Source organism: Typha latifolia, chromosome 11 (assembly GCF_019914945.1).
Source record: "Typha latifolia isolate L0001 chromosome 11, TyphaL0001v2, whole genome shotgun sequence".
Taxonomy (NCBI): domain Eukaryota; kingdom Viridiplantae; phylum Streptophyta; class Magnoliopsida; order Poales; family Typhaceae; genus Typha; species Typha latifolia.
Window position 1 is genome coordinate 6,116,899 of NC_133096.1, and position 144,179 is coordinate 6,261,077.

The window sequence follows — 144,179 nt, forward strand, 5'->3', positions numbered from 1 at the left end:
AGAACAATGCATGGTGGGGCTAATTTGAAGTCAATGACTTCTTATTTTTCTTAGGCCCTACGTCAAATTTTAGGGTTTAGGCCTCAGACATAACCGTATGAAGTGGAAGATGGCGTTCATGCACTGAGAACTAAGAAGGCATACAAACAGGTCACTAGTATTTGATAGTCATCATAGTCGCGTCCTCTGACAAATATTCAAATGAATGATCAACTCATTTCTTTCATTAGGTTTCATAGTAATGTCACTTGATATTAGAGATTGTTCGTTCTAATCTAAAAATTTTAATTTTGTATATGTTTGTTAATGACATATGGGAAGATAGGGACAGTATAGTGCCTAGGTACTAGGTGGACATCTAGAAGTCATGGTGGCTTCAAAATTAGTGCCACAAGAAGTATAATGATCAATTTGAGAGTTTAACTTAATGTACTAAACCTTTAAACCTCTAGTAATGAGCAAGGGTCTCAATCTAGCTCGTCCGCTTGCGAGCTGCTCAAGCTTGGCTCAACTAAAGCTCAACTCAAGCTCTAAATGAGCAAAGCTCGAGCACAAAATTTGAGTTCATTTATTAAACAAGTCGAGCTCTGATACGATCCGATTATGTAGATTAAGTCAGTCAAATCAAATCGAGTCAAGTTATTTAGTTAGATTTGCATATTGTTTTGAATTTCAAATAAAGCGAATAACCCATACGTAGATCCGATCCGCTGTGACTTTACTCCTATAAATAAAAGTGATCACGCGTTGATTACTATCATGGAATGATCATTGAGTTAAGTTATTTTTATTATCTTATCTTTATCGTTTACTGCAGCCATTAGATTATCCTTATCTTTCTAGGAGTAGATCGTAATCGTAGAACCATTCTAAACTTTTAAACCCTAGCCACCATTTTCCTCCACAATCCACCCTACTTTACGATCGTCAGCCACCACCCTTGGCTGTCAGCCACCACCCAACGACCGCTGCAACATCGGATATTTATTGATCTGCCATATTCTGACCTTCCTCCACTATTTTATTTTTAACTTTTATCTCAACTTCCGATTTGTGTGAAATCAAATCCATTAGATTCGTAACTCTTGAGGCTACCACTACAAATATTCTCATAATTTTTTACGTTTCAGATCTAGTTCGTAACAAGCTTGAGCCGGCCTAGTTCCAACATGACTCGAGCTCGATCCAAGCCGAGCCGAGGATGAGCTTAGGTTATTTGTATTTTGGGCCTGAGCCAAAGCTAGCTTGTTCGAGCTCATAGACTATTTACATTCCTATTTCTGAGCTGATCTAAAGCTGTTAAGCTTTCTAGAATGCCCACTAGTTGGTCCATCTTAAGCCCTTTTTCTATTCATGAACTTGTCCATTAGTTACCTAACCATCAAAACATTTCCAAGATTTATAGTGCACTTTTCCAACGAGAACCAACTCACAATGCTTGGTATTCCACTAAAGAAAGCTCATTCATATGGAGATAACAAGATAATGTAAAAGAGTCTTAAACTTCAAGAAAGAGAATATATCTTCACCCCAGCTATTCTAGATTCTAGAATATTATTTGAAGGGCAATGTAACACCCCAAATATATAAAATAAAAAATAAAAATAAAAAATTCCCGACGCACGCGCCGAGCGCGTGCGTCACGGAAGCCTGCGCACCCCGTCCTCCCTTCTCCTTCTTCTTCCCTTTCCCTTGCCGTGCACGCCACCTTCCCCATCTCCCTTATCTCTTCCCCCTCACCGCAGCCATCCATGCACCCCCTTCATTCTCTTCTCCACCTCACTACCCCTCTTCCTCTTCTCTCTCTCGGGTTGCCGACGCCGGTGCCGACGGAGCCCGGACCGAGAGCCTTCAAGCTTGCCCCACCCCATCCGGTAAGCCCTCCTCCCCTCCTTCCTTTCTCCCCTTTTTCTTCCCTTCCTCGGCCTCGCACTGCGCCGCCGGCCTCGTGTCGTGCCGCCGCAGCCCCGCAACCTCGTGGACCTCTCTCTCCGCCTCGACCTCCTTCCATCGGGAGGAGATGGGGTGGAGGGGTGGGGGTTAAAACCCCCACCCATTTCCTCCTTAGTGGGCTGCAGCCCACTAATCTGGTATTGGGGTGGGCTGCAGGCCGCAACCCACCTAGACTCGGGTGGGTTGCAGACCGCAGCCCACCAGCTCGGTCTGGGTGGGCTGCAGGCCGCAACCCACCTAGACTCGAGTGGGCTGCAGGCTACAGCCCATTAGCCCATTGTTGGGTGGGCTGCAGTCTGCAGCCCACTATCCCAAGTGCCCAGCCCACCAAGGCCCTATTGCTTTTGGGTTGGGTTTGAGCCTACCCATTGCCTCTAGCCTAGCCCATTTGGGGCCATTTGGACCCTATAACCATGTTTATCTTTTTCACCTTATTTAATTAGCCTGATCCCTCGTAATGATAATTGAGACCCTTGACTCATGTAATTGCCAACCATAAATACGCTAATAAGATAATTAATTCTATTAGTTCGCTAATCTTACATATGGCTTACTTGCGTGAATTAATAGGATTGACACCGCGTGAGGAGAATTTTGGGCTTCCGGAAGAGCCGGCTAACTGACGAGTTTTACCATACTGTGGAGACCCCCCAGGCGAGTAGAGTTATACAAATCTAGAATAACATAATTATAGTCATTATACCTGTCATGACACTGTAGGAAATGTCAGTATTAATGCATGCAGTTAGTACACCATGTTATATCTTTTGCATATGTAGTTATTGATAACCTGCTCCTCATTATATTATGAGAAGGTTGAATGTAGCATAAACATTAGTGTGATAATGCTTTACATGTGTCCTGTATAGTATACCATTGCATAGATGTATGATTACTGTGAATATAGAATATAATGATCACGATGACTATAACATGCTTTATACACTCATAAACACTGCACCACTTCCACCTATCATTAGTAGTCGAATTCTGATTAGGCAGTACCCTTACTCACTCAGCCCAGGGTTAATGGTAGAGTGTATCTTATATGACTATACTATTAGCGGCCTACGCCTGAGGTCGGGAAGCCTATGTGGCATTCAGGTAGTTATACTGCATAATTAGGACTAGATTATGATGATAGAAGAACATGATTGCGAGGCGGGGATATAACTCTAACGGTACCCGACGACGCAGTGTTAGGGCGTCTATTGATGAGCTGAGGGCTCCCGATTCTCCCGCCGAGGGCGGTGATGATTTAGAGAGAGTGAGATATGGGCTTACGACCGGGGTCCTGAGTCTGATGGTCACAGACAACCGATCACATGTAGTGTCGCCATACACGTGTAGGTGACATTATCGCTAGATGTGTATATATCCCCCCTCGAAGAATGATTATATGATGGATGATTGTTTCTTGAGAGTATTTACCCTGTGTGGTGAATAGCTTGATGAGTGATGATAAGTATGATTAATGCTTTGGTAGGCCTGAGATGACTAAACTGCTATTTTATTGCTATGCATAACATGTAAAACCTATGATTGAGATGTGTACGAATAAGAAATTGTATCAAGCTATATATCTGTGTGAACTTATCATGATACGTTTAGGAACTAGCATATTCCAGGATAGTGGCTGGTAATCTTTATCGATTACATTGATTCAATAAATTGTGGTAAGTCTTTTCAGTAAGCATGTCGTTATCGTTAGCAAATATAGGCATAAATTGGATATACACGTGTTTTCAGTATATTTTTTTGATTGTATGGATTCTACTCGCTGGGCTGTAAGCTCACCACCTCGTGGTGGTATTATTTTCAGAGCTAGGGGACGCAGGTACGGGTAGCGAGGAGTAGCTGTTTTTCCTTTTCAGTAGGTTTGTTGGTTGTGTTAAGCCCTTGCGAGAGCGTGATGACGATGTTGTATTTTGGACTTTAGCATTGTATTTTGGATGTATATTTGGAATGCTTGTTGTGACCACCCACGCGGTGTACACGTGTATTTGGAGGTTTGGGTGTTTCAGGCAAGGTATAAGAGTTTCTTCTACTCTTATTAACCCAGTGATGCCCTTTATAAATATTCTCAAACAAATCAACAAAATTCCTTCTTGACACTTTAATTTTGTATTTAACCTATTCAATGACAGGAATGTTAAAACACTAAAGGGCAACAACGTCTGGTGGAGGACAAGGAAGAGGATGTTGTAGTTCTCTATTACTGCTAGAGGACGATGACGAAGCAATGCGGCTTGACCCATATCAAAATTTGATCCCAAAGAAAGGGGCTTAGAAGGCAATCACCATGAACTCTAGAATTTTGGTGTTCCTTTTACCAGCATCTGTAATTTATATCGGTGATCTATATGATTGAGTATTTTTGTGAATTGTGGATTACTGTAGCCGCCATCTCTTGTTAAGGGACGATGAGACCTCTTGTTGCCTCATCCACTCCATTGATAATGTCTTTATCCTTCTCCCTCATACATCTGCTATCTACTTCCTACCTCTCCTCTTTCCCGATTACTGATTTTGCCAAACATCTAAAATTAAGTGGTTAGTTTAAAAATAAGTTCCTAAAGTAATCACTTGAATGATAATCTAAAATGTGTAATTTTTTAAATGATCTGGATGTAAATCCAGAGCATCAAAACAGGCCCTAAGATAGCTGATTTATCTAAAGTATCTTGAAATGTATGCTACAGGAATATGCACCTTAAAACCAGCATCTTTTGCTAAACAAAAGCAATCAGCAACAGCAGCTACTGTGTGACCTCTATTTGTATCACGGGCAACATCTTCATATATGCTTTGAACTCCTATCTCCAGTCGGGTACAACCATAAGATAACATTTGTCGCAAATGAGGCCCAAGACAGTAATCAGGTCTCCTGAAGTTTACAACAAAAAAAAAAGTAGCTCAGTCTAGTTCTTGAGAACTTATGGGAGAATAAATAAATAAATAGTTCAAGGTTTTCCATGAAGTTTGTTAAAACTGACAATATTTGGATATTACTACATCCAATCTTTAACTTTCTTTAAAATATTAGACCTGGAATCAATTAGATACTTACGTCTCAATTGTCATGCCAATACATTTGACGGCACTATGCTCTGAATAACAAACAGCTTCCTCAACATTTGCAGATGTATGTCCTGATAGAGCATCATGAAGATTTCTAATAAAATAATCACGGTAATCAGCAGGCAACGACATGAAAGTTCCCCCCATCAAGATAAACTCAACCTGTGAAAAAAATTCTGGTAACAATTAGACACTATATCAAGTATATAAATGGTTTCATGCTCAAAACATGATAAACAAGTGCTTTGGTTGAAAGACAAACCTTATCCACACTATGACCTAGTCTTTTCAACTGATCAATTCTGCTTCTGGCTTGGACATATGGATTGTACCTATTACCATAACAAACAAATACGAGTTCCTCACAATAGCTCAACGAGATCTTGAGAGAAATCGCAAAAAGTGGGCATAAGTATATAATAGAGAGGTCAATGAGATATTGCGGACCAACTATCACAAATCTAGGTCTTCTGATAGGGATTTTTTCCTCTTTCCTTCCAAAGATGCACTGACTACCTTTATAGGAAGCCAAAAATCAAGCCACAATCCTAATACCCTTGCTAACATCTTTATTCCCTGTTTCCCTATGCCCAACTATTGACAAAAGACAATTTTTCCTCCATCCTTTTACAGATTTCCCAGAACGCCACAGTCTATGAAATCAATTACAAACAGAATGACAACAAAATTAACCAAAATCAAAAGAATCTAATTATCCAACTATCGTCAAGATATAGTTTTCATATGCCCAACGACTGTCAAGATGCAAGTTTCCTCCGTGGACAGAGAGTCATTCAGCAACTGCACCACCGAATCGGGGAAAAAAAAAGAAAAAAAAATGAAGAAGGCAAGAGAACAAAAAAACTCACCTGGCTCGGATAGCTCTCATACTAGTAGGCTCATACCCCGTATAAGACTGCGTACTGTACTCGAAATCCGAATCCGGTCCGCCAGGGCAATACACACATATATTGCCTGTCGTCGCAATATGTGGGCACCTATGCGGCTTTGACATAACGGCGACGACGGCGATACCCGACGCGGTGCGGACCGGCTTCGCCCGTAGCTTCGGGAGCAGCGCCTCGCGGTCGGCGTCGGGCACGGCGGCAATCATCTCAACGAGCTTGGGGGCGCGGGCGAGGCCGTACTTGCGGCACGCGGCGGACTTGAGGGCGTTGAGATCGACGTCCTCGCCGCGGCGAGAGAGATCGGCCATGGCGGAGACGATCTCGGCGATGGCGCGTACGCGGGCCTCCTCATCGGAGAGGTTGGGAGGGAGGGCGACTCCGCCGCGACCAGGGTTCGGTTTCTTGCGCGGCTGGGCCGCCATGGGAGTTGTAATTGGGAGGCTTTTGCTCGAGAGAGAGACGGAGGTTTTGGGAGGTTTTGGTGACCTAATAAGGTCTTGCCGTCTTGGGGTTTGGAGGAGAAGAGATGGGTGGGTTTACGGGTTGGGTCTGAGAAAGCCTCATTAGTCCGAACTTTTGGGACCCGATTCAGCTTGGGCTCGAGTCAGACTTGGCTGAAATTAGATTGGGCTTTGATTGAGTTAGACCTCCTCCGACCAAGTCTCATCTCTTTCCCTTCCACCCCAACAATTGGAGCTTTTGGGCAGTTGAATCCTCTCCCCAAAAATAATCAATCACCCAGCAAAATTAGCAAAGCCAACCAATCTCCGAGTTAAGAGATGGCGGAAGGTCATTCTCCACTGGCCCCTGCTAGGGGAGAGGATGTACTGCTTAAGAGGGCAGGGGGTTGTCCAAGTCAGTGGAATAGTCAAATAAAGAGCAAGGAAAGCGTGAGACACCACTACCTCACCAGAAGGCTAGGCTATCGTGGGCCTCGGTGATCTCAGGCAAACAGCAGGAATAAATGGTGGATGGAAAAATTCATGAGGAGATCCTTAATAGGCTCAAGGACCAACTGGAAGACTGCGTGGTGGTGGATCCAGCTGTGTTGGCAAGGTGCCGGGCGAAATGGAAGCTATCCCTATTTGGTCGGATCCTAAGCAAGGCAATCCCCCTACCAACACTAAAAATGATACGATCTCCCCTTAGGCTAAGGTTCGATCTCTTCTTATTCTCAGATCTAGACTAGATCTGGCACGGAACTTTGTAATAAGATCTCGAAATATGCCGCCATTAGATTGATGTGAAATTTTATATGTGGTAGCCCCAGAAAAGAGCTTTCCAAATAGGCGAATCGGATATGGGAATATCAAGATATCGTCCGATTAGTGGACAAACATTAGGGTGGTCTAATCAGGATCCGTGGATGGAGGCACGAGATCCTAGATGGTGGTGATTGGTGGAGGACTAGCATTAATGGGGTGGCATCGGTGAAAAGTGGTGGTGGAAGGGTTATGATTGATGGAAGGGTTATGGCAAGTGTTGGATAGATTGGAAGAAGGGGGAGGAGATGGCCGCCCCTAAGGCTCTAGGGTGATTGGCCGGTCGAGGGAGGTTAGAAGCGGCATTCACCGGGGATTGAGAGAACGAGAGCGAAAAAGACGAAGGAGGCAAGGCAAAACTCAATTCTTCAATAATGACTCCCTGGTTGCCATCCACATCCTTTAGAGGCTAACCAAACAATTCAAAATTAACCATAAACAATACATGTTCGCCGACCACGTTCGAACGCGCCCGATCACGTTCGAAGGCACCGAGTTTGCTCTTCTCTAGATTTGCGAACGCAATGCAGGCGTTCGAACGCACGATCGAACGCGCCTATTTTCCACTTCCCTGGATTTGCGAACACGATGCAAGCATTCACAACGCGTTCAAACGCACAATGCACACTCTCACAACCACGTTAACAACCACGTTCACAACCGCGTTCACAACCGCATTCAAACTCACTCCACCCGCGTTCGAATGCGACTTACAAAAAACTTATTTTCTTAGAAATTAAACATTAAAATAAGAAACAAAGACACTCCTAAAATATATCCATGCTTGAGACGACATCGGTGAAGTCCGAATCGTATCAGAAAATGATGCTGACGAGACTATGGAACGAAATTGACGGCTTCTCAGTATCGGACATGGTAGAAGGATTCTATGTTTTTCAGTTTGAGAAAGAGGAGGATATGCTTCACATTCTCACCAATGGCCCGTGGACATTAGGGGGGAAAGTGCTCAATCTTATCAAATGAAGAGATGACTTCCAGCCATCACCGGAGGCCTTCACGGTAGCTCCGGTGTGGATCCAACTACCGAACTTGCCTAAAGAGTATTAGGAGATAGAATCATTGGTCCTGATTGTGGCATTCTCTAGGAAGCCTCTATGAGTTGACGAGACTACTCTTGACCATACCTGCAGCAGATTTGCTAGGGTGTGTGTTGAGATTGATCTCAATAAGCCTCAAGCAGACGGTATGGCTGGGTTTAATAGCCAACAATCTGGAGCAAAGGGTAGTTTATGAAGATATGCCGGCATTTTGCTTCAAGTGTAGCAGGTTGGGGCACGTCATCTCACTATGCCTCGAATAGCAGGCAAAAACGTACGAAGGTCATGATGGAGGATCTTGCAAAGGGAAGGCTAAAGAGAATAAACAACCGGAGCCGCCGCAGGAGGAAAGGCAGAGCATAAAGGGCCTATCCACCTATGGCCCATGGATGAAAGTACAAACAGAGGAATATGATGGGGAATAGCTGGCAGCGTAGATAGAATCCTAATCTGTACTGTGTGCATGAAGCTCAGGCAAAACCCCCTAACATGGTAAAGATAGGAAGGTCATGGAAAGCCAAGAATGGAAGCAGACAGACTAGGCAATATCGTCACACAAAGAGCAAACCAAGAGTAGCAACTGGGGCCAAGGGTCCGAGTGGAGACAATACGAGAAGGCAGAAACTTGCCATGAGCAAGGAGGGAAGCCAGAGGGCTGCCAACCATAGCATCAAGTAAGCCTCAGCTGTAGCAAAAAAAAAGGGAAGGAAGTGGTGCAGTTGGCTGGGGGAGAAGTCAATACCAAGGAGAAAGGAGAGGTGATGAAGGACCCTTATACCAAAATGGAGAAGAAGAGGTCAGACTCAAACCCCGAGATGAAGAGAAAGGACTTTATCCAATTAACTCAGGAGGAACATGAAGTGACAGCAATCCAAAAGGAAGGAAGTGATGGCATGTTTATATGTGAGAGGGAGACTCGTATGGGGCCTGTCGACATCACGAGTTGCTAAGCGTCTGGTGTTAAAGTGAACACGACAACGCGAACGATTGCGTCTAGCAACCAACTTACTGTTGTGGTGGAAGGCTTGGTTATTCACCTTGGAGTTGGGCGGGCTAAACAAAGCAGAACTGCTTTTGTTAAAACAATGAAACCACCTAAACCAAGTGAGAGTGGGACACAGATTAAGTGATTATTTTATTTCTAAAAAAGGATAATCAATCTTTTAACAAGAAGTTTCTCTCTGGAAGGAGCCTACCCAAAGGAGATTGTGCAGAATTACATTGCCTCGACAAGTACAAGCTCATTGCATGAGGGGAAGAAGAACCCATCGGGAGCTCACATGGAGGTTGTTAATCAGCTCAAGCAAAACATATGTCGTGGACGAGACAAGGAGGACATGGAAGAAATGGACCAAGACAACCACGATGAGCAGGCGCTTGTCATGTATGGAGATGTGGCGCAAGAAAATATGGTGGTGGAAAAGCCCTGGGAGGAGGGCCTATTAGTGACGAAAAGAGGACGAACTGAATGATGCAATGGTCACCACCTATCCTATATAATTTAATGATAAGTGCACTTATGTGGAACTGTAGGGGGCGCTCAAAAAAGACATCCTTGACAGGTGTAAGGACCTAAATAGAGAACATAAGCTTGATTTCATCATGTTGCTGGAATCACATTTAAGCTGGACTAAAGACATGTAGGTGGCGAGAGCAATGGACAGGGCTTGGAACTTCTTTAGTGTTTCGATAGTGGGGGCCTCAAGAGGTATGGTCATCCTGTGGAAGAACTAAGTGGGCTGGATTGATGTTATGTCGGTATCTAGACAGGCGGCGCACCTTGTGGTCTCGCCAGGAGAAGGAACAACGTGAATACTCTCGATAGTTTATGCGAGTAATCATCTCCATGAGCAAAGAAGATTTGGAGTGAGCTGCAAGACTTTTGCCTGCATGACATGCTTTGGATGGTGGCGGGGGATTTCAACACTTCTCTCTCGGTGGATGACAAGAAGATTGCTCTACTAGTGTCCTTGGATGTTAAGGCCAAATCCTTTAAAGCCATTGTAGAACAACTGGGGCTATGCGACTTGGGATTTCAAGGTCTATCATTCACTTGGTGCAACAACCGGCCTGAACCGGATAGGATATGGGTGAGGCTAAACAGGACGCTTGCGAACCCGACCTGGCTCAGCCTCTTCTATAACTACTCAGTGGTGCACCTAGATCGTACGGCATCGAATCATGCCCCACTACTCATAAAAGGGATGGATGAAAGGCTCCATGGGGTGAAACCATTCAGGTTCGAATGACTCTGGATGGAGTAGATGGAGTACAAAGATTGTGGATGTAATAACCAAAATAATAATAATAATAATAATAATAACTAATATAATAAATAATAATAATGTATAAATAAAAAAGAGACAAAAAGAAAGAAATAAAAAAATAAAAAAATATATTAGTGTTGCATGGCACGAGCTCGTGCCATGTAACGTGGGCGCGTGTTGGGGGCGCCACGTGCGCCCACAACCGCCGGCCCGCCGCAGCAGCCGCCCTTCCCCCTCCTCCACCGCCTTCCCTCTCTCTCTCTTTATATATATATATATCTCACATATTCTCTCTCTCTCTCTCTCTCTTTTCTCACATATTTTCTTGCCAACGCCGGTTTACCGCCGCCATCACTGCCGTCGCCGCCGCAGCACCACCCTCACTGCCTCTCTGTTTCTCCCTCTAAATCTCTCTCTCTCTCTCTCTTTCGATCTCTCTCTCTCTCTCGAGCTCTCTCTTTCTCTCCTTCCCTTGCCGACGCCGGCCTACCGCCGCCGCACCTTCTCTTTCTCTAACTCCCTCATTCTCTCTTTTACCCTCCTCTCTTTCTCTCTCTCTATCACCTCTCCCTTTCTCACCACCTTCTCTCTCTCTAACTCACTCATTTTCTCTCTACCCTCCTCACTTTCTCTTTCTCTTTCTCTAGCACTGCTCTCTTTCTCTCCTCACCGACGGCTTCTCATTGTCGCCATCGTCGCCGCCGCACCACCTTCTCTTTCTCTCTTACCCTCCTCTCTCTCTCTCTCTTGAGCTCTCTCCCTTCTCTTATCAACGCCAGCCGCCGCTGTCGCGGTCGCCGCCGCCACCGCCGCTGCCTAGGTGAGCCTATCTTCCTTCTCCTTCTCTTCTTCTTCTTCTTCTTCTTCTTTCTTCTTTCTTTCTTTCTCTTCTTCTTCCTCTCTTCTTCTTCTCCATTCTTGGCCCTCCTCCTCCTCTTGTTGTGTAGCAGACAGTGTTGGAAGAGGACTATTATTATTATTTTTATATAATTACTTCCTAATGATAAGTAACATAGTCTATTTAGGTAATTAATTATTTTGATAATTTATAACTAATATAATTTTACTAAACATTTTAGTATAATAATTTATTAATTACAATTATAAATATTGCCTATAAATTTATTTAGAGTTTTAGTTATTATTTATTAGTGAATATATGTAGTCTTATATTTATATTTAACTTATATTATATATGTCTATTTTTAGTATATTACTATTGTCTAATAGTTTGTATAAAATAGAATACTAGAATTGCATATTATTTTTGTATAATAGGATAATGATTATTTTATGCATAATCTAGGAATAGTTAAATAAGAGTAAGTATTACAAAATAACTAGTAATAATATTATTCTATAATTATATTTTTATTAAATCATATATATAGTCGTCTTGGTTATTTATAAAAAGGAGATAAATTACTATATACTTATTTTCTATAATTATCAAATTAGGATTTTATTAAATAAATATAAATAGCATATTAATATTGCCACAATTAAATTTATCCTATAAATCTAATCAATATTAAACCTAATAAAATATTATATTTTACTCGAACGAATTATAATCAGATAAATAACTAACTTTATGTTACTTAAATACTTTCAGACTCTGAACCCCCTTATTTGAGACACCGAGGATCCCACCAGCATCGAGTGGCGGTTGATTGATGGACCCGAGGGATATGTGTGTTGAGTCTTCTGATAAGATGTGAGTAATCTTATCACCTAAACGTCTTTCTCAAATTAGGTTATATTATATATTATGTACATGCATATTCTGGCCTCCAGCATGATTATATGACTTTATCTAGAGATGATTACAATCGAGCATATTTTTATCATGCATAAAATTAGGCTGATCTTGGATATGAGTATGACGATGATAAATATAGATGATTAGAGATGATTATACTGTTATGACTTTCTGTCGTAGTGATTTTTAGTATGAGTGTGCATGTGATAGACTGGCAGGAGTATGCATGAGTTAGATACATGGTTAGAGTCTATATTGCATCATTTTTCTCTTGATTCCTATTCCACCTAAATTCTTACTATGCATTGACTCGTTATCGTACTGGATATATGCATGTGATCTGATATTTAGATGGAAAGCATGACATATGATTGATAGGATAGTTGATAGAAAGCGTGAGGATACCCGAGTAGGCGCTAGGGTTAGGAGTGCCTGGAGTGATGATTATGATCGCTGATATGCAATATCTCGTGGCCCATGTCTGAGATCAGTTGAATCTGTGCGCACAGACAATCGGACACATGCTGTTCGCTAGGACATATGTGGCAAGTTATCCTCACGAGATTTCTATCAACTATGTGGGTGCCCGGTTTGGATGGATATTGATACCCTAGCAGGTGGCGGGGTATGATTATATTTGAGATACTCTTGTTGGTGGCGGAGTATGCTCTGAGCCTTCGAACATGATGTTGAGACCGGGTACTGGGTGTTGATTGTGCACAGTGGTCTAGTATGATGATATTATACCGAGATGTCGGTGATGATTATGATGTTGAAAAATGCATATAATTTTATTATTATTTGGTTAACTGATTATCGAGTAATCAATATGCATCATATATGATTATATTTGATATCATAGCATGGTCATGGTCGACATGCATCATTTGTAATATTTGAGAGAGAGTTATGAGGATAATGTGACATAGAGATTTATTTATACATTGTCGAGAATTATATATTTTATCAGTTATGACATGACATATTATCTATTTTTTATTTATGTATTATTGAGGAACATTCATATACTCATTCATGACATGATGCTTTTTTTGATTCATATTATCCAGTACATGATTTACTCTATGTTTGACATCACTGATTCGGGGTAAGGTCTATTCACTGAGCCTTTTGCTCATGACTCTCTTTATTTTTTTCTAATCCCCCTCAGATACGTGGTATGTGATAACGACTTGAGATATCTTGAGAAGATATTTCAGAGCGATGATCAGATGAGCTATAGATGCGAGGCGGTATAGATAATAGTTTATATAGAAAATTGAGTTGTATCAGTAGTTGATATTTGTACTCTGTTGTATAATACAGGTCGAATCATAGTATACTCTTATATTAGTCGTTTTAGTTGTATCTTAATGGTTTGTTGTGGCATATGTAGGTCCTGCCAGATTATGTAGTGGTTTAATGTATATTATTGTGGACTAGGATATTCATATGTTAACAGGTTTATTTGGTTAATAATATGATTTAATTGGTGATGGGTTATGTGATCATGGATATGTTAGCAGGTAGTATTTGATGATGTCATGATTATATATGTACATGAGAGTATATGTGCGTGACGGGCCCCGCCCGTCCTCTCGCGTGTGCCACGCGTGCCGTGTGGGCACGTGGGCGTGCACGTGTCCGTGCCGGGCGGGGGCGTTACAGTGGAGCTGTCTTGGAGAAGATTTGGATAAAGCCAAATCAAGAAGGACCCATGCATGCATTCTCTCATAAAGTGATAGCTTCTCAGCGCAACTTGACTAGCTGGAGCAGGAGTTGCATTGGAGATATCGAGAGCAAGCTATGTGCAACTAAGGAGAAGGTGGAGGAGCTTGACAGAATAGACATTAAGTGGGGTCTCACTCTGGAGGAGGCGGGGAGCCTAAGAGGCCTCTACAACCTGAAAATTACACTAAGTAGACAAATTAACCTCAAATTACTACAGCGGTCGCGGGTGCAATGGATACGTGACAGCGATAGTAATACAAGATTCTTTCACCTGACTGCATCTATAGGAAGAAAGCAAAACAAAATCTCAGGAATCACCAATGCGAATGGTGTGTGGGTACAAGAGCTGAGGGCGGTGGCAAACTGCTTCCTGAAATCCTACAGCCAACTCTAGGGTCTGGATTATCTTGTGGAGTCCTTGAGGGTTGATTAAGACTCCATTCCACCACTCCCTACCCTGTGTGAGCATGAGGCGTCAACCTTGGTAGCACCGATTACAACGGACGAAATTAAAGCTGCGTTATGGAGCATGTCGAATGGTAAGGCTCCAGGGCCTGACGGGTTACAAAAGGAGGTGTTTGTGAACTATTGGAGCTCTATGGGCTGAAGCTTATGCGGAGAAGTGGAACACTTCTTCAAAAATAGAGCGATGCCAACCAGATGGGGACACACCTATGTAACTCTCATACAAAGAAGGATAATCTGACGATGGTCAAGGATTTTTGACCAATTGCACTTTGTAATGTGGTGTATAAGATTATTGCAAAAGTGTTGGTGCAATGGTTGAAGCCGGTCCTGCCAAACCTGGTGAGTGAAGAGCAAGCAGCGTTCGTAGCTGACTGGAGCATCCGAGACAATATCCTCGCGGTCCAAGAGCTCGTGCACTCAATGAATAAAGGTCGACAATCTATCATGCTGGCGAAAGTTGATATGGAGAAAGCTTATGACCGGGTGGCATGGAAGGCAGTGATGGAGACACTAACTCGAATGAAGTTCTCGGAGAAATGGTGCAAGATGGATCGAGCGTGTATCCAATCACCTAGCTTTGGTCTACTGATAAATAACACCCCGACAAAATGGATCTCGCCGAGAAGAGGACTAAGGCAAGGGGACCTGCTGTCCCCTTACCTTTTCATTATGGTTTCGCAAGTCCTATCTACAATGTTGAACGAGGAGGTGTCGAGCAAGAGGTTGACTGGCTACCATGTTAGTGGAGACTAAGTCTCGCATCTCCTCTATGCGGACGATCTCTTTCTAGTGGTCAAAGCTGGGAAGAGAAATGTTAATGCTTGGATGAGAGTGTTGAATGGATATGTAAACCTCACCAACTAGCAAATTAACCAAGAGAAGCCTGAAATGTTCCTTCCTACCAAGATGCAGATGGAAACCAAAGAAGAGTTGCGAAGCCAACTGGGCCTCTGGCTAGCCTCACTACCTCTAGTTTACCTGGGCATCAAGATTGCCAGGCAACGCATACCAGTGCTAGGACATTTGGGATCTGATTGAGCATGTCTAAGGTAAACTCGCAGGATAGAAGAGGAGCTCGTTATCCCTCGCAAGCCACCTCACCTTGGTTAAATCCACCCTTACAACGATTCCTTACTACTGGATGGGTGCATTGTGGATCCCAGACTCAGTCTTGGATTCGATCACCAAGATTGTTTGCAGCTTTGTATGGGAGAAGGCGAAGGATAGGAGCAATCTACACCTAGTCAGCTAGGAAACTATCATGCGTCCGAAGGGGGAAGGAGGAAGGAGGCCTTGACATGTGCAACCTCAAAGTGGCAAAGTGGGCGCTGCTGGGTAAACACGTCGCCAGCCTTCTCAATGGCAGGAAGGTTCCTTAGGTGAAGATCATGAAGGACAAATACAGCGACCTTCAGCCATGGGCAGCCAAGGCCCCTAGGAAGTGTTTGTGGCTCTAGATGGCGCTATGCAACTCGGCAGAGGCATTGAAGGTGGGCTTTCATAAGACAGTTGGCAATGGGAGCCATACTTGGGTTTTGGACGATACATGAGTCAACAAGGTGCCATTAGGGAGGCTGCCATGCTTCTACAATGTCAACTTGGTGCACCAAAATAGCAAAGTGGCAGACCTCATTGACAACGGGGCGTGGAATGTGTCGGGTCTGGTGCAACGGTTCGGGTCGGACCTGGCGTTCGTGATCACGTTGCTCTCGGCGCGGGCCAAGATGTTAAGGACGCTTAGACATGGGCACCTGACATGTACAGATTGGCTCAAACAAGGTCCATCTATAGCTTCCTTATAGTGAGGAATAACGAAGGATGGAAAGGCTGGCGCAAGATGTGGAAGATCCCAATAGCACCCAGAATTAGAACCTTTTCTTTAGAAGGTCCTATAGAATAGAATGCAAACTAGAGCCTTACTCCATGGGCTAGGACTTGGACCAGAAGACAATTGCACCCTATGTGGGGTATTTCGAGAGATGGTTGGGCATCTATTCTATGGCTGTAGGTTTGCTTGGGAGACATGAGAGACAGTTACAAAGTTAGCTAGGATAAACGTCGAACTTGGTCTTATGGAAGATCACCACTGGATTACTAAGGACTGGGGAAACTCTACATAGGATAATATCAACATTAAAGCCCTTATAGCATGTACTTTATGGTGCTTGTGGAAGGAACGAAATGCTCAGATTTTTCGGAACGAAATCGGCGCACCGAGAGAGATTGCCTACCGAGCGAGGCGGCTAGCTTCCGAATACAAGTTAGAGGAGGGGTTAGGACCAGCGGAGAGGAGGGCTCTAAGCTGACCACACTCAAGATTAGATGGGAGCCTCCCATGGCGGGCTGGATGAAGGTAAATACATACGGGTCCTTCTCGGAAGGCGCCTACCAAGGTGGGGCAAGCTTCATTATCAAAAACAATGAAGGGAAGGTCTTATAAGCTGAGTGCTATCGAGTGCTAAGGATGTCCACTATCTACTTGGAGGCGTTAGCGGCTCGTTGAGGAATGCAAGAAACTAAAGGCTTGCAAGATCAAATCATCCTAGAGTTAGACTCGGAGGAACTTGTCAAAATCGTTAGGGGACAAGCGGCTTGTCCATGGCCCGGCCGATAGGCAAAAGAGAATCAAAAAGTGAATCAGAGCCATAGTAAGGGAGAGCCTTGCAATCATGGATACCTTTGAAGGGTTAGAGAGAAGGCAACCTTGTAGCTAATTGGGCTGCCAAGTGGGGTAGGCAAGTGAGTAAAGAGATGGTTCGGTGAGGCCTCAACTCACTGCCAATGGAGCTTCAATCCTTTGTAAATCAGGATAGTAGGGGTTCCTTTGTAAACCGACGTGTAAGTCTACTTGATTAATTAGATCCTTTCAATAAAAAAAATAAAAAAGTCACCCAGCTGCCGAATTGACCAACCCGATGGGCCAACTAGGCGTAGCGGGTCCCACGTCTACCATCACCGTTTTGCAAAAATGCCCTTCCCCGCCGCTTTTTCTCTCTATAAATCCCCCTCTCTTGGCCTCACTCTCTTTCTCTATATTACTCTCTCCCTTTCTTTCCCTCTCGCGGAGTTGCAGCCATTATCCTTGGAACCCACCACGGCCACTTCCACTCGGCGCTAATGAGCCTCCTCCTCCTCCTCCTATCCTCTCTCTCTCTCTCTCGGTTGGCCAAAACTGAGCTGCCAATGAGAGGTTAGCCGCTAGCTAGCCAACAGCGGTCGAGCCCCTCCATGCCGGCCCAGCCCCTCCTCTCTTCACTTCTCTTCTCTTTTTTTTCTTATCCTTTTAATAGTATAATCATCTCTAATCATCTCTATATATTACCAGCATACTCATATCTATGACTAGTCTAATCAAATGAATAATAAAATATGCTTGACTGAAATTATCTATAGATAAGACCATAAAATTATGCTGGAGGCCAAACATAATTATATAATATATCTTAATTTGAGAAAGGTGTATAGGGGATAAGACTACTCATCTCTAATAACCACATATGCCTCACATCTATTAACCAAATGTCAACTCATCGCTAACAAGTCCACGATGTCTGAAATAAGGGGTTTGAAATTTAAAAATATTTAAGTAGTATGAAATTAGTCATTTCGATCATAATCTATTCGAGTAAAATATGTTTGTTAGGTTTAAAATTAATTAGATTCATTGGATAGATTTAATTGTGATAATATTAATATGCTATTACCATAATTTATATTTATTTAATAGGAATCCTGGTTTGCTAATTATATAGTAAGTAATAAGTATATAGTAATTTATCTCTTTTTGTCTATAACTAGCAATGGCCATATGTCAAATTTATAAAATATAATTATAAATATAATCTTATTAAAAAATAATTTATGATACTTACTCTTATTTAATTAATCATAAATTATTTGTAAAATAGTCATTATCCTATTATACAAAAATAATATGCAAGCTTAGTATTCCATTTTATACAAAGTATTAAACAATAATAATATGCTAAAAATAAATATATAAGATTATTATCAATAAGACTAAATGTATTAATCTAATAAACAATGGCAAAACCATAGATAAATTTATATGAAAATATTTATAATTATAATTAATATATTATTATACTAAAAATACTTAGCTAATAATTATACTAGTGAGTGTTAATTATCAAAATAATTAACTATCCAAATAATTAATTTACCTTAGCATTAGAGAATAAATTATATAATTAATAGAAAATAAGAAAAAGAAATAAAAAGACAATCTCCTTTTTGCTGCCAAACTGAGCTCAACCTAGCACTGTTGCAGAAAGAGGAGGAGGAATCAAGGAAGAATAATACAGAGAAAAGAAGAAGAAGAAGAAGAAGAAGAAGAAGAAGAAGAAGAAGAGGAGAAGACCGGGCCGACGTGGAGGGGCTCGGTCGCTTCTGGCCAGCCAACAGCCAGCTTCTCGCCTATATCTCGGGTTCAACTAAGCCAAGAGAAAGAGGAAGAAAAAAGAGAAAAAGAAGAGAGAAGAAAGAAGAGAGAAGGAGAGAGCTCACCTTAGCAATCGTGGCAGTGGCGACAAGAGAGAGAGAGAGACTGAGAGACAGAGAAGGTGGTTGGGAGGGCGGTTTTGCAACGGTGATGGCTGCTATGGGAGTCGCCAGGCCTAGCTGGATTGGGAGAGTTGGCCAGCCTAGCGGTTGGGTGCACGTGGTGCACCCAAGGCCTTGCCACAGTAGGTTAGAAAGTTTTATCACTTATTGGACTTGGCTTGGGAACGAGGTCAGCCACAATGTGGCCGATTACGTCGTGCCCAACTTTTATTATTTATTTATTATTATTATTTTAAGGCTAGGTTGTATAATAATTATTTGATTTATAGATATACATTACTAGTCACAATATATACATTTAGAGTAATTTAACAATTTATTATATACTATTTTCTGGAGAATAATATATTAGTCTTAATTTATTAATTAAGATAGAGTAAGAATTACGAATGAGTTATAATTAAATTGTTGTCTATACTTATATTTATATTTATATATATATTGAGCATTTTATCTTTTATAAAGAAGAGAATAATTGTCTTTATTCTTATTTGTAACTAGCATTTTAAGATCATATTATATCTATAGTATCAGAATTATATCTATAATATAGGTCTAAGTCATTTAATAAACAATCATATTTTAAGAATAAAATCTATAATAAATGACTAACTCATAAAATCTATTTGAGACCTCGTGGATTTTGCTAGCGATGAGTTGACACTTGGTTGACAGATGCATGATGTATGTGGTTTGTATTTTTTGATGAGATGTAAGTAGTCTTATCTTCTAGATGCATTCTTAAATTAAAATATATTATATACTTATGTATATGCATGTTTTGGTGTCTAGCATGATTATATGATCTTATCAACATATGATTTTAGTCGAGCATATTTTATCATTCATTTGATTAGATTGATTTTGGATATGAATATGTTGTTAATATATAGAGATGATTGGAGATGACTATACTATTATGACTTTATGTTGAGATAATCTTTAACACGAGTATGCATGTGATAGACTAACATGAGTAGGCACGTGATAGATGTATGATTGGAGATTGCATCATATTATGTGTATTTTACATTATTATATTGCAAACTTTTACTTTAGAAGTATCAATAATTAAATATATTTTATTTACTTAATTATTTATTTTGTTGTTTCCTATGCTGTGTAGTAGTCATATTTTTTTTTTAAAATTTGCCATGTCGTCGTGTCCGTGTCGGTTGTTCTACAGTAGAAATTTATGAGTATAAAAATTTGTCAAATTCAAGTCAAAATCTTTCATAGTTTTTGAGTGAGTTTTTTCTTTAGTTTTTTGTCTTCATAAATAACTAATTTTTATTTATTATTTTTATATTATTTTTTCTAAATTGTTAGAAAATTTTCTATATTTTTAAATAATATTTATGTAATAAAAATAGTTTTATCTGATACGGGCCGTGGACAATTGATACATCCGATCCTGATATCTAGTTTTAAAACTTTAATTTTAGACATAACTATAAGGAGCAATTTGTAATTTATCTAGATTTAAATTAAGACAAATTTATTAAAAACACATTAACTTGTTTTTATTATCATTTACACCTATGGAGCATGGGTAGTTCATTTAGGCCTCCTTACCGATGTCGGATATCAATACGGCCTGATACGACCTTGATACACATCCGATACGGCTAAAAAATTAATTTTATTTATCCGATACTGCGGGGATACGGTGAGATAAAATTTTGAATTATTTAAGTTTAACGGGTCAGGTCTGCAGATAAAACTTATTTAGAACCGTTAACCTACTAATCGACTCATTAGTATTTAAGTTATAACTCCAAATCCTAAACCCAATATCGTTCAGCTCTCTCGTTCGTGTCTCTCTTGTGCGACCTTGCACCCTTCTGTGTCTCACGCGTCGGCGGCGACGAAAACCTTTGTGACACCCACACTCTAAACACGTGCATAGCACGAGCCCACACGGCACGTGCATAGCACCTGACCAATTGGTTTGTTACAGACAATCAAATAAACCTATAGCAACATCATAATTTTATCCACAATATCTAAATTAAAAATAACTCAAGTCTAACTGTCAACAGCATACAAATAACCATACATGGCCGTACAGAGGCCACAACACATCATCAAGAGCTTTTCACAACTACATATACACAATAGAGGTATATACATAATTATACAAGTACAAAGTCACATGCTAAAATATAAGACAAGAATACAGATATACTTTGGAGGATGTCAACTATTACATCAGATAAGATAACTCATCTGGCATACAACACTAACTATACTCTACTCCTCACTCACTAGCAAGACCTATAAGGGAATATCCTGCTCCTCTCGTTCACCTGGGTTTTTGGAAAGGAGAAAATAAGAGAGTAATGAGCTAAAGGCTCAGTGAATAGACCTTACCCCGAATCAGTAATACCAAACAGAGAGTAAATCAAGTACTAGATAATATGAATCAGAAAGAGTATCATGTCATGAATAAGTAAATGAATGTGTCCTCAATACTACATAAATGAAATATAGATAACATGTCATAACTGATAAGAATACATAATCCTCGACAATGAATAAAGAGGTCACCACGTCGTATGATCATCATAACTCTCCCTCAATTATGATATATGACGCATGCCGACCATAACAATATTATGATATCCAATGCAATCATATGTGATGTATATTGACAACTTAATAATCAGGTATGCCAGATAATAATGAAATCATATGCGTTTCTCAACATCACGATCATCACCGACATTTCGGTATAATATCATCATACTAGACCACTGTGCATAGTCAATAGCCGGTACCCGGTCTCAACATCATGTCCAAAGGCTCAGAGCATACTCCGCCACCCGCAAGAGTATCTCTAATATAACCATACCCCGCCACCCGCTAGGGTATCAACATCCATCCGGACTGGGCACCCACATAGTTGATAGAAACCTCGTGAGGATAACTCGCCACATATGCCCTGGCGAACTGTATGTGTCCGAATGTCTGCTGCGCACACAGACTAACGACCTCAGACGTAAGGCTAACAGGATCGCGACTATGTCGAGCGATCAATCATCTCCAAGCACGCCCTAACCCTCGCGCCCACTCGGGTATCCTCACGCTTTCTATCAACTATCCTATCAGTCACATTTCACGCTTTCCTTCTAAATGACAGATCATATGCATATATCTAGTATGATAACAAGTCAATGCATAATAGGAATTTAGGTGGAATATGAATCAAGAGAAAATGATGCAATGTAGTCTCCAACTGTATCGTCAACACATGTATACTTATGCTAATCTATTACATGCATACTCGTGCAAATCTATTACATGCATACTCATGCTACAGATCAACTCGGTAAACAATCATAACAGTAGAATCATCTCTGATCATCTCTATATATATCACCAATGTACTCGTATTCTAAATCAGCATAATCGAATGCATGATAAAATGTGCTCGACTATAATCATCTCTAGATAAAATTATATAATCAGCAAAGGTCAAAACATTCATATACACAAATATATAATATAACCTAATTTGAGAAATGCGTCTAAGGGATAAGACTACTCACCCCACTGCAAATACCAAACCACCACTCGTTCACGCTACTACGATAACGATCACGCCTCGATAGCTAAGTCCACGGAATCTTGAACAGGGGGGTCGGGATCTGAAATTATTTATAACAAATATGTCAGTCTTTCTATTAATTAAAATTAACCAGACAAAAGAATAGTTTCTTATTGTAATTATGTACTCTTCATTTCTATATTTGTTTTTGTTATTTATTAATCATAATTATATCATTTATTTGTGTATTTAGAATATATTTTATCTGTCTATTATTATCTTTGATAATTAAGAAAATAAAAATTAAGTTATTGCAATTAATTACGTAAGAATATACGTACATAACCCTAAAAATTTCTTAGGATTAAAATAGTAATTATATTGCAGTCATTTTGCTAAACATGGTATAATTAGAACTATATACTAACTATGATATAATTATATTTAATTTGTATAACTTAATCACATTAAATTAACTAAGCTAAACTAATTGTGCATATATATATATATATAGAAAGAGAAGAGAGAGAAAAAAACAAAAATATAGAATGCATATAGTCTTTGGGCTCATTGACACCACCATGCAACAAGGCGCTGGGCCGAGCCCAGCACCACTTGCAGGATGCAGATAGAGGAGAGAAGGGAAGAAGGAGGAGGAGGAGAGGAAAAAGAAAGAGAAGAAGAAGAAGAAGAAGAAGAAGAAGAAAGAAAAAGGAAAAAGAGGGTTAGGCCATGGGGGAGGGGTGCGGCCGCTGGTGGCCACTCAGCGGCCAGCCTCTCGCCGACGGCTCAATCCTCCGGCGGTTCCGAGAGGAAACCGACAAGGAGAAAAAGAGAAATAGAGAGAGAGGTAGAGAGAGAGAGAGGGAGGGAGAGAGAGAGAGAGAGGGAGGCTCACCGGAGCTAGAGGAGGTGGCGGCGGCAGCGGGTAAAGAGAGAGAGAGAGAGAGAGGAAGAAAAGGGAGAGAGAGGCGGTGGGGAGGGAGGCTGCAGCGGCGGCGGCTGCGGCGGGGGCCCACCATGCCAGGTGGCTCGGCCAGGTTGGCCAGGCCAGCGCTTGGGGCGCGTGGCGCCCATCTCTGCTGCCACTGCATGGCACGAGCTGTCGTGCCATGCAGTGCAGGAATAATTAATTAATATATATATATTTTTTAACCTTGGGTTATTACAACCTCCCTGCTTCCCTCACGCGCTGACGACGAAGGCCTCCCTCCCTCCTCCCTCACACATCAGCAACGAAAGCTTCCTACCCTCCCCTCCAGCGCGGCAACTCCCTCGACACGACTCCCTCGGCAGCGACTCCCTCTCGCGATGGCGACTTCCTCTAGTGACTGAGGTATCCTATCCTACTTCATTTCCCTCCCTCATGCGCCTTCCTACCTCCCTCTTTCTGTATCTGTGATATTAGAGTGAGCTAATTGATGCTATTAGAGTAATTTAGGATGCTAAATGATCACAGTGAGCTGATTGATGTTTGTGCTCACTCCCTCACTGGCATGTTTTAAAAAGTTAATTACTGCCTCACTGCCATGTTTTAGAAATTAATTACTGCCTCACTGCCTTGCCTCACTGTTATGTTTTAAAAATTAATTACTGTCTCACTGCCATGTTTTAGAAATTAGTTACTGCCTCATTGCCATGTTTTATAAATTAATTGATATTTTTTCTGACTAAAGCATGTTGTATTAATTATCACACGATAAATTAGAATGATATGCATTAAACCATATGTTATATTGGTTTACAATATATTAAAAAAATATTTTTCTTTATTTTTTATTGCGGTATCCATGCCGTATCTGTATCCTAGTTTTTAAAATTTATTGTATCCCCTTGTCCCCATATCCCGTATCAGTATCCATGCTTCATAGATTGAATACAATGATATCTATTATTCTCATTTTGGTACATTATTTGTTGAATGTTAATGTATTCTTTGTCTAATTGTCTTTAATATTTATTACTTTAATTTTGGCTAGTAAATGCTTGTGTAGATAATAGATATATTAAAATATTGAAAGCAATGTTATGTATACGTTGTCATTAGAATATAAATTTCTTCTTGCACATACACATGTATAAGTTGTCATTAGAATATAATAATTTTATATAATATTTTAATTGTCGTATCCTAGATGTATCTTATCTTGTGTTTTGAGAATTTTACCGTATTCATATCGTATCATATCGTATTCGAATCCCATATCCATCCTTCATAGATTTACACCATACCATATGGATATTTATCATTTGATCCTTGCATTGTGTTTTAATGTTTGAAAAATACTTTGGGTTAATTTTACCTTAACAACAGTTAATGAATGGAAAATATTCTGTTACTTTTGAAAATGGAAAATTAAAATACTTAAAATATCCTCCATTTGACTTTAAAATATAGTTCTTTAAATATTTTTACCTTAACCTAAAAAAAATTATTCAGTGGAAGCTTCTATCCTTTTCTCTCCAGTTCGGCGACACCAAGCTCCGGTCATGGAGAAGGAAGAAAGAAGTGTCAGTGCAACTACAAGTGTAATGGAGCTCGAAACCCTAGCCCTTCAAAAGGTAGCTGAAGTCTCCTTTGCCATCGATGCCGCGAAGCACGTAGACGAAGTCATCTACGCTCTCCATTCCCTTGCCGTCCTCCTCTTCCCCGTCGATTCCTCTCTTGTTTCCAGTAAGATTCCAGAAAAAGAATGATATTTTATTTTGTATGTGCTAATTTTCATAGATTGACTCTGCTTCTTTAATTGGTTTATAGGTGTTGTTGATGAGCCTTATAGAAGCCAGGTAACATTTTGATTTCTTTTACTCTCTGTCGATATAGAGTTGTCTTGAGTTTCTTGAATAAAAAATGTCATTTTATGCTTCTTTAGAAATGTCAAAATTTTTTTTGGAGCTATTACAGATCAATAATAGTGAAATGGTTATGGAGTTTATCTCTTTATTTCATAGATGCAAATTGTCTGGTTGCTTTTATTTGTAATCCCCTATTTTTTTTTAAATTTAAGTTTTGATCATCTCTTGCTCATTCTAGATATATACCCTGAGACCTCTATCAAATGAGTAGCTTGATATTTCATTGGAGATCTGATTTTATTTGGATTAAATATATTTTACCCCCTATAGTTATGACCAAAATTACTTTATCCTTCTGCACTTTAAAAAAATCTCAAACTATGTTACGAACTAGATCCAAAAAGATCTGTTCGTAGGATGATCCTGAGATTTTGAGGTTAGTAATCTCGAAAGTCTCGGATTTAATGGCTTTAGATTGAAGTCAATTGGAGATCCGGATAGAAAGTTATGGTTAAAATAGTGGAGCAATGTCAGATAGGGACAGAATGGTAAATAATCGACGTTGCGGCGGTCGTCGGAGGGTGGCGGACGGCCAAGGGTGGTGGTTGACGGCCGTGGGTGGTGGTGATGGCCGTATGGTAGGGTGACTGCTGGAGAAAGGTGGTGGTTAGGGTTTGGATGCTTGAAAGGGTTTTATGGTTATGATATACTCCTATAAAGATAAAAACGATCTAATGGTTATGGTAAAAGATAAAGATAATGAAAAATATTTTGCTATATTCAGATTCATTCAACGCATAAACAATTAGGGCTGCACTCTACATATTTATAGAGGCTAGTCCTAAATTGACTCAAATTAGGATTTCCCTTAAGGGCTTACATTAAAGATAAATATGACCTAGAGATAAACATAACTTAGCTAAATCAACCTTTCTTATCTTTCTCGAAATGTTTCTTCGTTCTGTCATAGATAGAGTCCTAATCCGGAGAAGCCTTGGATATGAAAGTTGTAGATCAGGATGTCTTCGATTTTCCCCAAGTGGTTTCGTAATATTCGGTCGACTAATAAATATCTGCAGAATAAGTTTTTGGAACTGCGCGAAGTTAATTGAACCTGAACTTAGGTGATTAAATAAACTTTAATCTACTTAGACTCTAACTAAACTACATAGGCAGAATAAATAAGATAACTAGACTTGATCCATTGAGCCCAATGTTGTTATGATGTGATTCGATCTGACCCGGATTGCATCAAACTAGTTACTGTACTTATAACTAAAGTGAGATTGTAGTTTTTCTGTCCAAATTAACGGAGCGAGCCCATAAAATTTCAAGAATTAAAAACGACATTGTATTCTCTTCATTTTTGAATTTTTTGTGGACATTCCTCTCTTATATAACCATTTATTTCTCATGAAAGACTACTCACATGTTTTCTTTCCTTATTTTCTAGATTGTGCCAATTATATACAATTGTATAATCAGTTTTATTAAATTTAGGTTTAAAGTTTAATAATTAAATCACATCGAGAATAAGACAAATATGGTTTAAAAAAATTAGATAAAAAACCCATTTATTTTGCCTAATAAACACGACGGGGGTATTTTGGTCATTTGGGCGCACTCCATCATTAACTTTTGAAAGAACAATTGACGGTTTCACTTTAGTCGTAAATATAGAAACTAGTTTGAGATTTTTTTAAGTATAAGGGGTAAAGTGATTTTGGGCATAAGTATGGAGGGGGAAGGGGTTGTTAAATATATTTAACCCTTTTTATTTTCTTGTAAGATATTCTATACAGATGAAAAATTTACATTTAATGCTTGAACCTTAAGAGGAGCTTTAGTATGAAGAAACATAATTAGTTTTATGTGTCTCATAGAGGGCTTATTTTGTAGTGAGTATAGCTCCCAATTCTTTAAGCATATTTGAGAGGTTCTTGATGATTTGCTTCTTTAGCTTTCTTGTTATAGAGGTGAGCCTAGATGAAACCCTTGAGACTTTTTTGTTCACAAATTGCATGGTGCCTTCCATCAATTGTGGTAAGGTTTTCCATGTGTCTGAACTAGACATTCAAAGGTTTAGCTTGAACTAAAAGTATTCCTTGTAGATGTAGCATATGTCTAATCATTGTCGATAGGAGAATAGACTTTTTTTCTTAAAGTTATAACTCATGAGCAAAGTCGGTTAGAATTCTGATAATAACTTAGTGTATCCTATATTTATCTCACGATGTATTTGTTTGTCGTCATACTTCTATCATAATTCATCTGTTGCCTTTAAACTTGCATATGTTGATGAACATAGTTGGTTTGGTATAACTCATTAATAATGATCAGGGATCACTTAATATCTTAGTTGTTTTAATCAGCTGCAGTCCACCTTGATTGGCTAGTTTCTTCTTTAGTCTTGTAGCTTATGAGAGCTTGCATCAGGTCCATTTTGTAGTCTTATATATTTCTGAACATAACCTTTTCTCTTGTTTTGTAATTATCTAACTCAGTGCAATGTTTCATTCGGTTCAAAGTTATCTTTATCTAATAACTGAATTATGAAGGCTTTTGCATCCATGTTGTCTCTGGATCTAAGATGTATAATCTTTCCAGAGTCTTCAGATTTTTGTCAATTGTGGATGCATTAGTTTCTCCTATTTGTGTAGTTTAAAACCTTTATCCTTTTATTCTTTACCAGCAATAGACAAAACCATCGCTGTAATTCGGTTCAATCATTGTTTAGTGTAGTTGGTTTTTACAGCTAATTCACTTTGGCAAAGCTTCATTTATTCTGCTTTGCATTCTTAAATGAGGATGTTGATAAAGACCATGGACATGATTAATGGCACAACACTTGGCACGAGGTGTGCCAAAGGCACACCTTTATGCCAACGCGTGCCCGTCATTGTGTCATGTGGAGCCTTCTTTTATTTTATTTTATTTTTATTAATTATTGTCAAATCAACTGATCAATTGATCATTTAGAAGACTTAAATAATATTGATGATAATGAAACTAGAGATGATAATGATGATGGTGATGGTGATAATAACGAAACTTAGTTTATTGGCAGTGATGATGGAGATAATCGTTCTTGTTAAACATAACCTTCTTAGAGGGGTATTGTTTTTACAAAGAACTTGAGTCTGTAGGTAGCAGAACATTAGGAGAGATGCACCCACAGAATAATATGAGTTCATTATAATTATTATCATATCAATTACAACACTATAGCCAGAACACTTTTATTATACTCTATATCCATAATCTGTATGTCCTATCCTGTTCATTTTCGTGCATGTTCAATATCCATATTATATCATAGAAAAATTATAAAATTTCTATTTGTATGAAGACTATATGAGACGTTACAATAAGCAAAACTATCAGTGAGTGAGAATTGAAGAATATCGATAGTATTTAATGCAACATTCTCGTGTTATTTTTGTGCCGACAAATGAAGTATTTGATTCTCCTCATCATTTTACGTTCAACTTTATATTAATTTTAATTATTAAACTATTATCAATTAATATTATGTATTCAATTATATTATGGAGTATTCAATTTATATTATAGAGTGTTCAATTATTAATATTAGTTTAATTGAATGTCTTCAATCATAGTATGTGTTGAATAATATTTGTATTTAACTGTTGCTTTATCTTTAAGGATAATGGTAATCCTACCATTAACTAGTTCATTTTTATTTATTAATTTATTTATTAATTTCATAGTAATAGAAATACATATTCTACTGAGATAGAATTTGTAACTTGCTATCGTCTTGCCTAACATACAAAGATCTACCTCTGATTCTACTCATATTGGACATAGTGCTAAGAAAGTTTAGCTAATAATAGGTCTAGAAATATTGATCGGTAATGTGGGCGGGGTTTTCGAGGAATACAAATAACCTCCATTTTTTTTTTCTAAAATAGGTTATTTATAAAAACAATCTAAAGATAAAATATTATAATATAGGTTTTAAATATTAAATACGTATATTTCATCCAAAAACTAAGGATTGACATATCGAAGATCTAAAAGCATCTTTAAATATCTTAAAAGTTTATTAAAAATATTATAAATGCGTGCTACTGCCAGACAGGGGTGTGCTGACCGGCACGGCCATCGTTGCTCCGAACCTTTGTGATAGATGATATGGAAAAGACAAATTAAGAAGATTAGAAGTTTTATTGTTATATAGACGATAATTTAGTTTTCTTAGTCAAGGTTGGTAATTTGGGATATCTATTTGAGTCATTTTTATGTGTTTCATAACTATATTATATGGGCCTGACAGAAGCTTATGATGACTATATAAGATGCCTTTTAACTTATTTAAATAAAGAATTTGAGATTGTTAAGGAGTTCTTGTCCACTCCTTATTGAAATTAGGATGGAGGTATGTCATTAAATCATATGGCAGTTTGCTTTTAAAAAATTAAGAAGGAACTTCTTCCTTTGCATGCGACATTCATGGGCTTGAGGCCTTTCTGAGTGAGTTTGGTTACCAATCCAAACTCTTCTTTATCAGAACCCTTCAGACCAGATCGGAAGTCTTGAAACCCAGGATTCTTGTGCCAGTGGAATGGGACTGCTGGTTAACTATTGGTAGGGTATGACCGATTGGCACAGTAGGTACACTTGTTTTAATTATCCTATGCTGGTTCGATATTGAACAACTTGAGGTTGGAAACAGATTTGGTATGTGATTTTATAATCAGCGCACACAGGTATCAAGATACTACCAATTATTAGTGTAGATTTCTTGTTCTCTTTGTTAGCAGCAAGTTTGACACTCCGTGCTGCTCGAGACAAAAATCCTTACCTGAATGCCATCTTTTGATATTTGTTTTCATGTTGAATCTGTGAATCCACATGAAAATTGGATTTTCTACAGATTTGCCTCCAAAACGGGCCAAAAAAATGTAACTACTTCAGCTATAACTAAACACTATTAATCAAATTAATTCCTACACGACAATCCCATCTAATCGACCCACTTATAAACCATAAAAGCTTTAATTCCCAACAATTGTTTATATCTGACTTCAAAGAGCCTTAGTGATCATTTTCTTCTTTATTCATTGATCTTGTCCTATAAGAATGTCCAGTTGTCCAAGAACGAATTGATTGCAGACAGGCAGAGTTATATTATCCTACATCAGCTGTAATTGTGATCAATTATTGGTCTAATCTAGAAATATTTCCCATGTTTGTTACTGCTTATTTAGTAACATTGCATCTTCTTATGTGGTTTGATGTAGCGGTGATGAAAAACTTTTTACATGTCTACAAGAGCTGATTTTCCTTGCAAAAATTTCTTGCTTGATAGAGTTATCCTTAAAAGGATTTTGAAAACTAATTTAATAATTAAACTTTTACACCTTCGATGCTAATCTTTTGTTCAGTGTCAAAAATATATGCTCTTATCTTCTTGGAAGTAGCTTGTCATCTACTAATATGATGTGTTAAGATCTTACTCCTAAGATTATGTTTCCATGCATTAACATTTATTTTCTAGTTACTAAGAACCCAACACTGAGAGGCCTTTTAAAAACAGAATTCCACAATTTCTGATCTATTTATGGCTTTTGAGGGATCTCCAGCTACTGAAAATATTCATAAGATGGTTCACTACATGTTCTCTGCATTGGCTTGAAATACCAAATTAAAGCTTGTTAATTTTAGTAAATGAAAATATTCATGATATTCAATCTAAAATCTTGTAATTTGGAAAAGGACTTTGCTTATTATAAAACCTGAAGGAAAAGTAATGTTTGATTTACTTAGTCATGGTCCCATCTTGAAGAACATTTATCACATTATGATCATCTATGATAAGTGTGTGTATATTTTCAACTAATACTATGACTTCTGTTCAGATCCTCAATGTTACGCTTCTATCTGATGCTGAAAGGAATGGTTGGAGACATTCTTTCTTTCGCGGTTCAGCATTTCCTACAATGGCTAGGATATTAATACACAGTAAGTGTGCATTTTGTGTTTTCGATTTTTTTCCATCGGGTTAGATAATTTTCTTTGTAAGGGTGTTGTCTAAACCAAAGAGTCAACTTTAATTTAATTTTATCTTTGAGGATGTTGTCTACTTGTCTAACTCAAAAGAGTCAACCTTAATTACTTTTCATATGTATAGAGCTCTAGTAATGCAAACCTTTGGATATAACCTTGTTCTTGTTAACGCTATGCTTAAATGTTATAATCCATTTCTTCGTCCTATACTAAAAATCCATTTCTTCACCCAGTTTAGTTTGTACGAGTACTGACTTAAGGTACAACCTGGATTCAAGCCAAATCCAGTATGAAGTCTGAAACGTACTTAATAAATACTTTTATCAGGGTCGTTTCAGTCAGATGTTGGTTTAGGGGGCAGTTTTGGATTGGATGAGACTGAAATGCTAAACGTCTTGGTTTCAGATGAAACTTCGAACCATAGTTTTAAGTCGGATCTTCTTTCCTCTTAAAACTATTACATCTGCTATTCGTTGGCCTCGTATGTCTATTGTTACTTTGGAAAGGATTGGGAGGATCAGCTAGGAAAGAAGAGGATTCTTAATTAGGAAAGCAATAGGCAGCTCATTTAGAAAAAAATTGCTAGGAGGTTCAACAAGGAAAAAAAAAATGTTGAAGTCAATTAAATTAGGTTCCCAACAATTCATAGTTCTCTCTAAGAGTTTGCTACCCTATTTCTTCCATATAATCAAGTCATTAATCCCAACAAAATAGGGTTAATTCAAAGTGGGAATTGATTTGTTTATTTGTTTCTTCCTGAGCTAGGGAGCTCTAGGGGCTACCCTGCAGCCAACTATACTATCTAATTAACTTCACTAATTATTACCTTAGTTTGCTAATACATTATTCCTAAAATAATTGTTGACCAACGCAATGATCACAACCCTTGTCACGATCCGAAATCGGAATCATGACCGACCATGCGTCTCAATACACTTGAGATACACGAAGCCTTACTAATACTTCCTAAGTGTACAATTGCAAAGATAAATAAATGAAGAAGATATGCTTTATTAAATTAAACCAATTGCAATGAACATAAAAGAATGTCATTGTTTGTCTCTAAACGAAATAAAATTAACAATTAATCTAAAATATAAATTCAAAAGAGCAGAAAGGTAAATAGGTAGGTCCTAAGTGGAGGTAAGGTCCCGATGCATCTCGCTTAGTCGACACGCTGGCTATTACATGAGATAGATAAAAAAGAAAAAAGAAAAAAAGAAATCCATGAGCTAACAACTATAGCTCAGTGAGTGGAATTCACTCGAAAACCAAATAAATTCTAAACATTTTATAGTGTTAATAAAACCCAAGCTCAACGATGTAAATAACAAATTCCAACAAGCATGCTCGTAAATAATGACAATAATAACAATAGTCATAACTTGTAGCCTTGCTCAATTTTAATATATTAATATCTTTTCAATGTTTATAATGTTATTTGTCTCAATGGGTCTATATTTTGTGGATTCACATAAATTAGAAGTCACCTCGAGATGACGCTCGAAATTTTTTTTTATAGCTGATCCGGTTAATGTCATCAGATGGTATTACTATGTGATCAACACACCCTGTCTTTTTCACTAACCGTTGAGTTAGAATTATATATGAAATCTCATTCATCCTAGAACTGTTTTCTAATCCCGTCAGAGTCACCTAAGAAAGTCACCGCAGTGATCTGATATAGGACTTTACCCTGGATTTTCAGATAGACTTGAGTTATCACGAAAAATCGCAAGCGATCTATATTGGGACTGTTTACTAAGTCGTACCAATACTAGTTTCATTTTTTTTCACTAAAATTTAATATTTGTACAAGGTATGGTGATGCATTGAGTGTAATGATTAAATGCACATAGAAAATGTGACAATTAAATTTGCACGTAAAAATGAAATAAATAAATTTGCACACAGTAAATTACATAGTCTGACAAAGGTCCGAAGTATAATAAAATTAAATATGTGAGTGAATCCACTCACCTGAATCTAAGCAAGACAACTGAATCTCAAATCTCCAGCTCACGTGCTAAAAATCACCACCTTTAATAATAAATAACAATAAAATATTTAAATTAAATAAATAAAATTTTTTACAATTTAACTCAAAGATTAATAATTTGGGCTAAAATAAGCCCAAAGCCCAATCGGTTGGGCTGGGCTGCGGTTGGCCCGCAGCCCACCCAACTAAATACTTAAATGGATTGGCCCAATCCAATTAAGTTAATGAAACCGAGTCGGGTCCCTTAGATTCGGATCCAACCTGACCCGAATCCGAAACTTAAAGGGAGAAGGCTAGACTCGGGTTGCCCGAGTCTGCCTTCTCCAATTCGAAGGGGAACCGAAGGGAGAGAGAGAGAGAGAGAGAGAGAGAGAGAGAGAGATTCAACGGCCACCTCAAGCTTCCCGATATTCTCATGATGCCACCGTCCTCACGAGGTGGAGGAGAAGCTGCACACGGCAATAGACTCTATGGCCGACAGTGATTGGAGCCATGAGGGCTCCAAAGGTGAATGCCCACGGCACGAGGCCAATGACAAGAGGCTTCCAGTGATGGAGCAGTAGCGACCTGAAGCCGCCAGCCGAGAGAGAGATTCAACGGCCACCTCAAGCTTCCCGATATTCTCATGATGCCACCGTCCTCACGAGGTGGAGAAGAAGCTGCACACGGCAATAGACTCTATGGCCGACGGTGATCGGAGCCATGAGGGCTCCAAAGGTGAATGCCCACGGCACGAGGCCAACGACAAGAGGCTTCCAGTGATGGAGCAGTAGCGACCTGAAGTTGCCGGCCGACCTGACTCGCTGACGAAGCTGAAATCTCACGAATTTGGTATTTCTATTTTAACTTATTAAACTGAAATTAAAATTGAGGGGTGGAAGAGGGCTTATCAAGGAGTTATGTGGTGGTCTCCGATGACTCTGGCGGCACTCTGGCAGGCTGATTCCATGGTGTGACTTCGACGGTGAGAAGAAAGAAAAAGGAGGAGAAGAAGAAGAAAAGGGAAAATGAGGCTTGGGGGGGGAGAGTTAAGGAGAGAGAGAGAATTAGGGTTTAATTTATAGATTAAATTCTTGCGATCAATCAATGGTGGATAAGCTATTTGCTGATTTTTAGATCACCTGCTTGGGGGCATCAATATATAAATCTGTCACGTAAATATCTAACAACTATTGTAGTTTTCCTACTTAATGATATTATGATTTGGATGTAAACATGCCCAAGTTCTTGCTTAATTTCATTCGTTTTAGAAAAGAAACAGGCTAGTGTGCGTTACTTGTCACAGCAAAGCTTGTCCATCCAAGTGGCATGGGGTTGAGAGTTGAGACATGGAAGCTATCTATTTAGTACCAACACTCTATTTAGATGGCGAGAATAGGAGAGAAGAAAAGAGAAGAGAAAAGGAGAGAAGAGGAGATAAGAAAAGTGGAGAAAATAATTTTATCTTATTTTGTTTGGATGTAATGGAGAAGATAAAAGTAGATTTTGTTTGGTTCAAGGAGAGAAAAGAAGAGAAAATAACATGTTTACCTATATACCCTTCATCTAATATTTAATTATTAAGATAAATCAACACAAGCTAAAATATCTATAAGATTACTCTTTAAAATAAATAAAAGCAATATAAACCAATGATGCTTATTGACACTTGCTGTGCAGATGGTGGCACGACATCTGGCATGGGGTATTTTAGTGCCACACCCTAGTATCGATTTGTGACGACTGGCATAGGTGTGCTGACCTATGCTTGACTAGCACAAATCGCCTGAGGTTCAAAACAGATTTTATTGATCCAAAATGGATCTATTAGAGCGGTAAATCTAAAATATCCTCTGTGACATTTTTTATCATGTGATAAATATGATATGTCATGTAGAGTCTATTTTTTTTTTATCTTTTTCTTATTTCAATTACATTACGGAGTGTTCAATTATATTATGGAGTGTTTAATTATTATTAATTTAATATTAGTTTTAAATGAATATATTTATTCATATTATGTGCTGAATAATATTTCTATTTGACTATTGCTATATCTTTAATAAAATAAGTCATTTACAAAAGTAATCTAAAAGTGAAAGACTTTAATCTTGGTTTTAATATATATACATATATATCAAAAACTAAAGATTGATGTGCCGAAGACTGAAAAATAATTTTAAATACTCTAACTTTTTTATTAAAAATGTGCTAAAGGTGTGTCGCACGTAGGGGCGTGTCGACTAGGGATCGGCAGACCATTGTTGATATAAATAACTATTATTTTAATAGTACATTATGCATCATTTATTGTAAGAACTCTTCATTTCTTAGTTGGACATCTAAAAAATGCTTACACTCTTGTAGGATTTTCTATAAGAAATGTGTAAGATCGACTCGGATATTAATCAACTCATTAAAATATTTTCTTTTGTATAATGATAGCATTTCCTTCTCTGAATGTGAAAGCAATGTCATGAATTACTTTCTGATAATTTCTTATTCTTTCACTTCCTCATCTCTTTAAGCTTTTCTTTTCTTGCCCTTTGAGGATGATGTAGCTTGAGAAGATCCTTGCACATTTAATTCATAATGATTTGTTGTGAAAGGAGAATCATTAGTTATATCACTAAATGGTTGGAATGTTACTTCATTCTCGTTTATCATTTGATCAATACTATCAATATCAACATCTTCAAAACCTTCAGATTGAGTCCATCATCGTGCCTTTTCTTTTGTAGTTTCAGCACCTGAACTTGTAGCCGTATATTTTTCAAAACGTTGCAACAATTTATCATAATAATTAATTGGCTTGATCATCTATTTTTTTGCTGCTGAAAGAAAAAAATAATTAGCAAGCTAATCACAGGTGGTGTGAGGTCATACATTTTAGAAAATAATTTATGTCAAGTTTATATACGCACCTCAACTAGTGCTTTCCAAACTTTAGGCTCTGCATCCCACATTTTAGTCTTTGGGTTCCATGCAAATCCACTCATTCCTTTAAAATGATCATAACAACATTGACAATTTTCCTTAATAGATTTTATCCGAATTTTGAGATGCTTTTTATCTATATCTAATCCAAACTATTCACGTAATTCTTTTAAAAGTTAAAGCATTATCATAAGCAGATTTAGTAAAAGCCCTATCAACTCTATTTCCAATAACTTGTTGATGAAGTAAAGCATCCATAAGGAATTCATTCATATTCTCATTCCATCTTATTGATTACTTGCTTGTGCGCTCTTATCATTTTTGTTGTTGATGTTCATGGATACGTGCAATTTCTTGCTTATCTACAATATATATTAATAAAAATTCAGCATTCATAATAATAAAGAAGGTATAATAAATATTTTATCAGACATGTGAAATGCTAACAATAGTTTAAAATTATGAATCAACTTTTTCAAACATAGAATATAAAATATCTAAACTAACAATTAGTTTTATATAATCTGTCCACGTTGCAACTACTATACTGTCTCTAACAATTTCTTCTTATCTTGTATCTTCATCGTCAACATTTGGACCAACTTGTTCGTTTGATTCAACCCTATGAAGAATTTCTTGATCCACTTCAGTAATAACAACTTCATCAGGATCAATACCCATTGAAAAGTTATGCAATATACAACATGCCAGAAAGATTATTGTTGAATTGGATGTAGATCCTTCCTTTCTGGCAACATGTATGTGAACTTTATATCAAATGAATACGCAACTAAAATATTTTGTGTTGGATAACTTTTTCTACCAGGAAACCTTAGTGCTTCATCCCTTGACACCTTTATGTGACAATGTGTTCCATCGAATGCCCCAATAAAATTCTGAGATTAATATATTGATGTATTAGTAAGAATAGGATAATGAAATAAAATATTTGGTAAAAATAAGTATACCTTGAAGTAAGTAGAATCTTGTGCTATTTAAAATCCCTAGAGGTACTTTAGAACCATCAAGTTTGTCCTTTAAAGATATTAATGCTCTTAACACTTGATGGAAATAACGACTTACGGAGTTACGGTCTCTCTAGACTGTGAAATGAGATCGTGTGATTTATCACATTTTGTGAAAAATGTGAAGAAATGTTGCATCTCTTCCACCTTAGATTTTTCTGAATTTTGAATGCTGCCACATGTTCTAAGAATGTTGAAATGCTTTGGACCCTATGCGTAAAATTTTATGACTTCTCTCATTAGTAGTTAGTTGGTTAATTTGTTCTTCTCAAACAATTTTCCTACGTCAGATGCTTTGAATTAGAGTTCTATCGATGCACATTCATGGAATATGCTAGGCTATGTTTGTTTGAGGCTAAGCTCTGAACTTGGTTTACTGACCCTATTTCTTAGTTCTGATTTAGGAACCTTAAACCAAGGATATCTACTCACCTTCACCTTTTGCCACTAGCTGTTGACGCTCGTCACCGAGCCGTTGCCACACTTTGCCGACCTCTTCGTTGTTCGAGCTAGAGGCGTCGCTCGGATGACGGCGAGGTTGACGAAGAGCAGCGACGACGAGATCAACGGCAAGAGAGGTGCCTTAACCTAGACTAAGAAAATGTAATGTTTGGTTATGAACTACGTAAAGTGTAATTATTACTTTTGATTTAATGTGAAAAAGTGAAAAATATATTGGTTTTGGAGAGAAATAAATGATATATAAAATTAATGGACTAAAATGCCTTTTGATTTTGATGATAAAATTTAAAAATATTATTATTTTATCAATGAAAAAGCTTTTAAGTTATTGATTTGGGGGCTTACGTGCTTGTAGCATGTATGTTAGCATGTTAGCTCACAAACGGGCTTACAAGCAGCATGTAAGTCTGCAAACAAGCTTAGCATGCATGTAAGCCCGCAAACGGGCTTATAAGCATGCACCTAAACATATGATTTTTTTAAAAAATAATGTAAGGTTAATGTTGTTTTATTTAAATAATAACATTATTTTACCTTTTTTTTATTTTTCGTTTGTTTTTGGTTATAAGCTCACGTGTAAGGCTAATATTATGTTTTTAATTTTATTAAGAAGTTCTTAATATTGCAACTTTATTAAAAAAAGAAAGTGAGTTATTTTGGGCTTAAAAGCTCATAAACCTGCAGTCACTCTAAAATTTACTGCAGACTTAGTAAGTTTTAAATTTTTTTGAAGGGAAATATATTTATTTTGGAGAAAATTAGATATTGATGAGAGAAGATTTAAAATAGGAGTGGAATGATTAATTTGATGTGATGTGAAAAAGTGAAAGATGGGCTCTATTATAATAAAAAAATATGCATTTTTTGGAAGAGAGAGAAGAGTGGAGAGAGAGAGGAGAGAGAACATTGACAAGACATAAAATTGATAGATTTAAGGTATGTCAAGAGTAAAATTGGAATCAATTTGAATTCATATTGAACATTTTATTTTAATTTTTTCTTATTTATTAAGGAGTGAACTTGGTTAGGGATAAATTTTTTTTTTTTTTTTTTTTTTTTTTTTGCTTATTGAACTTGGCTAGGAGTCCCGGACTAAATTTAGGGACTCTTCCCAAACTCAAAACAAACAAGGGCCTATATAGCAAATCACTTGAATAATTGACATTTGTTGCTTTGATCCCGCTCAATATATTAATATTAATTAATATGATTCTTGCAATGCCACAAATAAAGTGATCATCTATAATATATTTTTGTGATGCCTAACCTATACATTGATATATACACAAATAGTTAATGTTGACAAAACTCCACCCTCCAATGTAAGATTTTTTTATTAAAAAAATTCAAACATGGAAACAAAGATAATCTATAAAACATGGTAAAAGAATGTCCAAAATTGAAGTTGCAAGACAATGACACAACTCCTCAAACTCTATATTTAAATAAATTAAATATTATACCTTAGCTTTTAATATTATAATCACGTCGAGAATTTTTTGAACCCATGCGAGAATAAAACCCTCCTAGGAGAGAGAGAGAGCCACCATGAAAGAAGAATAAGTAAAAAGATTGAGACACATACAAGTCCCAATCAATTAACTGATAGAGATCAGGTACCTTTTTCTTTGTAACCTCGATCATGTACATGATCTTCTCCTAAAAAAATAAAAATAAAAATCTTTTTTCTTTCTCTTGTTGACCTCTATCTCCTGCCTTCACCTCAAAAGAAAAAGATACTATGTTATCTTTATTTATCAAGAAAAAATGGAATATGTGTCTTGAAGAAGCCGTGTGAAAGCGTGGGAATAAACTTTGAACTTGGAAAAGAATGAGTATGTGCAAATTTGATTTTTTTGGGATTTATTTAATCACAAGTTAATCTAATCTAATGGATATCTCGTGACTTATGTTTGATCCTCTTTTAAATTTGTTAATAGAATCCTAAAAGATCAAGTAAATAGTATAATATAATAGGGCATATTTGGAATATTAAAAAATAAAAAGAGATCATGTTCTCTTTTCTCATCTTTTCTCTCCCTTTCTCCCCACATTGGAGGGAAAAAGAAGTGATCGTTAGATGTTATTTTTTCTCTCCCTTTCTCTTCTAAAAATTCAATCCACACAAGTGAAAATTATTCTCTCCTGATTTTCACTTCTCTTTTCTCCATCCAAACAAAGTGTAAGGGTTAGGTTACATAAATATTGCCTCCCCGGACCTTGTGTTAGGGGGAGCCTCATTCACTGGGATGCTCTTGTACCAAAGAAAGTGGCCCTCAATATCATGTGAGGTGACTTCATTGGTTCATTGTGACATTTTTTCATTTTTATCATATTATACTACATCTACTCTTGAGGTGATTGATCCAATGTCTTTTCTTATGCTAAAAAACCATATACACGAGCTACTTAGATATGTTTTGGTGCAAAATTTGTTACTATCTTCCTAATGATCGTCTTGACCTTTCTAAAGAAACATCTTGGACAGCTAGGTGTTATTTGTTGAACATATTCCTATTTACTGATGATAAATATAAGCCTTTTTTTCCTGTTTTAAACTCGTTTTCCATGTAAATGTGCAGATGTTGCCTCGAAATGGCTAGCATGCTTTCCTCGATCAGCAAGAAAGCAAATTTATGATTCGTTTTTTCTTCGGGGGCCTCCAACTGAAATAGTTCTGGCACTAGTTCCTGCTCTACAACAAAAAGGAGGCAATGAAGATTTTGACTTTAACACCCTCTGCTCAAATATAGAGAGGTGTTATATTTTGTTGAATTATCTCTGTCTCTCTGTAGCATTTTTCTTCTCATAACATCAGATATCATGTCATGTTTACTTTCTTGTTTCAAGTATACTAGTGATTAGCATGCCTATTTGGTATTCTAAGTCATTTAAAAAGGTAGCATAGTTTTTCGGGAAAAAAAGAATTTACTTCTTGAACCTGATGTACTGAAAGTATGAACCAAATGTTTGGTATGATTTATATATTGTCATCTTTTTTGATAAATTTGAAACAAGGAATATTCATTTAACACCTATCCATGATGCAATTTTTGTTAAATTAACTGCTCATGCAATGGCTGTGAAAGCCTATATTTCTTATGTACCTCTCCCATAGAAGGGTGTCTTGACAAGGCTCTTGCCAATGTGTCTTTGAGAGGGCAAAGAGTCAAAGTTGCATACTTTAACATTGTAACTGAAGAGGCATTTTCTGTAGCTTGAAGCTACACCACTGCATGCGAAAAGAACTATGCCCCACATAGAACTGAATGGAGGGAAAGTAGTCATATAGCTGACCTCAAATGTATGGAATAAAGCTTTGTCGTTGTTGATATTGTTGTGCACCTCGCTGAGGTGCCCATTTCTGATTCTGTTTATTGATAATAAACAATGGAGTGTCGATGCCATGTTGACCGGCACGCCTGCATGCCAGTATGTGCCAAGCGTGTAACGCCTGAAACGGATGATACAAGTACTGTGTCGGGCGGCACCCAAAACCCTATCAAGCTGCACTAATTATGTGTTGCCCGAAAGACATTAAGTCAAGAAGACCCAAAATGAGTCTCTTTGTGGCAACACCTTTTCCAAATAGAGAGTGGGAGTTAGAGAAGAAGAGGAGAAATATAGGAGAAAGAATGAAGATTGAGGAGGGATTTAAGATTTTTTCTTCAAATCCCATCAAAAAGTAATTTTTTTAATCTTAAATATGTCCTTTGTTTTACACTTTAAAAACCAAATTTTGGGTCTACACACGATAGATCTAGCTTAAGAGTTGTTCTACATAGATTGAGTATTTTAGTGCTAGGTCTATGAAAAATAGTAAAATATCCTTCAAAACATAGGAATCAAAGGTGAATTTTGAATTCTCCCAAATTTTGCCCTAATTGTAAAGATCTAAAATTAATATGTCAAATTTATTCAAATTGGATCAGAACTGGTGTAGTGACTCCAATATAGGCACTATTACATATATTAGAACATAAAATATATATAAAAATGATAAAAAACGTATTAGAGGCGTGCCAGTGCTAGTGGCACACTAGGGCATGTTGACAGGGTATCCACACAGCATGTTTCCTTGGCATGACAATCAAAGATCTTGGTTATTAATCTCACTTACTAGCGTGGCTTCTTGCACTTACAAATGGGAGTTATTGAGGAGGAATGTCCTAATCGGAGGCTCACTATTGAACATAATGTCCTTTCCAAAATTCAATTGCATTTTGAATTGAGTAAATCAAATGGCTCTTACTCCTGCTGGGTTTTATGAAAGATGCCTGCATACCCTATATATCCCTCATTGGGTTGTTGATATTAACTCAAAACAATTTGAATAACAGGTTGTTGATATTAACTCAAACAGCTTTAGTTATTCTGAAGGCCAATTGAATCTATTCCTAGTTTCCTACAATCGTCATCTCCATATCTGTTGATGTTGGCTGGTTGATAGAGGCTTTAAGTGTGTTTATTAATTACTAAATAATAACTGCAGTCCATTTTTTATTTCATTTTTTGTGAATTTACGTTTTGAGAAACTTCTATATTATGGAGTAAGTTTGCTTTTATAAATTATAATAAATTGATTTTATGACAGGTTACTGATGCTATGCTTGCTTGAGAATGAAGGAATACGCCATATTGTTGGGGAATTTGGAGTTCTTAATGATGGCATTTTCAAGCCAGATAAGACAACGTTAATTTCTAGTGTGGCACGGTTGCTCGCATCAATTCCAGATAAAGCTAGCCTCAAAGCCTCATCCGCACTTTCGTCTTAGTATCCTTTTATTCCTTCTGTTTGGAGACTTTGTATATGTAACTTCATCTACAGTTTATACATTAGCTTTTACCTTTTTATTTATTTTTTCTTTCAAGTGAGAAATACCAGCTAAAACTTTCATGAAAAACAGGTTTAATTACTACAAAAATCAGGAAAAGAGGAATATAGAAATACTAACGGAAAAATTAATTGGGTTGAGAGATTTCCACATTCTCTACGGTCGGAAATAAATCTCTCACGAATCCTGATTCCTATAAATGCCTCCTCCTTGAAGATTCTATTGTTTCCTTTTTATTTCACAATTTCCATGATATAACCACTAGCAGCGTACCCCAACAATATTTCAATGTTCTTGCAGAATATTTCTAGACTGCCACTCGCAAACATTCCTGGCCAACCACTGATGCCCAGCCGACCTTCAAATGAAATTGCATTTTGATGTAACGATGGAATTTGAGAAATAAATGAAGCGCAGACTGTTCATGGCCATCAGAAACCAAGTGATGGAATAAATACCAGAGTGAAACTGGCTCACTTTATAATTAGACTTTTCACTATATATCTTGTACTTATTGTTGTTAAGCTTTCCACCATGACTCTTTTTTTTTTTTTCCTTTCCTTTACTTTTGCACTTGATTTTATTAGGAAGAATTACTATGACCCTAAACAAATTTCCTTGGACCTATTGATTAAGGCACTATATTAAGATTGTGTACACGTTTGATTTGTGATTCTGTTGCTTTTCTCTGGAAGATAATGTCTTTTATCACCAAGCTCCATTTTACCTAAAAGCAATCCTATAGAAGCAGGAGTGGATGTGTTGAGTGCTCAACGTTGGTTTTGAACTGCAATTATTTGATATATCTGTCTTACATATAACCATGTGACTGTACATTTAAGAAGGCATAAAGTCAGAGATAAAAGAAAATGGTCTTATAATGATGTCGCCTTTTTCTTAAGCTCCTCATTTTTGTGACAATTTGATATAGAATTTCAGAAATTTAATCCTGAGATCAATGACCTAACTACATGCAATGTGACATTAGTGCAGAAATTGTGTTGAGTTGTGCTGTCATGCCGATTGGATGACGAAATGATTGTCTCATTTGTATCAAGTAGTGTTGTTGTAAGTAAAGTGGAAAAAACAATCAAATTTGTTTCAATAAGTCAATCTTTATCTGGATAGAGTTCTGCCCTTTGTTCAATCTCCTGGTCCTTTTGTTTGAAGTAGTCTGGTCTCACTTTAATTTTCTTTCTGAATTTGTTTTACCATTTTCTGTTTTAAATGCTAAAGCCTTGACCAAAACACTAAGCTTGTTCTTTCAGCAAGTTTCGGTTCAACTTCTGGTTGGAGCAGAAGAAAGAGCTGCAGAGTTAGTTAGAAGGAAAGATGCCACGAACCAAGATGTCCTTGATTCTGCATTCCTGTTTGTAGGGGAAACAATTTCTCGTGTTTGCCGTCGTGGATCTGCTGGTAACAATCAATCCTTAAAGATAAAATAGTACTACAATGGTGATCTTCTTACAATCACGCAAGTATTATTTAGTTAACTATTGAAGTGAAGAAAGTAAATGGAGGGCACAGTTTCAGTTAGAACTGCGAGGTTGATTAGAGGCACATCCTTTTTAATGATTTATTTATCTTCTAAATACTAGTTGATAGATGAAGATAATTGTTAGCCTTGACATCAACCATACATGAACTTCCCACTCCCATTTGAATAAAATCAAATTACATATCTGTTTTCAAAATCCAGTATGTACTCCATTCTTTCAAATAATGAGGACTAAAATCCGATTTAATCTGAGGTTACTAATCCCTTGTTAATTGCTATTGCCTTATGTCCTTGTTTTGACATAAGATATTGGTGAATAATAAAAAAGTCACCACTTTCGTACTTATGTGAGGTGATTGCCTTTAATCCTAATTTGGTCAGGGCTAGGCCTACATCAAGAGCTTAACTTTCATTTGTCATTTGGTTCGGAAAGTAAGAGGATTTAACCAACTCAAGCTATTTTATCTATTAGCTATTCATATACATTGATTTCTAAGCAATATTTGAGGTCTGCTTAAACCAAAACATTTGAATGAAAACTATCTAGTTTTGGTCGAAATACATTGGTTGACTTTTTTTTTTTTGGGTACTCCAGATTATTATGAAGCTATTTGATCAAAAACTGATCCCTATGGTCGAAATTATATATCCTATAATATAGTCCTTATGCACACAAGTGATGGAAAGTATAGAAAGTCTTTGGAATATTATTTTGGTGCACCTCCAATTGCGGGGCCCCTTTGTGTAATTTCGGTTCCTGCCTTTGAGCTTGCTTGCAGAGTCAGAAGGCTGGCATGTGTATGGCTGCGAGAGCAGGTAAAGCACTATTTCAGTGTGGGCTGCGAGAGCAGTTCTAAATTGAGGCAAACTCTGAATTTTAGATATGATCCCAAAATGACAGGGGTCAAGGTCAGGCTAGTGAGATGATGGGGGATAAGCTTCATCGATAACCAACCTTTCACTGATTCATTTTTTTATAAGTTTTACTTTCTGAAATACTGATGACAATGAAAATGTGAAATTATTGAGTAATCTACTTCCCTGAAGAATTTTATTAATTAAATACTTTCTAATTCATAAGGGTCAGGGATTATTTGTCTATATATAATTCTATTCTATCTTTTAGGTCAACAGTTTTGGAAGCTTCAGTCATGTTGGTTTGCACTGATGACCAGCTTTGGCTTGTTTGGATAATTTTTTAAGACCAAGATTTAAAATGATAACCAGCTTTGATTTGTTTGGTAATTTTTTGTCAGCTCAGCTAGTTTTGAATCTTTTAATTGAAGCTTAAAGGATAGGCCCAGTATTATAGAAGGAAAATGTATAATTACTCTTTTAATTGAAGCTTAACGGAGCAAAATTTCTCTTTTATCTAAAGTATAAATAAAAATCCATATAGCAAGATCATAAGAAATTTATTATCTGTATTGCATAATTGCTAATATCTGATGATGTGTAATAACATATAGCATTTAAGAATGGGAAGAAGCTGAGGTTATTAACTGAATAACTCATATAATTACTTTCTAACTTTTTAGTATTATATAATGATTTTTGTCTTGAAAACAATTACTTTTTAGAATCACTCAAAAACATTATGTTAATGTATGATGTGAAGTCTATCTCAATTCTAGTTTTCTTCATGTTATTCTTTTTCTAGTGTCTTTAGTATCTTTTTAGGTGAAACCTGAAGCAGGAACCTGGCGCTGCCACTTTGAGCCGTCTTTGTTTTCCTAAATTTTCTCTACCTTGATAGAATAGGATCCAACTTTTGTGTATAAGTGAAATTTTGGGCTGGACTACATTAATATTTGTATCACTTTGAGCTTGCATTTATTCATTCTCTATGCATTGATTTTGTAATATACTCAGACAATGCCTCATGGCTTGCTCTTTTCTCATTCTATTGTTTTTTTTTTCAGACGTTCTGGTATCGGAAATTATTTCACGGATTGTTAGTCATGTTCGGAGATACTTATCTTCAGATGCCAATCCTCTTGTTACTGATATGGTAGAATCCTCTTCCAACTCTCACTTTTGGTTGAATATGATTGAAGCAATCAGAGATCAATATGCTATTGAAAGGTTGTCTGAGGAGATGCTGTGTCAGCTATCATCTAAAAACATAAGTGATATAGAAGCTTATTGGATTCTGTGGATGTTGTTTAATAGGAGTTGTAAGTGCAGAACTGACATGAGGTGAGATTACTTATTAATTGTCATATGCTAACTAACAGTGGTAGTATTTTGATCTCGCTGTCTTTTCCTCAGTCCTTTTTGGTTGATTTGTACTTCCAGACTTGATCTATGATGGAAAATATAAATTTTATGTTTCATAGTTTGTGGACAGTTTATTTAAGTGCAACAAGTTGTGCTTAGTGTATATGCTTGACCGGTAGATGATGCCAATTGCCCTACATCATTGATGATCTATAGGTCAAACTGTTTGGTAAACAAATATCACTTGTTATTTGGTTTTTGAACTTTGAAGCTGAATGTTTTCTCTATTGCCTTCTATATATTGTTTTTCTTTGCTGGTCCTGAGTACTGGCTTTTGTATCCGTATGTTATATGTATTTGCAAGTTCCTCAAGTGACTGATTGACAACAGCATATTCACATGCTTATGCTTGGTGTTTTGGTTGATATAAAAGTTTATTATTCTTCCAGCACTAATCAATAAGTATTTTTCTTTTAGGTACTACTGGTGGACTTGATAAGTAATTTCACTATCTTGATACTGTAGTTTATAATTTATAATGTGCAGTGATGATTATTTTGAGGCAACGGTGTGAGAAATTTTAGAATAATAGAATGCTCATTGTCTGGTTGGATTTATTTGACTGCTTCAATATGGAAATGCATTGGCACATGTATGATTATACAACATATACAAACATGAATGGTATCAGAATATATGAAAGTATTCTGTATTCTGTGTGTGTAACAGCCAAAATACCAAACTGATTAACTACCATTTCTTTTGTTGATTTTAAAAGAAAGATTTTTACACAACTCTGATTGTTCAGAAAGGCATATTCATTGACAAGGAAAAGTTCTATTGTAGAGCTGGGCTTTTTTCCTTATAGACTCCTAATGCTCTACTTCCCTCTTCACTCTTCCGTTAACTGTTGGACTCTACTTGCAGCCCTTCACTGACACAACCCCCAACTACTGACCAGATTGATTTCTTTCATACTCTGATCTTTTCACATCCCTCAAGTCCGTTTATTAATTTGTCTCTAATTTGATGTCCTTATGAATTTCGTGAATTATTATCAACCTGCAACTTATCTTTCTGTTTTTCTATGTTGATTTCTGTTCCATCATGTACATTGTTTCTCTTGCCCTTGTACACTTTGGCTGTCCCTCTCTCTCTATTCTGCAAAGTCCCCAATTTCCTTTAATTCTTCTCAGTGAACTTCTGTTGAACATGTTTCTTCTTGCATTTTGACATTGGAATCTTTAAGTTTGTAGTCATAAATCATAATACCCAACTAATTTTGTGAAGAAAAGTGACAGATTAACCAACCAACAAAACTACATCTTATGGATAACATATTGTGCTTTCATTTGAACATATAAATCTTACCTAATCTGTCTAATATTCAGCCTGGTAATCAAATGATTGAATTACTGAAAATTTTGATTATTCAGGAATTCATGTTGAATGCCAAGATGGTAGGACGGATTTCTGGTTACAGATACAAGTAGTTTTTTTATTAGAAGGAATTTTTCACTAAAAATTATCTACCCAATGGATCGCCATTGCGATAAGCACTGTTTCATGCTGATGGTTTTCATATATCTGCCTGTTTAAACTAAAAAATAATAATAATAAGTCAACGAGTAGCACGAGGCATTTCCCTTTCAGAGCTTCATTATAAATATTCGGGCAACTTATATTAATTAGTCAGACATCTTATAATGTACAGCAGACTATGAGACTAGAGACCATCATATCAGTGGGAATATTCATTAAAATCACCCTACTTTTTTCTAATATTTCCTCGTTTGTACTTCACCAAATGCCTGGTAGAAAGTATTCTTGCCTGTTCTTTGTTCTCACTAGTTGATGTAGGCTAGTGCTGTCTTGAGACATTTTAGCCAGGTGCGATTCTGAACAATGCAATAATTTATTCCTTCTCTTTGTGATGATATTTATTAATTTTCTTTATCCAGTTATGTATATGCTTATTTCAGGGCAATGTTTGTGGACAAATTTTTACTTTGGAAAATATTTCCCTTATGCTGCTTGAGGTGGATCCTTCAGTTTTCTGTTTTTGAATGCCCACCAAATAAAGATCTGCAAACGGATGAGCGAAAGACACCACATTTCTTAAATACCATGCAGCATCTAGTTAGCATTTGGTCCAGACGGGAGTTTGTTCAATCATCTTCCATGGAGCAACAAGCTTGTATCCTTTGTGAAATTAATGGATAGATTGGACTAATTTTTTGTAAGTTGCATTATCCATCAATATTAGTGTTCCTTAAGTGGCACTCAGATGTGACTGCATCTATTGGTTTATGTCTACAAAAAATGTCCAAGGCAGAGCTAGAAACAACAAAAGATGTTCTACATTCTATTCTTCAAGGAGTTAGCTGTATGCTCTTTCCACAATTAGTAAAATGTGGTTAATTTTATTCCAAAACTCTTTTTCTTTTAATGTTTCCAAGTTTGTTGCTTGCTCTATGTAGGCAGGTTAGAGAGCCCAATTGATTTAGTTCGGAAAATGGCTAGCTCTATTGCACTAGAGTTTTCGAAAGTTGTCGATCCGAAAAATCCTCTCTTCCTCGATGACTGTTGTGAGACAATTGATTGGGAATTTGGGATTTTACCTCGGAGAAAGGAGATAGAAGCTGCTTCAAATAACAATGAAGCAAGGAAGGAATCAAACTTTTATTTTCATGAGGAAAAGAAAACTACATCTGAGGAGAAAAGAAAGAAGGGTGCCAAGCTTAGAAGTGCACAAAATGATGACATCATCTTGGACCCCAAGTTGGTGAAGTCTGATGAGATTAGTGATGCTGTTGCAGTAAATGGTGGACACTTGTCCAATGAAGATGGTGGCTATGAAAGCAATAATTCTGAAACTTCAAGTGATTCATCATTGAAGCCATATGATCTCTCGGATGATGGTACAGATTTGCAAAGGAAATTCTCTCAGCTGGGTGATATTGTTGCTGCATTGCGAAAACCTGATGACCCAGATGGTGTAAGTTTCTATTCATATTATTGGTCATTTGTATATCATGAAGCAAGAACCATAGGGTAGGTCCTGCGACTTCAGCCCCATTTTTTTTCATCTTCCTTTGTATAGGTTGAAAAAGCACTTGATGCTGCTGAAAAACTTGTGAGAGCGTCACCTGATGAACTCCGTCACAGTTCCGGTGATCTTGTTAAAGCATTATTGCATGTTCGCTGCTCAGACTTGGCAATTGAAGGAGAGGAAGATTCTGCTGAAGACAAGAGGCAAAAGGCACTTGCCTCTTTGCTTGTTACCTGTCCTTTTGAATCTTTGGACGTTTTAACCAAATTGCTTTATTCATCAAATTTGGATGTCAGTCAGCGCATTCTGATAATTGATGTAATGACTGAGGCAGCACAAGAGCTTGCTGACACCAAAATCATAAGAAGAGAACAGAAGCACAGGAACTTGATATCTACTGTTTCTCAACCTTGGTTTATTCCTAGTAGCAGAGGCCCCCCTGGAGCAGGCCCTTGGAAGGAAGTCTCAGAATCGGGAACAATTTTAGGCTGGTCACAAAGATATGAAAGAGAGATTCCTTCTCGACGAGGTCAGATAAAATCAGGAAAATCACGTAGATGGAGTCTTGGAAAAGCAAAAGATTTGAAAGTAGAGTGGTCAAAAAATAGATTTCCTTTGTACGCGGCTGCTTTTATGCTTCCAGCCATGCAAGGATTTGACAAAAGAAAACATGGAGTAGACCTTCTAAATAGGGACTTCATTGTTCTTGGAAAATTAATCTACATGCTCGGTGTCTGTATGAAGTGCACTACTATGCATCCAGAAGCCTCAGCCTTGGCCCCTGCCCTTCTTGATATGATAAGAGCTAGGTATTACTGAACTTCAAATTAAAATGTGCATCAAATTTTTCTCATGTTTCCATGAAGAAGATAATACATGGCCTCAAACTGGAGGATTCTCATAAAAATGCAGAAGAAACAGGCTTCATCTAACCAGATTAATATTGCATCTTAAGTAGTGACAATCCTAACTTTGTGTAGGTGGGTTAAAAATCAGGAGGTCATAAACTCCTAATTCCCTCACCTACTGTAGAAAATTGAAGTGCTGATATTCTTTGGAATATTTATGTGAGCATTTATTATCCATTTCAGATTAGGCATCCCATGGGATCTCATTCTCAATCTTCATTTGAAGTTGTGAACTCCTCTTAATGCCTTTCTTAGAGAACAACCTTCAGGAAAAAAGAACTATTTTTAGTTTATGCTTATCACCCTCTACAAGGACATGGATGGTTACTACTCCAATCTCTAATACTGAGTTTTGTGGTTGTTGAAGAAACCATCCTTATTAAGTTCTATCTCCCCTAGTTGCTTTCTTATCCACGATTATGAGGACCTCCTCACTCGCATTGTTGAAGATAACACTATTCTTGTTCACCTTTTGTCGTCCTCCTGGACCCCCCTTGTTGTGTTAGATCGGTTTACCAAGTTGGCTCGGAAATTCTTTTGGGCTAAAGGTACTAGCTAGCATGCCCTCCACCTCATTAGCCGGTACGTGCTGGCTCATCCCAAAATTTTTGGCGGCTTGGCTATTTGAGACATGTGCCTTATGCGCATCTCCTTGGTGGCTAAGCGTATTCTTCTTCTGCTCAATGGGAGCAACAGTTGCTGGGCTAGCCTTATCCTGGCTAAGTATAGTTATGTCCACCACTGGACAACCACTCTCAAGCCTAAGCATGCTTATAGTTGGAAGCCAGTTTTAATGCCATTAGTCAGAATCTTGAGGAGTTTCATAAAATTATCTGTGATGGCAAGACTACCTCGGTGGTCTTTGACCCTTGGATCTCGTCTATCTCTCTCAATAAGTGGCCAACTTTTGTCAATGTTAATAGTCTCTCTAACTATAACCGTGTGGCTATCCTGATCCACGACTGGTCTTGGAATGAAAATATGATTACCCTCATGTTTGGCCTGGAGCTCTATGAGAAGATCCTAAACATCCATATCCCGCTCTGGGCGGTGATGATTATTTAATTTGGGCGTCGAACCCCTTAGGCTTGGCTACAACCAAATCGGCTTACAGTTATCTTAAAAGTCTGAAGCCGGTTAGGGCTTGGTTCCGATAAGGATTGCCCTATCTGTGGTAGGAGGAAAAGTCAACTTATCACCTGTTCTTTTCGTGTTTGTTTGCCTAGGCCTTATGGAGTGCGCTTAATGATTCCTGGCCAATTGGGCCGCTTGACCCAACTTGGGCGGTAGGGTCCTAGCTCATTGTGAGCACTTTGCTGTCTACCTCCAATCGTGCTATGCTCCTTACAATCATAAGTGTCTTCCTTTGGAATATCTGGAACTATAGGAACAATCTTATATTTAATTCTATTAAAGAGTTACCAAATTTAATTCGGTAAAGAACTCTTTCGCTTTCTTATGAATATTATGAGAACCTTGCTCCCATATTGACGAAGTCTGCTCCTATCTGATTCATTCGTTAGAAACCACCTCCGCTCGAATTTCTCAAACTCGACACTAACGGCTCATACTCGGGTCCCAACGAGCTTGGTGGGGCGGGCTTTGTTCTGTGCTCCCCATTAGGCTCACCGATTATAGCAGGTAGTCATTGCAGCTATTACATTTCCTTGCTTGCCGTTAAAGCCTTTGTCCTTAAAAAGGCTTTGATCTGCGTCTGATCGCTCAAGATCTCTCATTTCCAAGTCGAGAGTGACTCTCAGCCTGTGGTCAACATCATAAAAGGGGTTCACCCAGCACCCTGGTCCATTTCCTCCATCATTGACAATTGCATATTTTTGTTATCTTTTTACCTATTCTTATATGTTTCTCATATCTACTGCGAAGCCATTAAGTCTTCGGACTGACTTGCTAACTCTGGTAGAAATATGGGCCTTGGGGTTACTTGGGAGGGGTCATACCATCCCCCGTTGGTTACTTTTTTGGCTACTGACATTAGCAGCACCCTTTGTAACCGTGGCAGTTAATCAATAGATGTTCTTCTTTTTTTTTTTAATAATAAAAAAGAAAGGTTCTAATAGTTTGGTCAAATGGGCCAATTTTCTAATCCAGATGGAAAGAAACAGTACTTATATCTATATATATATATTTGAAAGGACCACGTTGGCTGAAGTAGTCATAAATCATCATGATAATTTCATTGAAGGAAATTGTTATCCCAACATGGGTCATACAACAGCCCTGAAAGCGTTTAAAAATAGATTAGTCCATGCACGAGACATCAGTTGTGCGGTCATGCGTAATGACTAATTGTCCAATTCAATGTTATCTTACGTCCTTTATATTTTTGGCAGGGATGTTTCACATCATGTCGAAGCATATGTTAGAAGATCCGTCCTTTTCACTGCTTCATGCATACTAATAGCTCTACATCCATCTTATGTGGCATCTGCTCTGATTGAGGGTAATCAAGAAATTTCTGTTGGATTAGAATGGATACGCACATTGGCTCTTCATGTTGCTGAAACTGATTCTGATACAGAATGTGCATCGGTGAGTATTCTAAGAACTTGGTGAGGTATTCAGTCAATATTGATTTATATTCCTTCTGACAGGTTTTACATGTTAAGGATGTTCTCATCATTAAGTAGATCATTCTTTAGTTGCAGTTAACCATCATATATCTGAGTCTTAACTCTTTACCTTGAAGTACAGCAGATAATATGACCTAATAGCTAGGTAGCAAGGATACTTCTATACCTCAGCTGTATCTGCATTGAATACAATTGTAATTGAATACTTCATGGATACCTGTCGGCGACTTCATTAAGTATTTGATTTTTGACCATAAAAATAAAATTTAGATACGGTTCAAAATCTACAGATACTTAGATACTATTAGGATGCTTATAAGAGCTTCTTAGATAGTTGACAAACATAACTCAGGTTGAAGATTTCCTAGAAGATTCTTTTTGGGAGAAACTCAGAAAGGTTCACTCTCCATGTTGTTTCATGGGGCATGGGTTATGAATTTGATGGAAATCAGGTCCGTATTAGGATGTCATTCCACAATCAAACTAATGATGAACAAATCAAATTTCTCTTTCTTTTGATTTTAGTAACTAAAAATTTGGTATAATTAGTTAGTTTTATTAGTGAGTAGATTGAATGCGCTTGTGTATTCACTATCACATGTTACAATAGTGCTTTCTTAATTAAATTAAATTCCAACTCACACACATATATTTTATATACAAAGTCACTTTATATATATGTATATTACATACCTGAACTAAAACAAGATTTGTTATATCAATGTATCCATATCATGTAGTATCTGTATCCATATCCTTGCTTCATAGACCGTAGTATAACATTTTAGTTAGAAAGAACCAGCAAGAAGTTTAGTAGCTATTTTGATTTGATACTTGTTTGGCAGAATATATAGAATATTACTTTTCAAATCCTATTGTTGGACTATTGACCTAATTTAAATATCTTTTTAACTAATTCAAAGGGGTTATTTGTTATTCTTTAATCTTTGGTTCTTTCTGGTGTAAATGCTGGAATATTGCTAGATTGAAAGCATTTATCTTCTTATCTTTGGATTTTAGCAATAAATTAATGCTTTTAAGTGTCTTTGGTTTTATTTGCAAAATCTGTATGAGAAAGCTGTTAGGTTGGCTGTGTTTTCATCTCAAATTTCAAGTACTTATAGAAGTAAAATTATGGTTTGACTCGCTTAAAACAATTGGATAAGAGAGAAACTGTCTCTACTTTGCAGTTGTGGAAATTATGGTACAAGAAAGTTTAAGATGATATGATAGTGCACTCAAACTGCTTTGCGTGCTTGTGAAGATTGTTTCCTGATTTAAGTGAGAGAAACAAGGATTACAACGTAGTTTGATTCTAAGAAGGGAATATATGATAGCTTATTGCAATGTGAAAACACTACTTATCTAGTTATCTTTCCATTTATCTCAAATCAAATTGAGGAAGTTTTTAGTATACCTGGTACCTTATAAGTTTTATGGGAGATAACCTTGCTGGCATAATGCTGATAATTCTATTATTTGCAAATGATTTATGAGTATATCAGGATTATTGTTCCCTGGTGCCATAATTACCTGTAAAGGTCTTCGGTTTCTCAACATTCTTGGAACTAGTTGTTCTAGTTCACGTGAATATGTATCTATTCTGGTCAATGGTATTGTCTCTTGATTTTGATGAACAGACACTATCCTGCCTTATAACTTAATGTGTTTGCACTGATATTGTTTCACTAATTCTTCATTTATTTTGTTGCAAGAAAATTTCACATATATAACCATTTCTTTTTATCTTTAACAGATGGCTATGACCTGTCTTCAGCTCCATGCTGAGATGGCCCTTCAGACATCACGTGCACTCGAAGCTGCAGACCAAGCCAAGGCGCAAACCAGGACCATCGCTCCGAAAATTGATAAGATTATAATACCATTCTCAAACATAAGATACTAACTGCAGATAATATGTACAGTTTGTTATCTCACAAGTTGTAGTATACTTCCTTTCTTGTACCAGTTTGTTACCCAATCTGTAAAATGACTAGCAGAAGTTAATAGCTGTACAGATTGATCAATGAAGTATAATTACTCTTGAGACTGCCAGTGGCAAAACTGAAATGTTATATGTAAAGATGGTGACAGCATTTTCTAGGGCTGCCGGTGGCTAATCATCTTCTCTATCTTGGCGTTGTTCATTTAACATTTTGATGAATGTTTATGGAAATATGAGAAGAACTGGACATGGGTATGAAGAGCCTGAATTCGACGTGGAACCGAAAACTTACGAGCACATCTCATGCAGATTTTCTATCAGATTTTAAGAATTTTTTTGTCTTTGTGCCACTGTTGATAGTTTAAGAGCATCTCCATATCTGAGACGCTGTTTACTCTTCTTTCTTTTCGTTTTGCTTATCACTTATGCATCACCTATCTAGGTAAACAAATTTGCAAGCCACCTACTTTGGGCCACTTTTGTTCGGGATGCACAACTTGGTTAAACTTAGATTCTCCTCTAACCTTTTCCTCCTGCGAAAGTACCCCTTTTTTCGTTGATTATTTTATCTACACCTTTTGAATTATATTCGGTTTTTATTGTCACCTTCTGAATTCTTTTTGTTACAATTTCCTTTTTAAAACTTTGAATTTATTTCAATCCCACCACAAATACATTAATTTCAAATTGGTCCAACAATAATAGACACCCTTCCACCCACTCACCTATCTCTCGCCCGCCTCATCGTCGCCTCTAAAAGGGTTAAGTTGATTGAGGGTAATTATGTAATTTTACTATTTTAATATATTTTTGTTCAAAAATGAGTAATGTGATATATTTAACAGGGGAATAATAATCATTAAGGTTAAGGTGTATTCCGTGAAAATTGAGTATAGTTCAGGGGTGTTGAGGTAATTAACTCTTTTCTTTGTGCCACGCTATGGGCTCGGGTTGGCTAGGGCCGACCCAACTCGAGTCCACAAGCGACTAATCTTGTCGGCCTCGAACTCAGCCCGAATTCGAACCCGGCCCAATCCAATGAGCACCTATTTCTTAATTTTTTTTTCTTTTCTTTTTATTTCCAGCAAAATTTAACCCCGCTGCTTCCGACTACTAAAGCAAGAGGGCAGAGAAAGAGTGGAGTCGCAGAAGCAAGGTATTGTTGCCCCGAGAGAAGAGGAGGTCGTAACTTGGTAAATAAGGTAGAAATGGAGGGGCAAGAAGGTCAACAGGAACCCCACCTCGCCCTCGCCGTCAAGCTCTTCCTCCTCAACCACCGCGACGTCGACGACATCGAGAAGGTTCGGCTCCGCGATGAGGTCCTCGACGCTGTCAAAGCCGATGGTAACAAACCTCTCCCTCCCCCCCTTGCTTTCTTCCCTCACCTCCTTCCTTGTAGTTACGAATTTACGATGCTGCCATCGTTGCTTCCCTAGATATGGCCTCGCTCTTTGAGTCGCTCGTGGCCAACTCGGTGGCGGAGATGGACGCTGCGCTTCTAGCTTCGATGCGGACGAAGATTGAGGAGGAGATCAAGAAGCTTGACGACAAGTGAGATCCGTAGCTTTATCTATTTTATCTTCCTTTTTTCGATTTTTTTAAGTACTCTTATTGAATGGTTATTTTAGATTTGTGAGATGTGGGAACGGTAAAAGGGTTAGGGTTTCGGAGTTGCATTTTGGAAATTTTGGACAAATTATGTAAGAAAGTTGAAGAATCATTTGCTTCTTTTATAACATGCTTGCATCTTAGCTTAGCTCTTTGTTTCTCCCTGCCGCTTAAAACAGTAGGTGGGAGTAATATTGCACAAATAAGATTGCTTTTTGGAGTATGACAGTTTACAAGCCCATACACTGCATTTTACCATTCCCTTTTGATATCAAGCTCTAGTAACGAATGTGTTACGCAATTAATCAGTAGGAGTTGCATAATAGGCGTTTTTGGTAATATTAGGGTTTGTAAATCCATGATATTTGTCGACTAAAAGTGATTCAGGTTAATTTTAGATCATTCTGTGCAAATCTTATAAGTGATGTCTTTGCACAAGATGTCTCTTTACATTCCAGTTACTTGTAAATCAAACCCTGTCCAAAAGTTGAAATTTGTAGCAATTTATTCACTACTAGGTAGACATCACTATTTAGTATGCTTTGACCTAGCAAATAAAACATATTTACTGTGTGAAGGATTGCTGATGCTGAGGAGAATCTTGGTGAGAGTGAAGTACGTGAAGCTCATTTGGCTAAGTCCTTGTATTTCATTAAGATCGGTGACAAGGTATTTATTTATCTATTTACCTTTTCAAGTCTCCTAATAATGTTGCCCTGATCACCCAGAGGATCGCATTCAATAATTTTTTATGCTGTTTGGTGTTTATTGCTTCCAAATGCAGGAAAAGGCATTAGAACAGCTCAAACTTACTGAGGGAAAAACAGTTGCTGTAGGTCAAAAGATGGACCTAGTTTTCTACACATTACAACTTGGCTTTTTCCATATGGACTTTGATCTCATTTCCAGATCTATTGACAAGGCTAAGAAGTAAGTTTAGATTTAAATAGTTTACAGAAATCCATCCTTTGATATTTTATGTTAGCATGATAATGAAAACTTTTCGCATGTGATGCAAGATTATTTGAAGAGGGAGGTGATTGGGAGAGGAAGAACCGTTTGAAAGTGTACGAAGGATTATATTGTATGTCCACCAGGAATTTTAAGAAAGCAGCCAGTTTATTTTTGGACTCTATTTCGACCTTCACGACTTATGAGCTATTCTCTTATGAGACGTTCATATTTTACACCGTCCTCACAAGTGTTATTTCCTTGGACAGAGTCTCACTCAAGCAAAAGGTATTTTACAATGACATGGATAATTTGATTTCTTACATGGGCTTAGATTTCTAATGAATGCAACAGGTAGTGGATGCACCTGAAATCCTTGCAGTGATTGGCAAAGTACCTTACCTCTCTGATTTTCTTAACTCTCTCTATGGTTGCCAGTACAAATCATTCTTTTCTGCCTTCTGTAAGTATTAAAAACCAGTCATGACTTTTTTTTAATGATTTTTGAACAATATATCAGTCTTTCTTTGGAATTGTCTTTCACATCATTTAGGCTCTGTTTGGTTTCCGATTAAGTAGTCATTCTACTTTCTTACTCTTAAAAATGTATCTCTAATCTAGAGTAGGGTATTCTGATGTTTGGTGTAAACTAAAATAGTGATGTAATAATTACCTTTAATGTGACATAAAATTGAGGTAAAAGTATAAATAAAAAGTGGAAATTGACTCAAATACTTTAATTTGACACACACATATATATATATATATATATTTATCTAAAGGTTAAATTACAAATTGCCTCCCTCTAGTTATGCTTAATATCATACTACCTCCTGAACTTTTATTTGTATCACTTTGCACTGCACCCTCTGGTTTATATTAATGTGAAACTGTTAAATTTTTCCATCCAAAATAATAAAGAAAGTACATGAAAAAATTTAAAAAAATATTAGAGAGGATTTTCTCATCATAATAAATATTAAAATGTCAAGATTGCACTTCTCCTTCCAGTAAATTTACATGCCCTATCCTATTTTTTCAAATCTAAAATAATACGCACTTTCAACTTTTTTTATCTTCTCCAACCTGAAATTACAAGCCTAAAATCGCAGTTAATATTTAACTATCACAATATACCTCCTTTTAAATAAATGATTATGGAAAAAAAGTTCAATCATCTTAAAAATATAGGTAGAAGATTCATATATACTCAAATAATAGAATTATTAGTACCATAAGAGTAATATTTGTAAATTTTACTTTCTCCAGTAGTTTGGATGAAAAAAAATTAACAGTTTCATATTAATATAAACCATACGAATGAAAGTTCGGGGGTAGTTTGATTTTAGGCATATGGACTCCAATATCGGTCGATCCCGAGTTGGATCAATTGATCCAGAACTGGAACTAGGTCTGGGATTGGCCAATATTGGCTGGATCAATTGAATCTCGGTTCAAACTAAATTTTTTTTAAGATTAAGCTCGAATCTAAAATATATCTAATCGATCTCCTTGCATTATTTTCAACTTTTTAGTTTTTGCCTTATATCTCTCACACACTTGTTACGAATTAGATCTGGAACGATCTAGGCGTAAGAAAATTATGAAAATTTATATGGTGATTGCCTCGGAAGTTAGGGTTCTAATTGTTTTTCAACTAAATTGGAGGTCGAGATGAAAAGATAAAGTTAAAACAATGGAGGACGGTTAGAATGAGATAGATTGTTAAATATCCGACGTTGCGGCGGACAACCAAGGGTGGTAGTAGACGGTTGTTCGTGGTGGAGGATGGTGGCTAAGGTTTTAGTGCTTATAAGAGTTCTACGGTTATGATATATTCTTATAAAGATAAATGCGATTTAATAACTATAATAAAATGGTAAATGCGTTAATAATAAAATAACTAAACTTAATTATTTCTCAACGCTTGTATTGTTAAATAAAGAAGCTCAGACCTCTATATATAAAGGTCGGGTACAATGAGTCATACTCAAACTAGCTCTAAAAGTTTATACGACAGAGAATATTCTGTTATAAAGGTCGGGTACAATGAGTCATACTCAAACTAGCTCTAAAAACTTATACAACAGAGAATATTCTGTTACTTTTGAAAATGGAAAATAAAAATACTTAAAATTTTATTGATTGACTTTAAAATATAGTTTTCCAATTATATTTATTATAACTTGAAAAGGTTTATTCAACAGTATTGCAGTCATTTTGCTATTGACAATGAAAAAAAGTACAACAAAGTATTTTTGAGGCATTTAAGGCAAAATGCAATAGCCGAATAGTAAATATCCATATTGTAGGGTGTATGCAATAATAAAAACAAAAGGTAGATTGTTTTTTTATCAATTTCCCTTAATTTAAAGTGTTCCCATTTCTTATAACTGGAGGTATACATTACATATTTGAGTAAGAAATGAGATAGGTAGGTGTCTGGGTGGTAGGAGAAAGGAGAACAATGTATTGAAAGACGATTGCAGGTTGGCACCAAGGTGATTTAGCTTTTTTAATATATAAAAAATTAAAAATAATTATGTATGATATATTTCCAGTACTAATATAGTATATATAAATTTTTCAATAATATACTACACCAAAAAACCAAATAACATGATTAGAATTATTAAATTCACAACAAGTTCACAACCTTAGCAACAAAAAGAGCCCCCTTCTAGTTTTTTTCACAATTTCGAGGAGAAGCTTTATTTGCTAATAAATTATTAGCTTAATCATTATCAAGCTCTATCTCAACATTATCCTTGTCCCTTGTTTCCTCATCCAACTAGATTAATTGCATATCTAGAGAAGTGGAATGAATCCTATTAGTAATAGTTTGAGCAGCTCTAGTGTTCCTCCTTGATGTTAAATACTTTTCGGCTCCTGATGTTTTGTCACCATCCCAGGTTAACCTTTCACTTGGGATGACTTCTTGTTTTGAAGCGTATTCTCTTTCGTAATCTTTTGATCTTTCATTCTTGCACTAAATTATACATAAATTAAATTGTTCAACCTTTTCACTTCCAATATATTTATCTTCTTAGAATCACTCTAAAATCAAAGACCAAATTAACATGACAATAAATTTCATCAATTAGAATTGACAATTTAATCAATACAATGATATATTACCCATTCAAATGAGCTCTAATTATTTTTCTCATCCTGGAGCTAAATGTCAAAGTAAGAATTTTAATCCCTATGTTTTTCGAGTAGGAAGCATCGATTCCATATACACTCTACCAATGAGCTAATAAAATTAGAAAGTAACTCTGTAATATACATAAGAGTAAAAGGCGTATGCTTTACCATATATGTTAATTGTTTACTTGGGTTGAATTTATCATTATTAACTTCTCTTGCTACTCTTGCTAGTAGTCTTCCAAAATTTCTAGTGGCATCCTTATATGTTTCATCTTCACGTTTGTAACATGGACTTAATGGATTGATCTAGGTAAAGGTTCTTAACTTAACTAAGAACACCATTTATTACCTTCAAATTATTTATCACAATTTTGATAAAAATAGTATGGATTTAAGTAATATGCAACTGTATGGAGATGTATATCAAGCTTTCCATTTGTGTAGTGATCAATTGCATCGAGGAAAGGCTTAGAAGAATTCTCATTGTTATTAAAAATATCTTTTATTTTCTTTTTGACATTTTTCAACTCATCATATATGAATTCCGTTAGTGGCCTTCTTTAGCTTCACTAAGAGAATGAACACTTTAATTGCTAATGTCACTGGTCTCCAAAATTGGTTATTGACGATAGTAGAATAACCTTATTCCTTTTAGCAGTTTTTGACAATTTGCATGTTAAAGATTCATCAAAAGTAAATCTTTTTCCTTTGAAAGACTACAATGTAAAAAGAGAGATGATAAATCTTGTAATCACATGTCTCATGATTTTTTTTTTGGTATGAATTTACTCTTCATATTTAATGTCTTATGAAATCTATACATGAAGACCTTGACTTTCCTTTTACATTCAATTAAACCTTTAATCATTCCTTCTTTGTATATCATTTTCAACATCAAATCTATATAGTAGGTGACACAAGATGTCCAATATATGCGGAGATATTTCTTTTTAGCAATTGTGCAATTGCTAAATGAGCAGCAATATTATCAGTCACAACTCGAAGGCATTCTCCTCTCCCATTTCGTTGATACCATCAACAACAATATGATAGATGCATTCACTTGTATGTGCGTTTTTAAAGCAATCAACAAAATGTAGAAAGTAACCCTCAACTCTCGACCAACACATAAACTCATAATGCTTCTTCCTTTTTCTTCCATATAATGTTATGGTTCTCCAAATCATTATTTGTTTAGCCATTTGCTTTTTCAAAAGTGGCTTATGCAACTTATGTATAGATATTTGCTTGTACTCTGAGTAATATTGATCAATTGCTTCCAACAATTTAAGAAATGATTTATTGTTAAAAGGCATTAAAGGGGACGTCACACTTGCAAACCCGATGAGCTAAGTAGTTGTTCTCTGTAACTCTTTTTTTTTTTGCAAAAGTATTCTTTATATTTGTTTGTACCATTTTTACCACCCTCTAACAACAATTTTTGGATCAATATAGGTGAATTTATCTATAGGACTTCTACCCCTTGATCTTTTACTTCTATCCGGAATTTCTAAATCTTTATGTTCTTCAAATATCTTCTTTACTTCTACTCTTAATTCTATTGTCTCTCTTGATTTATCATCCTTTTTCTTTTGATTCCCCTCTAGATGCTTTTTGATAATCTTTTTGCCTCATCACTAACTTTTAGACAAGGCACAACATTACCTCTAACATGAGCAAAATGCTTGTCGAAAATACTAATTCCTTCTTTGGCGACCTTCCCACAAAATTTGTATTTTGTTGTGTTGGCATCATTCTTATTAGTAAGCTAACCATATTTTTCACCCTGGATCAGCGGAGCCAATAGACAAAATGTTCAGATGGCATTGACCTAGTCACATACATTGTTTGAGAGGGATTAGTGGCTATATATGTAAAATTGGGCAAAAGTCGCAAAACACAAACAAATGGCTAAACAGCATTAATGAGTTTTATGGAATCAACTTTCTCCTGGAGTCTTTATTAGAAATCTGTGAGAATTCAATAACTGCATATCATGTTATAATCTTGCCTCTCCATCATGTTTTACACTTCAGAAGTAACTATTGAGCTTGAGTCTCTCTTGTGTAATCCTTTATAGATCTATCTGTTCCAATAATGTTTTTGTTGTTATGGTCCTCTTGCATGTGTTGCAACCTGAAAAGTAAACTTAGAAAGGAACTACCTTTCCCTTGGAATATTCCCATATATTTTTAGCACTTCTTTTACCAGCATGTTGTTATGAAATAGCAGTTCATGTTTCTCCACATAATCTGTCCCATAAAACTAGGAAACTGCTTGAAGGCCTTGTTTAGAACTGTCTGTCTGTTCTTTTAAAACATATTTTTGACCAGTTCCTTTGCTGGATGCTTTTCAGCTGGTTTGACTGAGCAGATTAAGTTAGATCGCTATCTACAGCCTCATTTCCGGTATTACATGAGGGAAGTTCGCACAGTAGTTTATTCTCAATTTCTTGAATCATACAAGAGTGTGACTATGGAAGCAATGGCAACTGCATTTGGTGTGACAGTGGATTTCATAGATCAGTAAGTATAATTGCTTTGGCTTAAATTCATCATGAAAGGTCCTTAAAGCTAAACATTTCAGGATATTTGGTGTGAGACCAAAAGTCTTTTGTTGCCTTTTGCTTCATAATATATCAACCTTGCTTTTCTCTAACTAATTTTCTTCGTTAGGGAACTATCTCGCTTCATAGCAGCTGGGAAACTTCACTGCAAAATTGACAAAGTTGCCGGTGTTCTAGAAACTAACAGACCAGATGCCAGAAATGCATTCTATCAGTCAACTATCAAGCAAGGGGACTTCTTGCTGAACCGTATCCAGAAGCTCTCACGAGTTATAGATTTGTAAGCAATAAATTTTATTCGGTGCCCACAGCATCAGAACTTCAGTTCACTTCTCTGCATTTCTTTGATGCTCCTTGAATTGCAACTTATACAACTTGGTATGGACTTGAGTTTCTTCGGATCTTATTGCTATTAGAAATTTGGAATTGTATCTGTGACAGTGGTTATGTTAAAGACTCATTTGCAAACTTGTAGCTGTAGCTGCATACCTAGTTACAGTACTAGTTTACATACTGTTACTGCCTACAAGAGGACTTTGCTCAGTCTATAATGTTCGTACTAATATGGAATTCTGTGGACAGTGATAGAAATTGTTAAAACTTGTTTGTTTGCTGAGAGATTCGGATTAGCATAACTCAAAACATTTGATGTTTTGCACCTCTGGATGTTAGAACCCCCACTGCTTAAAGTTTTGAGGAAGCATCTAGCCATCTAACAACTTATATTGGGTCAATTTGTTCCTAAGCAAAAGCACATTTCAAAGATGCATTCTTTACAACCCAGGGCAAGCTTGACTTTTGGAAGAGCTTTAATTTGGAGTTGAAGTTGAGAGGTAGGTCAAAGAGGCTTGTATGACCTAGCTGAAGCCTACCTGATTTAAATTAATTAATTTTACTACCTAAGTACCTGGCCATTTATTGGTTGAGACTGGCGTACATATTAATTTAGATTCAATTTAGTTTTCTCATGGGGAGTTATTTGACTTTGAGTTTATCTTGATCTTTTCTTATATATATATATATATATATATATTTTGTTTTTGTTTTTGTTTGCTTTAACAATTATTTGTTAGGAATATTTTATTAATATTCTATCAAAAACGGGAATACTGAAAGAATTAAATAATTCCAGTGCCAATTATGATATTCTAAAAAAATATTGTGGCAAATATGTAAAAACCCTAAACAAATTCCAGCATAGGTCCATTAATTTACTACCTCATTCTTTCCAGGATTTCACATAAGATCTAATAGCATATAAGCAATGAGATTAATATCCTCTTAGGAACGAACTAGTTGGATTGAAGTTAAATCCAGCTCAGAATTTAAGACATGCTCTAAAAAAAATTAGGGAAATTTGCATACCCTACAGTTTCACGAACTTGCTATTTATATTATATATATTTTTTACTATTTATAAATTGAACTCTATAATATAGCGAATATATGTAGAAAATATTTTTGTTAGATTTGAACTAATACTATGAGAATATTTCGTTAAATAAAAGTATTTTATTTTTAAAATAACTAAAATATCTTTATCTATAAAAAAAAACTAAGATACCCTTAGTACGACTTGATTGAAAGTATTTTCATAATTATATTAGTAATTTAACTTAGAGGTTTGGATAAATTTAACTAACAGATATAATAACAAGATGTTCACTAAATTATACGGCTCAATTTGTAAATAATAAAAATACAAAGTGTAAATCATAATTTCACTAAAAGATAGGGTTTTATATACAAATTTCCCCCCAAAAAATTATTATCAGAGGACTTTCGGATCAAATAGGACCAACATGCAAAACGTTTTGACTAAACGTCTTAGTTTTTTGTGGAAACAACTTCAAACCTTGCATGTTACTATGTAAGCAATGAGCTCAGCCATGTGCATGCATATAGTTTACATCAATTAGTCTATTATCCTTGAGGACTGACCACTTATATGCACTATAAATATATACTACAAAGTGCAAATAGTTTTTCTAGAGGCTTGAAGAAGAACATGGCAGGTTCAAGTTTAAATCTTTTCTCTATTTTTTTTTGACCTTGGATATGCTTTCCGTGCTTCCACGAAATTACTCTTAGCCTCTTATCCTCCATGATTTTAGGGTGAGAGATTATCTTATTACTCCCTCTATTTTATTAAGTTTTTAATCCTATCTATTTCTTTGATTATTTATAGTCCCATAAATCCTCAATCAACTATTTAAGTTCTAATTGAGACGAAAAAAACAAAATGACTCCTAAAACAAATAGTGAATGAAGAGATGAAGAGTAGAGATGCATGTGTCATTGGAAGACAATCCTTGAAAAGGACAAGTACATAATTTTCTTCCAACAATAGTGCAAAATGTGCAAAGGAGAATTTTTATTCCCCTTTTTTTTTTGGTATGATTTACATCTAGACTCTTGAACTATTATCCGTTTGCGCGTATACTCATTTATTTTTTGTGGCACATCCGCTTCTTTGATAGTTAACTACTTCTTTGATAGTTATCTATTAGATTGTTTCTATTAAAAAATATCACATGGCTCGTCTTAAGGCCACAAGGAATCATTTTTCTCTTACTTTAGAGAAAAAAAGAGTTAGAGGATGACGATATTAATTAGTTCAAGGGGGTTAAAGTGTCATAACAAATAAATAAGAAGGTTTATGTGAAAATTACATATGGTTTAGAAGGACTAGGTGTAATTAACCCTTTTGTTTTTAGAGATAAAAGATGTTAGCGCGATGTTTTTGCAGTCATTTTTATGATACCTCCAAATAGTTCTTCTATTTGTCACAGTTACATATTAGGGTAATATCTTGATAGTTAATTAAGTTGCGATAACACTTTATTGAACTCGATTTTCTAGCTACTGAAGACACCCTAAGTTGCCTTAGTTTGCCTTGTTATTTTCTTTTTCTAATCAAATGACCATTTCCAGCACAAAAAAATCTATACAATAGGAACAAGATGAACTAAATTAAAGTCATCAGACATAGACATAGATTACAACAATTAAGAAATTTTCACCCTCATACATCACTATGTAACTGCAAAGCTCTGTAAGTAAAACAAAATTCTTGTTTGCTTTTACTTTCCTCCTGGTGTTTTCTTTATCAATTATAAGCCTAACAATGCAAGAACTCCTAAAAAAAGAGATGAGATAGCGGAACTCCTAATGTAATTCTCAGATTAAGAAAATATCTTCAAGAGGGTATAAACCTTCACATGTAGGCAAAAGTTCACTGGTTGAATCCCAAGGTAGCTTCCAGCCTTCATGGATACTACTCCCTTCCATAGAAGTAAGGTTGACACTGTCATCTATGGAGAATGAAGTGCTGCAGCTACTTGACATCCCATTTCCTTGCATGATTCTCTCTGAGATCAAACTTTCAAGCTCATTCTGTTGCTCCTCTACTAACATTTGTTCTTTCTTGCTACAAACAACATCCACCATCTCTACTTTATGTTCTTGATATTTTGGAGCAGTGGACGCAGAGATTATGCTATTGACTTTTGAGCTCTCAGACTTATTATTCATGGGCTTGTGTGTGGGTGAATCCAATCCAAGGAGCTTCAACCTCTTTTTGATTCTGGTGTTCCAATGGTTCTTGATTTCATTATCGGTGCGTCCAGGTAGATGTGAAGCTATCTTAGACCACCTGCCATGAGAGAAACTTAGCATCTATACAAATAAGACTATTTTCTATGTATAAATTTTGATGAGGATACCTGTTACCGAGACGAGAATGGAGTTGGATGATTTGATTCTCTTCGTCCTCGGATATAAGCCCTCGCTTCAGATCTGGCCTGAGATAATTAGTCCATCTTAGTCTGCAGCTCTTCCCACATCTCATTAGACCTTCACAAGCAAACAGTGCAGGCATGATGTTCTTAAGCTGACCAATTCAGTTTAGTTTTCAACTAACTTCATGGCAATGTGGTTGCAAACAGATGCTTTTTTTGGGGGGCTATAATTTTTAGCAGCTTCTCAAAATCACAGAAGTACTTGTATTTGTAAATTTTTTGCAGTTCAATAATATAAGTAGATGTTGCTCAGTGAGCAGTAATTTTTCTTCTCTAAATATCAATTCTCTATAATGCTCACTTGGCAATTGGCATTAGCAGTAGTTCGGAGTAATTGAAGCAATATCATACTGCCTACATCTTGCGCTCTCTAGACACTATTTTGACAAGAGTCTCTGCACATAAAACTCGCCAAGGAAACACAAACGAGAGGAAAAGAGATAATACCGGCATGCTTCGGAATGAGACGCCAACATTGGATTCCATTATTGTTGATGAAGTTGATGAGCTTATGATCTTCCTCTACTGTCCATGGACCTCTTTTGAGTCCTTCCTTATCACAGCATGGTTGTCTCCCCATGACTATAAAGGTGGCAAAGAAAGAAGAATGAATTAATTGGAGATTTGAAGCAAGGCATGAGATGTGAGGTGCTACCTTATATAAAAACTTTTGAGAGAAGTCTTAGACTAAGAGATATTGCCAGTTCATTGATGGCTTAAAGAAATCCTCTTGTTGAAAGTCCACATGACTTAATGCTCCTGCACCAAGCCCAATCATGTTCACAGATGCCTTCACTGAATAAAATTTTCAAGACTAAAATGAGGTCCAAACAAAAAGGATACTGCCAGAAGGATCTTCTCCGATATTATAACATCATATTCTTTTATCTTAATTCTTATGCCGGAGAAAACCTGGAGCGTGACTTCCAATGCTCTCTCTCCTTTCAATAGAGTTGCTATCAGAATTACTTGTTCAATTAAAAAGAACCACATGAAACACTGTGCTTATAAGGCTTTAGTTTAATCTTCGTCTGTTAACAGTGGATTATAGCAAAAGAAGCTCAAAAGTAAACCAGCAAATTTAAAGATACTCATGTTGAGAAGTCAAATGTCACAGCCCAGCAGAAGGATCAAAGTCCGTGACATAAGAGCTATGATTTAGTAATAAACTATTAGTAGTAGTAGTAGCCCACTTCTAAGCAATCAATTTCAGCATACTTTTTTTTTTCTAGTCTTCTAGATGGACGAATCATGCTAATCGTGTACGGAATCATGAAATTTGGTGATTTGTTAAAGGGAAAAATGAAAAGTATGAGAATCACTAGAAGCTCTGACAAAAATATTAAAGATCATCTTTGATATTGTGTAGAAAGAAAAAAATAATTTAATCGAAAGAGTTACTATTAGGCTAATTCTATTTAGACCTTGTGAATTATCGTCTATTTTCATAATAGTCAAAAATCTCTTGAATCCCTCTTTTATTAGTTTTATTTTTTTTTCTTTTTTATTTATAAGTCATCATAACACACATAAGTAGATTTGTGACTTTTATACTCTTATTATTAGAAGAAAAACGAAATAGAAATATAGAAGGATATTTTATTTATTTATTTATTCTGTCAACGTCAAAATTTGTTAATATCTAAAAAGAAGAGCAATATTTGTTTATAGGTGGAATTATCCCATAATTATTTTTACTGAAGTCAACTTCACCATTATTACTGAACAAAATCCTCCCACCAAATTAAAGAGATTCTTTTGAAAAAAAAGTTAAATAGATTCAAAGCTGCTGAATGAGGAAAATAGAATAGCACAGGTGAGCCATGGAAACCAGGGCAACTAATGGAGCAGAAGTGGTGTCCTAATTAAAGCATCTCTCTTTATGTTCTTCTACAATTTGTGTATTATATGTAAGAGAGAGATTTGGATGTCAATAATCATACCTCTCATGCACTTTCCACATCAAGCATCCATTTAATACAAAGATTATTCCACCCACATATACTTTATACCATAGATAAAGTTGCATGCAGTAAAAAGGCATCTGAGAGTAGGAAACTGTGGCTTGATGATATGAAAATATCATTCCAGTTAAATGCCTTTCCTTCAAAAGTTCTAAAAGAAAACTCCTCCTTTTGCCTTCTGTTTTAGAATAAATCACTCCTGTGTCCTCAGGAGATCAACAATCCTACCAGGGGTCAAGGAAAAGAGATCAAACATTACTTCTTGGTTGGAATTTCTATACAAAGAAACTTTGGAAAACTGGCAAAACCACTCCAGCCACATGCTCAACAGAATCTAGCCATACTTCGATGCAGTCAAGCCATTAGCTTTTCACCCTGTAACACAAGTACAAAAAGAACTTAGCATGCTATTTCATCTCCAAGTATTTCGAATTCCAAACTAGTGGAACCATTGACTAAGAGAGGATAAAGAAACACAAATTCTGTTAGAAAGAGATGTGACACGAGAGAATCAGAATGTCAAAAAAAAAAAAAAGCCAATTGAACATCCTGCTGAGACAATATTTTACCTTGGTTTTTCAATTCTCAGAGTAATCAAAGGTTTGATAATGTTAATACTAGATTCCCCATAAGCGAACTAATTTTCCTGACGTGAAGGAATAGATAGAATTATGCATTAGGTTTTGTTTTAACTCACTCAGCTTCTGATTCTGATTCATTGCTGACAGAACCTAAGGCAGTGAGCTTCCCAAACGATTCTTTGGCACCACTAGTAGCATCACCAAAGAAGTCCTTCACCTTGTCCAGGACAGTCTTAAGCTCTTCTTGTGCCGGAAGCTGAAAAGAACATGAGCCATGAAATTACATTAGAAAGTTTCTGGGACAGTTTCTGTTCACAATAATTTTCTGCGAAGATGTTACTTCCAATCTAGAAATGGGCCATTCATATTGAGAATAAGTATGGAGGGAATAGTGACCAACATTTCCCCCTATCGATGAATAGTTTTTGGACTTTAAAGGATTAGGAAAAGGAAGATGATTGTGAAAATGAAAATTAAAAAATATGATAATTATGGTAGAGGCTAGAAAACCTTGCCATTTTGTAATAGAAGACGAGAGTAGATAAAAGCTCTTACTTTTAAGGACTCTTTGTCTATTTGAAATTAGGAAATGTAAGAGATCACTAAAGAAAGTGACCTTCTCCTAGAGGGACATGCAAAGATAGACCACAGAGTCATCTCAAAATGACATAAAGTAGGAAAAACCCATATGAGCTTGAACAGTCTGTCCACAACTAGTCAATATTGGAAAGAAAACAAATAGAAACTAAATTGTATAAAACGGAGAAAAAGCATACCTCAATAACATTATTTGGTGAAAGTGCAGATCGCACATTACCATTTTCCTGCTTACACATATTAAAGATTAGCTGACTCTAGCCGTTCTGAAGTACAATACCAACTGAATATCTATGAATTCAAATGGGACTGAGACGTTACGACAAGTTTGTAGCCATATCGAAATTCAGTAGCAGATCGCAGAACACGATATTGCTTAAATGCTGTCTTTTGTATCTCCTTCTCATCCTGTTTTATATGCAACAAGACTATGAAGTTAGTTGTACCAGAAGGTCAGAACAGTAGAAACTCCATGTTTGCCCAAATTTTCCAAATGACAACCAAACAAGTAAAAAAGACAAGCTAAGGTATAATATAAATGCTATGAGAGAAATTCTTGTTTATGGCAATCTAAATAGAAAATCAGCACGGTATCAGCTATACTTGACAACAGTGAAGCAAAATATCTAGATAAGAAACAACAAATTCTGTCAATACTCAATAGTGGACATTCTGAAAGAATAGAGATGCCCAAACACCAAAATATTACTGATAAGAGAGGCTTCAAAACTTATAAAGCCATTTATAAGGACAGCATAAATTAAATCATTAGAATTGCATTTCTCAATGAATGGAATAGAAAAAAAAAATAACAAATGAAAAACCTAACTCTGTAGATAACAGCTGCGAGATTTCTGGCAATAGTATCTTTGTAGATATACTTTCCGAGGAAGTTATCTTTAGCTGCAGCCATTATCTTTGCAGTAGTACCACCTGTAATGAGACTAAGTGGGTACCATAGATAAACCTGCAAAATCACCAAATAATATTCCTTTAATAGATGAAGACCTTCTGCATATTATAAAATTTTGCAGTTGGGTTAAAAATAAGTTTCTGTTTGTCTGAAGGTGCCAACCAATTGAAAGAACTAAACAAAGTTTTGAGGAGAGTTACTTCCATCGAAAGATAGAAAGAAAGAATACAGAACTTACTAGGATTACAGCATCCAAACATAAACTGCAAGTAATTTTTGGCTAGTATAAATTATTGGAATAAAATGTAAAATCTGAACAAACTTTTGCGAATTATAGGAGCAAGTTTGCACTCTCTGTGGTGCCCCAAAACATTTTGCTAGACACATCTGAAGACAATGGCAAAAGACATAACAAGCATATAGGTTATTTGTTCTACAATATCAGGAGAGCCCTGAATGACTAAGAAATTAAAAGGTGACAATCTTTTCTTTTAAGTCCACAAGGTTATCATTTTGCAAATGTCTAGATAGGGAAAAAACTGTGCCTTATCCCATAACACTATAAAAGTTCAGTGCAACTAGAATTATGTGAAGTGAAAGATAAAAAAAAGAAGAGTATGAGATACCATCTGTGCCAAGAAGTTTATGTAACTAACTGTCAGAAAGAAATGGCCTAAGTGATCACACTACCTCAACTCAGTCAAAGATGTGGTACACTACTTTGACCTCTTCAGAGACTAATAACTAGAAGAATATTTTAAATCAAACTCCATCTAAGAACTCTCCATACTTGATTAAGACAAGTATTTGTCAATGGAAACAGGTAATGTTAATCATAAAGGTTTTTTAAGGTCTGAATTATTATCCGGTTAATGTATTTAAAAGATGTCAAGGAATATGTTAAACCCAAGGTTCAAAAAATCGGAATCGGCCTTCCGAAAAATTGATACGTATCGGCCAAATCGACCATATCGGCCGTATCAATTGCTTAGATCGGATCGGACTTTTTAATTATATAAAATTCTAAATATTATTTAAAATTGTAGGAAAACTTATAAAAATTTAGAAAAAAGCTTACCAAAAATAAGAAAAGAAAAAAGAAAAACTATGGTGCAATAAAAATTGAAAAAAAGAAGAGATTAGAAAGAGCGTGAGTGGAAGAAAATCAAACAAAAAAAACCATGATGCAGTAAAGAAGAAGAAGAAAAAGAAGAAGAAGAAAAAAGAAGAAAAAGGGAGAGAGTGGAAGAAATAAAAAAATTAATTAAAAAATTATATGTCAGAGTTTATTGGAGTTCACTGGAGTTCGTCGGAGTTCACCGGAACTAGATCTCTCCGTAAGAGAAACAATGATTATATGTAAGGAGAGAAAAAAAAGAAAGTAAGAGTAAAATAAAGAAAAAGAGTAGAAGAGAGTGAAAAGAAAGAGTAAAAGAGAGAAAGAGTTTGGATCAGAACAGTTCGGATCCCAATTGGTTGATCTGTATCGGGATCGGCCGATACAGCGAACCATAGTTAAACCATTATATAAACCGAATTCTTGAGAATTCTACTAGCACTTTATTTACACAATGTAAAATAGGACTTCCCAATTTTGGTATGATGTTATTAACTATTACAACATGTGCGTATCATGCCGATGAGATGAGTAGTCTTAATATTGTACTAATCAACCATACTACCACACTCAAATAACATAAACTACAGCATTGTAACACTTTAATCACAATTCGCTTGCAGATGGTACAAGCAGTCATAAAGAATAAAGAGCAAATCCTGCTCTTAGAAGGTCATTCTGTTCATGTTATTTACTTCATTTTCCATTTCTAGCTAGTCAAACCTACAATATCCCAAATATAGCTAAATAGCAAAATGATGCACATTGATTTTTTTTTCTTCATTTTATTCTTTCCGAAAAAAAGACTTCTTTTCTTTCCTTTTCCCACCTGAGGGTCTTTTAACAACTTAATGGCAACAAACTTGTAAATAAAGACTGAAAGCATCAAATTCCAACAATTTAAGCTGTTGGATAACGCAAAACCGTACCTTTTTTTTTCAGATATTGTAACGTATTATACCGTAAGTTGCATAAAGAACGAAAAAGATTAGACCAAAACGAAGGGAACAGAGAGAGAGAGAGTGGACCAACATTGGCTGTTCGGATAAAGATTACGAATTTCGGGTTCCCATCGTCCTCAATCTTGGGAAGCGGCGGAGGCGGCGGGCGCTGGAATTGCTTCCCCGCCATCCCCTTCTTCCCCTTGGCTTCCACCACCATCAGATGCCGCCTCTTCTTGTACTCCCCTCCTCCTCCTCTGCTACTACCACTGCCGCGAGAGGGGAGAGGAGAACCCTTAAAGAAGCCATCTTCATGGGTTTTGAAGGAATTGGATAGCGGAAGATGGAGCAAAGCTCGTATCGACATCTCTCTCTCTCTCCCCCCTCCCTCTCTGCTTCTCTCTTCCTCCCTCCTATCTCTCAATCTCTTATCGGGACCAAATTTTGCTTGTTTTTTTAATAATTTATTTCCACGTATGAATTTGAGCTACGTGTGTAGACGTCGACGATTAACTTTTGAGTAGAGGAGACGGTAGATAGTATATACGGGAAGTGATCCTGAAAACATCAAGCAATGTAGGAGTTTAATACATCCTCATATTTGGCAGTGTGTTGTTGGTATATCTATTTACTTGCCAATTGCTTCTATACAAGTATTCTGATGTACCAATTTCATACAGTATGGATTTTCCTCGCTGGAGAGAGAATTCGTATGGCTATAGTTTGTGGTAATATTTGGTGCCTCTTGGCAACATAGTATCGTGGCAATTATCAAATAGCACCCTGTAATTTGGGTTTATTATCATTTACGTGGTCGAGTTTTTTTTAACCATAATTATATCTAGACCTCTAAATTGTTATTTATTTTTTATTTGGACTCTCATTTACTTGATGTGATTCCTGTGTAATCGTGTCACCTCTTAGAGAAGTTTGGGTTTGTTGGGTCGAACCTATCTAACTTCCGGTTCGTGTGGTTAAACTCTCAGCTAACGATTAAACATAAGAGCAGCTTTCATTGAAGTGTTTGAACGGCGATCCAACAATGTTTAAATACCTAAATCCAAGAATAGCCTCCTCGAAGCATTCAAACGTGTGTCCAACAACGTTTGAACACTTGTCAACCAAGAGAAATCTTTGTCGATGCATTCGAACACTAGGCCAACAACATTCGAACGCCAGAACCTGAGAATAACCTTCATTGAGGCATTTGAACGCCCTATCGTTAACCAACGACAGTCGAATGCCAAAACTTGAGAACAGCCTTCGTCGTCGGGGCGTTCGAATGCCTCACCAACAACAATCGAACGTCGAGCACTAATTCAGTTCAATTAGGTTACTTTAATTATTTATTTGGCTAAGACTTAATTAATTCAAATTATTATGGTTAGACTCCATATAAATATGTGGAGAGCAGTAATGCTTAAGGCGTCGAAGAATAGTGACATTTTCTACCTTCTTCTACCTTTTATCTCTCTCAATTTTCCCTTTCAGTCCAAAGTCGACGCTGAAAAGCCGACACCATTATTTTCCTCCTCAATTGTCAGCCCCCTATTCTAGTAGGACTGGCAATTTTCTCTTCCCTCCCTCGAACCCTTGTCATCAGCTAGCTCCTCTTTCCTCATTTGTTGGCCCCATTTTCTCTTTAGGACCCGAGCACTTACTCTCTCATCTTCTACTCTAAGTATCAGATCTACCCCACACCATTATCATCTTCATTATTCCTTCTGCTTCCATTCTTTAATTTCATCATCTCCCGTGATTCCACCACCATCACTTAAAAAAAAACTCACCTTAGCTCAGCCATAATATTATTCTTTTTTAATTTTTTACATAAGCCACTAGAAGTTTCAAAATATCATAATTTCTATCACATTCTTTAAAATATCAAACTTGCCACTAAAATCTTTTGACTCTTTCATGATTAGTTTTTAATAGAATATTCATAATAGATTATTATAAAAATTAGCAAACACATATAAATAACTATAAATACTTTTTTTTAAGTTTAAAATATAAAATATTTATCGATAATTTCTATTCATAATAAAAGAAAATATTTTTCATTGTACTATGGTACTAGGTATAATATTAGATAATTTTAAAACCTCTAGTGTGGTTAAATATAATGAGAAAGATACCCATTGCACTTTAGTCAAAACTATATAGGAGTTAAGTGCTTAAGTTGAAAATACATGAGGGCTTTGTGAAATGGAGCTACATCACAAGGGGGTAAAATATAATTTCTCTAATAATTTAACATGAACTACTAACTCCAAGTCAATAACTAATAAAACTCTAAATGGTAACAATGGAATCCAAATTTGATAGCCAACCTCATCAATAGATGGTGTTTAAATGGAAACATAAACAACTAATACAAATAAAAGTAAAATAGTAAATCTAAAGTGGAGATACAATCCAATGCACCATGGTCAATCATTATGCTCACATGTTATGGAAGATTTATGATCCAACAATTATAGCTTAGTGAGTGAATCCAACCAAAAGCCAACAAAACAATCCATAAGTATGATTTTAGAAATCTAAAGGCTCAACAATTTTATAATAAACAGATAGTACTAAGCATGCTCATAACATATTAATAGGACATAAGTAGCAACAATGCAAATAATAAATTGCTAATATGCTTAAGATTTTATTTGCGAAACTTTTGATATGCTCATGGATCTATATCAACCAAATTTCACCTCGAATAATGTTTGAATCTTTTCCTCATAGATGATCCAATTATGATTACCAAGAAATGTCGCTATGTAATAAACACACCATGTCGTGTCCCCTAGGGGTCACTATGAGCTTTCACTATATAATAAACGCGTAATATCTATTTTCCTAATCGATTAGAGTCATCACATAAAGTTTTTTTGACCTAAATTGGGATTACTATAATGATTTTAAATAAATTTTTCCTGGATTACTAGTTAGACCTGAATCATCACGAAAAATTATGGAGCGACACCAAGACTATTTTCTAAGTCATATTAGTCACAATAAGTAACCCTAACTACTTATAATCAATAAACATAGACTATATTCGTAGTCACTACACTAGAGTATGTGTGGAGATCGATTTGAGCAAGCCATTGAAGCCAGTAGTTTGGCTCGACCCCAAAGCTAAGAATTTGGAGCAAAGATTTGTGTACAAAGGTATCCTTCACATTTATTTTAAATATGAAAGATTGGGGCATAATGATGCCAGATGTTCGTATGGAAGACCACAGAGAGGATGCGTAGTGGCCGGCAGTATGAAGAAGGGGAGCAATATGAGGGAGTTACCCATACAATAAGGATGAAAAGAATGATTAGAGGGTTCTAGAGCAATTTATGTTTGGATCTTGATGAAGGTGCAACAAAGGTATAGGGCCCTTCCGCTTCGGTTGTCGAATGAGAGGCCTAAGTCGGTGGGGCAAGGGGTGGCGCGATCGAGTAGGTCGAGTCACCTCCATTTAGGTCATGAGTCAATAAGTGGAACGCAACCCATTAGAAACTCCATGAGATATACAAGGTGTTAGGTTGATGTTGATGTCACTATGCAAAAATGATTTCAAGCAGTCAATGCAACTACCTCAAACCTAGGACATCTATTAAGAGCTGAGAAAGGAAAAGAGGTGGTGATCGAGAAGGCTAGTATGACTTATGGGGTGAAGGGATCTATTTTGATGGGCCTAGGTGGTGAACCAAGAGGGATGGGGAAGATTTCCCACCGTAAGCCGACTTTAGCCTAAGGAGAGGCTCGCCCACCATGTTTAGGAATTTAGGGAGAGAGGCAGAAGATACCAAAGCTAAAAAAGATATTGTGACTTTTAGAGGATAGCTTAGTGGGGGAAAATAGTGACATTTGTCCAAGATGATGAGACATTGCCTTATAGCTCTAGGGTAGCCTCAGTAAATGGGTTTTTTGATTGGAGACAATCGTGGAAGGTAAACCAAGTTAGCTTTTGTTAAAACTATGAAAAACCATAAGGGCAAGGCTTTCTTCCTCACAAAAGTATACATAGAGATGTCATTCTTGAGGGTGTTGCCTCGGCAAGCTCTAAGCCACCTACTAAGGAGAAGTCAAAACCATCAGGGAATCATACTTGTGGTCCACTTCAAAAGGGCGATCAATCAGGGCTTGACAAATGTGAGCTCTCAAGTAAGCAATGGAGCAAGATAATATTAATCCAACCCATAAGAGGGGAGGAATACATATGTTGTCCCCTTTACTCTTAGTTTATTATCATCATGATTAAGTCTATCATTTGGAACTATAGAGGAACCCTTAAAAAGAAGGATCTAGACAGATGCCACAACTTGTGAGGAAACACAATCTAGGCTTCCTCTACCTGATAGAGACTCACGTTAACTAGAACAAAAGTAGATGTGTTACTAAAGCCCTCATAAAGAGATATGTGCACTTTTGCATTCTAGTCGTTGGTACATTCGGTGAGATCATCATTCTCTAGAAGCCTAGTATTAGGCAGGTGGATGTGGTGGTAGTGTATATGCTTGTTACGCACTTGGTTGTGAATCGTATCATTCTGGGACAAAAGGCTAAATCATTCAAAGCCTTTGTCAATGAGGTCGAGCTCTACGACCTAGGGTTTGAAAGGGTATTATTTACATGGTGCAATAATAGACATGGTGCAAACAAGATGTGGGTTCATCTTGGTCACATACTTGCCAACTCTTGTTGGTTCAACAGATTATGTTATATCAAGGTGGTTCATCTTAATCGGTCGACTTTGGACTATGCAACACTGTTTTTTCTTTGTGCTGAGACATGCATCGTGAAGCTTGGCTATTTAGTTTTGAGTAGATTTAGAGGGAGTACAATAAATGTAAAGATCTCCTTGAGAAAGTGTGGACCAGATTCACGTTCCCTAGGAGTTGCAGCCAAAGAATTAGATTAAAATTAACTAAGATAAGGAGTATGCCGAGCATAACTACCAAAAACTTGTTTTGTTATTAGAAATGAGGATGGTCAGCCAATAATGGCAATAGGGAACCCATTGTCAAGGAGCTCGCTTTTTAGTGAGGCTTGGGCTATCCTCTTGGGACTCTAGGAAGCCCAAGACAGAGGGGATATAGTCATGACAGAGTTAGATATGAAGTCCTTAGTTAAAAGTATTGTAAGGAGAGAAAGCGATGCCTTGGGATCTCAGGGGCATTGTAACGGAACGTTAGGGATTTGATATCTTATTTTACTTATGTTAAGTTTTTTCATACTTATAGGAAAGGAATAGAGCTCTAGAGTGGGTTGGTAAGTGTGAGAGGAAAGTTGTCAATAAAATTTGGTGGGAAAGTGGATCTCTACTACTAGTGGATCTTAAGATTATCATTTAGCAAGATAGATTAGGCCATTGCAGTGTTCCATTATAAATTTTAGTTCTTTACTAACTCTTTACATAAAAAAAAATTACTACTTATGGTCAATATATTTGCTATTTACACAAAAATAATATTGCACAAAAATAACATGATATATATTTCACATGACAATAATATTGCATGAAGATAACATCATAAATAATAGCACGAAGGTATCATTGTATAAATATTTGCACAAAGATAACATGATAGTATAAAAGCACAAAATATAGCATGAATAAAAAATGTGAGTAAATCCACTTTCTAATTCAAGTGATTTTAATCACTTAATTAGGCTAAATTGAGGCCCAATAAACATATTAGGCCCAACCCAATCCCTACCCCTCTAACTATCACAGAGTGGGCTGCGACTAACCCACAGCCCACACAACTAATGATTCGGGTTGTTCTTTTTATAAAAAAAAATTAATGATTTGGGTTGGGTCTCCTCTACGGCTCTACCCAACCGAATCCAAATCCAATAACCAAAAAAAAAAACCCACCCGATTGAGGCTTCACCCTCGTCTTCTCCCTCGAAGGGGACCTGACCTGTCTGTGGTCAGGGTTAGATTGAGGTCAATCAAGCACTACTTTATAGCTGACAACCATGGATGGAGCTCACTCCAATGATGAACCGAGCCACGAGAAGTGCGACGGCAACCCAAAGTCCCCGGCTAATGCGCACTTCGTCAACGAAGCTGCAAACGCATATATTAAGGTACTACACAAAGCACAAGATTTCTAAGCAGGAGAGCTCTCAATTCATGGAAGATATGGTAAATTTGATATTACATAAAGAAAAACTCTATGGACAAATAATAGTTCACGCCAACAAGATTTTCAATTAGAAAGCATCAGATATGTCAGAAAAATATACATCACCTAATAAAGAAAAAAAAACTAGAATGAATTCCCACCGCCAAAAATCAAACTTCATATCCGTTAATTGGTTAGTTAGGAATTTCTTGCCCCCACAAGTGAATTAAGAACACTACAACCAAGCCGAATGTGTACAGAGAACAGTATATGAATCCTTGCTGCTACACGTACCATCAGTACAACCTCTGTATATACATTTTGAGTTTTTAACCTTGCAATGAGCCTAGTGATGCAAAGAATACAGAAGGAAAGGGCGAGTAGCAATGATATCTTCAATCGCACATTTCCATTTCATGAGAATCAAGCACATCAGAGATTTGAAGAGTGAACGATGACCAAGGAAATCTTTTCTGCCAATGAGATGATTGTTATGATACCATATGGAGAACTAATGTGGCTTCGTTATTTCAGAGATTTGCAAGCAGCAATTTCTTCTACACGCTTCCATCGGACTTCGTGTTTTGATTTGATCTCCTCACCTTTAAGTTCAGCTTCCTTGAAATTCTCCAAGCACTCATCAAAAAAGTCAGAATCATGATCAGAGAAGATTTTGCGGACATTTAGTGTCAAGCTCTTAACGGCCGGGTTCCAATGACCCATTGCATTTTTTTCCAGTGCAGGAAAAATAATTGGTAGTATCACCTTGTAATTTTGCTTAATCAAGTTCTCAATGTGATCATTGTTCCACAAAAACAATGCCCTTTCTGCAACCTACAAAGGTGTGGCAAGCAGAGCATGATTATACACAAAGGCATCTGTTTTTCTCAGCTGTGAATTATTTGTCAAAATGTTACCATATGGACATTATAACAATGGCTACCAGTTAATATTGTAACAGTACTATGGTCCAAATTTTACCACGAAAAAATACATTAACAAAGCAAGTCTTAAACAACTTAAAAGAATTATTAATTTCTTCACTGATATAAATCATTCTTGTTCAACATAAAAAACTCTATAGCAATACATAAAGGGTATACATCTGGCTCCAATTTACCCTTGACCTGATATTTCAGAAAGAGCATCTAAGAAATATAGTAGCATAGCCAAAAACCAGCATAATTTCCTTTTAAACTCTTGTTTTCCAGTTTATTTTCACATTCACAAACTCTGTTGAATAGTAAACCCAATAGATAAGAAGATTTACCTTTGCTTCTCATACAAGGGAAACAATTCAGAAGCACCAGTTGTATAACCTAAGAACTTTATTATTATCAGGTATTGTTGCAGTAAGTCCCTAGATTTCTCATGCATTCACCACGTGTTTTATGTCCTTGTTCCATGTATCCATATAAGCAAGATCGTTTATGCTGATTTTTCTTATCTTTCCTCCCAACATTACCTAAGGCAGCAACTTCTCCTTATTTGCATTTCACTTGTAGCCAAATAGCCTATTCCATAAATTGAAGGTATACCCATTGAATCTTCCAAGAGCTTGGTGCTTGATCTTTTTACTCCAAGCACCAAATAATTTACTAATCGTTTTTTTTTTTCTTTGTACTTCAATCTCATATCTACCATAAGGCTAGCAGATTCAATTTAAAAAAGAAAAGAATCTGACTAAGCCACAGTAGATACTCTTAAATTAAAAGGAGTAGAGTCCATCCCACATGGAGTTTTCTGGAATGCATAATAAAGTGCTAGACCACCTTCTTTATTTTAAAAAGCTTTGCAGAGACCTAATCCTCTCGGATCCACTGGTTATAGGAGTAGAGCAGTATGCCATAGGCAGCGACTAACGCACCTCAAAAGCCTTCAAGGCACTTCAACGTACCTACCTCCTAGTATTTCTGTACTTCAACTGTTAAAGGATTTATACATACTATTATGTACCCTTATCATTTTGGTTTTCATCCTGATACTCTTGTATCTTCTTCTATTAATGAAGAAAAATGGTCAAACCACTAACTATATCTGATGCTTTTCTTCTTTTACTTTTCATGATTATTGAGAGAGCAGATCTTTGGACTTAACTTATACCTATTCATATCCATATCAACCTTAACTCACTCGAATTTCTTCTTACAGCTTAAGAAACAGTTATATTAGCAATAGATTTTCAGTATCTTGTACATCTGATGAATTTATATATTCCATAATAATATAATCAGGTGATTCTATAAAGATATGCAATTTATGCTAATGAAAATTTTCAGGTAATTCCATAATTAATTAATTATACTCCCATGAAGCTGACCCGTCCTGCAGTGTTTCTGCCTATGTCTTCAACACAGCTATTTTCTATAATTACACTTACACATCAAATGCTGATCCAAAGAATAGGGGTTCTCTTGGAACCTAAAACTCTAAAAGATACTCTCTGCATATATTGGTTCATGACAACATGGCCCTCAAGTTTGTCATTTTGTTCAGGATCTACTCTTCCTACATAGGCATTAATCTCCTTAGTGTGACAAGATGACACCATGATATGAGTGAAATATTGCTCCTAACCCATCTTGTTCACTATTTGAAAGCAAAAAATAAGTGATGAAGATGCAGAAGAATATGGTTGGTCTGCAGTTGAAAACAAACTAAGTTGCAAGAAGTAACAACAAAAATGTATACAATGTACAATGTCAACTCACCAACTTACTTTAAAAGTTTAAGCTGATAAAGAACTGTCATATTTATCTTTTATATCCACTCCACCTCACTTTTAGGAAGATATTTTTGATAGGCCTAAGAAACAGATTTGACTATAAAAGAATAGAGGTTCTTTTATCTAACCAAGAAGATAGGTGTGAAGGGATTTAAACCTAGGACATCTAGCTTTGATACCATATTAACTCACTAATTTACTCTAAAAACTTAAGCTGATAAACAAAGGTGGTTTTTAATTTGTTATATTCTAACATGCACAAATGTTGATATATAGAAGAACTTCCTGTTAAAACTTAAAATTTGGAAAAAACATTTTAAAAACTTTTTAAGTCAATATTAACTCACTAATTTACTCTAAAAACTTAAGCTGATAAACAAAGGTGGTTTTTAATCTGTTATATTCTAACATGCACAAATGTTGATATATAGAAGAACTTCCTGTTAAAACTTAAAATTTGGGAAAAACATTTTAAAAACTTTTTAAGTCAATAAGTGTGCTTCGAAATTCATGAATACTCATTTGAAGGTGAGGAAAAGTGAGAGTACTTCATTTCTCTCCACCTAGGGATGACGCAAGTCCTGGTTTTAATTCAATGGCTGGAAAACTGAGCATTTCCTTCAAGTTCTAATAATATATGCATGCATATATGAGTATATGGTTAAATGAATATTTCGATCATCTCAGACTGTGACACAAGCTCAGAGATTGTTGCCTAGATATAAAACAGGAGGAAACATCCACATCTTTATGCGTGATGAGATGTTCAAATTCAATAATGCTGGACCACTTGTGAAGTACCCATATGGGAAGAACTTTAGGCAGGAAGTTGAATAGCTCAAGGAGATGGACATTATTGAAATGTTTGGACTCAGGAATCTAGCTATGATATTTCCTGGTTGTATACAACAAATGGGAGCTAGGAAATTAGTATATCTGCATTGAAGGGAGCAATTAATGTACAAGGGAAGACTGCTAAATGTACTGAGGCAGATTAAAGAAGCTGTACTTCAGAACAATTGAAGGCACGAACAAAGTAGATTCTACTCAAAGCTAGAAAGTTTTGTGAGAAATATGTACGTGGGTCGATAAATAGTTGATCTCTTCACCAAGTCACTTTATACTCTTTGCCTTAAGTATCTTGTTAGCAAATTCCTTGCTTCTGATGTATCTTGAGTTTGAAGGGGACGAAGGGATGGGGTGTTCTTAATGCATATATATATATATATATATATTTGGTGTATTGTTTCTGAGAAACACCACAACATATGTATCTTGTATATATACTTTTTTTAATGGAAAAAGTAATTAGAGTAGTTTCTCGTCTAACACTAATGATTAAGCATGTGATATAAGAATTAGAAATTTAGGACTGTTCTAGTAACATAATATAAGGGAGGAACAAAAGATTAAAGAGAGAAGAAATAATTTAGCAGAAAGATGTACCGAAATTAGATGGTTGTTGAAGGCTTCTAACCTGAAAGTGTGAACTACTTAAGCAACGAGCAATCTGTCGGAAGAGTGGAACCATACAACGTTGGAACTCTCCAGGTTGAGTTGCTTCTAAAACTTCCTCCAGCTCGCCTAAGAACATCACTTCTTTTGAACTATTTGTGATGGGCCAGTATTTCAGTAAGCCCCTGATTACAGTGTCTGCAAGTTTGCAGTCTTTCTCAACGAACTGTGTGATGCAATATGATAACTGCTGATGGTACAAAGATATGCACTTTGGCTTGTGAAGTGGGATTAATGCCCGGACAAGAAAAAGCTTATGCTCTTCCTTAAGTGGAAGGGCGAACCCATTAATTATACTTCCCAAAATTTCTAACAACTCTGCAATCCCATTATGCTTTTCTGTTTCAAAAATAAACGTGTAGAAAATGTTGTTAATTGCTTTTCTGATGTATGGACGATGCACCATAAATTTACCATAGATGCGGTGAAGGATTGACTTTAGGTACTCCCTTTCCCTAGGGTCTTCAGAATCAAAGAGATCTAACAACCTAAGAACAAAGGAATGATCTACGTATCTCTTAGCCAATTTGGCATCTGTCTCGGGTGACGCAACAAATCTCAAAAAGAACTCATAAACTATCTGTAAGTGAGGCCAAGCAGGGTCCATTAAAGGTTCGTCCTCTTCCAAATCAAAAGATTCTATCTTATTTTCACGAAGGGGCGAAGTGAAACTCCTAAATAAGTTAACAGACACCATTTTGGTGATCTCTACCATGGCGATTTCTGTAAACTTGCCATTTGCTGATGTAACATAGTCAACGAGCTCTAAAAGTGTCTGCCGCTTTATTTCCTTCTCTTTCAGGTTCTTCATAGGGTCACTAAAATCAAAGGCAACACAACATAATTTCAACTTCTTGATCAACAAACTCTGCTTCTCGGAGCTTGGGACATCCCTAAAGCTGGGCAATGCTTCATGAGTAGAAGAGATTACAGTCCCATTAAGGATCGAATCGGCAGCTGGTGAGTATTTGCCAGCATGATTAAAACCAGGATTAGAACCAGAGGAGATTGGATTATCAATGTTTACAGTCCTTCTATCCACCAAGTTCCCACTCCTTGAAACAGTAGAAGAATTTGATGATTGAGTAGCATTTCCACCTATCGATTCCCGGTTGTCAGCTGACTTTGACGGCTTCCGAGGAAGCCGCCCCAGTATCTGTTTAATCATATCACAACAACCTAAGCAAATATTGTTGCACTACCAAAAACTTTATGCAAAGGAAGCAAACTTCTCTTGAAAATCCAATCAAAGACAGTAAGACCTCGTATTCCCCACAACACTATGCTAAAAAGAGATCCTCAAATTCTAGTGGACCAATTGCAGAACATAGTACTCTTAGTGTAAGTAATTCTTTGTAAAAATCCAATCCAACATCTGGAAACATGGACTTGGAGATTTTGCCCCCATTACAGCCCGCATGAATCGAGTTATCAACCAATCCTTCCCCCCCATTCAAATAGAAGGAATCAGGAAATCTTCATTCGTCCCCCCTTTTCCTCCCTTATTCCAAGAAACCAACCAAGAAAAACCCAACCCACCTCTCTGATGCTCAATACCCAGAAGCAAAATACTGATTAGCGAGACCAACAAGCTCAATCCGTTCTCTCTCTTCTCCTTTCGCCTCCAAACATCTAATTCTGGAGCCAAGTCAAAAACCGCACAACCATTTGAAACATAAAAAAGAAGGATCAAACCAGTAACTTTCACAACAAAACAGAAAGGAAGAGGCCCAATTCAAGAAAATCAAAGAGGAACAGAACAAGACGAAACCTTTGTTCTCTCTCTCTCTCCTTCTATGAGCGACTTCAATGGCGGCGGAAGAGGTCGGAGGTCAGGAGGAGAAGATCTCTTTGGCCTGAGCTTTGAGCAAGGAGTAGTAGGCCCAGAACAAAGAGGAAAAAAAAAAAGATCCTTTTTCTTTCCTTGTTTCAATCCCAAATAGCTTTTCCTTTTGCCACCCACCCACTGTTTGGTGAACTTAGGACTTGGGTTATTTATGGTGGGTAAAAATCTTACCAAGGTTACAACTATCATCTCCTTTTAGATTATTTTTTTAACATAATTTGCATAATTGCTACTAAAGAATTCTGAAATAATATAATTCTATCAATATTTCGCCAAGAAATTTTCAAATAACACCCTGCATTGCTTTTGACTAATTCTTATATAACACTCTGAGTTAATTAAGACCTAACTATTTTCAAATAGAAGGTTTTCAACTAAGAAATATTTCGATAAAATAGGTAAGGAAGAGTGATTAGATCCGGAAAGAGGATTTTGATTTTGTGAGATGAGATAGGGTAGGATATGTCTTAAAAAGGGCCCTGTTACTGTGGATCAAGGTTAGAAGTTCTTTAAGGGTATTATAAACAATTAATTAGTAGAGTTATATAAATTATAAATCAAAATTATGGGTAGTTATTCCAAAGTACTAGTAAGGTTATATAAAAAGGAGGGTCTAATTATTAAATTTTCAAAAGCAAGGTGTTAATTAGAAAATGATAAAACTATTATAGAGTTTTATTTAAAAAATTTCCCTGTTTTAAAAATATTAAATCTGTTGACTCTTTCATAATTTCAATTATGACAAGTATTCGATGGAATATTCATAGAATATTCTTTACATTTGTTTTAAAAATCTGAGATATGTTTCAAGTTACACTTTCTCCTTTGGGTGGCAAAAATTGATCCGACCCAATAATCCAACATGATAAATTTGGCTCATAATTTGGATCGGGTCGTAAATGGATCAATCCACTTAACCCGATTAATAATTGAGTCATGTTCGAGTTTATACCCTTGACCTATGTTGATATAACACGTTTAAGTATACGGGTCGGATTGTATCGGGTCAACCCGTTAATCCACTAACTGTATGTGTGTGTGTATATATATATAACCCTAACTCACTCACACCTCACTCTCTCGAAATGTTGCCGCTCTCAGCCTCCCATCTTAGATTTAATCTTCTACCTCTCCGGCTCTCCCTCGCAGCCATTGCCCATGACACTGGCCTCGAACAATCTATGTTAGCCTCAACTCCTCATCTAATCTCCCACTCCCTCCCTTAGTCTCTCTCGACGCCGCCATCGCAAACCCTTTTCTTGGGTTTTGATAGCTCCTCTCCTCGTCGAACTCCATCCATCCTCCCTCTTTGAGCCGAAGACATAGATTCTTCTAGTCCTCTCGACCTCCCCCTGTTGGAGGATTTCGGGATGAGGGTCAACTTCACGAGGTGGAGCTGCAACTCGCGAGGTCTTGGTAAACCACCCCAAGGGGACCACTATCGTCAAAGAGTCGATCCAAAATTCCAACAACGCTAACGACAATAGGGTCTGCCTCTACCTCGATCACTGCACACATGTGGTGGATTCCTTAATCTCACCCAATCTCACCTAGAGGTAGGGCTTCGCTCCACTTGCTTACAATGACTAAGTCACCATCGAGTCACTAGTGATGGATTCAGTGCAAATTCGATGCTAGTGGTGGGTGATGAACGAGAGAGATATCGAAACTCCAAAGCCTAGGGTCTACGATAGTGTTAGACTGTTGGTGGTGAATATTGCCATGCTGGTGATAGATCTAACGGTGGTGAACAACGACGATCTCATTTTTTAAATTATTTTATTATTTTGTATAAGAATTATTTTTTTTTGTGAGTTCGTATTCGTTATTTTGTATGCCTATATTATTTTGTATTTTGAAATAGAAATGATGTTTTTGTGTTGTATAAATTGTTAATTGAGTTAATCGTGTCAGGTTGATGTGTTAATTCGGCATGACTCGTATATTAAACGGGTTACACGTGTCGTATCGTATTACTTATTTAATATATAGATCATGTTCGTGTCTATCAAATGCAACCCGTTTAATAATCGGATGGTGTTCGTGTTAAGGCAAAATTGACCAAACCTAAACTCACTTAATTTGACCCAATTGCTACCGCCACTTTCTCCCCATTTTAAATTCTTCTTATTTCATTATTTTTTAACCGATTTGCCCTTGCTTATTTTTTATTTAATAAAGTACAAAGAAATGATAAAGACTTATTCTTCATTCATATGCAAAACATAGAATAATTTGAAGAAAAATTATTTTTTATTATGTGAGACTACGTGTGAGAGAATAGGTTTGACCATTTTTTAAGCTTTTCGTTCTCATCCTTTTCTTCCTCCCTCCCTATCATTTCAAAAAAATTCAGTGCATTTTTTTGTGACAAAAGGCACTACAATTTTTTTAAGTCTTCATTCATCTCCCTACTATGATAAATTTTATTTATATATCTTTTTCATATGAATTCTAATCAAATGTTATTTATATGCCTTTGGAAAATTTATTCATACAACTTCATTTTTAATGAGTATTTTTAAATTTGGGCCTAAATCAAGCCAAACTCTAATCGTGCCGGATCAAGCCAAATTCAAGCTTGAAACTATGCTATTTGCAAGTTGAGCCTATCAAGCCTATCTTTGGATCAAAAATCTCATGGTTACAGACATACTTATATATATAATATTAATAAATAATTTTTTGAGCCAAGCTTATTGAGCTGACTCTAGCTCAGGCTCGGCTCAAAATTCAATTCAAGCCCATAAATTTAGGTTGAGCCATGCTCGAACAAACATATCGATAGCACTACAATGAGAGTACAGCAAGAGACTTGGCATATTCCAGAATTCTTCAACAAAGTTGACCTAGCAAAAACACAGATGCAACAATGTCGGAATCATGTGACTTCGTCGAGACTATATAAAGATCGACATGGCAAGTGCATGCTTCTTCATCCTTAGAAGTTCAAGTGAGTAATCCCAACTAGTGTAACGGTAATTTCTTTACCACCCAAGTCAATTTCTTTTTGTCTCCGGTAATCCCTCAATTTCCATTCCTCCTCTGTGATAATATTCTTCTCTTCCTTTACTCAGTGGGTTAATTTTCTCTTTCCTAATAATTCTCTTTTTTAGATTAAATACATTTTATTCTATATACTTTGGACAAAAATTATTTTACCAACGTTAACTTTATTTTGTATTACTATAAACATTGTTAAACAAGATAATAAAATAACCCAAATAATTCTACATGTTAATAATAACTATGTATTTGGAGGAAAAAAAAATTCAATGTGGCTTAATTATATAAAAAGAAATTCTAGAATATAAAATGATTTTATTTCAAACTAGTAAAAAATTCTAGGATAAAAAGACACCAAGATCAAAAACTTTGGAAGGAAAAAAATAAATAATAACAGCTGCGAATTACTGCCCATTAATTAATTAATTATTTTTCGAAAAAGGCATTTGCATGCCATTGTATAGAATATTAATTTTATTAATTCATTAAATTATATATAATGTATTCATTAAATTATACTAAAACTTCTCTCCTCCAAGCTCCAGAAGTAACAAAAATAGGTCAGAGATCAGGTTCATTTTATTAAGTATCTATAAATTAAAATCCTTTTATATAAATCAAATCTTTTGAAGCTTACTAATCCTATATGAAATGAATCTAATTAGACAAAAAGCAGCTGAATAAATTAACAATTGAAAGCATTGGCATGGGGTGGATTGGTATACAAATAGTTGATTCTAATTATATATATATATATATATATATATATATATATTAATTTCTCATGTGCAAGCATCCTGACATGTAGAATAGGATTCTCAATACGTTGCTAATAGTATTTTGTGGATCAAAGATGTACAACTATCACTTATGCAACTGTCCTATGGAATAAAGAATACATTTTATTATTATAATTAATGTCCTTCAAACTAATTTCTCTTGGCATAATTAACTTATTTTACTTTAATTGTTCATTCTTATAAGTGAATAATAACTCCCCAGCTATACTTTAAATACTTAAGCCGCTAGAGAACGATATTTATTATATTTTAAGAAAATTTATATATATTATTTCTACTTTTTAACGAAATATGTATAGAAAACATAATGTATTATATTTAAATTAACACCGTGAGAGTGAGAATGTTATAATAAATAAAGATATTTTATTTCTAAAATAACTAAAATATCATTAGTATGCCTTAGTTGAGGGTATTCTAGTAATTTTTAGCATAGTTAATTTATCCCAAATGTTTAGTTAAATTTAACTAACAGATTTAATTTAAAGTAGAATATTTTCTACACGTATTCGCTAAATTATAGAGCTCAATTTGCAAATAGTGAAAATATATGACGTAAACTATAATTTCATAAGATGCTACATGAAAAAATTTCCCTATATTTTATATTTTATTATTTCTCCGGTGAAAATTTAATAATATCTCAATTAAAACAATCTTGTTAAGCGAGAGAAAGTAGATTTGACTCAAAATTTTAATCCATAATTTTTAATATTTTACAGTGCTGTGAGCCTCACATACTACTCTTATCTCTTATCGGTTCATATATATACTATATTAGGGGCCGCATGTGATGTGAAGGAGCCTTAAAGGCATCGTATATATTATTACTTATTAGTTCATTATATTATAACTAATATTTTTGGATTAATTAATTCTCTACCCATTATGTTGTATTAAGTTACCTACTGATAGTGATTCTGTGGACTATATATGATTCAGTTGCCATCTAATAAGCTACTCTAGATCCTGCTACAGTTATCTATAATTGTTCAAAGTTTTGATCCAACATAGAAGTAAAGGGGAGATTGAATATTAGAAAAATTCAGATTAAACTTTATAAAAAAAATATGATGATTTCAATAATATTATTATTACCTCCTATGATCTGAAATAAGTTATCAAAGAAATAAGCAGTGTTTCAAGATGTGGATATAAAAAATGATTTCATTTGGTTAGATATTATGGAGAAAAGGGAAGGGAAAAGAAACTTGTTATGCTTAGATTGAGTAGATTTTTGTTTTAATTTTTTATAAAAAATGTTTGAGTATAACTTATTATAATTATTATTATTTTGAAATAAGTGGGTTTAATCTAGTTATATTTATGAGAAGAAAGAGAAGATGGGTATATGGAGCAATAAAAAAGAAATTTTGGAAGAAAATATGAGAGGAGGGATGGAAAAAAAATCCATCCACAATCATTAAATCCCTGAGAGGGAGATTAGGATTTTATCTAATTAGTAAATCTATCAAAGTAGTTATTATTCTTTCAAAAGTCTCAAAAGATGAAAATTAATTAACTAACTAAGAAAATAAACTTCTCATTCATTATAGATAACTCTACTTGATCCTTGAACTATTACTTATTTTTATATATATCACCGTACATATTATTTAGGTACAGATAGACTCCTCTAAACTATTAAAAATCTCGAACCTCTCGACTCGACTTAGTGAAAAGATAAAAATGTCCCTCTACTTATATGATAGTATTTTGGCATAATATTTATTTTTTCCTTTCCTCCAAAAGGAATAGAAAAAGTAATAATAAACTAAGATAAGAGGGATTTAAGATGCTTTTAATAATTTAGAGATATCTGTGTATAAAAAAGAGTTTATGTGGTGTATATGAAAATGATAGTCTAAGTGAAACTATTCCTTCGTTAAATCCAAATATATGGTTTGATCCTTATATTTGCAATAGTTAGTGATATATATATATATGTATATATATAGACTCAGAAATTAACTCATGATTTAATCAGGATCATTAAAGCAATACTTCAAATAGTAAAAGTTATTAGATTAAGAAATAGATAATTTGTTAGATAATCGTGTATTAACGGTAATAGATATTTGCATAAAAACAACCCTAGAGTTTTAGTAATAGTAAGACTGGGCTAAATAATAGTTGTAATACCACTTGAATAAAAGTAAGTTGGCCAATAAAAACTACTATAAGAAATACTTGAGATGAATCAAAATATAAGATGATCGAAATATGAGTGTTGTCACTCAATTTAATCATGAAAACAAATGTGTAGACGCTCGCCCTAGCAGAGAGCTCTGCTAGGTTTGGGGTTTTCCCCTCCCCCTTGCCAATTGTACCTTCCCTGTCACCTCCGATGGCCTTTCTCCTCTCCCCTCCGCCTAGCCCTTGCCAAGGGCTAGGTTGAAGGAAGAGTGTTTTTCAGCCCCCTAGTGGGCTTTTCCCCCTCGTCAAGAGCGTTTCTCTGTCGCCTAAAGTGGTGTCTCTCCTCTCCCCTCCGCCTAGCCAAGTGCTAGGTGGAGGGGAGAGCAATTCTCTCCTCTTACTGGGTTTGCTGGCTCCTCTCCTCTCTTTCTCTCTTTCTCCCTCTCCTTTTTCCTCTCTCATTTTTCTTTATTCTCCCCTATTACCACCAGCCTCACATCTCCTCTCTCATTCGTGTTGTCGTCCATCTCTCCCCAGCTCCCTCTTGGGTCATCCACGTCGCTGCTTTCAAAGTCGAGCACCATGGATCTTGCATTGATCCTTTCCTCTGCTTTCCATGTCGCCATAGACTAAGCCAAGAGTTGCGGATCTCACCAGTCCCAGTCTCTTCCCATGTGCAATAGCCGCCAGTCCTGATCTCATCCCATCCGCACCTCGCTCCATGCTTCACAGGCGCCTAGCCTCGCTTCCAGCTTTATCGATTACTAAGATCTGCCATGGTTTTGCCCTATTCGAGTTTTCCTTCTTTTCTAAGAATGAATGCTCTCTGTGGTTGTATTAGGATGTATTAGGCAGATTGGTTGCCCTCCCTCACTCCCCCATTTGTTTTCTTTTTCCTCTTTGTTTTGTTCTATGTTCTGTTCCTAGATTCTCAAGTTTTCTCAAATAGGGTCTTCAAGTGTTCTGTTAGACTCACTAGACTCCGTCACTGTCGAGCTTGGGGTCTTCAAGTGTTTCTCAAATGAATTTGTTCTTTCATAGAGTGCCCAACCTTCCAAGACTCATGCTATTCTTTGCATAGTGCTCTCGGTTGGCCAAATGGAAGGCTTGCTTCTAGAGCATATGCTCTATCTCCTCTGTATTATGGTGCTTGCATTTTGTTTAGATACATACTTTAATTGTTGTTCAGTCTGTAATACAACCAAGTATGGGACTTGTTCCTATGACCCTTGCATATCCTCTTTTTCTTCTATTGTATCACGTTGTAATCGGTTGTTTGAAATGAATGATATAATCAATCTACGAACTTTCTTTCAAAAACAAATTATGAAAACAACTAAAATCTTTATTAGAGATCATGTAACATTATGAGTATTTATCTTCATTTAGTAGAAAAAGAGATAATTCTACTTAGACCGCTAAATTATCACTATTTTTTACATACACTTACCGATCTTTTTTTTATTATCCATAAACAGCCCTTGGACTAAGAAAAATATTTACATATACTCCCTTGAACCAAAAAGAGTAACTTTCTAGACCCCTAAAACAACAAAATATTAGGTTCAAGGGTATATATGGTAAAAATAAGTTAAAAAAAAGGTAAGCAGAAAAGGACGATAGTTTAAGAGGTTTAAGAGAAATTATCCCTTAAAAATATCACACTTATATAAATTAAGTGCCTCAAAGACTACTTTACATGATAACAGCTGATAAAAATTAATAGGGCAAATTATAGTTAACCCGTATCTAATTTGGCTTGATTTTAACTTATATATCGGTCTTCAAAGCGTCTCTTTGGGAGGGTAAATTGTAATTTAGCTCGTGTGGTTTAACCCGATATTAATTTACCATCATGTATTTTAAACATAAGCACTTAACATTTCTATGATTTAGATCAAGTTGCAATAGTTAGTCAATCATTAATAGAAAAATGAGAAGACTTTCTTTCATAGAAATACAAACTGATTTAATAGTAGTATGAACAATTTGGTCATTTAGCAATTTACTTATCTCGAAAATATTAGCAGCCAATAGGGGGTGTAATCGTGCCGAGCTTGATCGAGCTAAGCTCTAATCAAACTTAAACTAAATTAATTTTTAGCCTATATTTGTGATCAAGCAATTCAAGTCAATTTCGAGCTAATTTCAAGCTCTAGCTGAAGTTGAGCCATAATGAGTGGATCAATAAAGAATTTCAAGTCTTAATTAATTCAAGTCAAATTTGGAGCTCAATCAAGGTTGATTTAGGATTAAATGAAGCTTAAAATAAGACATAATTTAAAAATATAAACTAATATAATTAAAATTTAGAACTAAACTCTATAAGATCATAGTACACAATAATTCACCTAAATAAATCTTAAAATATAATAGAAAATGAGCCAATCAATAAATAATTCAAGCCAAATTTTAAGCTTGATCAAACTTGATTTAGTCTTGAGCCAAGCTTAAAATAAAGCCTAATTCGACTCAGTTTCGAATGAGAGCCTTATCGAGCCGAGCTTGAGCCGGCTTGACTATTTTGACAGCCCTAGCGGTCAATAATGGGGAGGTAGATTGGTCATCTGTACCATTAGTTTTGGATGAAAAAAAATCTAATTGTTGCAACTTGGTTTGGAGAGTAATTTGATGCTAAAGTTTGAAATACATGGCCAAACCACTGGAGAGCAAACTATAATTTGCCGGCAGGCGAAACAAGTAATTGATATGCAAGCATATTAAAAACAGAGGTTTTTCGCAATAAGGTTAAAGCGTAGATGATGATCTGCAAAAGGAAACCCTAACTTGGACCAGAGTCAATGATGAGCCTCCAAAATTGATCGATGCCTATATCTCCACCAGATCTTCTCAGCAAATCATTAAATATTTGGGCCATCAAACAAGTGACCATTATTAAAACAGCTTAACTTTCTCTCTCTCTTTTCTTATATGGACTTTCTTAGACGCACTCAAATGCAGCACAAAAAAGATTGTCATAGAAAAGATATTAATTTACTATTTGTTCTTTTTATTAACAAAGTTAATTTTAATACAAATGATGATGATGATGATAATGATGATGTATTTCAAATATTGGATATAGATTTCGGAGTGGAGAATATATATAAAGTGTAATAGTAACCTAGGCGAGTTCTCGCATTAAAAAGAATTTATATGCAAGCTTCTAGTAAGAATTAAACAAGTTAGATTGAGCTCCTATTAATTGTCCTGAAACGTACGCCATCCCAAGCTCTTTCAAAGTTCTGATTCATGAACATCAGCATGCTTTTTTTTTTCTTTTTTTTTTGTATTTGTTTTTGTTTACTTGTACTATTGAAATATGCTTATACTTTTGCTTTTGTTTCTTCCATAAAAAAAGCACATCAAGGGTTAATGCAATATCAAAGTTTTTGCTTGCCTCAGAGAGAGTAAAGAGCATACTTTTGTCTAATAATCCATCATTTCTTATCACCAATATGATCCAAAGTATGCTTGTATCAGAAGAATCTCTCAATGACACACCATCTCTGCTGGCTCAAATCATTTGCTAGCAAAAAGAAACAACCCCATGTGAAGATACTTTTAAGTTTTTTTTTTTTTTCTAACTCTCATAAGACTTCATCAAAAAGATTTTAAAGAAGAGGGGCCACAAAGATGATAGGATCTAAAGAGAAGAGAGGAGGAGGGGAGCATCACACATGCAACAAGATAGAGTAGGAAGAAGTGGTAAGATGGGCCTATCACTATCTTGCCCTTAGTTTTTGACAGGTCAAAGGAAGCTCATGAAAGAGTAACCTTGTCAAGAAATTGATGGCCATCTTGTCCTTTTCAACAAGCTTTAGCCACAAAACAGTGAGAAGATAAGAGGTGTTATAATTTGTGCTTATCCCAATGGTAGGCAAATGATTATAACTAGGGGGCAGTATCCCCACTGGTCTCATTAAAAGTATGGATAAGAGGGAAAAAGGAATTGATTAAAAAGGAAGTAAGTGAATGTCTCTTGCCAAAGCCCAATCTATGTCTGGATACACTTTAGGGCAATTTCTAGCTTCTTTTGACAACAAAGTGCCCTCATGGGGTATGAGCAGCCTTCAGCTTTGCACATGGAACAGCTCAATCCACATAGACACCATCAGAGCAATAAGAACACTCACAAGCCGAATCTTTTTCTAACTGTCTGGAGTTTTCTCAACCAACCAACACTACCAACTCCCTTCATGCCATCTGTATGGTAATCTTTGGTTGGTTTCAATCTCATCTTGCCAAAAAGTTCTTAATCTGAGAATAAACAAATAAGAATGTATAGCAAACAGGTGAGCTGTCTATGGAGTTGGGGGAGATAGAATTTGGTAGCAGACAGCTGTGTTTTGCAGTATGCTAAGCTTGTTTGTATTTTTTTTTAACCCTAACATTGGGTCATGAATAAAATAATAATAATGATAGTAGACTAAATTAGGGCAGTGCACTATAAAAAATACAGAGATGAAAATTATGAGGGATATTTGTACATCAGCAAACAATTAGGAGACTTTTTGAGATTAAACAAAAAGGTGACACCTGAGATCATGTTATCATGCTGGGTATATCTTAGATGCACTCTTTGCCCATTGTAGACAACCTATGTCGAAAGAAAATATTTACACATGATATAGCATGAACCAAGAAGAAACCAGATGTTCAACATTACAATGTAGAGGGAGAAAGAAGGAAAGTACAAATGGATGATGCAATTTTATATAAAAACAAAGCAAGCCGGAAGCATGGAAGAGTCTCTGAAATAATCACAACACAGATGCAACTTCTGTAATTAATTACAGAAATGGCTGGCATCTTAGTGATGCATTACAGTTATGGCATCAGAAATGGTGGATTCAAACACATCCTGTGCCTGCTGAATGGAAAACTGACTTGCCTTCTCTTTTGTACACATCTATTTTGCAAGCTAAAGCTGGTGGATATAGGCTTACAGATTGTGTTGGCCTTCAAAAGTTAGGGCAAAGAATTTCTGGCATTCTTTAGGCTGCAACAGTTCAGGAAGTCATAACATGCTGGACTATCCTTAACTCTAATATTCCATTAGAGCAGCATCAGTTTCTGATAGTGGTGCTGCACAGTTGAGAAAACATAGATGTCATCAATTCTACAAACGTCATGATGCAGCCCCAAGATAAGATATTAATAGAGAAGAATCAATGCACACTTATTCATCAACGCATTTATGAATGCAGCATTTAAGACAACTAGTACTGTATAAACAGGCATCTGGAACTAATTTGCCTAAATGGACTCGAGAAAGGAAGGAACATACCTAGCAAGTCCTCATATGTATCTTGGAAAAGAGATGACTCCATCAATAATGGTGGTGAGAAGACTTGATCTATAGCAGCATCAGCATCAAGAGATGCCCATTGGGCATTATTATTGGATGATTGAAAAAATCTTCTTGGATCACCATATTCATCAAGTCCATTCAACTTAGTTGACACAGTTGGTACTGTATTTAATTGGCTATCAGTACTAAAAGGGTAATCTTTTGTACTCTTCTGTGCAGCAATTTCAGGTGGAGAAAAAATCAATCTTTGTTTTCTCCTATTTGGCATAGCATCTTCTTCTTTCCCGGAAGCCACTGTTGAGAGAGGGATGAAGAAGTGTTCAGACCCATCATCGCTAGTCTTCTGTAGCAACAATTCCGAGTTGCTTGGTGGCCTTGATAGGGCAGCATCACGAACGGAACGCTTGATGTCCTGAGCATAATTACTATCACTGTCTGTAAAACCAAAAGAGAGGAAAAACAAGAAACAAAATAATGAACCCATTTCATTCTTGCTGAAGACTTGCTTTGCCTAATCACCATGAATTATGAGGACAACAGATGTAAAACAAGGGTCTCAAATATGTTCATATTCACCCAGGGACAACCTCAGGAGCATAAACATAGAAGATTCTAACCTTGTGGATGACTCATTAAAGGAACATTGACAGAGGACTGTGTGATTGATTTCCTTGCCGTTACATTTTCCTGGTTGGTTTGAATACTCACAGCATGCTGCTTGGTTGCATGCATTCCTTTCCCAGACAAATTAGGAGTTATACTGAACAAATGAGGGAGTTTCAGAGAAGGACTGACTGCAACTTTCTCAACGTAGACAGAAGAGAGCTTGGAAGTCATCTCAACAACTTCATCAGAACAACTTTCCTATTTGGCAGAAATACATCTATGAGCTAGAGCATAGCAATTGTCAATAAAAACAGTTTTTATAGCTGTAAAGAACTATTAGAAGCATGAAGAATAATGATCCAACAGGTTGTATTCAAATTTCAAAACAAATTGAAAAGATGAAGAAATGCTCACAATTGGTCCTGCAGCATTTGGTGACTGGATAGGCAAATGTGCATCCATTGTACTTGAGGAAATACTGTTTACTTCATCAGTGAGTTCTGATATTGATTTCTGCATTGCAGGAACAGCTTCCTTGAGTTGATCAATAAGGCCCTGTATTGCAAAATAAGAGTTGGAGTTAGGGAGTAATCGAAATATACTATGATATATCACATCACACCGTTAATAATTCCGCTCAAAGAAAATGACAGTCCGATCAAAGTTCCATTTTTTACATGTACAAAATGAATTAAAGATGTCAATGCCATCAGCAAATAATGGTCGTTATGGAGGATCACAGAAAGAAAAAAATAAGTAAATGCTAGGAATAACAAATACCAACATACCATTGTAAAGTAATTGTGTTAAAAGATTATGAAATAGCTAAAATTGAACATAATCGACATTAAGAAATGCAGTCACAAGTTCACGACCACATGCACATGCCCACATCCATAACCACTCGAACCCCCAACCTAACTCATGGATAAAATGAAATATGTCAACGCAAAAGCACAAGAATCAGGTCAAGATCCGACGGTAGCAAATGCAGAAATCAATTTCTAAAGCAACCTGTGAACTTGTCAGGAAGTTATAAAATAGTAGACTTTGCTTACTATGAGAATGTCATATCTGGACGGCATTGTAGCTACCAAGATATATATTGAACAGAAAAACTATGATGTCCGTCCTCCATACAAGTGAACTATTATTGTAGTAGAATGCTCCATAAACATATTTCCATTTTTTACAGGTATTGGACAAGACAAATAAGCATGGATGCTAGCAAAGTTCACAGTTTTTTTGACCAAAATACTGACTTAGAATTTATTTCTTTCACCAAAGTACAATATTGTTCAAACAAATTCCAAAACTACTATAAATTATACTAGCTTAGTATTATGTGAAAAATCATTGTCAGAGATAGCAATTCTTAGTGGATTTATCAATACCAATGAATTGCCCTTTAGAAAGGTGATTTATATATGAGAGAGTGATTCATACTATTTGATTACAATAGCCAGAAAGCTAAGCGCTAGGCCTAACTTGGAGTGGAACTGTTGTGGGATCTCCATTTGTGAAGATAGAAGGTCGTCAATGCCTCCCTTCATTTGCTTACCTCCTTCCAGCCCACTTTAGCTCTGGATCCCGCCTGCTTGCAAAAGTGAATGGATCTGAAGGGGGGCTAGGTTCTATTTCGAGGCACAAACTAGAGATATTGTTTTTCCTCACCTACGTGAACTCAAAGAGCACAGGGAGAGCTTGAGTGCATTTGAGGGTACTAATAAATCCAGAAAAGGGAAGGGTATTGATAAATCCAAATGGCAAAAGGGGGCTGGGTTCAATGTTTTGCCATTCAAATTGACAAATCCATTTTGTTGGTATATTCAGATTCCTAGGTATTTGCCTATTTGGTGATGAATGGAAAGCTTCCAAAAGCTGAGGGAGAGAAGCAGGAATGGGAGAATATATGGTAAGGGGGGACCGAGGCGGGGTTTGCTAACGAGGAGGAAGGAGGAAGGAAGCAGATAAGCAACGAGGTTGGTGAAGTCAAAAAGGAGGGGAGTTGGAAAGTTTTTAACAGTATGAATAGATCTCTTAGAGATCAATTTATAAATCGCTTTTTGATATTGATAAATCCACTAAGAATCATCGACTTAGAAAACAATTTTTTGCGAGGCAAAAATTATAGTAGTTTTGCAATTAGTTTGAACAGTATTATACTTTGGTGAAAAAAAAATTATGTAGCAGTAGTGCAGTACTTTGGTAAAAAACCCTTACAATATGATGGATAATAGATGTGAATGGACCAAAGAGAAGTATAATTAGGCTTTAGATTCCACCTAAATTGTTGCAAAATAGGTGGGTTATAATATGATGCAACTTAGTCTATGCTTAGCTTACTAGTTATTAGGCTTGCCTAGTTGGGTTGCTTGACCTAGTTGAGTTGCTTTGTTATCTTCCGATGGGTCATAGTTGCTTTGTTAGCATTGAACTCTTTCTAAATATAGCTCTCACTATATATCGATGTAGTAGAGAGCATATAGAGATTATCGGGTATGTTTGGTTTGAGTTTAAGTCCTAAATGTGACTAGTTGGCCCAATTTCTTAGTCATGATTTAGGTATCTCAAACTAGGTTAAAAATATGTAGTGTTTGGTTATGAACAATACTACAGTATAATTATTACTTTTGATGTGATATAAAAAAAAAAAAAAAATATGTTGATTCTAGAGAGAAATAAATAATATATAAAATTAATTGACCAAACTGCCTGTTGTCTTTGATTATGAAATTCAAAAATATTATTTTTTTATCAATAAAAAGCTTTTAAATTACTAATTTGCGAGCTTACATGCCTGTAAGAAGGCTTACAAGCAACATGTAAGCTCGCAAACAGGCTCAGCATGCATGTAAGCATACATATTACATATTATTATTGTTTTATTTTTTCTAAAATAACATAAGATTAATGTTTTTTTAAATAATAATATAAGGTTACTGTTTTTAAGTTTTCTTTTGTTTTTGGTTATAAGCCCACGTGTAAGGCTATATTACTTTTGTAATTTTTAAGTTGTTTCGTACTGCAAACTTTATTAAGAACAAAAAGTGAGTTATCGGGGAGCTTAAAGGCTCACTAAGTCCACAACCACTTTATAATTTATTATGTAGTAAGTTTTAAAAAAATATTTAGGGGGAAACTAGAGATAGATAAGAGGAGATTTAAAATAGAAGTGAAATTATTACTTTGATGTGATATGAAAAGGTAAAAAGTATTTCTTTTGTTAGGAAAATTAAACATGTATCATGCAAATAGTACCAAAATATTACTATTAAATTGTAAATATAAATGCAAGTCAACCATTTTAAACCCATCAGTAAATTATATTAAATTTAAATTTTTAATTTTTTCAAAGTATGTAAGAATTTTCTTTTCAGGGTTATTTTTTTGAGCCATGGTGAAATAGCTCTTTTATAATAAAAAAATATGCATTGTTTGCAACAAAAAAGAGGGAACATTGATAAGATATGAAATTGATCAATTTGAGTCATGTCAAGGATAAAATTAGAATCAATATAAATTTATATTAAAATTGTTATTTAATTAATTATTTATTTATTAGGAAGTGCACCTGGTTAGGAAAACAAAAAGATAAAAAGATATTTAGTCACTAAACTTGGCTAAGGGTCCCTAACCGAGTTCAAGGACTCCTAAACTCAAAGCAAACAAGGGCATCAGGATTATCTCTCTCTTAACCCTACTCATCTTCAACGGCTGCACTAGAGCAACCCTAGGGCACCTCTTCCTTTCACCTTAGCCTACCTCGAGAATCGATCACCTTTTCTTTGAAGATGTGTATCATTGTGACCAAATCCATAGCAATGTGTGAGGTTGGCAAAAGCTTCGTAGGTCTAACTCCCACATCAACCTTGTCATCCCCATTTTCATCCCATCAATCCACACTGAGCGACGCCCTGGCCGGCAACCCTGTCACTCCACCATCAAGCAATACCATGAATGATACATAGCCTACTTAGCCACTACCGACCGACATGGTGATGTTAGGCCCTAATGGAGTCGACCTTCCATGTTCCTCAAGCCACCGTACTGAGTTTAAAAGAATTCTTCTCCATCTCAGCACTTCTACCCCACATCTGACTCGAGGGCTGCTGGTTTCATATCTTGGTAGTGATGGACTGATTAAGTATGCTAACTTTTTAGCCTTATTTCATCTTTATACCGCTTGCATGTTGGCCGAAGTTTACGTGTGTCATGTGGCTAAACTTTATGGCAAGCCGCATTATCTTATTTCCAATCAAGACTTGATGTTCATCAATCAATTTTGGTAAGTAAGTTTCTTCTCCTCCGCTTATTTATATGCTTAAACTCAGCTGGTAATCCCGCCTAACCTAGGATCACACTCCGATGGCTGCGCCGTAGTTTTTTCCTTCCATGGCATAACTTCTCAAATGAGCTCAACATATCATTCTCAAACAGATGAAAAATTTAAAGTCCTAAATAGTTGTTGGCAAGGAGCAATATCTCCACTATTTTGTAAGGTATCGACCACCTGAATGGCTCTCCTTACCATGGGTTGAATGGTCCTAGAATATAGCTCGGCATTCCTTAATCTTAGGGGTGAAAACGGATCGGATACGGATCAGATAGTGCTCAACCCATATCTGGATCCATATTTTTAGTCCGGATACGGATATTGGACGGATAACAAAATTTAAAACCATATCCTAATTAAACGGATACGGATAATTTTCGGATAGAGGATCAGATCTTAAACGGATATTGATTGAATTTAAAATAATTATAACATTTTATTTAGATATAATTAATACAAAATTATTAAGAGTTTTATGACAAATAATTTTTTTGTATGTCAAATTTATAAAATTAGAGAAATTAATCTCTATAAATAATATATAATGTATTATTAGTAACAATATTAATTTTTACTATTTAAATAAGCAAACTAAAAACTGTAAATCATTTTAAAAAATATGCGGGTAAACGGATATCCGATATCCGTATTCGAATCCGAAAAATATATCCGACCCGTATCCAAATCCATATCCGAATTTTTTCAAAAATTCTATCCGTATCCGAATAGGATATAAATTTTTTATCTGAATCCGATCCGAATCGGGTCGGATAGCGAGTCGGGTCGGAGTTAATCCGACCCGTTTTCACCCCTACTTAATCTCCATGACGCCCTTCCAAGATGTGTATGGCCACTCTCCTCTAGTATTGATGTCTTATTCTTCATTGTCTACCATTGCCTCTCGGACATTGATACATTCTTGTGTAATCGTGACAATTTTCTAAGGCTGCTAAAACTTCACATCATGATAGCTCAAAATAGAATAAGGCAACTTTATGATCAATGACACTGAGATCGGTTATTTGCAATAGGTGATTGGGTTTATGTCTAGCTTCAACCTTATGGTTAGAGTTCAGTTCGACCTATCCACAACCAGAAATATCTCATCATTTCTTCAGGTCATTCCAAGTGGAAGCTCAAGTCGGGTCGGTCACCTACCACCTCACCTTGCAACCTGACTCCAAAGTGCATCCGATCTTTCATGTCTCAAGTCTATGGGGACATGTGGTTGTAGCTGAGCCCGTCTCTTATGATTTACTTCCATCACTCGTCGCTTTAGCTGAGAAGGTGCCCCTTTGCATCTTATCACAGCAAAGTGTTCCATCGCAATGGTCACTTGATCATTGAAATTCTGAAAAAGTAGGCTAGAATGTTAGTGGATGCTGCAACTTGGACAGCCGAGTCTGATTATATGGACCAATTTTCTGACTTTTTAACTTGAGGACAAGGTGAACAGAAAGATAGTGGAATGATATAATTAATCTATGCTTAGTTTACTTGTTATTGGGCTTAGCCTAATTGGGTCGGCTGACCTAATCAAGTTGCTCTGTTATGTTTTGTTGGGTCCTAGCTGCTTTGTTAGCCCTATTACTCTTTCCATCTATAGCTCTCTCTACATATAGATGTAGTAGAGCGCAGGTAGGAATAATTGAGATTATTGATATTTTTTCCTCCAACTCTCTCTCTTAAGTCTCAACCCTACTCACCTTCGGTGGCTGCACTAGGGCAACCCTAGGGCATCGCCTTGCACCCCATCCTACCTCAAGAACCAATCACCTCTTCTTTGATGAAGGTGTATTATAATAGCATTTATATTTGTTGATAGTTACAAGATTATAGGAAAATTAACTTAACCACCATGAATTAACTAATATAGTTGGATTCAAGGTGGAAGAATATGTAATCAGCTCATCCAATTTGATAGAAATCAGGTGGAAAGAAAATATTTCTAGAATCTCTCATTAGTCAAAAAGGCCGAGAGAGAGACCCAACTGGTCTGAAACACAAACCATTCTGAGATTACTTCTGCATCTTACATTTCTTCAGCTCTTTAAATGTTCAGCTGCAATTCCTAAAGAGCTTCCTATTTGAATCCATATTGGACTCTGCAAACTTGCGGCCCAACACTCTATTATTCAAGCAAAACAGGGAACTTTTCAAGAGAGATCTAAGTAGAATCTAGAAATAGCTAAGGTACTAAGTATCAGTTTCGAGATCTAAATCAATTGCTTGAAAAAACGATACATATTGATCATATCGGTTGTATCGGTCCTTTTTAGATATTTCAGATCAGAGATCGGCTATATCGGCCGATCTGTTTCGGCAATAACGGAATTGGCCAATACTTCAATCAATGGAAATAGCATTTATAGCTTACTAAACTAATATTAGAGGCTTGTCAGGACTGTAGTCAGATATAGCAATTAATTTTGAGATTTCTATTCAAATCAATTGAATTTAACACTGACATCTCATCCGTAATTAAACTTCAGCAATGAAATCTGTGGTAAAACAGTTTAAAAAACCTTCCAAATAAATTACTCCTAAACAGAAGTACAAGATGATAAATCAGGTTCTTCATGATTGACATAACATCAAAAGCACACATAAATATACATATATATATATATTCTGAGTACGTGCAGAATGCAGAATGCAGAATGCAGATGGTTCTAGAATATAAAAGTATATTTAATTATTCCACTACCCCAATTATACTGTTCAATTTAACTCCAGTTGATGCATGATAAAGAATAAATGTCATACATAATGTAAAAATTAATGAAAGTCATCTTTACAGAAAAGCAAAGTACTTTGAGTACAAGTCATACATTTTAATGGATTAGTAATTGAAAATTAAGCCCTGCACCACTCGGCAGAACGCAGTAAGAATCACATTATATAAGGGGCTCTTAGGAAATAGTGCAGTCAGTAAATAACATTCCATCAAATGAATATGATCAGTTGATCATATTAAGGAACAAGGACATCTACTTGAGGTAGCGTGAAAGCTCAGCTCGAAATTCGTAGGAGCGGAATGATAAACCTGCTATTTCTACCAACAACTCAACCAAATGCCAATTATATTTACCATTTAGTTTGTGTCAAGATCAATGCTTTATGCCTGTCAAGAGTTCCTCATGTACCAAGTTTGTCTAGTGAAAAGCAAATAGATGAATAGGTCTGTAGCTCTCCATATGCCTCTTCTCCTCCATGCTACCAAGGTAAAGTACCATTTCTAGTCAATTAGGATATCTTCTTAAAAAGGAACGCTTCGGTTGACTTATCCCAGCATAGTTTCAAGTGAAGTTCATTGAGAAGATACAAGAATAAGAATGCTTAGGTGTCGAAAAGAAGTTTTGCCTGCGTGCAAACTACCTACCACTTTTCAAAAGAATGTCAATTTCAGCTTTTAGAAATGTTATACTATGCACATTATGACCAGAATGTCAATCGAGCATCCAACCCCAAAGATATATAGCCTTCAATATATTGCTCTATGCAGTACGCAGAGCATCAAAGAAAAGCTCTGCTAGAATTTCTAGTCCTCCACCTAAATATGATTTGTCCTAGAAAAAAGTCAGTTTTAAAAATAAGTTCCCACTGAAGTCATTTTCTATTAGTTCTAATGGACATAGAAGACAAAAATGAAAATTGTATGAAACTATGACAGGACGACAACAGTGCTCTTGAATTATCCAGTATAAACGATCCATTTATATAGTGCCACTTTTCAATTACTAGTCTTCATCAGGTAGTGAAAACCAATGCACACACTTCAAGTATGATATGGTTGAATTTCCCAATTTGTCTATAATATGCACATCATTGGTTACTCTTTTCCATGCATTTACAATAAGAGCCCCCCACATTGGATAATCAAGGGTCAAAAGAAACATGAGAAACCTAGAAAGACAACTATTTTCATACCTGTACACTAGCTAAATGTTGGCGATGTTCTGCGAGTGTTGTGGTCAATGATTCAGCATGACCATTACCATTACTGTCGGCTGCACTACGAAGTAACTCTGGGCCCTCCCCATCATTAGCTTTAGCCTATGAGAAGAAAAAAAAGATCAGAAAAATTCAATTAAACACTATATAGGTGTCAACTGAAGCAAGTATGCAAACACAGTTTATGTCTCAAACACTTTCTTACTCAAGTCTCTCATGAGTCAAGACTCAAATGGCTCAGCAAGTTAACTCATGGTTTGATCAAAGTTCCCTTGGCTAAAATATTATCTTGATTTTCAATTGCTTGTGTTAATTCACCAACTATTCTAGCCAAGGTTCAAAAAAATTGGGACCAGAATCGAGATTGGACTTTCGAAAAAAACGATATGTATCAATCGTATCGATTACCTAGATCGAATCAAAGTTTTTAATTATGTAAAATTCTAATTATTATTTAAAAATGGAAGAAAATTTCTAAAAATTTAGAAAAAGATTACCAAAAATAAATAAAGAAAAACTATGGTACAATTAAAATTGAAAAGAAGAAGATATTAGAAAAAAAATGAGTGAAAGAAAATCAAACAAAAGAAAGAAAGCCATGATGCAGTGAAGAAGAAGAAGAAGAAAAGGAAAAGAGAGAGTACAAGAAATAAAAAAAACTAACAGAGAAATAAAAAAATAAATTGAGTTCGTCGGAATTCGCTGGAGCTAGATCTCTCCATAAGAGAAACAATAGTTATATGGTAAGGAGAGAAAAGGAGGAAGAAAGAGTGAAAGAGAGAAAGAGAGACAGAGAGAGAGAGTTCGGATTGGGCCTTAATCGAGTTCGACCGATTCGGCGAACCATGATTCTAACAATTTAAGTTATATTTTCACATTTTATATTCTAACAGCCTGACTAAGTAAAAAAACATTTGTTTAACATTTTAATACAGGTTAAAGTAGCAATGAAGCATATATAATTGCTCACCCTAATTTATATTCTAATTTCTACTAAATACTAATATGGTTTCCATTTTGTTTTAGAATTAGTCGGTTAGACACAAGGATTTATTTTGGCAGCTAGTTACTTGAAATCACTAGACATACATAAATAAGAGCTAAACCTATCATATCATATTTATATAGAACCTTCTTCTAAAGGTAGATGACTTAGTGAAACAACTAAGATGACTTGGTCAAGGTATATACTTCGGAAGGCAAGTTGAGTCCAATAGTTTTTCAAACTAAATGTAACAAAATTCATTGAGAGCATGCAACAACTTTCTACAAGATCTTGCACCCTTAAAAAGTACTGCACTAGATATTGTCAAGCAATTTTATCAATAAAAAGTTAGATTGGATAATAAAAATAAGGATATTTTTCCTTATTACATATCACACCCTATATTTTCCTCTTATACAAAATGATCTCTCTGTTTTGATTTAAATGTGTAAATACAAACCCTAAGTTAAAGCCTAACAAACAGTCAAGGATGGGTAACAGAGAGAATATTCCTTTAAGATTACTATTGAAATATCAGATTACCCTAAATACCCTTTAATCAGCAGTCATGTACCCACCTTGATTGCTATGTCTAACAGGAGAAAGTAGAATTTTCCTAACGTGATGTGTAATCACGCTATTGGATCCATAAAAACCTATCAGCTTGGATGATCACAAAAAGGATGGGGGCATGTTTGACATTTTTCATCTCTAATTAAGTTAACTCCACAAGTTAATTAACTATTATTTGTCTGGTAGATGGTAAGGATATTATTTGTACATTAAAATAAAGAGATGGGCCGTTTTTTAAAACAAGCAAAAAGTAGGGTGAAACATAATTAGTCCAAAAAACAGCACATCTACAAATGCCCAAAAGAATATAGGGTTTTTTGCACATATACATTTCAAAATTCTCTTATTTGCTTCTATGCCCCTCTGAAGTTGATATTTGTATGTATACCCCTAAAAACAAACAATTTTTGCATGTATACTCTTTAAAACTCTTATTTTTTGTATAGATACCCCTTGCAGTTAATTAACCATTAAAATTTGAATAATTTAAATATAGAAAAAAATATCCCTACTATAAGTTTCATATATTTCTTAGTTAAGGGTATTTTCATCTTTTTCTATAGGGATTTTTACAAATTTGCTTATTTTATGATTCGGACCGTCTTTGGGGATTTTATAACTCAACCCCTCATTTTTTCTATAATGTTCATTTAACACCCTAACGTTACTTTAGTTAACTGACATTAACCATGTTATATAGTTTATTTGACTCTAGTTCAAAGATTACTAAAATACCTTGACCTAACCTAAATCCCGACAAAATCCTTCTTCCCTAAAATAAACCCTAACCCCACAAAATCTAAATCCTCTTATCTATAACTAAACCCTATCTCACAAAATTATAATATTAAAACCTACAACCCACAAGAATCCCCCAAAATCCCTACCACGTACAAGCCTTAGAAGTTTCCCCCAATTTTACCTATTTTTCTCCATCTCTCCAGCTCAAACCCTTTTTTTCTCCATCTTTCCCCAAATTTTCTTCATCTCCCTCCCCATCTTTGAGGTCATAAGCGATAAAATCGGCTTAGCGTTTCGGAAGCTCTAAGATCTCCTTGGCTTGGAGTTTGAAAGCTCTAAGATTGGCTTGGCATTTAGGTGATATTCTCCATGGTTTGAGAAAAAGCAACAAGTATGGATGTTCAAGTTATAAATATAATTAAAGATAAGTACAAGGGTAATTTAGAAATATTATAAATTACATAGTGGATTATAATAGAATATTCTCTTTCTGGTATCATTCAGTTCCATTATGGTTAGGTTAAGTTAACTCAGGATATTAAATGAACATTATACAGAAAATGAGGCGTTATAAAATCGCCAAAGACGAGGTGTGAATCATAAAATAGACAAAATGTAGGGTGTGATTTATAAAAATCCATTTTCTATAAAATCATTGAGAATTAATTTGAAAAGTAACCCAAAGTGCATCTATGCAAATAACATATATTTTGAAGGGTATACAAGTAAATATCAACCTTAGAAGGGCATATAAGCAAATAAGAGAATATTTAAGGGTATACACACAAAAAACCGCAAGAAAATATCTATGAGAAAGGAACTACCTGATTTGGTAGTTGGATGGTAATATACAAACTTGATACCCACTCAAAAGAAAAAAGCAATTTCATTTACAAGTTGTGTTGTGCATGTGTGAATTAAAGTAATCAACTATTACTTATCCCATAGGCTTCTAACAGGTAACTATATAATAGAATCCTTTCATTAGTATTTTCTTCAAATCATTCCGCTCAATTATCCATCTAATTATTGGCTTAAATGCAATTGTTTATATTAAAGCAAGACTTCCAATCCTAACTAGGAATAGCTAAAAGTAAGGGCATATTTTTGTTCAATTGCAAAATCCTCGTATAACTAATTAACTATGCTAATCATCAAACCCAAATATGCAAGCATGTTACTAATCAACATTAGTGTACAGAATATCATAGCTAGTATGATACATGTTAATAAATTAGCAAGAACCTTAACAGAAGTATCATTTATATCTCCTTCCATATCTTTGTAATTTTTGACAAGTAAAATGATGCTGCCTGATGCAAAGCAAGGACTATATATGCTTATGATCAGTAGAAAATGCTATAAAAAGGACCAACACATCAAATGCATGAAACTACGGCCAACAGATTTGTGCAGACAAGTAGTATAGTATGTTGCTCTACCAACTTACTGGCCTTAGAGAATTTATGGCAAACCTTCCTTTCCAACATTATATTTTAATAGAAGTCTTCTACGAAATTTAAATGTTAATATCACATTGACAACCAACCTTCCGAATTTGTTCTCTTTCATGAAGCCTACTCAGATTTATATATGCACTGGTCCTCTCTGTGGTTATAAGAAGATTTCCACAAAGATATAAATTTCTAACGATCATGGTCTAAGTGATGCAGGCAGCGACAGTGGTAGACTTGTAGTTCCTTAATGGAAGTCATGTTAGTCTGTATGGTCGACATGGCTCGATACATATTGTGCTAGTAAAGTACCGGTATCAACATGAGAGGAGTCTCTCAAATAGTCAAAAACCTTGGTACTCCCCAGTGCCCATCTAGATCTGTGCTCACTGTGACAACCCAAGCTGATTAGATTTTCATTTACTTATTATTTTCTAATGTATTTTTTATCTAAAATTTAGATTTATGTTTAACCTCCTATTTGGTTAAAATCCTAAAATAAGGAAATTTGGTTGTTATCTTGTTTTTAAAAAGGCTTCGATAGGATTTGATGTAATCTCCTCATCTCTAGTATTTATAAGATGATGGGAATTCGGAAAATCAAAAGAATCATGAAAATTAAAATTATCACTATTGTGAAAAATTCCTAGTTTATCCCTTTCCCCTTCTCTCTCATGTAGTGGATTCTAAACTTTCTTTATCCCTCACAATTTAGTTGGATTTTCTTCTTCTCCCACAAATCATGTAAATTAACCTTCTTTCCCTCCAAGCCAGTGGGTTAAATTTCTTTGCCCCACAGCAAGGTGGGTTTGATCTTCTTTCCCCCATGGCTTGGTAGGTTATCTTCTATCCATGCCATCTCTCATGCTAGTACGAGGGGATACTTTGAGGTAGGAAAAAAAATTCTCTCATTACCTGTAAGAACCAGAGAAAAAAAATTAAAAATAAAATAAAAATTTTAGGGGTTGAGAGAGGAGGGTGCACGTGCTCTGCACGTGCAGCCCCTCCCCTCTCCCTCTCCGGCACGCGACGAGGCGCAAGGCGAAATCGCGTCTAATCCGCATCGGATTAGATCAGAATTTTTCCTTAATCTATAAATTAAAAACCTTAATCCCCTCTCTCTCTCTGCTTAACCATCTCAGCCCTCCCTTCTCTCTCTTCTTCCTCCCTTTTCACCTTCTTCTTCCTCACCGACGAAGTCACACCGTGGAATCAACCTGCCGAAGCGCCGCCGGAGCCAACGGAGACCACCACGCGACTCCTTGGAAAGCCCTCTCCCACCCCTCAAAATTAATTTCAGTTTAATAAGGTAAAACGAAAATACCTAAATTTGTGGGTTTTCGGCTTCGTCTGCTACTCACGCCGGCCGACGGCTTCGGGCACTGCTGCTCGTGCTCAAGAGCTCCAGCCGTTGGTCTTGCGCCTTGGTTGCCTTCTGGGAGAGCCCTCGTGGCTCCAGTCGACGTCGGCCGTCCGTGGTTGGTTCTCTTCCACTTAGAGAGAAAAAGAGAGAGAGAGAGAAAGAGAGAGAGCCGAGAGGTTAAGGGTGGTCGTGAACCGCCGCCGGCGGGGTAGCCAGCGGTCACTCCCTCCCTTAACCCTTCTCTTCCTCGCGTCGGTCACAAGAAGAGAAGGGGTTTGGGTGGGGCTCGGGTTTAACCCGAGCCAACCCTTTTCTTTTAAGTTTCGGGTTCGGGTTTAGGTTGAATTTTGGATCCAAAGACCCGACCCGAACCACTTATTTGAGTGGGCTGCGGGTTAACCCGAGCCCAATCCACTTAATTTTGGTTGGGCCTTGACCCAGCCCGATTAGTTCTTTTTTTGAATTGGGCCGGGCCAGCAGTAGCCTAGCCCAATCCAATGGGTAAATTAAACTTATTTTAGTTCCTTTTAGTTTTTAAATTTTAAAAATATTAATATTATTCAAATTAAAAAATTTATTATTATTTATTATTTAAGGTGGTGATTTTTAGTATGTGAGCTAGAGATTTGAGATTTCGGATGTCTTGCCTAGACTCAGGTGAGTGGGTTCACTCACATATTTATTTTATTATATTTCGTACCTTTGTCAGACCATGTAAATTTTCTGTGTGCAAATTATTTATTTCACCGTTACGTGCAAAAATTTAATTGTTACAATTTGTATGCAAATCTATTTATTTAATCCGTACGTGTAAAAATTTAATTGTTATATTTTCTATGTGCATTTAATCATTATACTCAGTGCATCACCATACTTTGTGCAAATATTAAATTTAGTGAAAAGAAAAAATGAGACTAGTATTGGTACAACTTGGATAACAGTCCCGGTATAAATCGCTTGCAATTTTCCATGGTGACTCAAGTCTATCTGGAAGTCCAGGAGAAAGTCCTAAATCATATTACTGTGGTGACTTTCTTAGGTGACTCTGACGGGATTAGGAAACAGTCCTACGATGAATGAGAAATTTTCTAGGTGACTCTAACTTCTCTCAACGATTAGTGAAAAAAACAGAGTGTGTTGATCACATAGTGATACCATCTGATGACCCTAACCGGATCAGCTATGAAGAAAAGTCCCGAGCGTCATCTCGAGGTGACTTCTAGTTGATGTGGATCCATAGGGTTTAGACCCATTGAGATATATGATAGTATAAATATTAAAAAGATGTTAATATGTTGAAACCGTGAAAGGTTACAAGTTGTGACTTCTCAATTGTTATCATTGTTATTATTTAAAGAGCATGTCTATTGCATATTGTTATGGATATTATTGATTTTAGTTTAATTTTATTCAGCATTAATATGATTTAAAATTTATTTCGTTTTCGAGTGAATTCCACTCGCTGACCTATAGTTGTTGGCTCATGGATTCTTTTTTTTTGTATTTATTTATCTATCTCAGGTAATAGTCAGCGAGGTGACTGAGCGAGATGTACCCGGACTCCACCTCCACTTTGGATTCACCTATTTACTTTTCCTCTCTTTTGGGATTTTATGCTTTAGATTAGAAGTTTTATTTATTTAGTTTTTAGACTCAAAAACAATAATATTGTTTTATGTTTATTGTAATTAGTTTTAAATTTAATAAAGCAGATTTTCATTTTATTTATTTATTTTGCCACCGTACACGTAGAAAGTATTAATAAGGCTTCGTGTATCTCAAGCATATTGAGATGCATGGCCGGTCATGATTCCTATTTCGGGTTGTGACATTATCTTTGTAAGACTGATAGTATCCAAAAGGTATAGCTGATTGTACATGTCAAAAGAAAAACTTCTACATGAATAACAGCATACATAAGCTCAGGTGCAAGAGACACTAACATACCAAATGAAGTGATTGTCTATGAATTCGTTGTAGAGCATGAGTCCAACGTCTAATGACTTCAGCTACATCGACAGTGGAATGAACCCTTCCACCTTTATCATCTACCCGTGAAAGAGATTCATTTGTCGCTTGATGTTGAAAAGCATCCATTTGGTCCTGATGATCCATTGCTGGAGAAAGTTCACCAGCTCGAACAGATAATACCTCTGAATATGGAACAGATGAACTTAGATCCATGGCTGCAAGCAGTGATGATCCAGATATGCGATACCTAATAGAAAATTATTTTCTTTCAGGAAAACATAAACACAAAAAGAAGATAAAATATTAGATCTAAAAGAACAGTTAATTTCACCTATGCTCACGGTGGGCTATCAAATCCTCGATAGGTCCAGAAGCTAGAAGTTCATGTTGACCTGCATGAAATAAAATTAATCTGAGAATTCTTGAAAGGAAAATGATAAGAATATACAAAAAGGCAATTAATGCATCTCCCAAGCGGTTCTAAAAAAAAGGATCATAAGATTCCAAAAGGCAGCCTCATACATGAGTAGAGGCAAGAAAAATATCGGTCTTTGCTTAGAGCCTTAGACTACTCACTTATATAAAATTGGACAATATTAAACGCAAATAGTAAATTTAGTTTTGACTCTAGATTGAAGCATAGTGAGATCTTCCCTGACAGCTAGGGTTCAATTGGTATTCGGTAGTGATGAATTAAAGATGTTCTATAAGATATTAGTTTACTTTTACAAGAAAAATATATATGTATGAATGCGGCATCCTCTCCTATTATAAAATGAGCCATTTTCTGTTTAGTGAAATGATCTTCTAAAAATGGGAAAAATACTTCTACCATCCCTAAGTGAATAATTGTCTATTTATATAGATATTCTTACTAACATTGTTGCTATTGAATCAGCAGATAAAAGAGGATATTACAAGGTCAATAGAATATTAGGCCCCTATTTGGTGTGAGCCCAATCAATTTCTATAAATTTGGTTAGGGACCACTAATTATAATCAGTAACCAAACATCAGTTTATTCTTGACCAAGTTCAAAAGGTGAGAGAGAAGAGAGAAATATAAATTGAGTCTAAGTTTAAAATATTCTGAAATTACAAATTTACCCCTGAAATAAAATATCTTTTACAAATTTAATAATAATTTTTTGATACTATTTACATGACATATCCTCAACTTTTCTAAAAAAATAAATATTTTTTACTTTTTCATATCACATGAAAAGTAATAAACTAATAATAATACCCCTATTTCAAATTCTCTCTCATATATCCTCAATTTGCAATATTGAAGGCTTCTTACGAAAAAAAACATAACCTTACATGTGAGCTTCCAAGCCGACAAGATTAAAAAAAATAATAAATAAACAAACTACCCTAAAATCTTACTTGCAGACTTGCAACTGCGCAAGCCCCTGCAAGACTTGAAAAAAAAAAATTAACCTTGCACTTTTGCTTGCAAGCTTGCAACCGCACAAGCCCTCACAAGACTTATTGAAAAAGAGAAAAAATAAATTGTAACATTAATGGTTGTGGACGTAAGGCTTGTAACCCTGCAATCATTTCGATTTCTTTCAAAAAAAAAAAAAATTAACCATCATTAAAAAACAAAAAATATTCTGATACTAACATACTTCAAAGTCAAAGGGTGAAAGAGCATTTTGGTCCATTAATATAACAAATCATCAATTTCTCTCCAAAATCAACTTCTTTTTCATTTTTTTCATATCACATCAAGATAATAATTACACTCCTAGCCTAGTTCACAACCAAATACCCAATTTTCTTAGACTAGTTTAAGAATATCTACAATGAGGCTTAGAGTAAATCTAGAAAGCCGCGCTCAACTACTAGACTTGAACCAAATGGAGCCCTAGAAAATATCTGAATAACAATTTGATAATTGGTACCCATCTGTGTAGGAATGGTTTTCTATGAGAATGATCTAGTTCATGATCAAAACCTACTTAGGGAAAAGGAAAGTAATGTTCTAGTTCTCCCATTTGAGACAATATTTTTGTAGAAGATTACACATTTATCTTTCTTTCCCTTCTCCTCCTCTTCTCTAACTCTCTTATTCTCTCTTTTGTAGTGGATCCCACACTTCCTTTGTCCCCCATAATCATGTGGGTTTGATTTTCTTTCTCTATGACTTGGTGAATCATTTTCTATCTTTCTTATCTATCTAGCCATACTAGTATGAAAATAGTACTTGGAGGCAAGTAAAGAGAATCACAAAGGTACTATCTTTTCTCCTTAGAGGTGGATCTAGGTACCTCATAATCTTTTTTCGTAATGCTCATAGGCCACATCACTTTATAATTAAGTGCATCAACATAATTTTAGCCTAAATTTGCTTAAACTATTATATGATTTTAAACATCCTTACTTTTGCGAGCTAATAATGACTCCCACAAGCAAGTTGCCTTCGAAACCATATGTGTTTTCTGGCCAGAAGTGCTTGAGATATGATCATCCCACAATTCCCCTTCCAGCTTAGCTTTGTTTCTCATACCCTGCAACTTTTCTAACTGTTGATGCAAATAGGCCTGAAATAAGCAGTTAGCAAACATCACATAAATGACTATTTAGTAGTGCTAGCTTTTCTAAACTCACAAATGAAATATATAAACTCATCTAAGGGATGTAAAGAAGTTACCATCTACCTCTTCAGCACAAAGGCCCCGAAATTCAGATGTCATCTCCTGGGCTAAATTAGACCAGGTAGTTTGTTTATGAACAGCATTATTTGCATTCTTTAAAAACTTCCGTCTCTCAAGAGCTATCCTTGCCTGTTTATGGCACATGCTTATTAAAAAAGGTGAAAAGAAGCCATCAGATAATTGAAGAATAAATCATTACCACATGCATGTGTTTGTCTATATTTCAACATTCTAAAAGGCTGAACACTTTGTGTCATGCTAAAGGATCATATTAGTTCCCTTCTACATGTGTATTATATCAATCTTGCTACTCGTAGTCACCAAATTCATAGTTTGGGCTGCTTTTCTGGTCATCCCAAAGCCCTTGCAAAGTTAACAGTTCAACACATGCTTGTTTTGAGCCTGAAAATGCCCAAGAAAAAAAATGTCTATCTATTAAAGGGCACAAGAAGAATGAGTATCCAAGGAAGAGATAGAGTGAACCACCAGCTTGCAGCACAATAGTCACAATCTTGATTGAAGTGACTAAAACCACAGTGAACACATCAATATAGATAAGAAATTTAGGGCATGGCATAATGAGTAAGCAAATTGAAGTAAACAACATCAGGCAACATAGGACAGAATAGGAGATTCAGGAGACAGAGACAAGGAAGAGACTGCATAGGGGACAAGAGGAAGAGAGAGAGAGAGAGAGAGAGAGAGAGAGAGAGAGAGAGGCTAATGCGGAGTCAGGAGAGGGCAAGATGTACGCAGGTCTTACCCCTTTTACTAGAGAAGTCATTTGAATGACTAGAACTCAAGCTACTTAGGTTCGAGGAGGCAAGCCTTACTTGTTATAATAAGTGATGCAAAATTGTTGGCATACAAAAACTGTGGTTGTCTTCACAGTCTAGACCAAGATCAGGCTAGCATCAGCCCATTTCATGTACATTTACAAGCTTGAAATGCAAATCAATTTGGACAAAGTAGATCTGGCTGGCAACAACAAACCAACTTAGACCCCGCCAAATGGACATATGAGGCTATGACTAACTGAACCAACAACCATGATAAACTTCCCCCATTAGAGAAACTAACTGAACCAATAACCACCAAATGATATTTGTCCCTGTTACACAGCTATAAGAAAACTAATTGCAGAAGTAGTTTGAGATATGCAATCAACAAAAGCCAAAAAGAAAGGAGAAAGTGAGAGGCAAGAATTTGCAAAGTAGAAAATTGTCTGAATTACCTTAGTCACAGGAAGTAATGCAGCTGCATGTAGGTAAGAAACATCTGTCAGTGAAGCAGGAAGAGGGTTAGATGCTACATCTGCAGCAAACGTTCTTTTGTGAACCTCTCTTAAAGCATGCACAGAAAGTTGCCACAAGAGCTCAACAAATCTGCATAAAATGAATCAGCAACTCAGTTGTCGATGAAGATGCATCTCATATTCATCCAGAGAAAATATAAGAACCGTATGAGAAAACGAAGAAAGCCTTCATATGAAGAGTATCATGGTAAATAAGTGTACCTACTAGAAAGCAATAATTCAAAATGATCTAGTCTTACAAAAGCAATCATCATGGCAATCAAAAAGTGAGTTATTAAACATGCTAAACCAGTTCAACTGGTATATGAATATCGTGGCCTAGAAAGCACAAAGAAAAGCTAAATATCTGGCCATGAAATCACAATGCAGATAAACAACTGACCTCGGGCCGCAACACGTCGCCAGTGACGAAACCCTAGAATTACTCCTCGGCAGCGCACCTTGCGACTCCAGTTCACTAATAATCCCTTGCACAATCTTCCTCCCACGCCCCAAAACAAATTCATAACTCAATACCGACATCAAAAGGCAGTTGAAATCTCATCAAACCACATGCAAAACTTTACCTTCCGAAAATCCCTCGACTGCGCCGAATCAAATATCGGCCACACCTTGTCGAAATCCTACCATTTCACCAAACCCCAACCAAAATCGAGAAAAAGAAAATCAGAAACCAAATAGAAAAATGGAGAGGAATCGGTAATGTAGTCGAACTCGAGACCTTGGAAGACTGTACGGGACCTCTGAGAGAGGAGAGAAGGAAGTAGAGGAGCTGCTCGCCTAACCTAGGGTTAGAGTGGCGGAATTGACCAACCCTGGGCCTTCCACCTCCGCCGCCGGCGCCGCCAATCTCCAGGATCGCGGGATCGAGCCCTAAGAGAAGGCAGTTGGTGTACATGGCGCTCTCCAGCTCCGCCTCCCTCTCCTTCTCCCTCTCTGTCGCCATTGCTCTCTTGATCTCGATCTTCACCTCACAACTCCATAGATTTCTCTCTCGAACTCCACCTCCCAACTCGATCTCGTTGTAGTACTACTCGGATGATGGGGTAGTTATCGGGGGATTCATTTCTTTTCTCGTCCAAGGATTAGATCTTCAAGTGGAGCGGATCGGATGGCATTTGAAATCGGAAAGGAGTAAATTGTCTGCATCCTCGAATGCATTAGTACTTGTGAGAGACCGGGTTGGTTCAAAATTTTCAAACAAATATTACATTTTACACCCTGCATGTTTAGTATCTATAATTCGATCCCCGTATTTGGACTTTATTCTAAGAAATTTCTCTCATATTTAGAAGAAAATCTTTTATTAAGGACTTCTATTATTATTCCAACCTTACCATACAAATACTATTTTTCTTCATTTATCCAGCAATTATCATATAAACTAAATGGCTGTAATTCTTTCGTGTAAATTAATCTATCCCATCCTCACGAAGAGGAGATTTCTTTAGTTAAATTATGAGATTTATAAGGAGTCCTCTCTGATGAGATTAGAGATGTATTCTAATTTAACTAAGAAAAGATACGAGTCTAGACACCTATATAAAGAGCTTAATATAAGTAGATATTAAAGAGCGGAAGGAAAGCTTTTACGGGGTTTTAGTTAATGTTTGACAAATGGAGTGGATCCTCTCAAGCCAATATTATTTTTTTTTCTAACTCGTATGATTTGGCGTAGTGATATTCTTATACTTTAGATATATTTATCTGAGAGATTTGAGTTAGTATACTCAATTTTTCTCTACTAAAGGTAGTTTTTTTCTTACCTAAGAGGGCTCGAGGAATATTCTAGATAGTATTACACTGTCAGTGGTTGTTAAGTTAAATTTACTTCAATGGGGATTTTAGACAATAGAAGGTCAATGAATAATACACCTATATTTAATGGTGTTAATAATAATGTAAGCAAAATATAGGGTGGTTTTAATAAATTACCCTATCTTTAAATTCAAAGTTTGATTCTTAAACAGAATGTTATGCTTTTTATATTTTTGGTCAACTTGATCTTCGAGTGATAGGGTGTGAATAGTAAATTTAAGAATATGCAGGGTGTGAATGTAATTTTTCCTGACTTCGATTCTAAGTACATCAAAGTATAACGTTGGCACAAAGGCAATTGCCCCCACTAATCCACTGTAGAGGCCCAAAGGAGTATCTTAAAAATCAAGTGCATTCTAGAGGCTATTTGGTCAGCAATATTTCAATTCCAGAAAAAAAAATTTCTTGCTTAAATAATAATAATCTAAAGAGTTATTGATACAAACACCATAAAGTAATAAACTTTAAGAAAATTATTCTTACTTGTTATCAATAATTCACATTAATTAGATATGATATGTAGAGAACATCGAAATAAAAGTGAGGGTTTTGCTGTCTTTTATCGACTTATATAAGTTGGTATAAATTATTAATTTTTACTAACCCTAGGCTAGCTTTAGTCCCTGTTCAACGGGTGAGTTATATCTTGGTATTTGTAATTTCAGGAGTTTTAACCCCGATTAGAGAAAAACCAGAGAAGCTCTCGATTGATATCTAACATAATTATACGTACATATAAAAGATTGTACCATAAGTAATAGTATAATTATATGTACATATAAAAGATTGTACCATAAGTAATAGTCTTTTGTACAGAAAAAAAAATAATATAAACTTAAAGCCATAATACGTATAGCAAAAGTGATGCGTATAAATTACTAACAAGAGAACTAAGATTTATAGCATATAAAAGCAATGCTAATCTATTGACCCTTTTATTAACAAACAATTTCGATCATAGATCGTTATCATAAGTAAAAATTTTCTAGCTATTGATGATCTAAATTGAAAGTAAATATAAAGGGAAAAAGATTGTATTGGTAGTATCAACAACTAAAGCCAAGTAACTCTTCTCCTGGAGCCCCTTTTCAGTTTCTCTTTTCCATCTTTAAGAGTTCCCTCATAGTTTGTTTGACCTTTCTCTTTGGGCTTGCTCTTAAGTTGCTACTAGTGGTGCCCTTTCCCTATCACACTCGTCTATGAGTTTCATTCTTCTCTCTCTCTAGCTTTCTTCTAATAGTAATTTTCCTTCCAAGTATGTCTACTTCACAAAGATAACTCCTTCACAAAAATTTTGCCCTCCTACTTGAGAAAAGGATAAATGAAATCATTTCCCTAGCTAAAGATTACTTCATCTTGTTTGCAAGCCCAAGTTTTATCTAGTGAAAAATCTCTTCATTGACAACTCGCTCAACTCTATAAGGCTCAAAAATGTCCTCACTAAGGCTTGGTATAGAGAAGAAACTTTGGAATTCATCGAAGCTAGTAAAAATACTTACCTCCTTTTCTTTCAGATAGAATATGATAAATGAAAAGTTTGGTTTGATGTCAATGGTACTTTAATAAGGACTTGTTCATGCTTGGACTATTCTATCCAAATCTCTCTTCAAAACAATAGAGCTTTAGTTTCTTTGAGTTATGGGTCCAATTTTTAGGCTTCCATATGTCTCAAAAACTATTCAAGCTGTGATGGAGCTCTGTTTAACCATAACTCAATATTACAATACTCATTATGATCTTACCTCACTGGATAATGCCTATGCCACTAAATAGTGCCCTCTCCTTTAACCTACGGTGATCAATATTTTGCCTTATAGTTGCCAATAAAAGTTATTACCTAGAACTATCAACAAAGTGGAGGCTCCTTGATAATCCATAACCTCAATTGTATCCTCCATCTTTGGTACACATTTCAAAATATTCTTTTCCTCTTCTAACCCTCACTCGTTCTTTTATATCTATCTTAACAAGTTAAGAAAAAATATTCCTCATGTTTCAGAACTCTAGATAGCCTCAACACCACCCCTCAAAAAATGAGATTGAAGTTGTCATACAAAATTTGGTCCCAACAAAGCACGAGGCCCTAATGGTTGTCATATTTTTTTTACCATTTCTAAGATTTATTAAAGCCAATAGGCTACTCCGCCATCAAAACTTCTCCTTTGAGAGCTTAGAACTAGCGATAAATAATACAAAAAGAATTTTCATATTTAAAAAGTAATGATTATTTTATTATAGGAGACTATCGTCATATCAATCTTCGCAATGTTATCTACAAAACCATCTTGAAAATCCTCGTAGAGTCGTAGGAAGGATAAAGCCTTTTCTTTCTCACATAATTTTCAAGATTTCAAATAATTTTATTCTTAGTTGTCAAATGGCGAACAATTATGTGCTTGCCTAAGGCATACCTTTTTGAACTCATCTAGAAATAATATCGGGTCCTTCGTTCTCAAAACTAATTTGTTAAAAGCCTTCTATAGGATGTAATGGATTTTCATTTGCGATTGTCTCATGATTCATATTTTTTTAGAGACATTCTCTAATCTAGAGCTCAGTTTCATCTCGATCTCGACCCTTAACGTTGTTGCTAATGTGAAAGTTTGAATTCCATCAAACCCTCTCATGGGCTTTGTCAAAGGTGTCATCTTTTCCCCTAACTATTTAATATTAGATATAATATTCTCTCTCCGCTCTTGGAAAAAGAATTTTAATAGGTATTATGGGGTGTGACCAGCAAGAGGAGCACCAATCATGACACACCCTATGTTTGTCGATGACCTCCTATTCTTTATCAAAACATCTAATTCCAAAGCTACGAGTTTAAACTCAATCTAAGATTTCTAATATATGTTGTCCGGACAAGCAATCAATATGGAAAAATTGAATAAAAAATTTCAACATTTACACTTTCCAAGCCAACCATAATATGAGATCTCCACACTCAAGGTGAAACACCTCGTTGTAAGAGAAAAACATATTGTGATATCTTATTGTCAAAGTCTAAAAGCCAAGTTTCAACATTGTTGTAGATAAATTTTAATTAATGTTAGCCAGACGAAAATTAAAATACTTCTCTTATGCCGGTAGGTTGGTGCTATTGAAGTTGTGATTCTAATCTTTCTCATATGACTACTATCTTTTAAATATCTCTCTTAAAAATTCTCACATTGATGATAAAAGATTTTTAGTAAAGGAGCAACTTCGGCTCAAGTCCTGTTATCTAAAAAGTTCAGAGTTGCTTTGCCTCTTGTAAAAAAATAGGTTGGGCATCAATAAGATAGATTTTATAAATAAGAGATTAATTCTAGAAGTAGTTTGGGCACCTCTCTTTGACCCAACTTCTTAAAATTAAATATTCCCCACCGTCTTCATTTTATAAAGTCAAACCAAATCATCGCACTTTTGGATGTGGTCTTCAATTTTAAGCCTGAGGAAACAATGAAATTGAATGTCAGGTGGATAGTAATGAACGGTGCCTCTATTCACTTGTATCACAACCCGTGGCTACCTCTCTTAGATCCCTCTACAATTTTTGTTGAACATAGTATTAACTTTGTCAAGATCTCATAAAAGAATAAGAATGGAATCTTGACTTGAATAGAAATATATTTTTTTGAAAGCAACTGCATATCACATTTTTAATATTTGCATTAGACCACCATCCATTGAATGGAAAAACTAATTAATCTAGAAACCTTCACTTTTAGAGAAGTTCTTAACAAAGCCTTTAATAGGAGATGACTAAGCTCTTCCTCATCAAAAACCTCCGGATGATTCTTTAAGACCGTTTGAAGTTGTAATTCTATATTTTGTAGAGTGAGGACCTTTATATGGTTGACACTCTCTATATTAAGACAACAGTACATTATCGACTGTCTATAATTGATCCAACCTGCTCACTATGTTAGGAGAAATATCTTTGCTTTCCTCTTTAAGATTTGGTTAGATTGACACTTGCAATAATACTATAGCTAATAACCTTGATAATCATGCGATCCCAAATCATGTTTGTATGGATCAAATTAATTCATCGCTAAAGTTTTCTTGTACTCTGGACTCTACTTAATATATTCAATTTTCAGACTTTCATAAAAGAAAACTAATAACAACTACAACTGAGGAACAAGTATGTCCAAAGGTAATTCTAGAAAAAGTTGAAATTTTTCACGCTTTTAATGGCTTTTCTTAAGGTGTTGACGAGGTTATGCTAAATGTTGAGGATATTGGAGGAATCCTGAAGCTAAAGATACTTTACGTTCATAGATTAGAAATACTATTATTATTAGATAACAGTTGGTAATTACTTATGTAGGTACTATATTCTTGACTAACTAACTATTCAATCTAAATGATCCTTCCTGTTCAATTATACCATATACGTTGACTACTAATCCTTGTAGAGTCAAATGTTTGTATTTTTGATCCCTTACTTTGACTAATGTGAATAAATTCACTTTTGCACAACTGTACGATGATTTTTAAAAAAACAAATAGGTTTGCTCGCATCAAATTAAGCTACTTTGTTAATAAAATTTGACCTTATCTTGTATGGATTGTTTGTGCTGAGCAGATATCATAAGAGTTTGTTTGATTGACGAAAGATAGAAAAAGAAAGTGACAATTTTCTAGAAGTCCACCACTTTATGATGTTTAGATGAAGAAAGTAGAGTGGGAAGTGGGTTATGGAATTCCCTAAAATAATTCAACTTTTTTTATTTCACTTTTATTTTAAAAAGAGAGTTGCACTTCCTATCCTTTTATAAGCCAAAAAGTTCACTACATCATGTTTTTAAATTAATGTTATGATAGAATCGGGCTTCTCTTTTAAAGTTTGTATCCAGTAGAATCATCTAGATATAATGATGCACAGCTCCATTAATCTTTCTCGACCGATAAATATTAAGCAAGAATGAGAGCAAGATACTGTTGCTATTATTAATTGCAACAATTATTTACTTTCACCAAACAATTTTAATATTTACTAAATACCAATAAATTTTGATTATTTACTATAAGTGAATTTATTAGAAACTTTCTTCACTTTTTTTTCTACTTTTTATCGGCCAAACACATCCCATTGAAAACTAAAGAAGTATAAAATCTTTTACCAAAATCATTAAGATCATTTGGTATTCTCATGATTGAGACGAGTAAATTGAAGTGAAAGAAAATGAACTTGTTGATAGACTTGATCAAACGGCCCAGCCCGCCAATGCCTGGCCCGACCCGGCCCGGTCCGAGCCCGAACTACTCATGGGCGGCACGGGCCAACATTTGCCCACCCGACCCGGCCCGGAAGCCCGCCCGTTTGGCCTGCAACTAGGCCCGCCCGTTCTGCTACAATAATTTGTCGTTCTGCTATAGTAATTTACCGTTCTGCTACAATAAAAATCAACATAAATTTTGGTATTGTACTGTTTTGCATTATTTTAAGCACACCTTTAAAAGATTTTAATTTATTTTAGTTATTTTTTAAATGGAGGAACATAAATATTTTTTTTTAAAATAAGCTAATAGTAAAAACATTCTAAAAATAGCTAAAATATGGGTTGGGCCGAGTGATTGGTGGGTCGGGCTGGCTTGGCCCGACCGGCTAGCCTGATTTCTCACGGGTCGACGGGCAGTAACGGGCGACTATTCTAGCCCGGCCCGGCCCGGCCCGAATGATTGGTGGATTGGGCTGTGAACAAATACTTAAGCCCGATTGGCTCGAAAAGCCCGACCCGAATTCGGCTCGGCCCGCCCGATGATCATGTCTACTCGTTGACATAAGAAAATGGAAGAAGTAAGGAATTAATTCCATCAATAATTTTATTATACATCTCCGAGGCTTTTCACTTTTTATATCTCTCATTTGTGTCTCTTTTAATTATTGACGGCAGACAGGACTGCAAAGAAGTACATCAATTCCTATAACTTCACTAAAAGTTGGGGATGAACTGCAAAGAAGTACATCAATTCCTATAACTTCACTAAAAGTTGGGGATGAACTCTTGCTGTGGAATAGAAATCAAAGAGTTGATTCTTGAGAAGTAATTACTAGTGGCATATTTCTTCATTTCTTTCTCGAATGGATGTATGTTTTTTAGGAAAATGTGAACATATGTCCACCACCTTTTACAGGACATGTATTACTTGAGATAATTATATTTAGATCTCATAAATAATTGACCATTTTCACATAGATCTTCTCATTTTATTTTTCATGTATACAAAAATCAAAGAGGTCCGTCCACATAGGCCATTTCCACATTTCCGTGCACAAATAAAAAAGTCATGTACACGAAAAAGAAAAATTAAGGGGATGCAAGTAAAACTTAGCAATATTCAGGAGATCTTAGTGTAATTATCCCTTATCTCCCACTATAATTGTATTCTATGTCAATATGAAGACAGTTTTGCCTCATTAGTCAACAACTGATTTAAGTTCCCAATTGAAAATTCATAGAATTGTCTTTCACAGAGAGATTTTTTATATAATTCCTTGATGCAAATATTATGTCCATGGTTCTTTACCATTAAGAGGAAAGTTATTACTGTGCCACTTCTCCAGCCAGGTTGCAAGCAATCCTAATTCAAATGATTCTTGTGTAAATTTGAATTCTTGTATAACAAGCAGATCTCTGGATATGAATCCTTCTACAATATACCCCAGAATTTCTTGCTGTGAGCGTGTTGCTGAAAAAAAGATCTAAATTGCCTTTTCCTCAAACATGGAGTCTTGACCACTTAGTTTCATCAAAAGGCCTATATTATGTATATTAAAGGTTCGCGAATTTGCCAACAACAATAAATATACATAGCTACGAGAATAAAGGTAATGAACAACTGAAGGGGGGGCAATCCAAGCAAAGAAGAATATCAAGGTGAAGTCTAACTAAAGCTCATAAATATTCCACACCTTCCATGTTCATATCACCAGTTCACCACCATCAAATTATGCCATGAGAAGCTGTACAAAACAAAGTTGAAAATGAGGTCTATTACATAAGAAGTTTATGAAGTCCCAATCTAATCCTCAGCAGCTATCAGATGCCAAACTCATTCAAGGAGACAAATTCTACTAATCTCGGCTGAGTGTAACAGCAGCAGAACACTAATGAGCAGACTGACTAGGTGCTGCCTTTTTGAAGTCAATTTTGTCAACCTTCACCTCTCCATCGATGAGCTCGTAAACATAAACAACTACACGAAGGCCATCTATGTCCATAAGAACAAAGCTTGGGTTAACATCATATGTAATGCTGCTGTATGCACCAGTTGCCGAGCCAGGGTTGATCATGACACCACCCTCATGCTTGTATGCCTTGAATTGATGGGTGTGCCCTGTCACAAGGATGTCCACATCCAACTGCCTCTGAAGCATGGCTAATGAATCCAAGTCTCCCCATGGGACAATCTGCAAGTTTCAAGGAAAGAAACAGTAGATACAAGATAAGCTGTGCACAGAGTAGCAGAAAAGAAAAGAAAAAGTTAGGAAAGGAGTATCTAATACCCACATAAGATACAAGAAAAAAAGAGCAGAAAAGAAAAATTATTAACTCTGTGAGAAACTAAAAAAATAATTCCACAAAGAAACCTTTGTTCCTTATTGTCAGTTAACTAATGCCCAAGACAGAGAAGTTTCTTAATTCAACTTGCCATCTCTCTCTTTTATAAATATTCCTCTGTAAAGAGGGATTGCTGGGGGAGTTGCTCACAGTTGCATAAGTTAACTGCATCCAAGAAGGTAAATATTCTCTATGCTGATTGACCTAATATCTTCTATGGCAAGAGGTTCTCTGGTGTATGATTCTGCTTTAATAAAGAACTTGCACCAATCTACAGAGGGTGATATCAGGTTAAAGCCAATTGTAAAAACTATTAAGTATCCCAAATTTTGAGTTATGCTCTAGCAGACCCCATATTATGATATTGCAATGATGTACTGCGTGCAACATCAGACAGAAACTCACACAAATTTTGGCAAATTCAAAAAGTAAGTAGAGGAACAGAATTCTATAATTCAGAGTCCATGATATATAGCTGCGAACAGTTACATTCAGTGAGGCAGGGAAAAGTACCTGGTGACCATGGCAAAGTCCAAGCTTGAATTGACCAATAGTGAGAGTCTTGGTCTCTGGATAACGTGCATCCTCATCATATTGACCTCGAGTAATATGCAGATCAGGGCAAAGGCTTTTCAAGTAGTCATGAACTTCCTGCGTAAACAATGCATATCAAAGTCACAACAAAGTTTTGACATGAACATGCAACTATATAAGACTCCAAGGATCTGAACTAATAAAAAATAGTCAAACAACATGAAGTACTGCAAACAGAAAATTACATAACCATCTTCTTACCCAAAGCAGTTATGACACTACCTACCTGCCAAACACAGCATAACCTACCAAACTAACAAAATTGACCTAATCCAAAAAGAAGGCTAATGCCAAATGATACCATTATGGTGCTCCAAGACCTTGACACCATCATAAATGTCTTGTGAGGCATAAGAACACTATAACACTAGAATGTTAGGTAATACTAGAATTCTTACATTCCGTGAAGTTTAAGTACCTGCAAGTCTGCAACACATTTTGTATTGCCAGTTAACTCATTGTTAGAATAACCTCAATCTCATTTACTCTTAGAACTTCAAAATCTAAAAGTCTACTATGATTCCAACAGCAAACCTTGGAATGATAATTTCCGGATGTTGTCAGTATACAGGCTCATTGAACAGGGGAAGTAACACTGACCTTCTGCTTGTGTAGAATGAAAGTATGAAAGCTATGCAAATGCTAGAAGAAAAACTTGTTGTACGTAATATGTGATTCATGACCACACTTCTAAAATGTTGTCCATACACCTCATTGGCAGCTGTTAATGTATTTGCCATCCCCAGGCCACCCTGCATAGGATCCACTATGATTTTTCCAATTTCTTGGAGCCATAGTATATTGTTTTTCTTTAAGCTACAACTGTTGTTTGACATACAAAACACCTTACTACATGTAAAGAAGTGTCTATCTTCTCTGCAAGATTTTTTTTCTCCTTTGACTTCTGACTTGTTTGCATATACTTATCAATTTTAATTTTTAAGTACTATTCAGATCAAACGCATAGGCATCCTCATATGCTTCCACATACCACATGTGTGGTATGCAACCCCTTGGACGCTTGCAAACCTGACTGCCTTATAGAATGTTGTTGTTCATAAGTATAACTTTGATGTAAAGATAATTTCTCCACTATAGAGGCCCAACGGAGCATGATAAAATGCAAGAATCAAGTTCATTCTAGAATGAAGGCTATTTGGCAGCAAGATCAGAATTCCAGGAAAGCCCTTTTTTTATTAAACAACCTAAAGAATCATGAATTCTAGCTTGAGTTTGACCATTTTGCCAGATTAATCCACCATAAAACCTATTTTATATTTTCAACTGAAGAAAGATCCACACAAAAAGTAGAATTTATACTTCAAAATACAAAACTTTGGACTGATTAATCAATGCAGCAGGCTAAAATTACTTATAATTAGTTAACTTGATCTGAATCCAGTAATCCCAGAACATCCAAACTAAGGGATTAGCCACCAAGTAATGATTCAACGGCAATCTAAAGAGAAGAAGTTTAGAAAATAATAAATAATAAATAATAATAATAATCACCTTAATACATAAGTTCCCAGTGCATATGATGTGCTGAATTTTCCCAGGGACAAGCATAGACTTAAATTTTTCAGGCAGATTAGGTGCCCGGTGTGGGATGTGGAGGTCTCCGATGGCTAGAACTAGCACCATTCTTCTCAAATATTGCAAATCAGCTCAAAAAATCTTAATTTCCCAACATCTGAATAGTGCAAATAAAACACATAAGACATTTATTAAATCTCCGTAATCAAATCACATTGACGTGATAAAAAGGAAACAAAAGAAGAAAAAAAGATGCATCTTATGTCCTGTTGCATCAAACTCATTGAATCACATGAAATCTATGAAACAACAATCGTAGAGAGAAAATCCCACTTCATGGTCAACACGACATCAAAAATCAATATGAAAAAAAAAATTCTGCAAGAGTCATGCATATACATACAGTTTGTTCCTTCCTCTTACTTTTTGAGATAATGGAACACTAATTAATTATAAACAGAAAACCAAGAAAAAAGGAAAAAAGAAGAAGATAACTTTACCTCCACCAACATGTTTCCTATATAACAGAAGAAGAAAATTATAACAACTAGCTGATAAGGCTAAAGGGAAAACTAAACTGTGTCACCTTTAATCCGTGAATAAACATTGAGATCACTGAAAAGTTTTCAATGGCAGAACAATAACAGAGCTCAAAGTTTCAAAGCTAATCTACTAAATTATTTCTATCTTGGTAACCTGTACACATAATTATAATAATTATCAGTATGTCACTATACTGACCAACTAGTAACAGTTTAAATAAATGGTTGAAATTATATTTGGCACCTGCACAGTATATTTACAAAATTACAAATAACTTGAGGAAAAAAAAAACCTTGTGCAATTTAACAACTTGGTGATACTATTCCTAATAACGTGCAAGCAATAACAGACACTAAAACCAAACATGTCAATGTAATATAGAAGACAGGGATTTAACATTATCATATAGAGGAAACATGAAAAAGCTACTGTGCAATTTTTCTTCAACTGAATAAGAAGAATGGTGGTGTAAAAACAAAATAGAATGAGGAAGACTCTTGTGCATTCCATATAGAAAAGAAAAGAAAATATGATTAAGATGATATTTGCTTTGGTTGACATGGTAGCTGCATCCTGCTTCTTCTAAATATCTTGTTTCCTTCTAAATTATAAATTTGTTCATGACCGGAGGGGCCCGATCATATGAAAAGATATGGCCTACAAAATTGTGAAGTGAAAAGTGTGACTTCCATATTTATCTTAATCTCCCCCATCCTGGCTTAAGATCAGTTGCTGTAATTGACCCTAATGACCAATCATTTATTGTAACTGACCAAACAATTTCCTCTAGAACATGGAAGAGGGTCAGAAGTTTTTGCTAATATTGAGGATTTCTTCGTTCTAAAAAACTTGAAGTCTCCTATTACAGATCTATAGAATTACTAATACGAAAGCTGCAAGGAAAGTGGGCTTTTTCTGGAAATAACTATGGAGATCACTGAAAAAATTTCAATAGTGGAACGAAAACAGAGCTCAATCTATACAAATACCATTAATTTCAATGCTAGAAGTACCTGGGTAACAAACTGACAATCCTAAAAGAAGAAGCCTCCGTATCGGCGTATCTATCGCAATCACGATTCCAAGAACCAAACGTTCGTCCACAGGAATAAGCCTCCGTGGAAGGGGAGGAACTCGCCGTCGGAGGAGGAGAAGAGGTGGTGGTAGTGGGCGACGGCGAAAGGAGGGGGAGGGGGAGGAGAGGAGGACGATGGAGTGGTGGCCTGGTGGGCGATGTGGGTGGGGTAGGGGGGGGGAGGTGGTAGCGGTTAGGATTAGTGGGTCGGGTCCAGTTGGATCGGGTACTTGGTTCGGGTTGTCTTGGTAAGTAGAATCAATAATTTTTCTGCGAGTAAATCGATATCCGTGTTTGGATCCGATCAATTAGTCGGATCCGGAAATTTTCTCAACACTCTTATCGGTATTCGTGTTCCGATCCAAATCCGAGGCCGAGCAAATCTGTACCGAATCCGGATATGGAATCGGGTGGGGTGGGGTCGGGTCGGGTCGGATTTAATCTGAATCTGACCCGTTTTCACCCCTAATTTTACCTAATAGAAGTTACAATGGAAGATAATAGACTAAAAATTCATTAATTCACGACCACTTAGACAAATAGTTTTTGAGTTTTTTACGTAATAGAAAATTCTTAAAATATTATAATTGTCATACATATTTTGAAATATCATAATTGCTACTAAAATCTATAACCCTATAAAACTCATATTAACTAAATGACTAAAATGCTATTTTCTTTGTTAAATTTTAGAGTATAAAATATTCAAATAATTTTTGTCTTGCATTAAAAATATATTTTTCTTAGTACTATGATACTGTGATCACAGTGTAAAACATTGGATGGATTTATACTATTGTTAAATAATAAATAAAAGTGGTGAAGGGGAACAATCTAGCAATATCAAATACAAATTAGCTTCGAGAAGAGCTAGTCAATGAGGAGGATTGTGCTGGAGTGGATCTAGATGTGTTGTAGAGTAGTAGGGAAGAGTAGAAATACGACCTCTATGGTAAATTCTTAGGAAGATCAGTTCCTATTGAGAACCTGAGGACTATGCTTATCAAAATATAGTCAATTTTCGGGCCGTTCTTGGCTTCTGATATGCAAGCGAGGTTTTACTTCTCTCAGCTATCATCGGAAGATGACAAGGTACCAGTGCTTACCGAGGGACCCTGGACCATTAGGGGACAAGTCCTAAACCTCATGCCATGGATACCTTTTAGACCTCGGAGGAAATCATCAGATTTGCACCGGTATGAGTTATAACGTGGATCTACCACCAGAAGATTGGATTTTGGAGGTGTCGGCAAAGTAGGGGCTTGGCTTGGTAAACCTCTTCGTGTTGATGACACCACCATTTCCAGAGCAAGAAGTTGATATACTGGGATCTATGTGGATCTCGATCTAAGTCACTAAAGCAAGGTATTCAGATGGGGATTGGTGATAACAAATTGTAAATGAAGACTTTTGTATGAAGATCTCCCTAGTTTTTATTTTGCTTGTGGTAGGATTAGGCATCTTGTTACAAGCTGCCTAGACCTGCCCAACTATCTCCATTGTTTTGCTAGTGGTAGGAACAGGCATCTAGATCGGCGTCGGGGATGACTGGTCTGGGTGCGAGCGCCTCCACGGTGGCTAAGGGGCACTTGACGGATGATGCTTCTCGTGATAATTTCGTCGATGATCTTTTTATGTCCCCCATGGTTGCAACGTTGCGCGTGAGCCTTGATCAGGCAGCAAGGGATGCTGCCACTCCATCAATAGTTCATCCGTGGGGCTAGACATGATAACTGGGCGGGCCGGGCCGGGTTCGGGCCGGGCCGGGTTCGGGCCAAGCGGGCTCAAGTCTTTGTTCACGGCCCGACCCATTAATCACTCGGGCCGAGCCGGGTTCGGGCCGGGCTTTTCGGGCCAAGCGGGCTTAAGTCTTTGTTCACGGCCCGAGCCGGGTTCGGGCCAGGCTAGAATAGTCTAGCCCGTTACCGCCCGTTGGCTCGTGAGAGATCGGGCCGGGCCAGCCCAACCCACCAATCACTCGACCCAACCCATATTTCAGCTATTTTTAGAATTTTTTTTAAATATTTATATTCCTCTATTTAAAAAAAATTAAAATTTTTTAAAAGTCTGCTTAAAATAATGCAAAATGGTATAATACTAAAATATTTTTTTACTGTAGCAATGGTAAATTACTGTAGCAAACGGGCAAAGCAACGTAGCGACGGGCGGGCTTAGTTGCGGGCTAAACGGGCGGGCTTTCGGGCCGGGTCGGGCGGGCAAAGGGCTGGCCCGTGTCGCCCATGGGTAGTTCGGGCTCGGGCCGGGCCGGGCCTAAACCGGGTCCGGGCCGGGCTTAGCCCGGTCCAAACCGGGCCGGGTCGGGCCGAGCATGGGCGGACTGGGCCATTTGATCATGTCTACGTGGGGCGTTGTGGTGGGCTGGTGGGCCAGGTAGATATGAGCGTGGCAATGGAGATGGTTCTGGTCGAGCCGGCACTAAGCACATGCTTGGGTCTGCATCTGGTCCATGCCAACTCGAGCCGAAGGTGTCTTCGGATAAAACCAAATGTGTGAATGGTGAGAATGGGTCTACTTAGCTAGCAAGGAAGCATGATGGTATTCAACTGATTGATGTGATGGCTGGGTCTACTAAGCTAGACAGGGGTAGCTTGGGGTCAAAATTCCTGCACTATTGATGATAAGATGGAGGTGGAAAGACATATCAACCCATTGGCTAGAGAGGATAGTGGAGCTGTTATTTAAAAGTTTATGCGTAAGAAGGTTAAGAAGAAGACTCCCAAGCCTTATCTTAAGCTGAAAATGAGTTCGAGGGATAGTATGATGGTGGAGCTGGTCAACCAAGTCAGTGATCAATGATGATAGTTTCCTAGAATTATAGAGGCATGAACAAAAAAAGACACTATAAATCGATGCAAAGAGATAACTTCTTCATTTAATCCTAAGTTATATATGTTACTTGAAACTAGGATCTACACTATTAATGCCTTAAAATATACTCACAAATTGGGCTTACAATGGCATGCAGAGGCAATTGCGAGTAGGAGTCGCTCAGGGGTATTGTGCTGTGTTAGAGGGAGGGGGAGCTCCGTGTTACGCCATTCCATTCCTAGTTTTAGGCTTTGCATAATACAATCACAATGGATGATATGAATCCTTATATTATCTCTTCGGTTTATGCTAGCACTAATGTTATAATTATGATACGAATTGACTTGACCCGATTCGAATCAGTTTTTGGGTCGAAATTTATATAGAAATTTCAAGAGAGTTTTTGATAGATTTGGTTATTGGATCGATATGAAATTTCTATAGTTTGTAGCCCTGGAAAATATCTTTCTAATTAATCTAATTTACCATAGATTGAATGGCTAGATTAGAAGATATCTTCAGAAAAATGGATAAAGGTCGGAGGGTCAGCTTTAATATTAATGTTACGAACTAGATCTGAATAATCCAGACGTAAGAAAATTATGAAAATTTAGGTAATAGTAGCCTCACAAGATAGGATTCTAATAACTCTAGTTTTACATTAATCGAATGTCTGGATTAAAATATATAATTAAAATAGTGGAGCAAAGTCAGAATAGGGCAAAACGGTAAATATTCAACATCACGGCGGTTGTTGGAGGGTGGCCGTCGGAGAAAGATGATGGCTAAGGTTTGGCTGCTTAGAATGGTTCTACAATTACGATCTACTCCTATGAAGATAAAAATGATTTAACGACTACGATAAAAATAGTAAATATTGTAACACCCAAACCCTAAACACGTGCATGGCACGAGCCCATACGGCACGTGCGTAGCACCAGACCATTTGGTTGGATACTAACAATCAAATAAACCTGTAGCAACATCATAATTTTATCCATAATATCTAGACTGAGAATAACTCAAGTCTAATTGTCAACATCATACAGATAACCCTACATGGGCCCCACACAAGCCACAACACATCACCAAGAGCTTTTCACAACTACATATACACAACAGAGGTATATGCATAATTATACAAGTACAAAATCACCTGCTAAAATATAAGACAAGGATATAAATACACTTTGGAGAAGGTCTACTGATACATTAGATAAGATAACTCATCTGGCATATAACACTAATCACACTCTACTCCTCACTCACCGGCAAGACCTCTAAGGGAGAATCCTGCTCCTCTCGTTCACCTGGGTTTTTGGGAAAGGAGAAAACAAAGAGAGTCATAAGCTAAAGGCTCAGTGAATAGACCTTACCCCGAATCAGTGATGCCAAACAAAGAGTAAATCAAGTACTGGATAATATGAATAAGAAAGAATATCATGTCATGAATGAGTAAATAAATGTGTCCTCAATAATACATAAATAAAATATATATAACATGTCATAACTGATAAGAATACATAATCCTCGACAATGAATAAATAAGTCACCACGTCATATGATCATCATAACTCTCTTTCTAATATGACACATGATGCATGCCGACCATGACCACGTTATGATATCAAATGCAATCATATATGATGTATATTGACCACTCGATAATCAGGTATATTAAATAATAATAAAATCATATGCATTTCTTAACATCACGATCATCACCGACATCTCGGTATAATATCATCATACTAAACCACTGTGCACAGTCAACACTTGGTACCCGGTCTCAACATCATGCCCGAAGGCTCCGAGCATACTCTGCCATCCGCAAGGAGTATCTCAAATATAACCATACCCTGCCATCCGCTAAGGGTATCAACATCCATCCAGACGGGACACCCCACATAGTTGATAGAAACCTCGTGAGGATCACTCGCCACATATGCCCTGGCGAACGGCATGTGTCCGATTGTCTGTGCGCACAGACTCAACCGACTTCGGACATGGGCCACGAGATATCGTATATCAGCGACCATAATCATCACTCTAGGCACCCCTAACCCTGGCGCCTACTCGGGTATCATCATGCTTTCTATTAGCTATCATATCATCATGCTTTCTAATCAGCTATCATATCAATCACATTTAATGCTTTCCTTCTAAATGTCAGATCAAATGCATATATCCAGTATGATAACAAGTCAATGCATAACAGGAATTTATGTGGAATAGGAATCAAGAATAAATGATGCAATTGAGTCTCCAACTGTATCGTCAACACATGCATACTCATGCTAATCTATTACATGTATACTCATGCTACAGATCAACTCGGTATACAATTATAACAGTAGAATCATCTCTAATCATCTCTATATATATCACCAATGTACTCATATCTCAAATCAGCATAATCGAATGCATGATAAAATATGCTCGATTGTAATCATCTCTAGATAAAATCATATAATCATGCTAGAAGGCAAAACATGCATGTACATAAATATATAATATAACCTAATTTAAAAAAGGCGTCTAAGGAATAAAAGTACTCACCACCACTACAAATACCAAACAACCACTTGTTCACGTTGCTACGATAACGATCAAACCTCGATAGTTAAGTCCATGGGGTCTTGAACAGGGGGGTCGGGAGCTGAAATTATTTATAACAAATATGTCAGTTTTTCTATTAATTAAAATTAACTCGAAAAAAAGATGGTTTCTTGTTGTAATTATGTACTCTTCATTTATATAATTGTTTTGCTATTTATTAACCATAATTATGTTATCTAATAGTGTATTTAAAACATAATTATCAACCTATTATTCTCCTTGATAATTAAGAAAATAAGAATTAAGTTACTACAAATAATTACGTAAGAATATACGTACATAACCCTAATAATTACTATTACCTACCTAGGATAATAATAGTAATGTATATTGCAGGTGTTTTGCTAAACATGGTATAATTAGAATTATTTACTAACTATGATATAATTATATTTAATTTGTATAACCTAAATACATTAAATTAACTAAGCTAAATTAATTATGCATATATGTATATATATATATAATTATATATAGTGCTGGGCTCAGCCCAGCACCATGTCTGACAAGAAGGCGCCCGGGCCGAGCCCGGCCGGGCGCTGCAAGGGCACTGGGCCGAGCCCAGCACCCCTTGTAGGGTGCAGCCAGAGAGAGAAGGGAAGGAGGAGGAGAGGAAGAAGAAAGAGAAGAAGAAGAAGAAGAAGGAGAAGAAGAAGAAGAAGAAGAAGAAGAAGAAGAAGAAGAAGAAGAAGAAGAAGAAGATTGGGCCATGGGGGAGGGGTGCGGCCGCTGGTGGCCACTCAGCAGCCAGCCTCTCGCCGATGACTCAATCTTCCGGCGGTCCGAGAGAAAGCCGACAAAGAGAGAAAGAGAGATAGAGAGTGTAACAACCTAATCCCCCCTCCCCAAAAAAAATTCTTTACATGGGCACGACATGGCCGGCCATAGTGTGGCCGGCCTCGTGCCCATGCAATGGGGCAGCGTGGGGGAGGAGCCACGCACCCCCCCTCGCGTCGCCGCAGCCACCGCCAACCCCCCACCCACCGCCTTCTCTCTCTCTTTAAATCTCTCTCTCTCTCTCTCTCGTTCGGTCTCTCTCTCTCTTTTCTTCTTCCCTCGGACTCTCTCTCTCTCTCTCTCCCCCACTGCCGAACCACCGCCGCTATCGTCGTGCTGCCGCAGGTGAGCCTCCTCCTCCTTCCTCCTCCTCCTCCTCCTCTCTCTCTATCACTATCTCTCTCTCTATCACACACACACTCTCTCTCTCTCTCTCTCTCTCTCTCTCTCTTTCCTTCTTTGGGCTCGGGCTCATCGGAACCGAGCCGCCGGCGAGAGGCCTGGCTGGCCACCAGCTGCCGGTGCCCTCCCCGCAGGCCGGGTCCGCACCTCCCTCCCCTCCTCCCTTCTTCTTCTTCTTCTTCTTCTTCCTTTCTTTCTTTCTTTTTCTCTTCCCTCCTCAGCTTCCACTTCTTCTTTTTTTCGAAGCCCAAAGACTTTATGCTTGAGTGTTTTAATTATTTAATTATTTATTTATTTGATGTTATTTATTTAGGTTTTTCCTTATTAATTAATGCAAATAGATTATTTAGACATTAATTATTTTAATAATAATATATTCGTCAATATGTTTGGTATTAATTGTAATTTGTATAATTTAGGTATAAATATAAGTAATACTCATATTTATTTATTTATATCTCTATTAGATTAATATATATATATTTGTAAATTATAATTATCAAATTTATATACCAATATTTTTATGAGATACATTTTAAATAATTCTAATAATTTATTATACATTATTATTTTGTAACAAATAAGATAATGACTACATAGTCCCTAATTAATCAAGATATAATTTAATTATAATTAGGTTTCTACTTATCAAAAATAAGTAGAAATTCTAAAATCTAATAAATCATCATATTTTACTTGAACGAATTATATTGGGATAAACAACTAACTTTATGTTACTTAAATATTTTTAGATCCCGAACCTCTTATTTAAGACCCCGTGGACTTTGCTAGCGATGAGTGTCGCTCGGTTAACTGACGGGAGTGAGAGATGCGTGGTTTGTGTCTTCTGATCAGACTGTGAGTAGTCTTATCCCTTAGATGCATTTCTCAAATTAGGTTATATTATACATTTATGTACATGCATGTTTTGGCCTCTAGTATGATTATATGATTTTATCTAGAAATGATTATAGTCGAGCATATTTTATCATGCATTCGATTATGCTGATTTGGGATATGAGTACATTGGTGCCATATATAGAGATGATTAGAGATGATTCTACTGTTATGATTGTTTACCGAGTTGATATGTAGCATGAGTATGCATGTAATAGATTAGCATGAGTATACATGTGTTGACGATACAGTTGGAGACTACATTGCATCATTTTCTCTTGATTCCTATTCCACATAAATTCATGTTATGCATTGACTTGTTATCGTACTGGATATATGCATATGATCTGTCATTTAGAAGGAAAGCATGAAATGTGATTGATATGATAGTTGATAGAAAGCGTGAGGATACCCGAGTGGGCGCAAGGGTTAGTACGCGCTTGGTGGATGATTGATCGCTCGACATGGTCGCGATCGTGTTGGCCTTACGTCCGAGGTAATTAGTCTGTGTGCGCAGCAGACATTCGGAGACATGCCGTTTGCTAGGGCTTGGATGGAAGGGTGCCCGGTCTTGATGGATGTTGATACCCCTAGCGGATGGCATGGTATGGTTATATTTGAGATACTCCTTGCGGATGGCAGAGTATGCTCTGAGCCTTCGGGCATGATGTTGAGACCGGGTACCGGGTGTTGACTGTGCACAGTGGTCTAGTATGTCGATATTATACTAAGATGTCGGTGATGATTATGATGTTAAGAAATGCATATGATTTCATTATCATTTGATTACCTGATTATTGAGTGGTCAATATTCATCATATATGATTGCATTTGATATCATAACGTGGTCATGGTCGGCATGCATTATGTGTCATATTTGAGAGAGAGTTATGATGATAGTATGATACGGAGATTTGTTTACTCATGGTCGAGGATTATATACTTTTATCAGTTATGACATGTTATCTACTTTTCATTTATATATTATTGAGGATATATTTATATACTCATTCATGACATGATACTCTTTCTGATTCATATTATCCAGTACATGATTTACTCTCTGTTTGGCATCACTGATTCGGGGTAAGGTCTATTCACTGAGCCTTTTGCTCATGACTCTCTTTATTTCTTTTCTAATCCCCTCAGATATGTGGTACGTGATAGCGACTTGAGAAGATATTTTAGAGCAATGATGAGGTGAAATATAGATGCGAGATGGTATAGATGATAGTTTATATAGAAATTGAGTTGTACTAGTATCTGATATCTGTACTATTTTGTATTAGACGATGATTTGTATAATACAGGTCGAATCATAGTGTACTCTTGTATTAGTTATTTTAGTTGTATCTTAATGGTTTGTTGTGGCATGTGTGGGTCCTGTCAGATTAATCGGGTTTGGGTTTAGATTAATCGGGTTCGGGTCATAAACGGGTCAACCCGCCTAACCCGATTATTAATTGGGTCGTGTTCGGGTTTATGCCTCTGACCCTCTTGACCCGTTTAACCCGTTTAAGTAAACGGGTTGGGCGGGTCGGGTGGGTCGAGTCGACCCGCGAACCCGCGAACCCACCACACACATATATAAATTTCTAATTTTACCCAAATACCCTCATACCCTAAAACTCAAGTCACCCAAAGACTTTGGCCAAAGGCCAAAGTCCCAACTCCCACTTAATTTCCTCAATTCCCACACCAGCCCGCCATTGCCCCCTTCCATCTACAGTTCTACACCTGAGCTCCTTGGCTCCTTGGCTCCTTGCGTCGCGCCGCCGGACACCCAAGCCCCTTGGGTCGTGCCGCCAGACACCCAAGCCCCTTGCGTCGTGCCGCCGGACACTCGAGCCCCTCGCACTGCCGGACTCACGAGCCCCTCGCGCCCCCTTCCCATCTACACCTGGTATGGTTACTTCCATACCATTATGGAATAATTGTTTGCTTGCGGGACAAAAATAGTCTTATACAATAAACATCAAACTGCTTACCATTATGACAGACATGAAAGTTAGCACCTGAACTTAGAAGTGTCCATCTAAGAAAATTGATCATAAATCGTTTCATTCTTTCAGTTCGATGGTTACACACTTGCCCACTTAAATACATTACAAACCAAGAGATAAGATTCGTAAGCTACAAATTCAGAGGGGGAAACAAATTATGGACAAGCAAGCTTGAATTCCAAACCAAGAACCCTGCTACTTTTACATAGGACAATACCATTGCAGAAAATGTAGAACCTACTTTGCCACCGATAATTAACTAGATCTTTCTCCATACCCATCCTCTTCACATAAAATGACTCATAAATAGAGGGGGAAACTCCCACTTTTCTCCTCAAGGAAGAAAGAGAGATTAAGCTTTTAAGAAAAATTGAAGAACTGACCTGAGTTTCAAGAAGTATTAAGAGAGCTCACCATTGTAGCAAATGCATCAGAAAGATCTATTTCAGAATTTCAATTAATTAGCGATTTAGCACACCATTCAGATTTAGCACACCATTTAGCCAAGTTCAGAAAGATCTATTTTTGAAATTTCTTGTTTGATCTATTTAGTCAAGTTCATCTTACTTGATTTTAGTTCAATTTAATTTAGTTTCATAACTTTGGTTCCATGTTATGATATTATTTTTATTGCTTTCATTTTAGTTATGGGTGATGATAGCATGGAGATATTTCCTAAAGATGGAGAAAATATTTCTGAGGAGGTTCCTCCTCCCATAGTTGGTGGAGAGAATTCTAGTAGTAAAAGAAATAGAAAACAAACCTCTAGTGTTTGGGAAGTGTTTACGGAGCTACCAAAAGGAGAAGATGGGTTAAAGAGAGCCACATGTAAATTGTGTGGTGTTATATACATATCAGATAGTAAGTATGGGACTGGAAATATGAAACGTCATATACCTGTATGCCCAAAGTTGAAAACTAAAGATATAGGCCAATTATTCCTTGCCAAATCAGAAGGATCAATGTCTTTACAAGTTTCTAAGTTTGATCAGGAGAAATACCGTGAATTGATGACAATGACAATTGTTAAGCATAAATTGCCTTTTCAATTTGTTGATTATGAAGGAGTTAGAATATTGCACAGTTACTTATGTGATAAGGTCAAACATATCACTAGAAATACAGCTAAGGCAGATGTTTTGAAAATGTACAAAAGGGAGAAGAATAAACTCAAAGATTGGTTACATTCTATTCCTGGAAAAATCAGTTTAACATCTGACTTGTGGACCTTCATAACCACTGATGGTTATCTATGTCTCACGGCACACTTTGTTGATGAAAATTGGGTATTACAAAAAAAAATTATAAATTTTTGTGCAATGCCAACCCCACACACTGAAATAGCTTTGTCTGATAAGATTTATACATTGTTGACTGAATAGGGTGTAGAAAAAAATGATTTGTTTGTTGAGTTGTTGATGAGCCAACTTATGTTGAATGATGCTTTATTATATGATGGTGATTTCTTTCATGTTCGTTGTTGTGCTCATATTCTTAACTTAATAGTGCAAGAAGGTCTGAAAGAAATAGATGATTCTGTATTCAAAATCAGATAAAGTATAAAATATGTTAAGGGGTCACAAGTCAGAAAACAGAGATTTGCTGAGTGTGTTAAACAAGTTTCTTTAAATAGCAGTAAAGGATTAAGACAAGATGTTCCTACAAGATGGAATTCAACTTACTTAATGCTTGACAGTGCTATTTTATATCGCCGTGCATTTCTTCATTTATAATTGAGTGATTCAAATTACAAGTATTGTCCATCACAAGAAGAATGGGGTAAAGCTGAAAAGATTTGCAAATTTTTGAAGTTGTTTTATGATGTTACATCTCTATTTTCTGAATCTATATACCCTACAGCAAATTTGTACTTTCCTAAGGTGGTTTTGATCCAATTGAATATATTGGAAGGTATGCGAAGCTCAGATAATTTTATTAGTCATATAGCCACACAGATGAATGTGAAATTTGAAAAATATTGGAAACAATACAGTATTATTTTGGCGATAGCTATCATTCTAGATCCACGATTCAAAATACATTTTGTGGAATTCTCATGCAACAAACTCTATGGCTCTTCTTATGAGATGATAAAGATCCGCGAGAAGTTGTTTGCTCTTTTTGATTACTATGTTCAGAATACTTCTAAAGTTTCCAATGTGACATCTTCAGCTACTTTATGTAAAGTTTCAAATGATACTGAAGATAACAACTCTATGATGAAGGTAATTTAATACCATTAGTATGTTTTTATCATTATATTTTTTTAATATTTTTTATATATTCAGAATAATAATTCTTTTTTTTATGTAGGAGTTTGATTCATTTGAGAGTTTTGAGTTTGTGAGCAAATCACAAAAGTCACAATTTGAATTGTATCTTGAAGAGCCTCGAATTGATCGAAGTTCTAAATTGGATATTCTTAATTATTGGAAATCCAATTAATTTCGATATCCAGATCTTTCTCTCATGGCATGTGATATATTAAGTATTCATATCTCCACAGTTGCTTCTGAATCTGCATTTAGTGTTGGTGGTAGAGTACTTGATCAATATAGAAGTGCTTTAAAGTCTGAAACTGTGGAAGCTTTAATTTATACTCGAGATTAGTTGTTTCATACTAGAGGTAAGTATATTATTATTTTTATATAAATATTAAAAAAGTTTAGTCTACTAATTATTTTATCATATTATGATAGACAATTTGATAGCATTGGAAGAGCTAACGGAAGATATTACAAATTTGGACTTAATAGCTAATGCAAGTGAAGTTGTAGAATCTGGTGAATGCTCAAATGCATAAATCTAAATCCGATGAATGCTCATTAACTAATGTAAGTAAAGTTTTGTATATATCTTATATTTTAGATGTTTACTTTTTGTTCTTTTTGGCAGGGTCGTGATATTTGGAGATGGAGAGCTTAATGATAGTGTTTGCATATTTCAAACTATTTGTAATTTGTAATGGATTGTAAACTCTAAATTTTGTTCTAATTATCATGGGATTGTATGGACTTTGTTGGAACTTTATTTTAAACTATATTGTATGGACTTTTGTTATGTTAAATTATTAGGATTGTAATTTTGATATTGTATAAGTTTTAAGTTGGAAATGTATTATTTTGTTTGTATGAATGTATGATACACTTTTTTGAGATTTGGAACTTTGTTCTAAACTCTATTGTATGGGCTTTGTTATGATGAATTATTAGGATTGTAATTTTGATATTGTATAAGTTTTGAGTTGGAAATATATTATTTTGTTTGTATGAATGTATGTATACTTTTTGAAAATTGAAATTTTGTTCTAAACTCAATTGGATGAGTTTTATTATGATGAATTATTAGGATTGTAATTTTAATATTGTATGAATTATTATGATTGTATTTGTGTAATACATCATTTATATATAATAAATCAGTAAATATTAAATTTTATATATAATTTGTATTAAACGGGTTAGACGGGTCGTGTTAACGTGTCGGGTTAACACGACCCGTTTAAGTATACGGGTTAGACAGGTTTGTGTTAGTGTGTTGTGTTAACTTGACCCGTTTATTAAACAGGTTAGGCGGGTCGTGTCGTGTTACCCGTTTATCAATCGGGTCGTGTTCGTGTTTACTAAATGCAACCCATTTATTAATCGGGTCGTGTTCGTGTCAAGGTAATGTTGACCCGACCCGAACCCGCTTAACCCGACCCGATTGCCACCCCTACATGGGCGTGCACGTGCCCGTGCCGAGCGGGGGCGTTACAGAGAGAAAGGTAGAGAGAGAGATAAAGAGAGAAAGAGAGAGAGAAGCTCACCGACGTTAGTGGAGGTGGCGGCGGTAGCGATTAGAGTGAGAGAGAAGGGGTGTTTGAGAGAGAAAGAGAGAGAAAGAGAGAGAGAAGCGGTGGGGAGGGGGCTGCAGCGGCGGTGGCGGCAGGGGCCCACCGCGCCAGCTGGCTCGGCCAGGTTGGCCGGGCTGGTGCTTGGGGCGCATGGCGCCCATCTCTGCTGCCACTGCATGGCACGAGCCAGCTGTTAAAAAATAATTAAACTTAATTAATTTGACGAGAGGTGGGCAGTTTGATGAGATGTCTTATTGTGCATGAGATGTTGCAAGTATGAAGGCTAGAAATGAACAAATCTTCTGGCAAAAGTACCCTACCATGCAATAAATAATGTTCAAGACTACCACTCTGACAATGGAGGAAATCCGACATCACCAAAAGGCGCCGGTGGTACATGCTAGAAGAAGAGGAGGCTATATGTGGATAGACCCAACTAAGAATGCTATTAAGATCAACTCTAATGGGTCATTTTTAATAACACTCCAACTCAGTGGGTATAAGGTTTGTTGCTAGGACTAGCAAATGAGAGGTCTTTTTTGCTAGTGCTCTCAATATTTGGCAACTGATGAGAAAGACTTGAAGAACATGATGCTTGAAGTGGGTTCTAAAATTTTGGCCAAACTCTTATGTCAACAAGCTCATATACCTTGGCAAGTCAAACATATATGACATTTTTACTCTTTTTCCATTTTGAATTCTTTATATGTCCTTTTTTACTATTTTTGGGAGCTAATCATATGATCAATTGGTTAGCTTAACAAGGAAGAGAATATGGCGGTTCATTGGATGGCTTATGTACCCTCTGAACTTCATAGTTTGGTATATAGGGGGATATTTCATATATCTCGTTAGATACTTAAAGTTTTGTGCTCTTTAAGGATTAAATGCTAATTTTACTAAAAAATAAAAATAATGTAATACTAAATGAGAAGGTAATGACTATTAATAGGGGCAAAAAAATGAGAGAAGGGAATATGATACACATTAATGAAGCCATAATATATGTTATTTATTTTCCCCGTGAAAATTAGTAATGCATAGTTTTCAACCCAATAACTATAAGACTAAGCAAAACCTAAATTGATTGGGTCTTCCATCCATCTAGCCGGTGGAGTTCAAGTTTGGAATTCTCTTGTCAACCAACTCTAATAGAGTTAGTAGGTACTCTTCCCCAT

General features: G+C 36.2%; 8 protein-coding genes across 9 annotated transcripts in view; 2 read left to right on the forward strand and 6 right to left on the reverse strand.

The window, feature by feature from the left end:
* The window catches only part of LOC140797519 (elongator complex protein 3), an 8,885-nt gene extending 2,410 nt beyond the window's left edge, over positions 1–6,475 (reverse strand). Inside the window, exons 1-4 of the mRNA XM_073151004.1 lie at positions 5,904–6,475; positions 5,297–5,366; positions 5,024–5,196; positions 4,666–4,840 (exon numbers count right to left, since the gene is read on the reverse strand). Of these exons, the coding sequence (XP_073007105.1) occupies positions 4,666–4,840; positions 5,024–5,196; positions 5,297–5,366; positions 5,904–6,364 (879 nt within the window). The 5' untranslated portion in view covers positions 6,365–6,475. The remainder of the gene's footprint in view (positions 1–4,665; positions 4,841–5,023; positions 5,197–5,296; positions 5,367–5,903) is intronic.
* An 18,562-nt stretch (positions 6,476–25,037) lies between these two features.
* LOC140797614 (uncharacterized) lies at positions 25,038–55,014 on the forward strand. The gene is made up of 13 exons (XM_073151208.1): positions 25,038–25,298; positions 25,383–25,411; positions 31,306–31,408; positions 40,438–40,612; positions 42,450–42,629; positions 43,946–44,106; positions 46,111–46,387; positions 48,391–48,605; positions 48,696–48,794; positions 48,889–49,406; positions 49,512–50,269; positions 52,720–52,918; positions 54,716–55,014. Exons 1-13 carry the CDS (start codon positions 25,115–25,117, stop codon positions 54,863–54,865), a joined length of 3,048 nt encoding a protein of 1,015 aa, XP_073007309.1. The 5' UTR covers positions 25,038–25,114; the 3' UTR covers positions 54,866–55,014.
* A 972-nt stretch (positions 55,015–55,986) lies between these two features.
* LOC140797615 (26S proteasome non-ATPase regulatory subunit 6) lies at positions 55,987–63,647 on the forward strand. The gene is made up of 8 exons (XM_073151209.1): positions 55,987–56,248; positions 56,341–56,455; positions 57,091–57,181; positions 57,297–57,442; positions 57,532–57,751; positions 57,818–57,926; positions 62,970–63,138; positions 63,289–63,647. The coding sequence occupies exons 1-8, from the start codon at positions 56,113–56,115 to the stop codon at positions 63,461–63,463; spliced, it is 1,161 nt and encodes a 386-aa protein (XP_073007310.1). The 5' UTR covers positions 55,987–56,112; the 3' UTR covers positions 63,464–63,647.
* A 2,478-nt stretch (positions 63,648–66,125) lies between these two features.
* On the reverse strand, positions 66,126–67,935 carry LOC140797892 (transcription factor MYB20-like). 2 transcript variants are annotated; one of them, XM_073151581.1, is made up of 4 exons: positions 67,635–67,934; positions 67,427–67,561; positions 66,905–67,034; positions 66,126–66,834 (listed from the first exon to the last, which is right to left on the reverse strand). In XM_073151581.1, the coding sequence occupies exons 2-4, from the start codon at positions 67,557–67,559 to the stop codon at positions 66,360–66,362; spliced, it is 738 nt and encodes a 245-aa protein (XP_073007682.1). In that variant the 5' UTR covers positions 67,560–67,561; positions 67,635–67,934; the 3' UTR covers positions 66,126–66,359. The 2 variants fall into 2 exon arrangements, with proteins under 2 accessions (XP_073007682.1, XP_073007683.1); XM_073151582.1 differs by having other exon boundaries at positions 67,427–67,935.
* A 966-nt stretch (positions 67,936–68,901) lies between these two features.
* LOC140797873 (protein HHL1, chloroplastic) lies at positions 68,902–73,564 on the reverse strand. The gene is made up of 6 exons (XM_073151558.1): positions 73,184–73,564; positions 70,951–71,088; positions 70,443–70,529; positions 70,301–70,348; positions 69,641–69,780; positions 68,902–69,318 (listed from the first exon to the last, which is right to left on the reverse strand). The coding sequence occupies exons 1-6, from the start codon at positions 73,457–73,459 to the stop codon at positions 69,306–69,308; spliced, it is 702 nt and encodes a 233-aa protein (XP_073007659.1). The 5' UTR covers positions 73,460–73,564; the 3' UTR covers positions 68,902–69,305.
* Positions 73,565–79,284: 5,720 nt separating this feature from the next.
* On the reverse strand, positions 79,285–85,372 carry LOC140797925 (serine/threonine protein phosphatase 2A 59 kDa regulatory subunit B' eta isoform-like). The gene is made up of 3 exons (XM_073151629.1): positions 85,230–85,372; positions 83,421–85,096; positions 79,285–80,052 (listed from the first exon to the last, which is right to left on the reverse strand). Exons 2-3 carry the CDS (start codon positions 84,624–84,626, stop codon positions 79,744–79,746), a joined length of 1,515 nt encoding a protein of 504 aa, XP_073007730.1. The 5' UTR covers positions 84,627–85,096; positions 85,230–85,372; the 3' UTR covers positions 79,285–79,743.
* A 10,479-nt stretch (positions 85,373–95,851) lies between these two features.
* Positions 95,852–117,677, reverse strand: LOC140797211 (AUGMIN subunit 6-like). The gene is made up of 13 exons (XM_073150490.1): positions 117,242–117,677; positions 117,087–117,143; positions 116,903–116,997; positions 116,440–116,590; positions 115,209–115,334; positions 114,932–115,091; positions 112,875–112,935; positions 112,520–112,790; positions 105,433–105,558; positions 97,581–97,721; positions 97,178–97,424; positions 96,537–96,995; positions 95,852–96,334 (listed from the first exon to the last, which is right to left on the reverse strand). Exons 1-13 carry the CDS (start codon positions 117,464–117,466, stop codon positions 96,294–96,296), a joined length of 2,160 nt encoding a protein of 719 aa, XP_073006591.1. The 5' UTR covers positions 117,467–117,677; the 3' UTR covers positions 95,852–96,293.
* A 7,531-nt stretch (positions 117,678–125,208) lies between these two features.
* On the reverse strand, positions 125,209–129,805 carry LOC140798208 (vacuolar protein sorting-associated protein 29-like). Its single transcript, XM_073151978.1, has 4 exons — positions 129,578–129,805; positions 127,998–128,178; positions 126,405–126,542; positions 125,209–125,740 (listed from the first exon to the last, which is right to left on the reverse strand). The coding sequence occupies exons 2-4, from the start codon at positions 128,127–128,129 to the stop codon at positions 125,438–125,440; spliced, it is 573 nt and encodes a 190-aa protein (XP_073008079.1). The 5' UTR covers positions 128,130–128,178; positions 129,578–129,805; the 3' UTR covers positions 125,209–125,437.
* Between the last annotated feature and the right edge of the window lie 14,374 nt (positions 129,806–144,179).

Excerpts from the sequence above, each read along its gene's own strand:
- LOC140797615 (XM_073151209.1), top strand. The coding sequence starts at position 56,113 with ATGGAGGGGCAAGAAGGTCAACAGGAACCCCACCTCGCCCTCGCCGTC. Across the intron at positions 56,456-57,090 it reads ATCAAGAAGCTTGACGACAA|GATTGCTGATGCTGAGGAGA; the intron begins GTGAGATCCGTA and ends TACTGTGTGAAG. Across the intron at positions 57,927-62,969 it reads ATCATTCTTTTCTGCCTTCT|CTGGTTTGACTGAGCAGATT; the intron begins GTAAGTATTAAA and ends GATGCTTTTCAG.
- LOC140797925 (XM_073151629.1), bottom strand. The coding sequence starts at position 84,626 with ATGATTAAACAGATACTGGGGCGGCTTCCTCGGAAGCCGTCAAAGTCA. Across the intron at positions 80,053-83,420 it reads TAAGTAGTTCACACTTTCAG|GTTGCAGAAAGGGCATTGTT; the intron begins GTTAGAAGCCTT and ends ACACCTTTGTAG.
- LOC140797211 (XM_073150490.1), bottom strand. The coding sequence starts at position 117,466 with ATGGCGACAGAGAGGGAGAAGGAGAGGGAGGCGGAGCTGGAGAGCGCC. Across the intron at positions 117,144-117,241 it reads GTCCCGTACAGTCTTCCAAG|GATTTCGACAAGGTGTGGCC; the intron begins GTCTCGAGTTCG and ends GTGAAATGGTAG. Across the intron at positions 96,335-96,536 it reads TACATATGAGGACTTGCTAG|CACCACTATCAGAAACTGAT; the intron begins GTATGTTCCTTC and ends TCAACTGTGCAG.
- LOC140797614 (XM_073151208.1), top strand. The coding sequence starts at position 25,115 with ATGGAGAAGGAAGAAAGAAGTGTCAGTGCAACTACAAGTGTAATGGAG. Across the intron at positions 40,613-42,449 it reads CTCTGCTCAAATATAGAGAG|GTTACTGATGCTATGCTTGC; the intron begins GTGTTATATTTT and ends ATTTTATGACAG. Across the intron at positions 44,107-46,110 it reads TTGCCGTCGTGGATCTGCTG|ACGTTCTGGTATCGGAAATT; the intron begins GTAACAATCAAT and ends TTTTTTTTTCAG.
- LOC140797873 (XM_073151558.1), bottom strand. The coding sequence starts at position 73,459 with ATGTCGATACGAGCTTTGCTCCATCTTCCGCTATCCAATTCCTTCAAA. Across the intron at positions 70,530-70,950 it reads TCGCAGCTGTTATCTACAGA|GATGAGAAGGAGATACAAAA; the intron begins GTTAGGTTTTTC and ends CATATAAAACAG. Across the intron at positions 70,349-70,442 it reads GATATGGCTACAAACTTGTC|GAAAATGGTAATGTGCGATC; the intron begins GTAACGTCTCAG and ends ATGTGTAAGCAG.
- LOC140798208 (XM_073151978.1), bottom strand. The coding sequence starts at position 128,129 with ATGGTGCTAGTTCTAGCCATCGGAGACCTCCACATCCCACACCGGGCA. Across the intron at positions 126,543-127,997 it reads CTGGGAACTTATGTATTAAG|GAAGTTCATGACTACTTGAA; the intron begins GTGATTATTATT and ends TTGTTTACGCAG. Across the intron at positions 125,741-126,404 it reads GACTTTGCCATGGTCACCAG|ATTGTCCCATGGGGAGACTT; the intron begins GTACTTTTCCCT and ends TGAAACTTGCAG.
- LOC140797892 (XM_073151582.1), bottom strand. The coding sequence starts at position 67,559 with ATGGGGAGACAACCATGCTGTGATAAGGAAGGACTCAAAAGAGGTCCA. Across the intron at positions 67,035-67,426 it reads TCTCATTCCGAAGCATGCCG|GTCTAATGAGATGTGGGAAG; the intron begins GTATTATCTCTT and ends TTGCTTGTGAAG. Across the intron at positions 66,835-66,904 it reads CATTCTCGTCTCGGTAACAG|GTGGTCTAAGATAGCTTCAC; the intron begins GTATCCTCATCA and ends CTCTCATGGCAG.